This window comes from Mesoplodon densirostris, chromosome X, assembly GCF_025265405.1.
Source record: "Mesoplodon densirostris isolate mMesDen1 chromosome X, mMesDen1 primary haplotype, whole genome shotgun sequence".
Classification (NCBI taxonomy): Eukaryota; Metazoa; Chordata; class Mammalia; order Artiodactyla; family Ziphiidae; genus Mesoplodon; species Mesoplodon densirostris.
In genome coordinates, this window is record NC_082681.1 from 137843900 (window position 1) to 137968121 (window position 124222).

At 54.1% G+C, this 124222-nt stretch overlaps 1 protein-coding gene across 4 annotated transcripts; it reads left to right on the forward strand.

Annotated features, from left to right (window-relative positions):
* Positions 1-60980: 60980 nt before the first annotated feature.
* PPP2R3B (protein phosphatase 2 regulatory subunit B''beta) lies at positions 60981-114941 on the forward strand. 4 transcript variants are annotated; one of them, XM_060087394.1, is made up of 14 exons: positions 60981-61714; positions 79817-80002; positions 92271-92360; positions 100356-100459; positions 100699-100801; positions 101551-101625; positions 103089-103175; positions 104251-104407; positions 108567-108615; positions 109159-109248; positions 109727-109902; positions 110521-110639; positions 110858-110964; positions 114202-114941. In XM_060087394.1, the coding sequence occupies exons 1-14, from the start codon at positions 61145-61147 to the stop codon at positions 114350-114352; spliced, it is 2064 nt and encodes a 687-aa protein (XP_059943377.1). In that variant the 5' UTR covers positions 60981-61144; the 3' UTR covers positions 114353-114941. The 4 variants fall into 4 exon arrangements, with proteins under 4 accessions (XP_059943377.1, XP_059943379.1, XP_059943380.1 ...); XM_060087395.1 differs by lacking the exon at positions 92271-92360 and having other exon boundaries at positions 60982-61714; XM_060087396.1 differs by lacking the exons at positions 79817-80002; positions 92271-92360.
* The last annotated feature ends 9281 nt before the right edge of the window (positions 114942-124222 follow it).

Below are 124222 nucleotides of genomic sequence, written 5' to 3' on the forward strand. Positions count from 1 at the left end.
TCCGGATGCTTCCCTGAACAAAGACACTTTGGTTTAACATCCAGGCAGAGGGACGGGGTTCCCTGAGGCAGACCACTGTGTATAGACAGTATCCTTTTCGTGAGCAAAAGCAGCGGGAAGCAAAAGTTAAAGTAAGAGAAACAGATCCAACGTGGAGTCAGAATTGGCTCTTCCCTGTTACATCGGGAACCCAAATCGTCCCAAATTGTATCACTGTTTTTGAGTGACGGGAGGTTTGGTCCAAGCCAATGGGATAGTTGGCAGCCCCGCCCTGACCAGCCTCAAAGGTCTGTTCTTCGTCTGAGTTGAGATACGGGCCGTGCTCGGGCTCCTCGCCCTGGGGGGAGGTGGTGAGAAAAAAAATGCCCGTTCAAGTGTAAAGTGGGGGTCCCTTACTTCAGTGTCAATGGTGCCAAAAATATTAAGTCAGGGAGAACAGCTCGCATGGGCGGCATGCCCAAGGAGCTCAGAGAGAATCACAGGGGATGATGGCTTTGTTCAGGGCACTAACATTTCTCCAGTCGCCCACCCGCCCCGAACACAAAAGCACGGTAATCCGTCCCCAGAGGGACCTCCCCAAGCCAGCATCCTCTTCCCAAAACCGCTTCTAAAAACTGCCATTTTCCCCTACCACCCCAGAACCCCCTTTCCACCTGGAGATGAGATTTTATACGATAAATAAGACATGCTTTGGAAAAGATGGAGAGAGCCCCAGGTATCTGATCACACCCTTCTTTCCTCTCCTGGGGGAGGCGTCGAGGGGACCCGTCTCTCCTTGGACCACATCACAGCTGCGTCCTGCATGCCACACACCCGGCATCGGGGAGAGGGCACCTGCTAATTATAAGTACAGACACCCGCCCGGGATCCCAGGCCCCAGCTCCTACACCCTCAGTGCTCCCTGCCCTTACCCAACTGCCTTCCAACTCTGACAAAATATTTTCCTCGGCCAGAAAGTTTTCAGGCTTCATCTCAGGCTGGGAAGTTTGAAGCAAATTGGACACGCCGTTTTTGACTCATGAGCCTCTGAAAAATTAATGTGTTTCTGACTTTTGTGAAAAGTGTCCAAAGTTTTTCTGCTCGTCACTCAAAAAAGGCCAACCCTGGAGAGTTCCAACTTTCCCTAAACTTGGTATAAAGGAGAGTTTGGTTTTGGAGGTGGTTTTTATTGGGGGGAAGGATCAGTGCACAAAGTGTTATGATCATCTCAGGTAGATTCGGAAGGTATTCGTGAAGGCTGGGGGACGGGGACTCTCTACATATGGGTGTGCTCATGTAATGATGTTAATTTTATCAGGTTTATCATGTCCATGAAGACAACCATCACGAGGTGGATGAGATTCTAGTTTATATTCAGCAAAGAATAAATGCAGCCGTGTGAGGGATCTCCAGCTCTGCTTGTCAACTCATGCTCGTAGGGTGTCAGCTACAGCCTCTTCCCCCTGACCCCCGCCCTGCCTTAATGCACTCAGCCAGTAGCGGGTCCTCTCCTGAGCTGCTGTCCATCTGATGTGCATCCACAAGGACCCCACCTCGAGGTTCTTAGTCATCTCACATTCCTATCCACTCTCCTGCTTTCTTTGGGGTGATTTGATTCCACATCCCCCTCAACGGGGTGTTGTAACTTTGTTATAATTTTTTAAAAAATTTTGGCTGTGCCATGAAGCATGTGGGATCTTAGTTCCCCGACCAGGGATCGAACCTGCACCCCCTGCATTGGAAGCGTGGAGCCCTAACCACTGGCCCGCCAGGGAAGTCCCAGGATGTCATAATTTTGGAGGAGAGCCATCCTGCCAGAATTTGGACACTTCTTATCTTGGGTTCCTTCAGAGCACCTGGCACGTCTTGGAGGCAGCCAGGCCCACCTCCCTCTTTTTTGGGGGGTGGGGGCAGACACACTCCCTCCCTGTGTCCAGGCATTCTCCAGGAAACGGGACTCTCTGTCCAGCACTCAGAATCTTGAGAGAATGATGGGAATTAGGGACAGGTGAGAAATTCCTCATGGTGGCAACCATGGCCCCAGAGTCTAAGGCGGCTTGGAGAGGTCTTCTGGCCACCTCCCCACCTTGGGGTCTGTTCCATTCTCTGAGACTAGTTCTTCAAGCTTCCCATTGTGTGTCAGCTCCTCAACGTTCTTCCCACAAATTCCTTTTCTGTGTGGAAGTCTCAGTCCTCTTGGTTCTTGTGGGTCCTCTTGGTCTTTAGCCAAGAACCGTGACTCTTACCTGGTCCTCTTTGTCCCCCATCTCCCTGCCTTTGATACCCCATCCATGTGGATTCATCGGACCTCTGGGTGTACCTTCTCAACAAGCTCTAGGATCATTTTTTTGGTTTCTGGGATAACTCCTCCACTTAGACCCTTGATGATTAATAAACCAAGCCACACCCCATCTCAAGAAGCAGCTCAAAGACTTGAGAACACTTATATTTGTCTCAACACTCCCCTGCATTTCTGCATGGAGAATGAACCTGAGGTATCCTCTAACCTGTATATTTAAAATAGAGTCACTTCTGATCGTAGCTTGAGGAATGTCTGGAGAGGAACCAACATCCATTCGGAGGTGAATCCACTGAGTGAATACGCAACAGGGACTATCCCCACCCTGGCAGAGGAAAACTCTCATCTGCATGAACAACACTCATCGATGAAGCAAATGCGTAAACTTCTGGGAGTTGTAGTAGTTTGACTGTTTGTTTTCACAAGAAAGAGAAATGTGGACCCTTCTCTGTGAGGTGAAGAACTCATGTTGTCCTCTTGTGGCCTCTGAGGAGCTAGATGAGAAGAAAAGGTCACACTGTGATGGGGAAGTACACACGCACATGCACATACACACACACGTGCACATACACGTCTTCCCTTGCTCAGAGCAAATTGCTGCCTCTGAGGTAATTGGGTGAACATTGAAACTTCTCCATCTTAGCTGTTGAGCTCGCAGGATATAGAAAATTTCTTGATACGTTTCACCTCACTTGTTTATGCTACATGGAGTGACCCTGCTGTGGTTGTCCTTCTGAAGTTAAATCAGTGAAGTTAAACCAAGGTGGAGTGCTCAGACTGCAGGAAAACGGCACTCATTGTCACCTTAATTAGAATCTCTCCAACTTCCTCCCCAAAAACATCCTAAGGTCAACCAAGACCACAAGTAAACCACCGAGGACTCAGACCTTCAGCACCACCAGGAGGTCAAGAGACCATGACCTTCAAATTCACGTGATCAATCTCATTGTAGAACTAAGTATAAAATAAGGGTGAGACAAAGTGGGGAAATGAATGTAAACACTACAAATTCTGACAAAACGGAAAGAATGAAACCTTTTTAAACAGGAAGAGAAAGAACAAAGAAGAGGGAAATCGAGTAAAATTGTTGACAATTATATAGGTAACCAGTAGAAATCAAAGGATCTTGTGGTCGGCAGAATAATGGCCCCCAAAGACATCCCTGTTTTAATCCCAGTGTCATAAACAGAATAATGTCCCCAGAGATGTCCACGTCCTGATCCCCATGTGGTGGGCAGAATAATGTCTCCAAAGACATCCTTGTCCTAACCTGGAACTTGTGAAGGTGTTGACTTAACATGGCAAAAGGGACTTTGCAGCTGTGATTAAGTGAAGGGTATTGAGTTGGGAAATTACCCTGGATTATCTGGGTGAGCCCAGTGGCATCACAAGGGTCCTTGTAAGAGGAAGGCAGGAGTTCAGAGAAGATGAAGCCACGCTCTTGCTCTGACCATGAAGGAAGGGGCCAAGAGCCAAGGAAAGGAAGCAACATCTTGAAGCTGCAAAAGGCAAAAGATGAAACAGAGCCTCCCCTAGAGGCTCCAGTAGGAACCAGCCCTGGCGACCCATTTTAGACTGCTCACCTCCATAATAGTAAGACAATAAATTTGTGTTGCTTTCAGCCACAAAGTTTGTTACAGCAGCTACAGGACACTCATACAGGTGCCACTTAAATTGAGAAACCAGAGAGTGATGAGAGGTTAAGATAGAGAATGGGGGCAGGGGGGAGTAGAGAGCACTAAAAAGTATAAGCAGAAAGGTTACCCCCAGAACAAAAACACACCTTCCTGAATGTTAGAGGAAAAATTTTAACGACAAGGAAAACTCATCAAATACAGAAAGAAACAGTAAATACAACATAATACAAACATTAGTTATAACATGAAATACTGTGACTGAATGGAAAACAAACATAACATCTCAATAAATATGAGTGGGCTTCATTTGCCAATTAAAAGGGAAAGGTTTTCAAATAGGCTTATCAAGCAATATCCAGCTGTAGGCTCTACAACAGAGACACACCTAAAAGAGAAAAAATTCAAAAGGTCAAAAAGGAAAGACAAAGAAATGACAGGTAAACAGAAACCATCTGACAGCAGGGGTTAAAGTCCTAGTAAAAGACAAACTAGAATTTAGGCCAAGAAGCATTAAATTAGACAAAGAAGCATTAAATTAGAAAAATGCTAATTTTTTGTGTGGGTGTGGTATGCAGGCCTCTCACTGCTGTGGCTTCTCCCGTTGCGGAGCACAGGCTCCAGACGCACAGGCTCCGGATGCGCAGGCTCAGCAGCCATGGCTCACAGGCCCAGCCACTCCGCGGCATGTGGGATCCTCCCGGACCGGGGCACGAACCCATGTCCCCTGCATCGGCAGGCAGACTCTCAACCACTGCACCACCAGGGAAGGCCCACAAATAGTAATTTAAATGCATTAAATTAGCATTTCCTAGTGCTAAAAGCACAGCATGCTATCAATATCTATATTCATGACCGCCAAATAACTCAGTACCCACCTAGATATTATCAGAAACAGGAGATACCAGGAGAACTAGATTAATAATAAGAGACTTTAATACACCACTCACAGTACAAGGCAGACCAAGAGGACATAGAGTAAGGCTACAGAAGGGCTAGTACTTGAGACATTTCTGTGCAAATACCTTTGAACATTTAGATGAAAGGCATGGTTTCCTAAGAAAGTATCATTTTCAGAATTAACCTCAGAAGAGATCAAAAGTATAAAAATACTCCAACCAATGAAATAGAGAAAATCGTCCAAATCTACCTCATCATGAACACGAGGATGAAAAGTTTTCATGGGGAAATTTTACCAAGGCTTCAGTCAGCAGATACTCTCAATGCTCCTTAAATTGTTACAGAACATTAAAAAGGGAGCAAATATCCCAAAGTCTTTTCAGGAAGCAAGCATAACAACTGTACCTAAACTTGATATATGCAGCGCAAATAAAAGTAAATCACATCCTCAAATCACTTATGAATATTAATAACTAACCCTAAATACCATATTGGCCAACAGACCCCCAATACTACATTGAGAAAATAATATGCCTTGACCAAGTGAGGTTTATACCAGGAATGCAACGATGATTCAATATTAGGGAAAATATTAATATAATTCGCTAAAGGTAGATCTAAGGGGAAAACTCATATGAGTAACTATAGATGCTAGAAAATTCCTTGACACAATTCCTAAAATCACTCAGAAAACTGGGAATAGAAAGCTATTTATTAACATCATAAAAAATATACAGTGTATCAGAATACAAAAGCCAGCATCCCACCTAACGGAGAAACACTGAAAACATTTCCACTAGGATTAGAAATCATTCATTTAAGGGGAATTCCCTGGCGGTCCAGTGGTTAGGACTTGGCGCTTTCACTGCCATGGCCCAAGTTCAATCCCTGGTCGGAAAACTAAGATCCCGCAAACGGTGCAGCGTGGCCAAAAAAAAAGAAAGAAAGAAAAGAGAAGAAAAAAACCATACGAGGATGCCTGTTACTCCTACTACAATTTAACCTTGTACTAGAGGAATTAGCTCTAGCAATTAGACAGAAGGAAATAATTAGACATAAAAATTGGAAAATAAAAAGTGAAACTATATTATTTTCAAGTGACATGATAGGATACCTAGAAAGCTCTCGAGAATTAACAATAAAACTAACTGCAATAAGGAAAGTATTCAGCAAGGTAGCAGGATAAATAATTGACAGGTAAATGTGAATAACCTCTATGGACTTCAATAATAACCAGTTAGAACATCTAATGTACAAGAAAATACCATTTACAACAGCAATGAAGAAGATAAAATACTTAGGAATAAACCCTACAAGAATGATGCAAAATTCATACGGAATAACACTACAAAATACTTCTTAAATAAACAAAAGTAAAATTGAACAAATAGAAAGACATCCCTTGTTCTTCAGGACATCTCAACATTATCAAATGTTAGTTCTCCCTAAGTAAGTATATAAATGTAATGGGATCTCAAGAAAGGCACCAACAAGCTTTCTTGTCCTAGAGTTAGGCTAGTTGATATTCAAGTTAATACCAAGAATACTAGGAAAACACAGAAAAAGATATGGGAGGGAGGACTTGTCCTACCAGATAGTAAAATACACAACAAATATCAGTCATTAGGATGCTGTGCTGTTGGTGCCTGAGTCAACAAACCAGTGGATTAGAATAGAATCCAGAAAATAATCCCAACTCCACTTGGAACTCTGGTATCTCAGATCACTAGGGAAAGATAGATATTCCCCATAAATTGAAAAAGATAAAATTAACTACATTCCTGTTGCCATACACAGATAAATTGATCAGAGACTTACATGTCTTTTTTTAATGGAATTATATAAGTAATAGAAGAAAAACTGGTTGAATTCTCACATAATCTGTGTGTAAGGAAAGGCTTCTTGTGACTCAAAATCTAGATGCTATAAAAGGAAAGAGTGACAAATTTGACAACAAAAGAATATTTTTGGCCTAATTGATGCCCCCCAAAAAAACTATAATCAAAGTCAAAAGGAAAAGACAAATTGAGAAAAAATATTTGCAGCATGCATCACAGATAAATGGCTGATATCCCTACTATAATACATTTTTTTAATAAGGGAAAAGACCAAACATCCTACAGAGAATGGGCAAAATATACAAAGAGACAAATCAGGAAAATAAAAACATAAAAATGGTCCTTAATATATGAAAAGATAATAGATAGATAGATGATAGATAGGTAGATAGATGATGATGATCATAGATAACAGATGAAGAGATAGATAATAGATGAAAAGATAGACAAATAGATGATAGATGATAGATAGATAGATGATAGATAGAAGGGAGGGTAGGAAGGAAAGGTGATGGTGGATGGGTGGACAGATGGATGGTTGGATGGATGGACAGATGTGCAGATAACAAAACAACAGAACAAAAGAGAACGAGGCTCACCAGGCATGTATTTCTTTGGCCTAGAAGTGCGTGTGTGTGCATGTGTGTGTCTGTGTCTGTGTGTTATGTGTTCTCTCTCCAGAGCCATTTACACCAGCCGATCTCACCCTCTTTGGGACCAATGAGGCCTGGATCAGAATCCAGTTGTGCAACTTTGAGAAAGTGACTAACACTCTCTAACTTGTCAGACAGCCCTGTAATTTTTTTTAAAAAAGGAAGACCATGAGAAAAACCACAGCAAAATGCACAGAAGTATTTGTGCTATGATTCTCTCTCTTTTCAAGGGTTTCCTTTATATATTTTTTATTTTTCATCATGAAAAATTAATTAGTAGGTTTGGCCTCATGGGCCGCTCTACAGCAAGCTATAGAAAAACAACAAGAAATTACAAAAATTCCACACTCATCTACGATGTAAAGCACAGGAATCTAATGGCATCAGAACCTTTTATAACGGAGAAAAATGCCAAAATTAAAATTCCTAGCTAGGGCAGGAAAGACCAACAGGAAAACGCCCCAGCGCATTTATCTCTTCACTCGCAGGAAAAGTCACTTGTTGCTGGGGACATATGTGTGGCTTGCGTGCGTCACACGGGTGCCCACAGATACACGTCAATCACCCACGTCTCCAAGCCTGTTTGAATGTCGAGATTCCCGTAGTTCACAGGTAGGGCCGTCAAGCCATGGACACGCCACAGATGGGACTGAATCGTGAATGACCCGGCTCCTCTGCAGTCACAGCTGGTCAGTGGTGTAGGGCAGGCAGAACTGCCGCGACCCAGCTGCTGCAGACCCATCTCGGCTGCAGGAAAGGCCAGCTGGAGCCTCACGTCTCTCCATCCCGGGAAGAGGGAGAGTCCTGGAGCAGCAGAGCCGTGGTCCCCAATGTCAGCTCCACCTTGGGCACCCAGGGGACGGGCCAGGGCACTGGGGAGTGTGTTTGTGTGTGTGTGTGTATGGGGAGGTGTGGGAGTGTGAGGGATATGGGAGTGTGTGTACATGTGCGGTGTGTGGGGCATGTGTGTGTGTGTGCTTGTACATGTGTAGGTGTGGGCTGTGGCCGTGTGTGTGTGTAAGTGTGGGGTGTCTATGTGTGTAGAGCCGTGGGCAGCTGGGTGTGTATATGTGTGCAGAGGTGAGCGTGTAGGCATGAGAGCGTGTGTACATATGGGTGTGCAGGTGTGAGCTGTGTATAGTGTGTGTATGTGTGGGCGAGTTGCATGTACGGACATAGAGGTGGGTGTACATGTGCGTGCAAGTGTGTGTTTATTAGTATAGAGGCGGGTGTGCCTGTGTGTGTCCATATGTGTGTGAGTCTGTATTGCATGTGTGTCTGTGTGTGTGTGCAAGGTTTGGTATACGTGGGTGAATGTGAGCACAGGTGTGTGTGCAAGTCTGTGTGACTGTGTTTGTATCTGTGTGGGTCTGTGTTTCATCCCAAGTGTGTTCACCTTCACATTGCTTTGTCTCTCCGTGTACAAGCTACCTGAGCTCATAACAAAGGAAACGGGCTCTTTCCCCTGACCTGCGTCCTGCTGCCCTGGACAGAGTGTTTTGAGCCCCAAAACATTTAGTGCCGAGGAGAGGCCGGGCCTGGGGGCACCGGACACCCCCGCCTGCCGTGCCGCCTCCCCCTCCGCCCGGCTGTCCGGGGCCGAGGCTCCACCCTCACGTGTAAACACCCCGTGTGCACCTGGCCTAACTCTGGTTCCTGCCGCCCTTGGCACGGGAAGTGATCTTCCCAGCGGGTGGCCTTGGACCAGCTCTCCCCAGGGAGCCCTGAGGGTCAAGGTCCAGATTCCCTGCCAGCCTCCCACGGGGCTCTGCTTCGAGCTCTCAAATTTTCGTGGAGCTGAGTGTAAACACCAGCCCCACACACACAGCATGGCGTAACCTCTGGACTCAGGGTTCACACTGGAGCGGGCTGGAGGACGGACCCAGCCGGCCAGCGATGCTGAAGCTACAGCACCTCCGCTGGATGCCCTGGGCACAGTGGGGACGCACCGGCCTGGCCGTCCCCATCTTCACACCCTTCATATCGAACACCCCCCTCCCAGCTCAGGCATCACCTCCGGGTACAGGCACCACCCCCCGGGCTCAGGCATCACCTGTCCCCTCCTGTCCCTGGGCAGTCACTGACACCCAGGTGTGCTGACTCCCCTGTGACTGTCAATATTCGTTTTCCATGCTCTCCAGGACGCCCGCTTCTCAGTGCAAACAAACAGGTGGTACCAGTGCCCACTCACTTCTCCAAAGCCCGTCGTGTCTTTGGGAATCTAATGGTAATTGACCGCTGCCCCGCACCCCGGCTCCCGGACAGACTTTCACAGGACAGGCTTTCGTCCTGGCCCACGCACTGGTGGGCCAGGCGGGCATCCCCTTCCCCTGCCCGCCACTCTCTGTCTCTCTCCTTAACACCCACGTCTCCGCCATCAGGAACAAATATGATTTCTGATTGAACATCACTTTATTTGCCAGTTCTGTGGTCTTTTCTTATCTTGTTCCACATTGCTCAGGCTTTGTGGTTAAATTATGTATTAAGGTCAATGTCAAAACAGAGGAGATCTGTAACCTACAGGGAGCTGGCTTTTATTCGTGATTAGGGTGAAGTGCGGGCTGCCTGTCAGCCAGCCCGGGCAGCGCAGCATGGGGGCCGCCTCGCAGCGGGGCTCTACAAAGGCAGCTCACGGGCTCCCAGGACGCACCCGTGATAGATTTGCCCGGATCGCCCGCCCCTCTTGAAAGCCCGCTTGCCTGGGCTTCCATCTGAGAGCTGTCAGCCGCACCTATGGAGTCGTGTCATAAATCAAACGCAAAGTGTGTTCGCTGAGGAGCGCGGCAGATGTCATGTACCCGCTTGTAGTTTGAGATCTTCTAAAGGAAAACGGTGTCAGAATAAGGAAGGCGGGAGGGATGTGGGTTTTCTTCTTTTTTTTTTTTTTTTTTTCTTTTTCCTTAAAAAAAAACAAAAACACGAGACAACGGTTGAAAAGACTGGCTGGAAACTTTCTCTAAAAACTTGCACGGTTCAGCCCCACCAGTAAATTAATCAGTGAGCGTTCAGACGGGGGCACCGCAGGACAGGAGGCGGGCGTGCATTGATTTTCCTCCCCCACCCCCCGAATTTCTTCTTGACAAGTGTTAGTCAGCGAGGGTTGGCGGTAGTCCCCTGGCTCATCGGCCAGAGACGAGTCCTCCTGCGTCCAGAGGCGGGATGGAGACCAGACAAGAGGCCGCGTCATGGGTGCCGAGCTTGTGCGCGCAGGGAGGGGGCACTGGCACGCCCGAGGCCCCCCGAGGCCCCACCGGCCCGGGGCTCCACTCGGCAACTTTGTTTCTGCCACCTCTTTTGAAAGGAAATAAAGGCACCCGCGCGCCCTTGCTCACCCTCCAGCGTCTGTTCTTGTGACGGGCGCTTTCGGGAAAGTGGAACCTTGGCAGCAGGAATCGGAAGGCTTCCTCCTGACGGGGGACACGGGTGTTGGTGCTGATTGTGTAGACGGAGACGCCCGGGTGTAGCACCCGGATCTCAGCGGTCTCCACTCTGGGACCCCGAGGGCCTCCGGTTTAAAGCGGGAGGCTCCCAGTGCAGGGGTGGGGTGGGGCGTGCCTGTTGTGGCGGCTCAGTCTCTGGCCCCGCCTTCACTAAGCAAGTCCACAAAAGGCGGATTCACTTCCAACCAGTGCTGGACGCAGGCTTCGGCAAAGGAGCGGAGAGTCTTGGTGACGCTAGAGACGCCTCTCATCCGAAAACGTGGGGAGGGCTGGTCTCACCCGATACTCCCCACTCCGCCCTTTCCGGCAAGGGTGTAATAGACGTGAGACCAACATGCACTCTGCGTCCTGTTACACCCATTACATAAGGTAGTAACATGCCGAAATTCATGTTCCGTTACATACGTGTGGCGTGTGTGTATACGTCCGCAGGTACACGTGCGATGAACATATACAGTGAAAAACGTCTCACAGACTGATAGAAACCAGAGTACCAGCGGTGTCTGGCCAGGAGATACAGACCCAGAAGGCGCTCACAGGTACCTCCCGGCTGTTGGAAACGGGCCGTTTCCCGACACGAGCAACATCACGAGAGGTCCATGTGTAAAACCCACTGAGTTGTGCCTGGGGACTTCTGTGCCCCCAGGAATGTGCATTTTACATCAGTAGAAATACGTGAGCTCGGGAATCAGTACTCAGCCCCCCTCGTGGGCTATGTCCTCTCTCTTGTCTATTTAATTTTTTCTCATTTTTTCCTGACCCACCGAATGGATCCCATGATCTATGGGGGTTGTGACCCACCGATTACAAACACGCGTGTCTGGGATGCCCTTGGAAGGATGAGGGTGAAGGTAGGGGTCCTGCCCATCACGGGGAGATGAGGAATGGAACACATGGTGCAGGCAGAGCTGGCGAGGAGAAGCCCCCTCCCCGGGCAGTCAGAGGAGGGTGGTGGGTGACGGCCCCGTCTCCCCTGACTCCAACTCTTTCCTGGAAGTAACTAAAATCAGTCCTTGCTGGGTTAAAAACAAGAATCCCCCATCCATTAGCAAATAAGAATAATAAAATAAACCCATCTTTTACAGATACATATGGAGCTGTTGACAGACTGCGTGATTTGATGTAGTCGTTTCTTTTTAAATAGCCCGAATGTAAAACAAAAGAAAAGAAAGGAAAATGGTGCACATGTGCTGGGCGTAAGTGTCAGAGGAGAATTTAAAAGGTCAGTAAGTTGTGGATAATCATTGGAACTGGGTGAAGGGTATATGAGCTTCCGTACGCTATTCTCTGGTTTGCTTGTGTTTGAAAACGTCTGTGTTAGCTCAGCTCAGCTGCCATAACAAACACCACAGACGGGGAGGCTTAAACTTTAGACATTTATGTCTCCCAGTCCTGGAGGCTGGAATCTGAGATTCAGGTGTGGGCAGGGCTGGTTCCTCCCAAGGCCTCTCTACTGGGCATGTAGACGGCCGTCTCCTCCCTGTGTCCTCCCAGGGTCGTCCTTCTGTGTGTGTCTGTGTCCTGATTTCCTCTTCTTATAAGGACACCAGTCCTATGGGATCAGGACCCACCCTAATGACCTCATTTTACCTTCATCACCGCCTTAAAGACCCCATTTCCAAATACAGACACATCCTGAGGTCCTGGGGGTCGGGGCATCAACATACAGTATTCCAGCTGCCAGACAAATGTGCCTACTTCCCAGAGGGGAGACCACAGCACCACCCGGCAGTATCACCCTGTCCAAAGCAGAGGCTTTGGATTGGTGCCCACAGCAGAGTGGCTGTGATGTGGGAGCTTCCTTGGACACCTGTAACAAAGGACCCCAAACCATGAGAGCTGAAACCACATCCATCCTTCCCCATCCTGGAGACCAGAAGTCTGAGGTCAGGGTGTCCCAGGGCCGCGCTCCTTCCAGAGGCTCCAGGGGAGGATCCTTCCTGCCTCTCCCAGCTTCTGGGGGCTCCAGGCCTCCCTGGGCTTGTGGCCGCCTCCCTCCCGTCTCTGCCTCTGTCTTCATGTGGTTTCTCCTCTGTGTCTGTGTCTCTCCTCTTCTGTCTCTTAGAAGGACCCTGTCATTGGATGTAGGGCCACCCTCCTCCAGGAGGACCTCATCTCAGTCCCTCACTTCGTCACGTCTGCAAAGACCCCATTTCCAAATAAGGGCCATTTCGAAGCACTGAGGTTCACCACTTGAACATATATTTGGGGCTAAGTCTTCGCTCAGTCTGTTTGTGCTGCTGTAACAAAATACCCCAGACTGGGGGGCTTATAAACAACAGACATTTATTTCCCACAGTCCTGGAGGCTGGACATCCAACATCCCGGTGAGGGCAGATTTAGTGTCTGGTGAGGACCCTCTTCCTGGTTCCTAGATGGGCGTCTTCTTCCTGTGTCTTTACCTGGTGGAAGGGGGTAAGGGAGCTCCCTGGGGTCTCTTTCCTAAGGGCACTAATCCCATCATGGGGGCTCCACCCTCATGACCTCATCACCTCCCCAAGGCCCCACATCCTGACACCATCACCTTGGGGGTTACCTTTCAGCATAAGCTTTTTAGGGGCACAGGGACATCCTGTCCATACCAGGGAAACACATTTCAACCCACCCACAGTGTCCACTTTCTACAGGCCTGGCTGACGTAGAGGGATCTCTTGTGACTTTGTTGTTTGTTTGTGAATTCTCTTTTAAGTCACTTTGGGGATTATCCGTGGACTCCAGGTACCTGCCTCAGCTCGTAACCATGTGACATTGGCCCTAATCATCTTCCATGCCTGGGCCAGGCTGCCTCAATGGAGGAAAAGAAATGAAATTTCGAGCAGGTGAATAACAAACATGGCGTGCATGCTCCCAAAATCTGTGTGTCGTGCACACGACGCCATCTTTCTCTCGATCACAGATCCTCAGAAGCAACTGTGTAAGCGGGTTTTCCATGGGATGTAGTTGTACCCGATCAATCCATGACCCAAACCTTCTACCAATCAACCCACATGGGTCCCTGACAATTAGCAATTAGTGCATTTTCCCAACTCTGCTACAGTAATTCTCTCTACATGTTCCAGAAAGACTCATCCACACCTAAGAGAGAAGAAAAATGTTGAAAATGAATTTCTGAATTGGAAGTATTAACAATTGCCTCATCGTCCGACGGCCTATGTAGCTGGTGGGTTTTCTTTCAAAGGCTCCCCCTCCTGATTTCTCCCTGTTTCCACCTGTTACTGACAGGAAGGGGAAGATAGACCCTGTTTCCACCCAAGCTGCCCCCTTTGGGCGCCCGGAGATGAACGCTCACCCTTCCCTCCTCCCTTCCCTCCTCCCTCCTCCCTTCCTTCCTTCCTTCCTTCTTCCCTCTTTCCTCCTCCCTCCCTCTCTCCCTCCCACTAAGCTCCATCTCCTGCTCCACCAGAAGCCCCTCCAGAAACTTCGTTTGAGGTCCTGGAGAAGGACCTCCATCTCCACCCTTTTTCAACAAAGTTGCCAACATGATCAACTGTTTCCCCAACTTGATTCCTGTATAAACCCCTTTAAAGGAAGGGGTTTCCTTAACCCTCCGGGACCAGAAAGTAATGTTGACGGTAACATGTAACATGAGTTAGATCTGCACAAACATGAAAACAACCACCTATGTCTGACAGTGGTAATGGCCCAGGCACGGCAGGTGGACAGAGCATGTCTTCTTATTTTCTGGATTCTGGATGCTCTGGAGTCTTGGGGCCTTGATGATGCAGGGACTGTTTGCAACTTCCTAGAGCGCACCTTTGACCTGCAAACAACCCACCCAGCGCCCACACCCTGTGGCCCCTGTGAGGGGCTTTCACGCTCTGGGCCTCCACGCTCTGGGCCTCCATCCACCTGCCCTCATCCCCCCAGGGCCAGGTACAGACAACTGGAGCCAGCCCTGCACCCCAGCATCTGCAGAAATATCCCCGCCAGCCAACCCCACCCTGCTCAGCTTCCTCACCCGGCCTCCCCATTCCTCCCATGGACGGACAACCATGTCCCCACCTGCCATGCCTCCTCCCTGGTACTTCCCCGAGGGGCCCTGCACAGCAGGCCTCCCATTTCCGGGGGACTGTGAATTCTTTCCCAAGCATCCTCTCTGCATTCATGTGTCTCACCAGGTACAATGACAGCAAACCCCCAGATCCCCGGTCATGGTCACGGCTCCCTTGCAGATGCACGAAACTGCACAGATTCTGGACCTGCCCTGGGCGGGGTGGTCGCTGGGCGCTCAGCGGCCCAGGCCCTGTGTGGTGCGGACAGGACCCTGGGCACCCCCCATGGGCTGCAACAGACACCTACTGGACCCCCAGTGGGTGCTGGCCCTGGGCATCTCGGGCATGTCCGCTGCCCCTTCAGAGGAGCCGGCTGCATGCCTATGAAGCCAGCCAGCCCATCGCCCGGAATCGGTCCTGACGTCCAAGCCTAATTAGTGCTGCTTACTGACCTCCATGTGTCCCCTTACCAAGCGGCCGCAGCCTGGCTGACGCACCCGGAGCCCAGACCAGACAGGCCCGAGCTGGGGAATAATAATCAGTGTTAATTACCAGCATGGCGCTGGGGACTGAGGCTAATGGGCCCCATGCTGGTGGCCCCCCGGGGCCCCTTGAACTGCTCAGACTCCAAGGCCCAGAAGCCGATCCCTCACCCTGCCCCCAGACCCTGCCCCCATGGCCATCCCATGCTGGTCCAGGCAGGAATCGGGCATCCCGTGCACACCTGGTCCCCACCCTTCTGAACACACAGGTGGGCACACCCAGATGTCCACTCTGCCCAGCCCCAGGAGGGGTCCGGGCCCAGGGGCCTCCCCATGTAACCTGCCCCTCCGTCTCCCCAGGACACCCTGATCACCTTCCCTCTGGACTTCACGGCTCAAGCAGTGTTGGTGTCACGAGCTCCAGTCTCCCCTGGCACCCACGGTCACCAAGTCCCTGCCGGCCACACAGATCCCCTGACTCCTGCCATGCAGCTGGCCCAGGGCTGTGGTCACCTTGTACTGAAGTGGGGGCCATGTTCCCCCCAAGAGGCTGCCAATTTCATTTTTACTCTTTAGTCCTGAGACGGGGCATGAGGACTGTATGTTCTTGTTATGGGCTGAAAAATGTCCACAAAATTCATATGTAGAATCCCTGACCCCCAAGACCTCAAGATGTGATGTATTTGAAGATGGGGTCTTTAAAGAGGGGATGAAGGTTAAATGAGGTCACTAGGGTGGGTCCTGATCCCATAAGACTTCTGTCCTTATAAGGAGAGGAGATCGGGACACAGACACACACAGAGGGATGACCACGTGAGGACACAGGGAGGAGACGGCCGTCTACACGCCCAGGAGAGAGGCCTCGGGAGGAAACAGCCCTGCCCACACCTGGATCTCAGATTCCAGCCTCCAGGACTGGAGACAATCAATGTCTGCTGTTTGAGCCACCCCGTCTGTGGTATTCCAGCATCAGGAAAGTACTACAGCCCCTTGTAACCACTGGCAAATTACTTTACTGTTTCTCAAATGATTACAGACATAAAAATAATCATATACGCTTCATGCTTAGAGTTCTGAGACATTGCAAATATGAAAACAAATTTGCAAATTGAACCCCAGCCAAACAAGAAAGCCTTTCAAGTCCACATTCCCCCTCGAGGTCAGAGCCCCTCCTCCCACAACTGGGGGAGACTCCAGCTCCCCTGGAGGCCGTCCCATGATTCTTATTCCTCCAGAGAGCCTTCCATGTCTGAGTTCTGTGTCAAATTTCTGTTGTGTTTTTTGAATTTCCCCAGTCAGAACCTATGTCCCAAAGCATTCATGGAACAAAATAAAGGGAATTATTTCTGCATTGTGTATTTTGGGTATACTCACTCTGATGGGGTGAGAGTGACTATTTTGGCAAAGCAAAGGAAATTAGAGTTTGGATTCTCACACAGGACATGCTTGGGCCAAGCCAAGTCCGAGGCAAGATGGTGGACCCAACACACACAGCTGGGGCCAGTTCTTCCAGACCCAACACAAGTTCTGCATGGAGGCCTTGCACAGTCTGAGAATGTCCAGGAGTGGAAAAAAGGATCTTATATCTATCACATGGTATAGGATGGGGAGCAAGCGATCTACAAATGAGGTGATGGGGCAGGGGCTGGATCTCCAGGCTGAGGAAGTGATGCCCCCCTACAAAAGAAAACAGATGCCCAAGATGGCAGCCCAGACCACCGTGGTGGTATTGTCCATCTTAAACATTTTCTTGGTGAAAGTTTCAACATAATCAACTGTTTCTACAATTGATTGATGGATAAACCCCTTTTTAAGAAAGAGTTTTCGTGACCCCCCTGGAGCTAGTAAATTCTTTTCCTGTCACGTCGCTTAAGCACAAATGTAAAAATAATCACATGTGGCGTTCTGATACATCAGTGATCACCTATGCAAACTGATAAATTGAATCCCAGCAAAGCAATGAACCGACATTCAAACCTAACACACCCATTTATTGTAACCAGCGATGTTGGTTCAATGTGAGGTTTGCTGGAGAAATATTCTTCTTCAAACTTCTGTATTGAATCTGCTTTGGTATTTTTACATCAACGGTCTTCCTACAGAAAATGTCTTTTTGAATAAACATGTAAAATCAGTACCGACTGTCAAGATTTGGTTTGCCAGCCCAGAAGAGGGAGACCTCACAGGTCAGAAAGACTGAAGTGCTCACCTCAAGGCGTGAGGACTTGGAGGCCCTGGGAAGGCTTGGCCGAGAAGGAGGTTTATCCAGTGGGGACATAGCTCCACCTGTGCAGTGACCTGTCATGGGAAATACCATTCACTTTGTCCCAACTGTGTAGAAATAAATGTATGGTGTAAAGGACAAGCTGGCCGTCAATGCCATATTTTCTTCCAATGTTTATATTTGTGAAAAGCAATAAGCAGTAGGCAAATGCATACACATGCATGTCTAGGAATGTGTGTAGTGACACTGGAACATGTAGGAACCCGCCTTGCCCTTTCTGCATGTATTTATTTGACAGGAACTGTGTTCAATGTATGGGTTTCCTGGGGCAGCTGTAACAAATGACCCCAAACCAGGTAGCTTAAACAACACGAATCCATCCCTTCCCAACCCGAAGACAAGACGTCTGAGATCAAGGTTTCCCAAGGCTGAGCTCCCTCCAGAGGGTCCAGGGGAGGGTCCCTCCTGCCTCTTCCAGCTTCTGGGGGCTCCAGGCGTCCCTGGGCTTGTGGCTGCGTCCCTCCCATCTCTGCCTCTGTCTTCACGGGGCTTCTCCTCTGTGTCTGGGTCTCTCCTCTTCTGTGTCTTAGAAGGACCCTGTCATTGGATGTAGGGTCACCCTCCTCCAGGGGGACCTCATCCATCTGCTCAACTTCTGGTCTCTGAAACAGTGATAAAATAAATTTCTGTTGCTTGAAGACACTGGGTGGAGTGACTTGTTACAGCAGCCCCCAGACACTCAGACACACCGTTATGGGGTCTGCCTGGGTGTTGCCACTTGCTATTTCCTGAGGCCCCTGTTTCCTCCCGTGGAAGGTATTTTTTATTTTCTGGACCCCCCATGGCCCCCGTCCCTGCAGTTTTGACCCCATGCTCCCCTGTAAATTTTGCCCCTCACTTGGGACTCACCAGAACCATAGCCCCAGCCCATGGCCCCGTCCACTCCCTCCCCGCAGCACCCATTTTGCAGACCACAGCCTGGTTTCTACCCCTGGCAGACTGGACAGTGCAGGGTGGGCCCTTGTGCCCACACACACACCCAGGGGAGTGGGTCTCTCAGAGCAGGCTGAATTCTCACTCATCTTAGACAGCCCCCAGATGCCCAGTCATCCAGCAGATAGCCCCATCCAGCATTCTGGGGGTGTCTGGAAGCATTTCCCCCACCAAGAAGTTCTCAGGAAATCGTTTCCTTCATTAGATATTTGATACACAAATCCCCTTCCCCATTCACGGTTGGATGGAGAGGTTTTTTTCCACTCATCCAGACCTAATTTATTTATCTTAAGGCTGGCGATGCACTGTAATTCCATTATGAAGGGCTCCCAATCAAAGTTTACCTTATGCAGAGGTAATTAATACAAAGATTGTTGAATTAAAGATGTGAGTCTTGACACTTTGGCAGGGGGTTAGGGACATGGTCTCCAGGGCCCACATTATGCCTGAGACAGACCAATTAACACCATGCATCTTCTTTTATGTTAACTCCAATTAAGGTTTCTTAAAATTTTTAAAGTTATTTTCTTCCTCACCGTCTCCGAGTGTCAGACAGTACATCAAAGGCCGTTGGTGGAACACTGCAGGTAATGCTGATTGGCAGGCAGATCTGGAGGGGACCGGCTCTCAGCGCCCGGGCGTGAGGCACGGCAGGCTCTGTGTCTGGGTGTCAAGGGGCTTGGGGAAGAGCCGTTCCCATGAGGGCCTGGGGTCAGGTTACTCTCACAGTCCAGATTCCAACCAGCAAGGGCTCTGGGGGTACCTGCAGCTCAGGCTTGCTCTGCCCTCGAGGTCAGCAGGAATACGAATCTTCTTTCCCTACATGGTTGTCTCCTATCCGAGAACTAAGGCTGTCCATCCAGGGAGCAGCTGAGGGCCTCGGAGGACCTGGGGCTGGTTGCAGCCTGTGTGAGTCTCCTGGGGCTGCGGTAACACAGGACCACAGCCCGGGGGCTTAAAGCTCCAGACCTGCATCCTCGCCCGTCCTGGGGACCAGACGTCTGAGGTCGAGGTGTCCCAGGGCCGCGATCCCTCCAGAGACTCCGGGGGAGGGTCCTTCCCGCCTCTTCCAGCTTCTGGGGGCTCCAGGCGTCCCTGGGCTCGTGGCCGCGTCCCTCCCGTCTCTGCCTCTGTCTTCCCGGGGCTTCTCCTCTGTGTCTGTGTCTCTCCTCTTCTGTGTCTTATGAAGACCCTGTCACTGGATGTAGAGCCACCCTCATCCAGGAGGACCTCATCTCAGACCCTTCACTTCATCTCATCTGCAAAGGCCCTGTTTCCAAATAAGGTCCTGTTCCCAGATTCCTGGTGGACGTGAATTTGGGGGTATATCAGTCACCCCCTAGGTGGGCTTTTTGCTCCCATGGTAGTCTCTTGTCCTGCAAGATCGGGAAAAGACTTATCCCCTCCCCTCTCACAGGGAGGGACAGGGGTTCCCACGAAAGTGTACAAAGAGGAGACACCCTGGGTGTCTCGGCCTCAGTAACAGAAACACTGGAAAGAGCCAGTCTGTGGGCGACCAGACTCGGAGTCAGCTGGACAGGCCATTCCTGTTGACACGGTGGCCTGGGGTCCTGGGGGAAGTCACTCGAGGGGCCTTGATGAGATGTGACAGCAGGTGCACCTCCGTGCACGCGACTGGGCACAAGACTGGTCTCCAGGGGTCCTATTCCCACGGTTCCTTCACCCTCCACGACTGACGGGGGTGGGGCCGTTCGCTGTGAGCTGCGGGGCAGGAGCAGAGATGGAGAGAGAGAGAGAGAGGGGACAGGTGATGCGTACACAGATAGACACAATAGGGAGACGATCGATAGGTGGATTGATAGATTGATCGATAGATGAATTCATCGATAGATGACTAGACAGACATAAGTGAGAGATACATGCTGATAAAAATGGATGACATACAGATACATAAATAGATGTATCAACTGACTGATAGATGATTAGATAGATATAGATAATAGATATGATTGGTAGATTGATGAGAGAGGGATACATAGATATAAATAGATCAAAAGTGAACAGATGTGATATAGATAGATTCTAGATAGATAGATAAATAGATAGATTCTAGATAGAAAGAAATACATGACAGATATATAGATAGATACATAAATGGATAGAGGCATAGACTGATTGGTAGATAGTCGACGATTAGATATGGATGTTAGGTTAATAGATATGATAGATAGATTAACGATAGATGGATACATAGATATAGATAGATGATAGATAAAGATAGTTTGATATTAGCTAGATACGCTAGATGGATGAATATAGTTTTGGGTTCATGACAGGTGGACAGACAGACAGACAGACAGAATATTATGTGGCCATGAAAAGGAGTGAAGCTCTGACACAGGCTACGACGTGGATGGGCCTTGAACACAGGATGTGAGAGAAGCAGACCCAGAAGGACACACAGTGTGTGATTCCATTGATAGGAAACGTCCAGCCAGAACAGGCAAATCCACAGAGACAGAGGCGGATTTGTGGGGCTTTGGCCACATTGACTTTGAGGGTCCTTGGAGACATTCAGGTAACCCTCTTAGGGAGGATTTGGGGAATGTGTGCTAAGGGCGAGGATGAGTCCCAGGTTCAGGAGTGCAGGACGCACGATGCAGAGGTTCTAACAGAGCCAAGGGCGTGCAGGGGAGTGTGGGGGAGACCAGTCGGACCTCCACGGCCAGAGAGAGGAGGACACGCCAGCCCTGGAGAGGGAGGCACACCTGGATGGTGCAGGTGAGACCCTGGGGGAGGGCACAGCACAGAAGACAGGGGGAATCCACCCCAAGCGGAAACACTGAGGAGATCCATGAAGCGTTGATTTTATGGTTAAAAACAGCTCATGTAAGTAATAATTCCCCAAGATAAATAAGAATACAGGAAAACAGAAGTCACCTGAACACAGCAGAAGCATTATTTTTAAAATAATCCTGAATGAAGGATGGGCGGGTAGCGACCCTGACAGGCAGGCGTAAATAGACCAACCTTGTGTTCTCCTTTATTGTCTCCTATTCAGTTGTTCTCCAGCCACAGGTGAGTAGACTTTCTCCCCAGACGTGTCCCTGACCCCGAGAAGGCTGGTGTGCCCGAGGTGGGAGGGACAGTGGTGTTTGAGGTGGAGGCCACGGTGGAGGCAGGGGTGGTGGACACGACGCCGGCGGGGCTGTCAGGTGAGTTGGCGGTGACGGTGGCTGAGGTCGGGGTGACGGTGGTGAGAATGACTGCCGAGGCGGAGGAGGTGAGGAGGGTTATGGGAGTGAAGTTGCGGCTGACGACAGTGGTGATGATGGCTGATCACGGAGGGGACGCGAGTGGTGGTGCTGGACAAGGGGAGGTGACGGTGCCGGTGAGGGTGGCCAAGGCGGAGGCTACAACGTGGACGGACCTTGAGGTCATTACGATAAATATAACAAGCCAGTCACAATAGGAAAAATGCTGTGTGATTCCACCAGTAGGAGGTCCCTAGAGGAGTGAAATCCATAGAGACAGGGAGCAGGAGGGTGGGGGCCAGGGGCTGGGGGAGGGGAGGGGAAGCGAGTGTTTCATGGGGACAGAGTCTCAGTTTGGGAAGATGGAAAGTTCTGGAGACGGACGGTGGGGGTGGTTGCACGGCAAGGTGAACGTACTTAACGCCCCTGAACCGTGCCCTTAAAAATGGTTAAAAGTAATCATGTCATGCTATGTATATTTATCACAATTAAAAAGATATAAATGAATAAAATTTTAAATGAATGTGAAAACGTAAAAGAACAGCGCCTCGGCTGGACCGTGACCCGCCAGGCACACTCGGGAAGCTGGAGACATAAGGACACCCTGAGACTAAGTGAAGGCGGCTGTGATGGGGAAATAAGGGGCCACGGCTTCCCCTTCCCCTCCCCTGCCCTGCACCGCCCACTCGTCACCCCACCCCTTCCCCGCACCCCCCACCCCCCCATCACCTCCACAGTCACCCGCCCAGGCAAACCCACGGAGCCCCATCAGCTGAGCCCAGGGCAAGATGGACACAGGGATGAACCGGGAAACTCGAGCCACAGGGATCTCCCTCAGGAAGGAGTGCGGCTCTGGCTGAATCTGAATTCTGCGGCTGTCGCCTGAACAGAGAGGACAAGTCACCTGGCAGGTGGCCTTGAACTTACCTAAAGTTAGGGTGCGGATGCCAAGGGCAAACACACGCATCTTACTTTTCTAATAAGGGTTTTGTGAATGGTGGTAAAACTTACCTCACCAAAAATTTGCCAGCTTTTTTGTTTGTTTGTTTCTACATACTCTTTATTTTTTTAATTTACTTTTTTATTGAAGTAGAGTTGATTTACGATACCTGTTAGTTTCAGGTGTACAGCACAACGATTCAGTTGTATACATACATGTATATAATTTGTCTTCAGATTCTCTTCCCTTATAGGTTATTACAAAACATTGAGCAGAGTTCCCTGTGCTCTACATCCCTGTTGGTTGTCCATTTTATGCCTAGTAGTGTGTATGTTCATCCCAAACTCCTAATTTATCCCTTCCCCCCCTACCTTTCCCCTTCAGTAACCATGTTTTCTATGTCTGTGAGTCTATTTCTGTTTGGGGAATAAGTTCATTTGTTTTTTGTTTTAGTTTCCACATAAAAGTGATGTCATATGATACTTGTCTTTCTCTGTCTGACTTACTTCAGTTAGTATGTTAATCTCTAGGTCCATCCCTGATGCTGCAAAATTTCCTATCTTAACCCTTTTTACATGCACAGGGGCACTAAGTACATTCACATTGTCCTGCAACCGTCCCCACCGTCCGTCTCCAGAACTTTCCATCTTCCCAAACTGAGACTCTGTCCCCATGAAACACTCACTCCCCATCCCCCTCCCCCAGCCCCTGGCCCCCACCCTCCTACTTTCTGTCTCTCTGGATTTCACTGCTCTAGGCACCTCTTATGAGTGGAATCAGACAGTATTTGTCCTTCTGTGTCTGGCTTATTTCTCTGAATGTAATGTCCTCAGGATCCACCCACGTGGCAGCCTGTGTCAGAGCTTCACTCCTTCTCGTGGCTGAGTCACATTCCACTGTGTGGATGGACTCCATGCTGTGTATCCATCCATCCATCCATCCTTGGACACGTGGGCTGTTCAGTGCATCTCATTTGTTCAAGCTGCTCTAGGAAGCAGAGCTGGTTCCTGTCTGTGTTCCTTACTCCGGGGGGCCTGGTTCCTTGATCCCAATAGAAGCTACCCTGGGATGTCATCTTTCCAAGCAGCCTCGACAGCTGGACTTTAAATTTCATGAAGAGTCACCGGGGTCAGGATGACGGCCTTGAACCTCTCCGTTCACGGCTTTCTAGGGTCCTTTGAAAGGCTGGACAGAGTCCCCTCTGCTTGCTGTTTTTCCTGCCACCTGCTGCCACACCAGGGCCCCCGCTCCTGCCCCAAATGCCCTGTCCCTCCCCTCACCCATCCCGGGCTGGGAGCTGGGAGCAGAAGTGGCCTCTTTGCAGCCCGGCCTTCCTCGCCCACCAGCACATCAGAGCGTCTCAGCGTCCCCGCAGAACCACTCCCCCTCGGAAGCCCCGGCTACACGGGGCCACTTTGCAGAAGTTGCTCCAATGCTTCATCATCACATCCCCAACGTGTGTCAAAACCCAGGAGCTGCTGCATGCGGCATTTTTGCAGGGCCTGCAGAGAAGGGAGTGCCCAGCCAGCAGGACAAGAGCAGGTAAGAACGGACCAGACCTCTGAGGTCATGGTCTCCATGGCAGCAGGAGACCCTTTCCCAACCACTGTGACAGGCAGCTTCGGGCTGGCCCATCAGTGGCCCCTGAACTCCTAGAACCACCCGTGGGCAGCCATCAGCGGCCCTCACGGCTCTTTAAACAGGGGGTCTGCACACCTCACGTCAGTTCGGGACAAGCCTCTCCGTGCAACTGATCCTAGTGCAAACGAACCACAAAGGACATCCCACTTCCAGAAACTTCCATTCATTCTTCTTAGAAATTAGAAGAGCAGGATCTGTCTAAACAGCAAGAAATCCCGGTTGTGACCCTAAATAATTCACACGGGCATCAGGAGATCCTTACGTGCCCACAGAACGTGAGTCTCCGCGGAGGACGACAGCAAGGCATTTCATGCACTTTTGTTGGCTCTTAAAAGATTTCTGCCAAAAAAAAAATTTCTCGAGGAAACTCCAAAAGGCTGACAGTGCAGTTCCCGGCGAAGCTGCTGGGAAAGCGGTGTTTCCAGGGCAAGGCTGGGTAAGACCGTCTCCAGCAGGGAGGCCAGGGGACACCCGCACACTCAGCCGTGCCCGTGGCCACCAGCTGCCCGCGTGTGGCCGGGGTAACGTGAGAACAGCGCCGGACGCCCTGCACATGTCTGGAAGCAGCAAGAACTCTGCTCAGCGTGTTCTGGACAATTCCACGCCACCCTGGTTTTTGACGTTTTCTTCACTGGGATCACTGGCTGGCCAGCGTGGACACGGGGCCTTAAGGGAACCTGTTTTCCCCGTCGGTTTTCATCAGGTCTGCGCCATGACCCTTAAATGCAGAGAAGCCGGGAGAAGTCAGAAAGGTGGCCGAGGGAATGGGTTTGTTAGGCGCAGCCTGCAGGCATGCCAACGTCAGTTCTGAATTAGTCGGTTTGCAGTGTAACCTGGACCAAGTTAGGAACCCCCGTCGGGATGGGGGAGGGTTGATGCTGGTTTATAATGAACTTCAAAAAAAAAAAAACGGAAACACCAGCCTTGTTAAAAAACCGGAAACACCAGCCTTCTCTCTCCCGCTGGTCAGCAGAGAAAAATTTAAAAGCCTTTGGTAAAGGAAATAAGTATTTCAAAACTCTGCACAAGCCAGGAAGTCTCTGCATTTCCGTGGGTGACAGCGCCATCGTGTGGCTTCACGGGGAACGGGCACCCAGATCCGGGGCTCCGATCCAGAGTCAGTGGCAGCTGCCTTCCTCCCGGCCTAGGGAGCATCCTTCGGGACAGGCAGCCTCGCAGGCCTCCACGTGAACCTGGTTGGGGAGCAAAGCTAACACGCCGTGCGTCTGAGGGGAGAACTGTAGGCATTGGAATACGAACTGGTGTTCTGTGTTTAGGGGATGGATAATTCTCTTAGAGGTCGTGTGGACTTGTTTTTAGGAGATGCATCCTGGAACATTCTGAGCCATGTTCTGTGTTTAGCCATCCAGCTCCACAGACAGACAAAAGGCTCTGGCCCCGAGATCCCAGGACCTGCGGGGCCCGGCGGCAGCCTCCTTGACCCCCTCTGTTCTCTCCCCACTCCTGCAGGTTTGTGAGTCTATGTCCTACATTTCCACGGGTTGGAAACAGCATCAGCAAACGATAGCTGAGTGATGGCTCTTCTGCCCTGTATGGGTGTCATAATTGCCCCATTTTACAGATGAGGAAACGGGGGCACAGAGAGATCAAGACACCTGCCCTTGGTCACACAGCTGGCGAGCGGCCGGGCTCCGGGTTTTGTGTTCCAGACACCCTGTTATGAAAGAAAAGCCTTTGAATGGCCCTAGGAAGCCAGGAGCAGTGTGGCCCTGTCCCCACCACACTGGCACAGACCTTTGTACCCCTCGCACTGCCCAGGTGGTCCCCACGAGTCCAGGGCTCCCCAGCCTCCAAGCTATTGCCTGAGCTGCTCCCGCCCCCGTCGGGCCCTTCCTCATCCCTTCTCTGGAGACATCGGCCCCACCTCTCCCCCTACCTGCCCTGCTCGCACCCGTCAGAGGCCCCTGCCTCTTACGGTCGGTCTGATGTCCTGGGTCACCTTGTCCACCACGCAGCAGGGTCCCCGGGGGCAGGCTGCCTGCGATCAGTGCTGCTCAGAGACAGAGCCCGGGGTTGTGAGCCTCCCACGGTGCCTGGGGGCGTCTCCTGAGAGAGGTGAGGAGGTGAGGAAAGAGGGAGGGAGGGAGGGAGGGAGGGTGGGAAGGAAGGAGGGAGGGAGGGTGGGAAGGAAGGAGGGAGGGAGGGTGGGAAGGAAGGAGGGAGGGAGGGAAGGAAGGAGGGAGGGAGGGAGGGAAGGAAGGAGGGAGGGAGGGAGGGAAGGAAGGAGGGAGGGAGGGAGGGAGGGAGAGCCTTGCCTTCTCTCTATGCCCTTCAGGCTGGCTCCATTGTAGGCGGAGTCCAGGAAGCCACCGTGTATGATCCCTCCATGCACACAGGCACCCCCAGCCCTGCCAGCCTCCTCGGGAGCCCCCATCCCCCCTTCCCTGTGGTCCCCAGAGCCTCAGGAAGCAGAACATCCAGAGCAGACAAATCCACAGACGCAGAACGTAGACTAGTGATTGTGGGGATGCAGGGAAGAAGGACTGGATTGACTGAGATTCACCTCTGAGGGTGGGGGTTACTTCCATGTGCTCACGACCTTCCACACGGTGGGCTGCACAGCCCCAAGAGAACCCTGTGTGGGTGTGAGAACCTGGACTCTGGGTCTGAGAGCCTTGAGTGGGTCAGAGCAACGGGACACAGCTGGACACCAATGCCTTCTTCTGCTTCCCTTTGTCCTTTGAGTGGACTCTGGGCCCCTCACCAGGCCTGCAAGGCCTCCATGACAGGGTCTCTGACTGCCTCTAAACACCCCCAACCCCCAGGAATTCTTCCCTTGGCCCTTAGACCACCCTGACGGCCTTGAGATCTCAGGACACGCCAAGCTCCTTCCCAGTTCATAGTCTTTGCACATGCTGCTCCCTCTGCCTGATTGCTGTTCCCTGCACATGGCTGGCTTCTCCTGGCCCTTTAGGTGTTGGTTTACATGTTGTTCCTTCTTCCTGGGCAACTCTGTCACCAGCCTGAGCTGACATCCTCATTCTTCCCTTCTGCACACCCTGCGAGGTCACCTCCCCCCAGGGAACTCCCCACAAGCAGCAGTTATATATCATTTTGTTTGTCTATGCACTTTCAGTGTTCATAGCGGATGCTCAGCCAGCATCTACTCAGGTGAACTCCACAGGGCATGCCCATGAGGCATAGTGGGGAGGAGAAAAGCGTTTTCTGGGCCGATTCCCCGGGGCCCGTCCAAGTGCCAGAACCACTTACAGCTTCTGTTTTCCTTCTGCGTCTCTGAGGCCACACACGTGATAAATCTTCTGCCAGCACCATGGGCTGCAGAGCAGGCTCCTTGCCCATCGGAGCCGGCAGCCACCTACATGAAGTGGCTCCAGGGATACAAGGAGCACCACCCTCCAACCCCCAGCCCCACTGCAGGTGCCCCAAACCCCGCACTTTTTCTGCAGGGGAGGAATTTAAGGCAGCTGTCAAATCACACATCTTGTCTGGCTGGGAAACGCATCAGGCCTGGGCTGGCCATTAAGGCCTCCTCCCCAAGTTTACCAGGTTCCTGGGTAGGGCCAGGGGTGGCCTGAACCAGAAGGTTCCCAGGGGTCCCAAAAACCAGGAAAAGGGAGACAGACATACAGGAAGGAAGCCGGAGTTTGCATAGCAAAGGTGTCCGCCTTGGGGTCACTGGCTCGGGACCCCCGGCCTGACCCAGGGCTGGTGCAACAGCAAGGGCTGTGTCTCCCCTATTCCCACGTGACTGCTGGTCAGGCCACCCCCAACCCCGGCCTGGGGGTCTGCCATATTCCAGACAAAAACTTAAAGGGAAACCGTTAAAGGGATACCTCCCACACAAGGACCCACAACGCAGAACCAGCGGATGAGGACGGACCACTTAGCCTACGTCCTGGTGACTTCACTCCACAGGGCAAAACCATCACGTGGGAAACTCGCCCCGAAAAAGACTCCACCACGGATCCCGTGTTGATCGGCAAAGCAGAAGCATGAAAAGAATGCGGAGGAAACACACAAGTGTCTCCGAGATTCCAGGACCAGGAAGGCCTCCCCATTATGAAAAACCTTAAAATATCAGTTTGCAGAATTCGGCGACACAGAAACTTTAGATGCACAGATGTGAAGAAAATTCACAAGGCAAGTAGTAAAGTGAGGGAGGTTTGTTACCAAAGGTCTTGGGAACCAATAAGCAAACAGCCACTCGTGGCAGAAAAAGGGATAAAAACACGTACAGACGTTTTACAGGGAAAAACAGAAAAATGAGGTGAGTTTACAGCCCCGGTGGTTCCCCCCAAAATGCAAAACAAAACAGTAAAAAAAAACTGTGTTATAGGCTTTATGGTGTGCCGCAATAAACACGTGTCCACATCCTGACCCCCAGAACCTACAAATGGGGCCTTATTTGGAAATGGGATCCTTGCAGATGTGATGAAGTAAAGGGTCTGAGATGAGGTCCCCCTGGATGAGGGTGGCCCTACAGCCAATGACAGGGTCCTTCTAAGACACGGAAGAGGAGAGACTCAGACACAGAGGAGAAGACCCGTGAAGACAAGAGGCAGAGACGAGAGGGATGCTGCCACGAGCCCACGGATGCCTGGAGCCCCCAGAAGCTGGAAGAGGTGGGAGGGACCCTCCCCTGGGGCCTTTGGAGGGACCTCGGCTCTGGGGCACCTTGACCTCAGGCGTCTGGTCTCCAGGACTGGGGGGAGGATGGATGCCTGGGGTTTTAAGCCCCCAGTCTGGGCCTTCGTGACAGCAGCCACTGGAAACTCCCACAGAGCCATTTTCAACGGTGAGGTTGGCAGGCTTCAGGGGAACCGATAACACAGCAGAGGATGGCTCTTTCCTGCTATGGGGAAGCCTTCTGCGAAAGCAATTCAGCGTTTGGGTATCAAAGGCTCGAGAAAGTTCATCCACTCCCTTCCTTCCAGGATCTGCTCCCAGAGTCGTAAATCAGAGCTGTGCCCAAGGGATCGTGTGTGGGCACCATCCTCGCTGAGAAATTTCTTGTGTTGAATTTGGAAACAAACGAAACGCTCGGACATCAAGGAAATGGCTGAATCAACCATGGAGGAGCCACACCACAAAATAGCATCCTCACTTGGAAAAAGAAAAGACATTTTCAAAGGTTTTTCATGGCAAGAAGACTGCTCATCACACAATTTCACTGGAAAAATACATTCTGGGTATAAAAGCAACTGCCGTAAATCTGGTGGGATCCCTAACTTATAAGACGAGATGTGTGTTATCTGTTCCCTGGGGGGGCGGGGGAGAGGAAGATCAATGTGGATGCCCAGATAATTGATTAGGGGGGGAAAATGGAAGGAAACACATGGAAAAAACAACACAAAACAGAGGGAAAGACACCAAAGTACGTACCCAAAACTCTCTCAAGGTGCTGGCGTTATTTTCACCTTTACTTTTCTTAAGACTCAATTCTTTTTTCCTTCATTGTTTTCTGGAATTTTTTTACCAGGAGCCTGTCCGGATTTCGTTTGCAGTCAGAGGCCAGCATCTCATGATTTGCAAAAGCCAAGAGAAACTTTCCTTCTGTCTTGGTCTGGAGGACAGCCAGGCCTGGAGGGGCAGAGCTGGACCCCTCCAGAGCCTCTGCAGGAAGAAAGGAGGCCTGCTCTCCGGGGCAGGTACCAAGCGTCCGCCTGGATCTGGGAGGTGACGGGTCCAGCATGAGGGAGCCGCACCTGGCACAATAACCCCTTTACTGCCCGCACAGCAGACCCAGCAGGTGCTGGAGCCACGGTCAGAAGCCCAGGCCACCTGTCCGCACGGCCCCTGGTGCCCACACAGGTGAATCTCCGGCGAGGCGCCCCGGCCCCACCGTGTACTGTGTCTGTGCCAGGCAGGTTCCCCGCCCAGTGGCCGCAGACACACTTCCTTCTTTCGGGCAGCCCAGGGAGTCCGTCCTGGGTGTGGTATAGCAAAATAAGTACCACTGTTATTTCTACTTGTAATAAACTCAAAAAAGTAAAGAAAACCTCAAAACTGGTGAAATGCTCTGGCAGGCTTGCACAAAATTAAGTTCCTACGTAAACGTCAATCATGTCCTATTACATTTCAAAACACAGAGCATAAGACTGTAGAAAACAATTATTTGCTATTTGAATGATGTGTAAATTGATATCCTTTTCGAGCTATGGTTAATTATATAACATCTGCTAATGTAACGTTTAAGAAACTATGGGAAACCCCAAAGCAATTATGATCACTGCCAAGGAAGTTAACCCTTCACGGAAAGCAGTTTTTTTATTGGTCACGATCTTCTTGCTTTTCAAACCTGTGCCATAAAGATCTCCTGTCCAAACACATAAATCGGTAAACTTGGGGTGATTCTCTTGAAAAGTAAAACGAAGGGTATTACCCGCCACCCTGGCATGAAGGCAGAGACCCGTGTAATCCACAAACCTACACTCAAAACCGCCCACATGTCCGGAGGTGCCCCGCACGGCTCTTAACTCCCTTGACGTTTATTTTTTACAGAAAAAAAGAAACCCAAAACTGTCACGGGTGGGTTGTGTCCCCCAAATGAGGTATGTTGAAGCCCTTACCCCCAGGACCCCATCATGAGACTGTATTTGGAAATAGGGTCTTTACAGAAGTGGGTAGGATGAGGCGCTTGGCGGTGGCGGTGATGCCTGTGTACGTACAGGACAGGGTGGTGACACTGGGGACCATCTCTCCAGTGGCTGCGCAGGGAGACCTCATCTTCATTTTTCACCCTGAAGCGTGGGAATCGCCGTTTCCTTTTTGGATAGCATTTCTGATTATAACTCAGACGTTTACGGGTAAAACACTCGAGCTGAGCTGGAAACTGGGTGGGGCTGTGACCCCAGTAACTTAGGACCTCAGCTTAGTAAAGAGACTCCCTCCCTGACCCCAGATGACTGAAAACTTACCCTTCTTACCTGCAATCCCGGAGCAGCAAGAGGACTGGACCCCATCTGTACAGCAAAGCAGAGGAGCCAGCAAGGGAACAGGGACCCTGCCCCCTCCCCGCACCTCCCTCCGCCCTGGGAGACGGGAGAGTCAGCCATACATACGGGGACACGGCCTCTGTTGGCAGATGATCGTGCTTCCATCACTGTGTTTTGTCTACTCTCCCGAAGTCCCACCGTACCGTTACTGGGGAGAACGCGTTTGAGCGCCAGCTCCTGGATCAGACAGGAGACCCAGCCCTGGGCAGGATCTGAATCTCAAAGGCACGTCTCGTTGCCCAGGGTCTGGAGGAGGAAGGGGCCCTCTTTGCCTGGATCACCGAGGTCTCCATCCTGAAGCAGACAGCACTCCGAGGACCTCACCCTCGGCCAGCGTGGGACAGAGAAGTCCCAGCCCAGGCGGCTCCAGACGTCCGCCCCGCCTCCAGCAAGGTGGCGATGAATTTCCGCCTGCCTGCATCCAACGCACCCCGGCCCCAGGCAGCTGCAGACCTGAGCCGATGGGCCCGCGGCTTGGACCATATCCTCAGCTCAGCCTCCTCCGTGGTCAGCCGTGCAACCCCCGGCCCCGCAGGCCCCCAGCTCTGCCCCTGCGGCAGTCCTCCTGAGACCACCTCACGTCCCGGGAGACGGGGGCTGTCCAGAGCCCCCCACACTGTTCTCTTACACACACGTTTACACCCAATAAGCAAACAACACTTTCCCAGGGCCTCTGTGGCTCGCAGACGCAGGGGGACGGGCCTTCACCAGCACGGAGAGGAATAAGGACCCCCAGCCGGTGCGTAGAGCCGTCCAGGCTTATAAACGCGGCAGACCTGGATGTCTGGTCCGCATGGTCGTATTTCACTGTAAGGCTTATAGATGGTCCGACCTCAGACGAGGCAGCTTGCGCTCAGCCCCAGGACAGCGTTCCTGGGGGGTGGGAGGCGGGGAAGAGGGGGACGGCACAGCCCTGTGAGCTGCTGGCGGTCTTGGGTCCCCAGGGCAGCAGAGCCAGCCCTTCCAGTCCCGTCTCACAGGAAAGGAAAGTGAGGGAGCGGGTGTGACAGGCTGACGTTTGTGATGGAGATGGTGCCTCTGGGACGTCCTGAGGTCCTGAGCGTGGTCATAAGGGTTAGTGTCCTTATGAAAGAGACCCCAGCTTCCTGTCCACCTGGGGAAAGGGACCTTATGTGGAAACAGGATCTTTGCAGAGGTGATGCAGTGAAGGGTCTGAGATGAGGTCCTCCTGGAGGAGGGTGGCCCTACATCCAATGACAGGGTCCTTCTAAGAGACAGAAGAGGAGAGACCCAGACACAGAGGAGCAGCCCCAGGAAGACAGAGGCAGAGACGGGAGGGATGTGGCCACAAGCCCAGGGATGCCTGGAGCCCCCAGAAGCTGGAAGAGGCGGGAAGGACCCTCCCCTGGAGCCTCTGGGGGAAACATGGCCCTGGAACATCTTGACCTCAGACGTCTGGTCTTCAGAATGGGGAAGGATGGATTCCTGTGCTTTTAAGTTCCCAGTTGGTGTCATTTGTTAAGAAAAACCCCAGGAAACTCATCACCCGAATTTAGTCCTGACCAAGCCGAGGAGGCTTGGTTGCCATGACCCTTTGCAGGAAAAGCCATAAATTCTGGCCAGTTAGGGCCACCCGTTCCACCATACATGGCACCACCATACCCCCATTCCCTCTCATTTGGGAAACATTAAACAGCAATTCTGGACTCTGTTTTGCAGCGTGGCTAGTCTGACCATCGGCACCACCGATGCGTGAAGTTCCGTGGCCGGTGGGCCCCCGATGAGCAGGGACCCTCAGGTCCACCCTGGAGTCCCCCAGCCCCAGGGAGCACTCCAGGCCCTGGCAAGTGGTGGTGGGGTTCCTTCTGGGCTCCTTACACAGCATCCCAATTCCCATCCCAGCTTTGCCTAAACCTGACATGGGGCGTCTCCACCCTCCGTGGCCCCAACAGCGCCACACACCCGTGGGCCCGCGTACCCCTTCCCAAAATAAGGGCGCCGTCACCTGAGCCGGGGCGAGTGCGCTCCTGGAGGGGAGGATGCCCACGGCTGATCCGCACCCGACAGGGTCAGCATCCTGCAGCAGACGTGCCAGCTTTGCATGAAGGAGGACAAGACCACATGCCCTGGCGGGGGGGGGGCAGCGTCCCCTCCGGAGCGTTCACCCAGCCCTGCCGGACGGGTCCCTGGGGGCAGCACAGCTGCATTCTTTCTCCTGGGACCTTAGTTACGCCGGGGCCACGTCCCATTCTGCAGGATGGCAGCCTGGTCGTTGCAACCTCAGCACCAGGGAGACTCAGAGGGGTTGGGGTCCCCCCAGGATCCCTGGGGTGATCGGCAGGAATGGCGGCTCCTCCCCTTTGCACAAAGCCCCCAGTGCCTCCCGGGTAACGTTTCAGGGTTGATTTTCCCCCTTTCCACACCCACATCCACCGTTCTCGAACAAACACCCCAATGACCGGACTTCTGAGAGGTCCATCTTACAGTCTTCAGGTTTTCTCTGAACTCTTCCGCTTTCCTACCCGACCCCCTCCAGCTCACAAGCATCCGTATCTCCTAGAATTCAGACTTTGGGAAATTCTGTGTGCTTTTCAAAGGACACTGAAGCTGCTTCATTCACGCAGGCAACACTGCAGAAAAAGACAGAGATTCTCTCTGAAGCCACGGTACACGCCCAGGGGTCGGTCCGCCTGTGAGCTGTTCCTGCAAAGACAACCAGGCAGCAGGGGCGGGCGTCTGACCCCTCCGGGCTAGTGCCCGTTTCTTGGGCAAAGTGACTCAAAACTGTGTGTCCTAAAAGCAGCATAGACCTCGCCAGCCAGCCCCCTGCCCGTGTTTCTGAAAACGGAGATCAGACAAGGAAACGTTTGGCCCTCACGCGCTGGGGTCTGCAGAGCCGCTGTCACTGTGTGCGCACGGCATCACGAAGCCCTGGCGTAATCTGTGAAGGCGTCGTCTCCCCCGTAACCCACAGCGTCGAGAGGCCAGGCCCGGGCTGTCACTGTTTACAGCAGCCTGTCCTGGCCCATGACTGGCTCTGACCCTGGCTGACCCTCCTATTTATAACCCTGCATCTCCCAGCAACCATACAAACACAGCTCTTGTGACAGCTGAGGGGCAAAGGCGCGGCCCCAAGGTCTTAGATGCGCAGATCCTGTTTCTTTACACGGGCCCAAAAAAGACCTGAGCCCCAAGGCATCCGGGGTCCCCACTCCTGAGCCGACCCCCCAGCTCGGGGGCGGCTGGATTCTCTGTGCGAGCCCAGCTGCCAGCCAGGACCCAGAGGGTGAGAGGCTGTGACATCTCCCCAATGTGTGGGTTCAGGTCTTCTCTCACTCGGAGGGAGGGCGCCACGGTCCCCGAGGCTGAGGGCAGTGCTGGCCGGGCTTGGGCCAGAGGGTGTGGCATGGATGGGGCCACAGCCAGGGAAGGCATTTCATGGAGATTTGCGAGCCCAGGTGCCTCTAGGTCTGAGCCGCTCTGGGTGCCTTTAAAAGGAGAGTGACCACATGGATGGACCTAGAGGGCATAATGCCAAGTGAAATGAGTCAGAGAAAGACAAATACTGTATGATATCACTTACATGTGGAATAGAAAAGACAAATGAACAAATACAACAAAACAGAGGCAGACTCACAGATACAGAGGACAAACTCGTGGTGACCAGTGGGAAGAGGGAAGGGGGGAGGGGGAAGATAGGGGGAGGAGATTAACAGATACAAACTACTAGGCATAAACTAAATAAGCTATTAAATTCCCTGGGTACAGCACAGGGAATACAGGGAAAATTTTATAATCACTGTAAATGGAGTACAGTCTTTAAAAGTAGTAAAGACTATTCATGTTTTTAAAGACTATTTACCTATGTTGTACACCTGAAACTAATATAATATTGTAAATCAACTATACTTTAATCAAAAAAGAGGAATCAGGGGCTTCCCTGGTGGCGCAGTGGCTGAGAGTCCACCTGCCAATGCAGGGTACGCGGGTTTGTGCCCCGGTCCGGGAAGGTCTCTGCCATCACCTGGGGTGTGAACTGGTCCTAGGTCTAGGCCCCAGTCCTGGGTTCTCTGGTCCCACACTCTCCCCGATGGTCAGTTCTCACCTGGAGCCAGAGACAGATCCAGCAAGCCAGCCTCAAAATTCTGCTTGTGGATAAGAGCCAAATGGTGGAAGCCACCCAAGTGTCCATGGATGGATGGAGGGACGGATGGATACACAGCCCGGGGTCCATCCACACAGTGGAATATGACTCCGCCATGAAAAGGAGTGAAGCTCTGACATAGGCTACCACGTGGATGGACCTTGAACACACGATGCTCAGTGAGAGAAGCCAGACCCAGAAGGACACACAGTGTGTGATTCCGTTGGTAGGAAACATCCAGAACAGGCCAATCCACAGAGACAGAAAGTGGGTTTGTGGTGCCAGGGGCTGGGGAGTGACTGCTCACGGGGTCGGGGTCCCCTTTAGGGGACGAACATGTTCCGGCACCAGACAGAGGTGGTGGTTGCAGAATATTGTGAATGTGCTAAATATCTCTGAGTCGTTTACTTTAAAAGGATTAACTTTATGTTACTGAATTTCACCTCAATAAAAATAAATTTAAAATACCAAAAAAAGTCCCCCATGGTCCCCCATGTCACTCAGGGAGAAAGCCTAGGACCGCAGTAGCCTCGCAAGGCCGGCACCATCTGCCCCCTAAGCCCCCAGGTCTGTCCACCTCGGCTGCATCACCACACACACCCCGGGCGTGTGTGTTCACGCTGGTCCCTGTGCCTGCAGTGCTTTCCCCTGGCTGCCCACACGGCGCCCTCCTTCATGTCCTTCGGAGCTCTGCTCAAATACCCCGATCATGTGTCCAACACACACTCACAAGCGCACACACACACACGCGCGCGTGCACGCATCCACACCGCCATCCTGATGTGCCCGTGTCTGCTTTCCTTTTCTTCACAGCATGAATCTCCAATGGATGGATGGAGGGTTGATAGATAGATAGATAGATAGATAGATAGATAGATAGATAGATATAGATAGATAGATATAGATAGATATAGATAGATGTAGATACATAGATAGAGATCAATAGATATAGATAAATACAGATAGATAGATAGATAGATATAGATAGATGGATGAATGGATGGATAGATAGATAGATAAAGGAGATATAGGCAGATTACTGATAGATGGGTAGATGGGTGGCTAGATGACAGATAAGAGATAAATCGACAATGGATGGATGCATAGGTAAAAGATAGAGCTATTGAGAGATTACTGACAGATGGGTAGGTGTCTGGACCCGACAGCCCACAGCCTGGGAGAATGAGCTCGGTATCTCCGTAGCCCAGCCCCCTGCTTCCAAACCTTTCACCCCGAGCTCCCTGACCAAGCCCCTCAACCTCCCTCCCATCCCCTGGAATCCCTCTCCTCCAGCAGGTCCAGAGTGGGGAGGTCTCCTGGGAGAGGGAGGGCATCCAGTCATCCCTGCAGGATAGAAAGCCCACTCCCCTGGGGGACAAGGCAGGAAATGTCACACTGGGTAGCCATAGCTACGCACACGGAGACGGGTAAACAGACCCGCCAGCCCTGCCAAGCGGAAGGAGGCCACCTGGCCAGGCAGGAGGTCATGCCCAGCTGTCCTCCTCCCCCCGCAGCAGCTGCTCGCCCCCCGCCCCCGAGGCTGCGACCAGGAGAAGGATGGCCGTGTGACGTGGAACAGACACACCTGAGAGGGGGCCACGTCCCAGGTTACGGTCCTGGATAAACTGACGTGCGGGGCAGGGTTTGCAGAGACCAGCGTTTCCGTGCTGTCAGGCAAGGTTTGGGCTCCTGTGTGCGGCCAGGCTTCCGTGTTCAAGCCGAGAACCCTTGAAGACCTTGTTGCGAGAAGAGGTTGGAAGGGCTCGGCCGCGATTGTCATTTCCCTCTGGCCCACCAGGTGGCGCAAATCGCCACCAGCCTCCGCTTTAGAACGCACTGATTCCCAGCACAGGTATAGGTTGGGGCCATATTTTCACCCCTAGCAGATCCCACGTCCCCAGACCTGCCAGGAAATCAAGTGAGATAATGTATAAATCACACACCGCACGAAATACCCACAAACACACTTGACACCAAAAAAGTCTGCAGCCCCGCAGTTGTCAACAGAACTTTTCACAGGGAAGGTTTATCCGTGTTGGTGGGAATGTAGATTGGTGCAGCTGCTGCGGAAAAAATTAACATAGATCTACCATGTGACCCAGCAATCCCACTTCTGGGGGTTTGCCCCAAAGAACTGAAAGCAGGGTCTCAAAGACATATTTGCACAGCCTTGCTCACAGAGGTATTGGGTGTAAACCCAAGTGTCCACGGATGGATGGAGGGATAAACAAATTTTCGTTCATCCACACAGTAGAATATTATTCAGCCTTAAAAAGGAAAGGAATTCTGACACATGGTACAACCTGGACAGACCTTGAGGACATGATGCTGAGTGAAAAAAGCCAGACACAAAAGGACAAATAGTGCGTGAGTCCCCTCATATGAGGTCCCTGGAGGAGTCCGATTCCTAGAGACAGAAGGCAGGAGGGTGGCTTCCAGGGACTGGGGAGGGGGATGAGGAGTGAGTGTTTAACCACAACAGAGCTTCAGTGTGGGAAGATGAAGTGGTTCTGGGGATGATGCTGCAGATGCTTGCATGACTCCATGAATGTGCTTAATGCCCCTAAAGCGTGTACTTAAAAATGGTTAAGATGGTCATTTCTACATGATGTGTATTTTACCACAATTTTTAAAAGTCTTACTACACGTTTTCTTTCTGCAGTAAAGTTCCTCGAACTATACGAAACTGTAAAGACTTCAGAAACCATAGCAAAAGAAAAGTCGGGCGCGGGTCTCTACCCAGGAGCCCTGAGCTAGCTCCACCGGGCACGTGCTTCCCGGAGAGGGGGACCCGCCCCTTCTCCTGACCTTCAGCAGAAGCTGAGCTTCAGGCCCCGAATCCCAAAGGCAGCCCCACCTCCCTCTGCAGAATGCCCCGGTGTCACCCACCCAACCCACAGACCAGCGGGTGTGTGAGGGAGGGTCTCAAAGATGGTCTGCCCTGAAGTTTCCCACCCTCTCTGTAAGCCTCCCCGAAGCGAGCCTTTGGAGAAGATTCTCTAAAATCCAAAAGGTGATTCACCTCCGAGGGTCATCTCTGAAGGACATTTATACTCAATAGAGCCGCACAACTGCCCACCGGTGTGAGGCCGGGTCCAGGACAGTCTTAGGAGGAATGACCATGGACCACGGTTTGGGTATCTTTGTTTTTTTGGCTGCACCGCGCAGCATGCAGGACCTTAGTTCCCCAACCAGGGATGGGACCCATGCCCCCTGCAGTGGAAGTCTTAAGCACTGGACCAGCAGGGAGTTCGCTGGGGTAGCTTTTTTTTTTTTTTTTTTTTTTGCGCTACGCGGGCCTCTCACTGTTGTGGCCTCTCCCGTTGTGGAGCACAGGCTCAGCAGCCATGACTCACGGGCCCAGCCGCTCTGCGGCACGTGAGATCTTCGCGGACCGGGGCACGAACCCGTGTCCCCTGCATTGGCAGGCGGTCTCTCAACCACTGCACCACCAGGGAAGCCCCCCTGGGGTAGCTTTTAAGAATCCCAAGAGGTACATCTGAGTTCCATAGTTTTGCCAAGTAGGTGGAGTCCAGCAGCGGCTCTGATCCCATTTATTCAGGGATTAACTAAACAACACACGGTTACACAGATGGCAGCTATGCCAACCTCAGCCCCAGATTCCAACTCAGGGCCGTTTCTGGCCTGAACGAGTACAAGACAAGCATCGGTTAATAAGGTGGGACCAGGAAATACAGGACAAGGGAAGAGGGACACCTCCGTCCTGGCCGGGGTGGGTCACATAGGCCGAGGATGAGGGCTCTGCTCTCTGTGACAGGGAGCTTCCAGGCAGATACTCCTCCACCGTGCAGCCCATGGGCTGGACTCCGAACCACCGCCCACCCAGACCTGACAGCCGTGGCCTGTCTGAGGGGTGCGTCATTCATTAGAATCCAAATGAGACAAGACGGCTTTTTCTGAAGATGCCCTTTTCCATAATTTTCACAAGCATTTGGTTACCTAGGCAATGTCCCCCCAAAGGACTAAGTCACAGCACCGCCATTTCCTTTATCTCCTTTCTGTTTTATTTCTGCCCACCCTCACTGAGAAAAGGTCCTTCTGGAATCTTCTGGAATCAGCGGGAAGACAGCTGTGTGTTCTTCAGCCAGCTCACCGGTGGTCTCTTTGTTCCGTGTGGAGCTTTCCTCTTCCTCGGCATCTCGTGTTCATTTCTACGAGCCGCTCCCGGGACTCGGCCACACCAGGACCCTCATCCGCTGGAGCTGGAGCTGAAAGAGTCCTTCCGTTTGTGTTGAGATGACGGTGCTGATACGGCGACCCAGAGGAGCAAAGAGGTGGGTTTGCCGTATCCAAGGCTCATAATTACGCTCTTCACACCAAGGCTGCCTACTTTTCACACCTCGCCACACGCGGTTCCATGACAAGCCTTAGTACAACTGCCTTACGTGTCCTTACGTTACATTTATGTGTCTGGATGGAAGGCTCCTTGGCCAACTGAGTCAGCAGATTTCCAGATAAAAAATTCGGGCCCGGGGCTCTTTTCCAGAGATCAACATGGAGCCAGTCCTGATGCCTGCAGCCTCCCGCCTGCCAGACACTCACACCCACGACCAAGACGGCGCCCTGGGCCCGAGGGCTGTGGATTCTCCAGGTGGACCAATCTTGTCTGTCCCACGTGGTTCTTCCCAGCAAACCCTCGGGGACCCTCGCCCATCAGTCCAGCTGCCGTGGTGCAGAGGGCAGGATGTGTCCCTGAGGCCACCGCAACGACAGCAAAGCCAACTCTTGGATAAAGGACACCTAGGTGCCTTGTCCTCAGCAGTATGGACACCCCTACTCAGAGCCCTGCATACAAGTTAGCTGGTACCCAAAATAATCGAAACCAGGTTTACAAAAATTTGTACATGCATGTTCATAGCAGCACAAGTCACAATCAGCAAAAGGTGGAAACAACCCAAGTGTCCACAGATGGATGGATAGATGGATGGATGGATGGATAAACAACATGGGGTCCAGCCACACAGCGGAATATGACTCAGCCATGAAAGGGAGTGAATCTCTGACACAGGCTAAAACGTGGATGGACCTTGAACACACGATGCTCAGTGGGTGAGAGAAGCAGATACACTGTGTGATTCCATTGATAGGAAACGTCCAGAACAGGCAAATCCAGAGACACAGAAAGTGGGTTAGTGGTGCTGTTACGGAGTCCAGGCTCACTCTGCTTGCTGCACGACAGGCCAATAAATCAGAGGTGAGGTGCTGAGGCAGGGATACGACTGTATTTGGAAAGCCGGCAGACCGAGAAGATGGCAGACAAGTGCCTCAAAAAGACCATCTTATCGGGGTTTGGATGCCAGTTTCTTTTATAGCACAGAGAGGGGGAGGACATGAGGAAGTAAAGTATAAAGGCCGAAGCTTTGCAAATATCCCCTGGAATGGCCAGCCTCGGGGAGGGGACGTGTTCATTTCTTCTTTCTCACAGCCATCCGCAGGTGGGCAGGGTCCGGATGTTTCCGTGAACAAAGACACTTTGGTTTAACATCCAGGCAGAGAGGCAGGGTTCCCCGAGGCAGACCACTGTGTGTAGACAGTATCCTTTTCGTGAACAAAAGCAGCGGGAAGCAAGGGTTAAAGTGAAAGAAACAGATCCAACGTGGAGTCAGGATTGGCTGGTCCCTCTTACAGTGCCAGGGGCTGGGGGGTTGGGGGAGGGTTTGGGGTTCGTGGCAAAGGGATGTGGAGTTTCTTTCTAAGATGATGAAAATGGTCTAAAATTGACTGGGGTGATGACTGTCCACTCTGAACACATTAAAACAGCCCTGAATAGAACAGTTTAAATGGGTCAATTGTGTTATGTGAACTATATCTCAATAAAACCCCTTTTTTACAAAATCAATCCATGTCATCCTCTATACGAATAAGATAAAGGACAAAAAAAACCCATGATCATCGCAATGGATGTAGGAAAAGCATTTGAAAAAAAAAAATCCAACACCTTTCATGATAAAAACTCAATACACGAGGAACAGAAAGATCTCCCTTAACCGGATTAAGGGCAGAAAAACGTTTCTGTGAATTTTACCTCAATTTGAAAACAAAAGCTTGATTGGGGAAAAAACCCTCTCAAGGCCAAAGGAAACACAGACCTTCAATGTCTGAGTTTACCAAACACCAGGGAAAGAGCAGGGACGGGATGGGAGGGGTCGCAGTGGACCCCCAATCTGGCGCTCTACCCAGCCTGGCGTGGCCCAGAAAGACGAGGACACTTTGGGGTCCCCACAGCCCACAAAGGAGGTGACACAGGCAGTGACAAAGGTTTATTTAAAACTAGGTAACAAAGCAAATGTTCCAACAGACTATTTACAACCAAGCACTCTTTTGTTCCTTTGAAAAAGAGATTACACGGCCACATCGTTTGAGATCAAAGGTGCACATACATGCATAAATGTCAGTGAACGGTTTGGGGTTTTCTTCTTATTTTTTGGTAGAACTTTTTTGCATTAAAACCATGACGTTTTGTCCAGAATTAGTACCTGCTTGAACAAAAAGCCCATTTTTTTTGGCCTTGGGAAGAAAAAACAATTATGCTATTCAACTTGTGGCTCCAACAATCTACTGTCATATGAAGTAATAAAAGAAAAAAAATACAAAGTAAGAGTTCGGATTAAATTACCCCACAGAAACCTGAGGGAAGGAAGGAAGTCTAATCCTACGAGCATGTAATCAATAATGGAGTTTATACATCCCGTCTTATGACTTGATTAAAAAATTCTTCCATTTATAAAATAAGTCCACATCCTTTTGAGAAGTCATGAAACAGCTGCCGCGGATCTAGGGCCGTTTCTCTTCAGAGAATGGTCAGCGTCCTGCGTGACCCTCCTGCTTTTCTCTTTAAACTCTGACGACTCAGGGCTGTCTCAGAGATGACTTAAGTCCATCAGCACTTACTGTGTATGAAGGATGGGGGTCAGGGAGGAGGGGTTTCTGACACGGGCAAGTGCAGGTGCCGGAAGTCGGAGTCCTGCGTCCCCCAAACCGTGTCGCTTCCGGAATGAAATCGCATGGCTATGATTTAGGGCAGTTTCTGTTTCCAAGCTGGAGGAAAAAAACAAAGAGCTTTAATAACAGGGAGTCGATATCTGAGCTGGGAGCCTCTGGGACAGGAGGTCCGGACTGAGCCCTGATCCCCCAACTGGAATATGCTCATCTTGCTTTTTTTTTTTTTTTTTTTTTTTTGAAGTGGCCAAAGGCCTGTTGGTGTGATGGCATCAGGATGCCCTCAGGTGGTTCCGCCCTGCCGTGCACACGGGGCGATCAGAGTGCACGGCGGGTGCACGGTGGGAGTTACAAGAGTGTCCACCTGCTTGGGAGTCGTCTCAGCTCCGTCATGCGTACCCCAACTCTGCGGTGCCCCAGGTCCCTCTGCTTCAAACGGAGAAGGATGACACCCCCCCGCCCCAAAGAGGTGCATCGTCCATTCAAGTGTCAGGTGTCCACCAGGTGGAGAAAGCCCTGCGGCTACCTCCCGCACGACCCCCTCGCGTCCTGCCCTTGACGCCCCCTCCTGAGCATGGAGGGAGAGAAGGAGGGGCAGGAAGGAAGTTCCCTCCCCCCACCCCTGTGTCACGGCCCGTTCCTGCCAGCCTCAGCAACCACACACACACACCCATCTCTCCACAGATATTTTATTCCTAAATCGCGGTTGCAGACACACAGCAGTGCTGAGCAATGAAATTCAGGGGTGATATTTTCCCAACTAGGAAAATACTGACCCCAACACATCAGGCCCACGACTCACCCCCACCCTTTCCTGCCCAAGGGGGCAGGGCTCTGTTCTGGCAGCTTCACCTAGCATTGGAATGTTCCAGAATGCTCAGAACTACGTCCTGTAATAGAAGCCTTCCTTAATATCCACAGGCGAGGACATGGCGAAAAAAAATACTGCGTTAACTTATGAACAAACCTCCCTTTTTCCCAACTCACCTCTACTCCAAATTGATGTAGCGTAAAGGAATAGTAAAGGTGGGATCCACAGTGCTGGTTTTCACACTGAAAAGCACGCCTATTCCCTGCGCAGACAGCTTCGATGGGGCACGGTGTCCGTGCTCTTCTGAGACAGGGAGGGGGTCTGCTAGAGAAACCCACCTAAGCTCATCTTTTCTCACTCTCAACAGAACATGCTGCCTCACCAGCTCATCCACTCGTGTACTCACCACACAAAACTTATGTAGACGCCGACCCAGTGCCAGGCCAGATCTAGGAGCTGGGGGTCCCAGCAGTGGGTGAAACAGACTTGTTCCCTGTCCTCAGGGGTATATGTTCTAATGGGGGCGGGGGGTGCTCCAATGGGGACGTGACATCCAGACAGTCCAAAAACACCTTATTTTATGTCACAGCATCAACATCCTTCCCTATAAAATCTTCCCCCAGGACTTGAAACATGAAGGCAAAACCAAAGATGTTTCAGGGGCAGGACCACTGAAAGAATTTATCTCTAGCTCATCCACATTCCAGAAACATTAAAGGACTTCCTTCAGGCAGAAGGAAAACAGCATCAGGGTGAAATAAGGATCTAGTCGAAGGAATTCAGAGTTTCAGAAATGCCAGTGATGTGGGTGATTACATATCCTACATTCTTATTATTTAAATCTCTTTAAAACTTTCACCAGCATAGCTGTAATGGACTGAGTGTATCCCCCCAAAATTCATATGTCGAAGCCTCGACCCCCAGTGGGATGGTGTTAGGAGGCAGGGCCTTTGGGGGTGATCAGGGTTAGATGAGGTTATGGAGGGTGGGGCCCTCAAGATAGGATTAGTGTCCTTTTAAGAAGAGGAAGAGACCAGAGCTCTCTCTCTAACATGTGAGGACACAGCAAGAAGGTGGTTGTCTGCAAACCAGGAACTATATCTGCCCACACTGTGATCTCAGACTCCCAGTCTCCAGGACTGCGAGAAATAAATGTCTGTTGTTTAAGCCCCCAGCCTGTGGTATTTTGTTACAGCAGTCCCAGCAGACTACGACAATGGCTTTAAAACAAATCTGGGAAAAAATAAGTGATCAAAAGAAGAACTTTTCTCAGCACCTCTCTTTCCACTGAAGTCGTTAGGCAGCAGTAAGATGGCCCCCAAATCTGTCCGAGATGTGAGAATCAAATGTCAGGCATAAAAAAAGAGCCAGGGCCGACTCATTCCTGGTTAGCAGGATGACATACACGGTGGATTTGCCAGGAGCGGGACGTGTTCCCTGGAGTGCTCCCAGCAAGGGGCTGTCACTGGCCATTTCTGGGTTTGCCTAGTCCTTTCATGGTGTCCCCACAGATGCTTATCCAGCGTCCCTGCCCCGTGCAGCTCTGTATGAGTGTCCTGGCGCTGGTCTAACGAAGGGCTGCCAGCCGAGGGGCTAAAAGAGCAGGAGTCTATCCTCTCTCGGTTCTGGAGACCAGAAGTCTGGGGTCAGGGCTGGTTCCTCCTAGGGGCTCTGAGCGAGAAGCTGCTCAGGCCCCAGGGTCTTTTTATCCAGGTCCCGGGCACAGCGGACCCTGCCCCACCCGAACAGCCTCATCTTAACTGGATTATCTCTATAAAGACCCCCGTCTCCAAACACAGTCAGACTTTGAGGTCCTGGGGGTCACAGATGAGTTTGGGGGACACAATTCAGCCCATCACAGGTGTCAGCCACACCGGTCTCCCACTTCCTGCTTGCTTCCCTTTGCACGGCCATCTCTTCTGTCTGGGAGGCCCTCACCCTGCTCCCCACTCCCCCAGCCACCCCGCCCACCTTCTCCAGCCTCCCACCTTGAAGGCACATCTCACCCGCTTCCGCCACCTCAAGACTCAGCACACAGCACCCGAGCTACGGGAGTGTCCAAATGCCTTGAGACCACGGCCAGCTATGGGGTCATCTTTTTCCTTTATGACAAGGAAGAAGGTTCACGCATGCTTCCCTTAAACAAGCCAGCCTCTGAGAACCCAGGAGGCTAGCTCCTAGGGGTGTCGGGGGGATTGATTCAATACACAAGGAAGAAGGGTAGGGACTAGTGGGATCCTTGAGGCTTCATATTTAAAAATCATACACTTGGGACATCCCTGGTGGTCCAGTGGTTAAGACTTCATGCTTCCAGTGTGGGGGGCGTGGGTTCGATCCCCAGTCGGAGAACTAAGATTCCACATGCCGCGGGGCACAGCCAAAAAAAATAATATAAGAAAAAAAATTAATTAAAAAAATAAAAATCGGGCCTCCCTGGTGGCGCAGTGGTTGAGAGTCCGCCTGCCGATGCAGGGGATACGGGTTCGTGCCCCGGTCTGGGAGGATCCCATATGCCGCGGAGCGGCTGGGCCCGTGAGCCATGGCCGCTGAGCCTGCGCATCCGGAGCCTGTGCTCCGCAACGGGAGAGGCCACAACAGTGAGAGGCCCGCGTACGGCAAAAAAAAAAAAAATAAAAAAAAAAAAATAAAAAAAAAAAAAATAAAAATCATACACTGCTGCAGGAAAAGAAAAATATGTACAACAATCCCTTCACTGCCCTGCTTGTCCCGGGGAAGCTGTTAGCTGCTTTTGCTTGAATTTGCTTTCCTGGGGGTTCAGCCAGAATGTAAGTGCATCTCTGAAAGCCTGTTGGGGCCACCACAGAGCTGCAGGGAGACCAGGATGAGAATCTAGACCCAAAAAGGGAAGCTCATGTGGGGAACTCTTGGCCATCAGAAGCAGCAGCTCTGTGCTATCAACCTGGAGAGAACCTGGACCATGAGTTCTTGCAGAGCCAAAGGCTTGCAGACGGGAGCGGGGGAATTAACTACGAACATAGGGTCAGGCTCCACGAGATGCACTGAATGACAAAAGGGTCGCCCCCAAAAGCGAGCTGGCCTGGCAGGAAAAGCGTGAGAACCCGCCGCCGCAAGGCACAGCCTTTGCAACCGAGAGAGAAAACCTCTAATCTCTGCCACGAGAAAGAGCATCCCATCGCAGACACCCCGTGAGGCTGTCATTCCCTCGTGGCACCCAAGCCCTTCATTCGGACGTTTCAATCCCTCTTTCATAAGCTGAGTGGAGGAAGCCCGAAGAATAAAAATGTTAGCCAGGCTGGGAATCCCTCCGTCATCCCCCACTCAACACAGCAAAACCACACGGTTTCATCCTTCCTGCAGCTGCCCTCCAAAAATAGAGCTGCCCAGGACGCCCGGTATCAGGTGTCGGGTGCAGAGGTATGCGGACAGATGGCCCCTGCACACTCGCGGGGATGTTTTTAGAGTGCCGGAATCTAGTCCACTTGTGCTGTGGCCAGAAATAAACTCTCCCACTCCGGCGGGTCAGGCGTCCGGGAGACGCGGGCCTGACGACATCTGGTCTACTTCCCTGCTCTGCAGAGATGGCCCAGGCGGAGCCCGGAGAGGCCATCCTGGTCCCGCGAACTCCCGTCCACGCCTTGACGTTCGCTGGCTCACCCCGAGGATTCACGCTGGCGCTGCCCTTTCTTAGAATACACAGTGTTCCCTCTCCGGGTCCTCACTCTGGTTGTGTACCTGTGTCTCCACCACACTCTTATTCACGAGCTAAAGTACCAGCCCAGGAGTCCTCCTGGCTCTTGGCATCAGTCTGGGGGTCCCTCCCCCGAGCTGTAACAACACAGTCTGCTTGGATCGCGCCCTCAGTGGCACCATAACTGTGCGTTATTGACCTACAGCCCCTGCCAGGCAAGCAGGTCTGAGCCGCAGGGGGCTTTTGGTTGACACCTCCATTGGAGCGTTTATCACATCCAAGGGGACATGGCTATGCCCCCCCCAGGGGATGGGTGGGGGGGACACACTGTCTTCCCTGTGCATGCAGACCCTACAGGTCGGGGTCCATCAAGGGCTTGTGGGTGCAGCCTTCTAAAAGCGTGAGCCGATGATGGCTCCTGCTTACGAGGGATGGATTCCAGCTTTTAATTGGGTTTCTCAGCTTTTAATGAGAAAACTGCTAATAAAAGAGGTGGACACACAAACCTATTAACAGAGGAGCCTGGCTCCCAGCCTTGCACAGCCCCCGGTTGTGGGGTGGAAGAACCCAGGCACCCTCCCCAGGCACATAGGGTGAGAGGTTGTGGGGACCTTCCCCAGGTGCATGGGGTGGCAGTTCTCAGGGACACTACCTGAGGTCATGGGGTGACAGGTCATGGGGATCCTCCCTGGGCATTTGGGGTGACAGGTCGTGACCTGAGCCCGTGGCCTCTGCAGTGGGTATCCCCCCAGCTGAGGCCTGTGATCCCTCCCATCAGCTGCTGTAAGGTCAGGTCCCCTCTCCCACACCTAGAGATGGGGCACAGTCAGCATTTCAAGTCTACAGGCTCAAGGGGGAAAGAGAAAGATGGGAAACCTGTCCACAGGTGCGTTCTGTGGACCTCAGTGCTCGTGGCGCACCAGTGTGGGTAAGTTGCTCTGGCATCCAGGCGGGGGGACCTGGGCCGCGCCTGACAGCAGGTGAGAAGCGCAGCTGGGGACCCGCAGCCTCTGGGGCCCAAGCCACCCAGGCAGGGGCTGTCCTGAATCCCTCTCTGGCCGGACGCAGATCTGACCCCAGTGGGAAGGCAGCACCTGTCCACAGACCCCACTGCACGGCCGCCCTGGGGAGGTTCCAGGCAGGAAGACTCCAGAGAATTCACTCCGTGGGGTGGGCACAAGGTTGGAATCCATGTGTAAAACTTCAAAGCCTTCTTAATAATTTGTTGGATTGTAAAAATGATGCAAAAAAAGAAGTCAAATTACATATAATGTAGCATACTACTGTATTGTATAATAATATATGCATGTGTCATGTGCATATGAAACTTATAGTGTATAGTATTATTATATTGTACTATGTTAATTATATAACATATATACTATGTAATAATATAGTATCATAATACAAAGCATCTAATATTATATTGTTGTATGATATGTACATATATATTAAAGTTATGTTACATAAGATGTATACATATGTATTATATGTATTAATATATAACTACGTATTGTACAATTTTATATGATGCACATTGTATGCCTATTATAGAATACTATAAACTATAATATATAATTATATAATTTTAATACACATTATATATATATTCACGTATCTCATAAACTCTTTATTTCCAAGTGGCATATGTGTATGTATCTTAAAGGAAATACCTATCACCTATCTATCTATCTATCTATCTGGCATCTATCTATCAATCTAACCTAATCTAATCTAGCTATCATTTTTCTACTTACCTATTTATCATCTGTCTGTCTATCTAATCTATATATCCATCTAGTTTAATCTAATCTATCTATCTATCTACTGTCTATTTCCCTTTCATCCCATGTCTGGAAGGAAACTCAAGCTCAATACATGAGTAACTTTTCAAAGCATCAAATGTCCACCCTCTCAGTGCATTTGCACAGAAAGAATTTAATTGGTTTGGGCAACACGATGAGGTTTGGTTTTAAAGTGGGTCAGAAACAAATCCCCAGTGGATAACCCACTTCCTCCCTGAAACCCAGTTCTGGCTCGGCCACGCTCCCTGTGGCCAGAACACGGCAGTTCAGCAGAGAAGTTCAGACACCACAGAAGCCAGAGCTGTCTGACCCTTCACATCCCTGACTGTGGGGGGGGACTTTCTTCAGCTCCCACTGACGGCGTTTGCTCTGTTTGAACATCAGAACTGCCACCAGCCTGGGACTTCCCTGGTGGTCCAGTGGTAAGGACTCCGCCTTCCAATGCAGGGGACGTGGGTTCGATCCCTGGTCAGGGAACTAAGATCCCACATGCCGCGGGGCAACTAAGCCCGCACGCCACAACTACTGAGCTCGCGCGCCTCAACTAGAGAGCCCGCGTGCCGCAAACTACAGAGCGCCCTGGAGCCTGCAGGCCACAACTAGAGAAGAGAAAACACGCACGCCACAACTAGAGCGAAGCCCGTGTGCTGCAACAAAGGATCCCACGTGCCTCAACGAAGAGCCCGCATGCCGCAACTAAGACCCGACACAGCCGAAAAAAATAAGGAAAATAAATAAAGTAAATACATATTTTTTTTAAATTAAAAAAAACCAAAGAGCTGCCACCAGCCCTGTGGGAGCGTGCATGTGACGTCACCAGGAAAGCCCATCAGAAGGTGGATGAAGGCGCTTCTTGCTGCTACGGAACCATCCTGTCCCGTGCCCGTGCCCAGCCCCGCGCGTGCAGCACCAACTACCATGCCCGCCGAACCCACACGGGTTCTGCATCCCCTCCCTCCAGCGAAAGCCCACTGCTCAGTGCCTCTCTCTCCTTGAAGAGCCCGACCGAGGTCACCGGTGAGGATTAGGAGCTAATGACATTCTTCAGATTCCGGAGCCCGGCAGCAATGCAGCTTGAATGCCGTGCGTGGCTGTGATTTCCGGAAATTTGCTGGTACGTAACCCCTGGGGCATTAACGAGAGCCTTAAAACAACCCGAGTTATGTGCTGCCAGCACACGCATGTGCCCAGCTGTCCCCACGAGGAAATGCCTTTCCCGAGACTCCTGGGGGGACACGGCACACGGCCAGAGCAGCTGAGCGTGTGGCCTCTTCAACCTTGGGGGCAGACAGAGCACGGGGTCGGGGCAGCCTCGTTTGAATGGTTTGTCACGAGACGCCACCCTGCACTGTTTAAGACGGTCATTCGGACTTGTGCCCACACCCAGGCACCAGGCTGACAGGCCGTGTTCAGTTTCTGATGTCTCCCACTCTGTGGGTTCCTCAAGGTGGCCGATGACTGCAAAGGCGGGGGTTTAAAAGCACAGACATTCATCCTCCCCCAGTCCTGGAGACCAGATGTCTGAGGTCAAAGTGTCCCAGGGCCTTGCTCCCTCCAGAGGCTCCAGGGGAGGGCCCTTCCCACCTCTTCCAGCTTCTGTTTCTAAATAAGGCCTCATTCCCATATTTTGGGGGTCAGGACATGCACGTATCTTTTTGGGGCCACCGTCCAGCCCATAACCATGGTCTGTGCCCGGTGGGGGCAGGGTAGGGTCTGTGTGGGTGTTTGAAAGTGAGCAGGGCTCACGTGACCCCAGCGAGGGGCCCACACTACATCCCGAGCCCTCATTGCGAGGTTCCAGAATGGTTGTGAGTGCCTTTCCCATGTCAGCTCATCTAATGTGTGTCAGAATCTGCCAGGTGAGGGCTGTGATGAAGGCAACATTGCCAAGGAGGCAACTGAGGGTCAGAGTGGCTGAGTCAAAGCTCTGGTCCCCGAGTAGACCTCAGTGACACAGCGAATGATAAGCATTTTCCCTTAAAACATGAAGGCTTTCATAGCATTACGATTGAGAGCAGGCACGAAGCAGAAACCACCCAAGTGTCCATGGATGGATGGATAGATGGATGGATACACAGAATGGGGTCCATGCACACAGTGGACTATGACTCCGCCGTGAAAAGAAGTGAAGCTCTGACACAGGCTATAACGCGTTTGGACCTTGAACACAGGATGCTCAGTGAGAGAAGCTGACGCAGAAGGAGACACAGTGTGATTCCATTGATAGGAAACGTCCAGAACAGGCAAATCCACAGACGGAAAGTGGGTTCATGGTTACCAGGGGCTGGGGGAGGGACATGGGCAGTGACAGCTGATGGGGACGGGGACTCCCTGGGGGGATGAGAAGAAGATAGAAGTGGTGGTTGTACAACACTGTGAATGTGCTCAATGCCACCGACTTACCCACTTTCAAATGGTTAATTTTATGTTATTTCACCTGAATAAATTAAAAACTAAATTTTATAAAATGGAACAGTTGTGTGCCAGCATGTGACATTCTGGGTCACAGACAAAAGGAAGGGGTTCCGGTAGCTCTGGGAACCACCATAGCGACAGAGCGGTTCTGCCAGGTCACCATCCGGAGACCACCTGGTTCCCCCAGCAGCGGGGCTGGAGGTGCGGCCAGGGGCTGGACAGAGCCTCCTACAGCAGGGCCCTCTGCACAGCCCCGCTCCCTGCTCTACTGCCCATGAGTCAAGCCCAGGGGATCAGTGTGATGGGCGGGGCGGGGCCACCTGGATTCCCACCTGTGCCCAGGCGAGGAAGGGCTGGAAAAGCGGTGACCTGAGAGAAAAAAAGTGGGCGTAGCTGGGGTCACTGGGGTCATCCAAGGACAGGGCCCACCCACATCCAGGTCATGCCTGAGAGCAGACCAGGGGATGGCTCAGTTACAGAGATCACCTGGGGGATGGCGACGTCAAGGTCACCCAGAGGATGGCGAGGTCACAGAGATCTCAGAGGTCACCCAGAGGATGGTGAGGTCACAGAGGTCATAGAGGTCACCTGGGTGATGGTGAGGTCACAGAGGTCACCTAGGATGATGTCTATGTCCAGGGCACTGTGAGGTCATGTCTGTGACAGATCAGGGAGTCCAGGGCACTGTGAGGCCATGTCTGTGACAGATCAGGGATGGTGGGGTCTCAGAGGTCACCCAGGGGATGATTTTGGGGTCATGGAGGTCAGTCTGACATCTCAGTCCCCTATGCCCTGCTGGTCCAGCCCCGTGTCTGGGGATCTAATGATCGGCTTCACCGTCCAGTCCACACAAGGACGGTGCTGAGCCCCTTCTTGTATCTGGGACCCTGTGGAAATCGCACGTGTCTCAAGGGGACTTTGACGGGAAGTCAGAGTCTTCCTCCCCTAAATACTTTCCAGAAAGACGTGTCGCCACACTAAGGCCCCCGAGTCTCCCTCTACAACGTCCCTGCCTTGATGACCAAGGAAGAAACAAACTAAACACCCAGCGTTCGCAGCATAAATAGACGACGGAACACACATTCCCCACGCGCTCCTTGTGGGCAGGTTTCACTGGACCACGGTGACTCTCATCGCTCCCCACCAAAGCAGGCTGAGGGACGGGGCACCTGAGACAGCAAGGAACATTCCCGTGTGTGCTTCTCCAGAACAGTGAAAGCACAGGGCCCAGCAGCCTAGGACCTGGGCTGCTCCTTCCAAGCTCCAAATCTCTGCCTTTTCAGCCTGATTTCTCCACCCCGATGCACCTCTATGCCCGAGAACCCCAGTCCTGCCTCTGGTGTTGGGATGGGCCAGGGCTCAACCTTCCAGGCTGTCCATGCTGTGAATTCCCATGCTTGTCTCTAACAAGGTGTTTCCAATTCTCTGCGGCCCCCGCAGATTCATCTTCTCCTTTGAATCCTTCGGACACGCGTCAAGGTCTGGCGAGACCCACAGCTTCTGTTCATTTCCTGCGAGGACATCTGTCCTTCTCCATGACCGCGGTGGCAGGCGGCTGCCACTTTGCCCAGCCCAGCGGATGCATTTCCATGTGCTCCCATACATTAAGTCCTAATTTGTGACCTATCATTTTTTCCGCTGCGACAGAGCTGCTATTGGTACAGTAATAGGAGGATGCGGGGTCTCGCGGTGTAATGTGCATTTTTGCACTTTGCGGGGATATTCAATCGACTTCATTATTTCCAGCTCTCCCGCCGTGCCTTCTCCCATTTCATTACCTGCCCCAGAAGCATTTCCACATGCCATCCATCACCCTGACCCGTGCAGAGTGCTGCATATTCAGATTAAATTGGAGCTTTTTCCCCATGAATAAGGAATTTGATTCTATTCTATCATACACATCGTCTCCGGGGACGGGAAATTGAGTTGAAGGTGGCGGAAGGCAAGTCAGAAAATTTTATTATCCAAATACGAGATTCTTTTCCTTATCATCAAAACCTTGAAATGGTGCCGTGGGGAACTGGGGGTGGCGGTCAGGGAGAGAATTCAATTAGACGTGAAAGTGGAAAAGGAGCATTTTTCAACGGACCCTTTATGTTGCCAAACAAGTGGCCGTGAGAGGGCCCAGGACAAAGAGGTGTTTGTCAGGGTCTCCTTCCGATGGATCAGGATGCAGGCCTGAGGAGTTATAGGGGAGGGAGAAGCAACCTCCGTGCTCTCTTGTGAGACGGGGCACCAGCCATTCTTGGCTTCTTCTGCTTCTTCTGTTTCCTCTCCTCCGACTTGAGACACGCAAAATTGACACAGTGTACTTATTAGAGTTTCACAGAGCATCTCGGACAACGGGGCTGGATTAAAGCTCAGATTTCTGGACTTTCCCTCCAGGACGACCCCATTTTCACAAGGACCCAGAGTGTGAATGTCCCAGGGCTGCCGTAACACATCACCCAAAAAATGGGGGCCTTAAAACCATGGGAATTCATCCTCCCCCAGTCCTGGAGACCAGACGTCTGAGGTCAAGGTGTCCCAGGGCTGAGCTCCCTCCGGAGGCTCCAGGAGAGGACCCTTCCCGCCTCTTCCAGCTTCTGGGGGCTCCAGGCGTCCCTGGGCTTGTGGCCACGTCCCTGCTGTCTCTGCCTTCATCTTCCCGGGGCTTCTCCTGTGTGTCTGGGTCTCTCCTCTTCTGTCTCTTAGAAGGATCCTGTTATTGGATGCAGGGCCACCCTCCTCCAGGAGGACCTCATCTCAGACCCTTCACTTCATCACACCTGCAAAGACCCTGTTTCCTAATGAGGTCTCATCCACAGGTTCTGGGGTCAAGATGAGGGCATAACTTTTGGGGGCCCCTGTTGAATCCCTTACACCGGGGTGATGAGGGAATAGTCGTCTCCATCAGAACAGTGTTTCCCTTTTCAGAGGCCACACGAAGCTTGGGATGACTTGGCTGGGTTTTCGTTCTCCGAACTTCTCCAGCCACTTGTCAACTTGCTTCAAATGCCCCCATCAGTTACACACGGGTGGCTAATCAGACCTACGTCACCAGGCGCTTTTAAGGCAAAACAAGAAGCAGCACTCGCCTTAGTGCTGAGTCTGCTCGGAAGCCTCAAATATTCAGGGGACGGCAGAGGAAACACTCCACCACATCTAGTCTTCCGGCTCCTGACCTAGGGTCCGTTTCTTGGCTGTTTCTCGTTTTTTCTCTACCTGTGTGCTTTCTTTTCTTTTTTTATTTTTTAAATTAAGGTGAAATTCACATGATAAAAAAATAAGCATTTAAACTGGACAACTCGGTGACATTAAGCGCATTCACAATATTGTGCAACCACCATTTCTGTCTTGTTCCGGAACATTCTACCATGCCAAAAGGAGACCCCGTCCCCATGAGCTGTCACTCCCCATCCCCCTCCACCAGCCTCTGGCAACCACTGATCTGCCTTCTGTCTCCATGGATTTGCCCGTTCTGGACATCTCACATAAAAGGAATCACACAGTATGTGCCCAGACATTGCACTCACTCAACAGACTTTATTCTGTTGTTGTTTTGTTTGTTTGCTTGTTGTTGGCCATGGCGCATGGTTTGCTGGATCTTAGTTCCCCAACCAGGGATTGAACCCGAACCCCCTGTAGTGGAAGCACGGAGTCCTAACCACTGGACCGCCAGGGAAGTCCCCAACAGGCTTTAAATGGATGCTTAAAATAACCTCAAAGAGCTAAAGGAGACCAAGAGAATTTCAATAAAGAGACAGAAATTATAAAGAGGAAGCAAGAAGAAGCAGTCTTTTCTCTGCTTCTGAGTTCCTTGCTGCTTTTTCAACAGGTGAGGTTTCCAGGCAATAGTCATGGCTACCGTTCACGATGTCTCATGTTCCCAAGACCCCTCCCCAGCCCACCCTTTCACCTGTTACGGGCTGAACCGTGTTGTCGAAATTCCTGTGTTGAAGTCTTGACCCCCAGGACCTCAGAATGGGGCTGCATTTGGAGATACGGTCTTTAAAGACGTGATTAAGGTAAAATGAAGTCTCTAGGGTGGGTCCTGATCCCATAGGACTTCTGTCCTTATAAGAAGAGGAGATCAGGACCCAGACACACACAGAGGAAGACGACCACATGAGGACACAGGGAGGAGAGGCCGTCTACACACCCAGGAGAGAGGCCTCGGGAGGGACCAGCCCTGCCCACACCTGTATCTCAGATTCCAGCCTCCAGGACTGGGAAATACATGTCTGTTGTTTAAGCCCCCAGCTGTGCTACTTCCTTATGGCAGCTCCAGGAAATTAACACCAGTGGTAATAGGGACTTTGCATATGCCATGAAATCAACGGTGTTGAGATGGGAGGTGATTCTGGATTATCTGGGTGGCCCCAATGTCACCACAAGGGTCCTTTTTGGAGGAGGCAGTGGGAAATTTGAAGGCAGAAGAGGTGAAGGCTGTGCGACTACAGCAACAGAGATTGGAGTGATGAGCTTTGAGGATGGAGCAAGGGGCCACGGGCCCAGGAAGGCAGCTGTCTCCAGAAGCTGGAAAAGCCACCGCACAGATTCTCCCCTGGAGACCCCAGAAGGAACCAGCCCTTGACTGCAGGCCAGTGAGACTGATTTTGGACTTCTGACCTCCACAACCGTGAGAGAGGACATTTGGGTTGTTTTTAGCCACTGAGTTTGTGGCTTTTTGTTACAGCCGACCTAGGCAACTAATGCACCCGCTAAAATCCCTTACAGCCTTGGAATCATTGTCTAGATTCCCATGCCTGTAACTCATCTTCCTCCTCACTGTCAGAGTTAAAGGCCTCAGACATACTGGATCATTTCAATCCCTGCCTTTTGCATTTCAACAGTCTGCCTTTTGTGTATCAGGCAGTTAGTGGTGTGTAATAACCATCCCCAAACTCTGTGGTTACAATAACAATCATTTCTTCTCCCTTGCGCATCTGTATCCACGGCTCAGAGTTGGCTGACGTGGGCTGGCCCTTCTCTCTAAACTCAGTGACAAGGATTCTGGGTTGTTTTTCAGAGTCCCCCAACCCCAATTTGCCCACTCTAGTTCTTTCAGAGGTCTTCACAAAGGGAATCAAACCCGCATTAGGTCTTTTCTCCAAGGTTGTGTTATGTGGACACACTTCTGATTGGATGAAAGAAAATGGATTCAATTTCTAACCCTGCAGTTTGGGGGCTTGGCCCTATTCTCTGTAAAATTCTGGTGGCAAACTGGCCCATTCTTTACTTTTCTTTCATGTAGAAACTGATGGAATGCAGTTGGTCACAACCAGCCTGCAGTCTTGTTTTTAGATGGTTTCCCAGAGCTGCTGGTGTACAAGGCACATGTTTTGCCTCCCAGGTTAATGCAAGTCATGGTTTTACCAACTATCCCACCATAACTTAACATGATCACTATTTTTCCAGCCTCCTAATTTAAGGTATTTGTACAAGAGAACGTCCGAAGTCTCTGCCTGGCACAGAAGCCCCTCACGACAGACCCTCAAACAATGGTTCTAGCTTCAATTCTTATTTATTTATTTTTTTTATTTTTTATTATTTTTTATTTATTTATTTTTTTTTTGCGGTATGCGGGCCTCTCACTGTTGTGGCCTCCCCCGTTGCGGAGCACAGGCTCCGGACGCGCAGGCTCCGGACGCGCAGGCTCAGCGGCCATGGCTCACGGGCCCAGCCGCTCCGCGGCATATGGGATCCTCCCAGACCGGGGCACGAACCCGTATCCCCTGCATCGGCAGGCGGACTCTCAACCACTTGCGCCACCAGGGAGGCCCTAGCTTCAATTCTTGTGTGTTCTTTCCACACAGCCCGCTTTCCACTATTAATCATCCTTAACAACTCTGCTTAAATAGCGCTCCCCCCGACCCCCCGCAAGCCTGTCCTGTCTCCCCACTTTCACTTTTCTATCATCCTTCTGCATCATACTGTATAATTGAACATTGAATTATCTAATTAAATAATTCCCCTCTCCCACCCCATTCCACTACCGGATCTCTGAGATCATGAGTTGTTTTATTTATCTATGTCCTCAGGCGTGTTGCACACACTCAGACGACCCAATACTAACCCATTTAATTACGCTGCGTCCCAGCATAACAAATAAATTGTTAGTAAATTAAAAGACAAGGGACTGATAGAGGCGGGCGAGCTGATGTCATGAAGTTACAGCGGATCACAACCATTACAGCTGACAGCTGGACAAATACAACAAAAAATGGGGCAGAGTCAAAGGTAATTTAGAGGATGGGATCCTGAGCCAGCATTTAGAGCTGGGATGTTGAATCAAGACCATCAGTGGATGTCTGGAAAGTTTCGTTATAAATAGTACAAAACCATGCACATAAACAACTTCTGTAAAACCCTTTCTTGTGGATAAAAAGGCAGATTATATGCACACTCCCCATTTTTTTTTTTTTTAGTTTTTATTGGAGTATAGTTGATTTACAATGTTGTGTTAGTTTCAGGTGTACAGCAAAGTGAATCAGTTATATATACATACTCTTTTTTTTCATATTCTTTTCCCATATAGGCCATGACAGAGAATTGAGTAGTGTTCCCTGTGCTGTACAGTAGGTTCTTATTAGTTATCTATTTTATGTATAGTAGTGTGTATATGTCAATCCCAGTCTCCCAATTTATCCCTCCCCCCTCCAATCTTTAAAATTATTATTATTTTTAGCATTTGAGACTTTTCAGTTCTCTTTAGTTTGGTTAGAAGTGCTATGAATTCGTTTCATTTTTCCTCTTTTGTTCAACATTCTTATTCTTTGAAAGCTTATCAAAATGGGTGCTAACAAAAAAAAATTTTTGTTTTTAATTATCAGGTCCATATCGCATTTTACCTAAAATGCTACTACTTATAGAGCAAAAGTTCAATGGATTTCCCCCTCCTTTTTGTCCTGGCTGCAGGAAAACCTTAGCACATAATGAATGCTGAAAAAATGTTCAAAGGCCATTTGATCCCTGGTTCTGTGTCTGGAAACCTTTCCCCCAAACCACTTTGCTTTCAATGGAGGGAAACTCGGGGGCACTGGGTCCGGGGTTTGTCTGAGTCCCACAGGTTAGAGGGTGCAGGGGTGAGCGAGGTTCACGGGAAGGAAATGGTTCCTCGACAATCAGGGAATGTGCAGTATTCCCGTAAGGGGATGTGTCTGCCGGGGCTGCCCCACAGTGATGGGCTGCACCAGCCACTTCCTCCAGTTTCGCATGGTCTGAAAGGAAGTCTTATCCAGCAAGAAACCAAGGCTGAAAAGGAAATCAGTCGGGAATAAAGCAAAGCAAATAAAGACAAGGAAGGGAAAAGACAGAGATGGAAAAGACACGCCAGTCAGAAAAGAGCCTCCACACTGTACTTGATGGAACTCCCCATTAAGTACTTTGAGAGGAAGTCACTTGAAATCAAACACATGCACCCTCGTGGCTGTTCAGGAGTCCGTTTTCACAAGAAAGACAAACACCAAAAAAAAAAAAAAGAAAGAAAGAAAGAGAGGGAGAGAGGGAGGGAGGGAGGAAGAGGGAAGGAGAGAAAGGAAGAAAGGAAGGAGGGAAGAAAGAAGAAACTCAGGTGGGACAGCCGTGGCAGATATAAACTTGATCACTCTGACCTCGAGCTGCACAGAACACGTATATTTGGAGCTCAGGGTCAGCCCAGGACCAGTGAGACTGACCACATAGCACACTCTGTCCAGGGCGTCTTCATGCCTCACGCCTGAGTGTGCAATCAACCACCCGACCTGGGCTCTGGTGACAGGCGGGTGTGACTCAGAGCCACAGGATGTTTGGAGCGCCTGCCCATGGGGCTGAAGCTGGTGCGTCCCACCGGCTTTGAGTTGACGGCCACAGAAGGGACCTGGGCTCCCATGGACGAAGGAAGGACTGCCTTCCCTCCCACTCCCCTGGATAAGCTCCGCCCTACCACATGGGGAGCATGCGCAGTGCATGCCCTCCCGCAGGGGGCCCTCTGGGATCTTCCTCTCCACGTGCACGCTGTCCACTGCCCCCCACCACACACATACACCGCCCTGAGACCTCCGCCACCCCTGGAAGGTGGATGCAGCCAGCTGTGCTTCCATTCCTGCCATCAGCAGAGTCCTGCCTCTGTTCAGGGGTGGGCGGTGCACATCCCAGGCCCCTCCGGCCTCTGCCCCGCCGTCCTCAGGCCACACAGCACCTCTCTGTCCTTTGCGGCAGGATCCACCGCACAGACTGAAGGAGGTTCTGTTTCCTTCCCGGAGTTTGTTGCTGTCCCGTTGGCAGACGCACAGACCTTTCCTTAGGCCCCGCCGAGCCCCAGGGTATAAAGCCGTCTTGTGCAGGGACTCAGAAAGACCATTTCCCCCCCAAAACCACGTGGATGAATGGCAGCTCGTTTACAGACCCCGAGTGAAAAGCACATTTGTTCTTGGACAAGATGTCTGTATGTGATAAGCTCAGAGCCGTGTATTAATATTTACCTCTCTCCAGAAGTGACAGCCTGCGCACACAAGCATTAGCTTCCCAATGAATAGAAATAACCACACAGAATCCCTGCGTTATGGCCCTGCCCTGACCCAGGATAGTCGAATTTTTATCTTCAAGCCATATCAGTAAACAAAGTTTATTGCATCCATCAAGCCCTCAGCCACTGCAGGCACCCTGGACTGTACACCCTGGGGGGACTCAGGATGGAGAAAAGCAGGATACTGGTCCCAGATAGCTACGGTGCCTATCAAAAAAGTGATTTCCTATCTTTAGCATCTTCCCATCCATAGAAATGTGCTAAATTCATTAACTTGAGATGTCTGTTTTTCTTTCATTAACAGTAACCTTCCAACTATCTTATTTTTTGTTGCAAAAAAAGGCCTCTGTACCCTGGCTCCTCCCTGACCTCTTGGAAGAAGCCCGTCAGAGCCATCTGAGAGGCCACCTCCCTGGCTTAAGTCCTCAGCAAGTCCACGGAATAAAACATAATTCTCAATTCTTAGGCTGTGCATTTTTCTTCAGTCAACAAACACAAACGAAGTTTGAAATCGTTGTAGGCACAAAATAAAACCATAGTTTAAGAGTTATTTAGTGAGTCTAGTTATATTTATACTCCTGAGAAATAGGAGAGCCCAGCTCATGACCTCGAAATTCCCTCCTAAAAAAGAGCAAACCCAAGTGAAAACTCATAAAATAATGTTAAGAGGAAAAAAAAAAAAACTTAGAAAAGAAAAAAAAAATCAAGGCATTAAAAAAAAAGAGGTGCATGTGTGCTGTGTGGATTATTTATAGACACTATTAAAAGGATAAACTGAAATAAGCTAGTCATGGGGCCAAAGTCACTTAAGTAATTACTTCCACTTCCATCAAAATAAATTTATTATTTTTGCAATTACAAAAGCAGTTCATTCTCAGCCTGAAAGGCCAGCTTTAAAGCAGCTGCACGCCTCCAACCCGTCACTATCATTTAACAAACTTAACGTAACCGTGACCATTGCGGTCCGAAGGGGCCCGTTTTATCTAAAAACTACATTTCCCCGCAACCGCCGGCACGCCCACCTCCCGCTCGCTCCCGCAGCGCGCGTGCTCGCTGCCGCGGTCGGCGGGCACGCACTGCGCATGCTCCTCCGTTGTACCGCGCCCTCTCCGCGCACAATGCCCGGTCTCCGACTAGCTCCCGGCGAGCACGCACTGCTCATGCTCGACCGACGGGCCTCCCGAGCGCCGCCACTACAGGCATGCACTGTAGTGCCCAACAGACCAGCCAACTAACCCCGCCCCTCCCGGCGAGATCGCACCGCCCATGCTTGCACTTCCGCGGACATAAGGGCACGTGGCTGGTGCGGGCCCCACCCCAAGAAAGCCTAAAAGCTGAAAGACATGGGGTGGGGCGCCCGCCATCCCCCGCCCCCACTCCAGCTCCTGAGCGCCCTCCAGCCCACCGAAGCGCCCCAGCACAGCCGCAGCTGGAGTCGTAGGCGCCGACGGGCGGCGCCGTGATGATGCCGCGCGTCACGGTGACGCACAACATAGGCGACCTTCTTTGGGAGCGTAGCTGGCGCGCCCGTTTTGAAGCTGCCCTGAGTTGGGCGGGCCCCGCCGCGGTCCGGCCTTCCGCCTCCGCCGGGCTCCCGAGTCCGCGCAGCCCCTGGGCGGGGCGCCGCCGTACCCCTTGACCCCTGACCGATGACCCCGGACCTCGACGCCCGCCGGGCAGTTGATGCCACACCAGACCTCGGGCCCGCCACGCCCGCCGGGCCGCTGCCTCCTCACCGGGCCCCGGGCGCGCCACGCCCGCCGGGCCGGGCGACTTCACCCGGGACCCCCGTGGGGCTCGTCCCCTCTGGCGGCCGTCGCCTACTACGCGGAGATCCATTCAGGCCGGACTTCGGTCCCGGCTCCAGGCACCTGTGCAGGAGGAAGGAGTCCCCCTGGAAGGAGGGGCCGAGCCCCGGAGATGCCGCCCGGCAAAGTCCTGCAGCCCGTCCTGAAGATGAAGGTGGACGAGCTCTTCATGTGCTGGCTCAGCGAGTCCAGCACGCAGGCAGTGCTCCAAGACTGCTTGCAGAGGATCAAGATGCCCGGGGGGCCCGAGGGGGGCGGGGGAGACTCAGGGCAGCCCGGGCCCCCGTTCGCAGCCCCGGCCCTCGCCTGCAGGCCGCGCGGGTTGGATAGCCCAGGGGCGCCCAGCCCGTCCTCCGCGTCCACCGCTCTCCCCCTGGGAGCCGCCTCTAGTGCCCGGAGTGGACCACCTGTTCGAGGGCCTCGTCGATCCGCAGGGACGAGAGTAGTAAGTTACTCTTCCTTCTAACGCCTGCGGAGGTAACTCGGGTCGCCTACCGACGTGTAGCTGAGGGTGGTCGAAGATGCTGGAGGAATGTCAGGCGTGAAAGCGCTTGCACGTCTAGTCTCTTCCCCCTGCCAAGAAAGTCTCGCACACAGAAAAATGTTGTCTTTGACAGATTCCCAAGTTGGTCGTCATTCTGGAGTTTGTTTCCGGTTGGTTTTAGTTATCCATGGCCCAGCTTCTTCTATTCTGCCTAGCTTCTGAACCTAGAGGTTTTATGCCCCATTTATCTACAATAAGGACAGCTGGACAGCAGTATATTTAATTTTTTTAAAAAGGTGCTTTTTGATATTTAATACTGTGTCGGTTAAAAGTAATAAAGCGTCTCCAGGTGTTACGGAAAAACGTATGGTTGCTGCATATCGTACCCCTAGCATACGCCTAAGCCTGAAGGAGTGTGACTGTTCCACTGGGACTTGCTGATGACATTTAAGTTTTTTCGGTTGAGCCCGCATCCATCCCATCAGCAGCGCTGAGCATATCAGGAGGAGGACTTCACTTAGTCTGCTGGTTTCCCAGAGGTGTCAGGGACGGGGTGGGGGGGGTGGGGGGTGGGGCTTGTTCTTAACCCTTGATTTTTGAAGAGTCCAGTTTGTGGGGGGTTAGTTCACGTACAGTGAATGGTGCCTATAGGTGTGTGGGCCGGTCGTCACACATGTGAACACACCAAGGGGCAGAGCGCTTCCCGCCCCCAGGGCCCCGCGTGCGCCTCACCCCAGGCAGCCACTCCGGCTCCCAGGATCTGTCTGAGGTGCTTGCCGCCATGCGGCGGGCCCTGCTTCCCTCTCCCTGCCGAGTAGGGTCCCGTTGCGTGGATGGACCACAGCCTGATTGTCACTTTAGCACTGGAGGCCACTCGAGCTGTTTCTGCGTGTGCTTCTCATGAATGAAGCTGCTGAGAACCTCGTGTGGACGGGTGTTTGCATCTCTCTTGGATGAATGACCTCGGAGTGGAATTGCTGGGCTGTGCGCTGTGTGTGTGTTTAACTTAAAAAACAAAACAACCTGAAAAGCCTCCAAAGCCCGTACACTGTTCTGAGGCAGGTGTCACGTCCCGTTTCCCCAGCCGTGCGTGCGGGTCCTCGTCCACGCCTCCCCGGCACTGGCTGTCCTTAGACTTCTACTTCAGCCGTCCCGGCGGGCGTGTTGTGTGTCACGGTTTTATCTGCATTTCCCTGTTTTCTGGTGACGGCGAGCATCTTTTCATCACGTATCAGCCATTGTGCACCGTCTGTCCAAATCTGCTGCCCCTTTGGAAAATGGGGTATTTCTCTGTCATTGGGTTGTAAGGGCTCTTTATGTAGAATCTGGGTGCGGCTCCTTTATGAGACACATGTTTTCACATATTTCTCCTCAGTCTGTGGCCCGTTTTGTCATTTGTTTAACATGTGTTTTGAAAGCAAAAGCTGTTAGTTTTTTGATTCTTTCAATTTTATTCTTTTATGGTTCTTATTTATTACATCCGATCTACGAAATATGTGCCTATCCCAAGCTCTCAGGATTATCTGCTCTTTTCTTCCTAAAAGCTTCCTGGTTTTCACTTTTGCATTTAAACTTCTGATCCATTTCATGTAAGTTTCTGCATGTGGTGTAAGATATCCAGGTACACAGCAGTTTTGAAATCTATCATTTTCCCACTGGGTTGCATTGTCTGAAATCAATTGACCGTATGCGTCTGGGTCTATTGTCTCATCCCTAACCCACTGATCTGTGTTTGTGTTCTCACTCTGGGGTGCGTTGTAGACTCACATGTGGAACGTGGGTGGTGAACGGCCAACTCTGTTCTTTTAAAACAGCTCTGGCTATGCTGACATTCGCGTTTCCACCGAACGTTGAGAATCAGCTTAGGAACTTGTACACGAAAGGCCTGTTGGCGTTTTGACTGGGATTGCAGTGAATCTGTAGAACAACTGGGTGTAACTGATACCCCAGAACAGTTGCGTTTTCCAGCCCATGAGCTCTGGATGTTTTTCCATTTACTTACGTGTCCCATAATTTCTCTCAGCAATGTTGTGTGCATACAGGTGTCGCACCTCCTTGGTTAAATTTATTATCCACCTATTTAGATCTTTCTCTGCAGCCGTTTTGTAGTTTTGGGGGTATCCAGTTAACCATTGATTCCCTCAGGACATGTGACCATGTTCTAGGTTAGAAGTGCGTTCCTTGGAGACACGCTCGTGTGTACGTGCAGATGCGTGTACACACAGCAGGCACGTGTGTTTACTTTGACGCGTCCTTAGATTTTCCAGCAGATGTGTTGGAGACAGAAAGGACCTGGAAGTCCTCAGAGCAGAAGGTCAGGATCCTGAGAGCATGTCTGACGGGAGCCTTGAGTTTGCCCGGTGACCGTGACTTCACAGAGGGGCTGAGCTTGGCCACGTTGCATTCTGTGGATCTCTTAGTGAAGAACGATTTCTGGTTTTCGTAGTTGGCATCAACGAGAATCTTTGTGCAGGAAGGAGGGGAAATATTGAGAACTTTTAATCACTGGTCAGGAGTTTGCCACATTGAAGCAGTGCGAACCTAGACGCCCTCCGTTCTCTTCCTGACGAGTGGAACCTGGAGGTTTCTCGCGATCACGTGGTCGGGGGGGGGTGCGTGCTCTTGTCCTGTCCTCTCGGGCCTCCCAAACAGGGCCCAGCACCTGCAGCCTGCATGTGCCCGCCAAGGGCACCTCATCTGGTACCCGGCGTCCACCTGGGTGCTGCCTGGGCCGCCACTCCTGTTCCTGACTGGCCACAGAGAGGGCTGCGTGAGGAGCCTGAGGGGCCTGAGATGCAGATTGGCCACAGCCCACTCCCCAGCGATGGTGGGTATCGCCTCGCCCCCAAGCCCTCAGCTCCCCCAAAGCTGCCTGTGGGCCACCCGTGGACCAGCTTCCCCAGGCCTTGTCCAGGCTGCTGGGTCGAAAGGGGCCGACTTGAGGCTCGGCCACTGGATGGCCACTGAGGCCCGGGTGGGGGAACACTACATGGCAGAACCCAGTCCAGGGGAGCCTGGTTCAGAGGATGTGGTTCAGGGGCCCTGGTTCAGTCCTGGTTCAGGGGCCCTGGTTCAGTCCTGGTTCAGTCCTGGTTCAGGGGCCCTGGTTCAGGAGCTGTGTTTGACTCCTTGCTCTGGGGTCCTGGTTCAATCTGGTTCAGTCCTGGTTCAGGGCCCTTGTCTGGTCGGGTTCAGGAGTCCTGGTTCAGTCCTGGTTTAGCTTGGCTCAGGAGCATTGGTTCATGGCCCGTGTCCAGTCCTGGGTTCAGGAGACCTGGTCCAGTCCCGGTTCAGAGGCTCTGGCTTAGTCTTGGTTCAGGGGCCCTGATCCAGTCCTGGTTCAGACCTGGTTCAGGAGTCTTGGATCAGTCTTGGTTTAGGAGCCCTGGTTCACGAGACCTGGTTCAGGGCTCTGGTTCAGTCCTGGTTTAGGGCCCTGCTTCAGTGGTCCTGGCTCAGCCCTGGTTTAGTTCTGGTTCAGGAGGGTGCTGGAGCTGAAGCCGGGGGGCGTCTCCATGGGTTCCCCGTAGAGCAGGCGCCTTCAGCCTGGGCCTCTGTTATCCCCAGGGCCCCACCAAGGCAGAACGCGCCCATCACGTTGCCCCACGTGGGATGGGACCTTTGAGTGGGGCTTGTAGGGGAGCAGCATCAGGGCCCTCCCCACCCCGGAGGACTCACCTGCACAGTCGCCGGTGGTGTGCGCCCCCAGGGGGGGTCCTCGTGGCGGCGCCTCAGAGCCCAGGGCCTCAGGAGCTGGGTTAGTGACTGTCTAGAGCAGAGCTGTGTACCACCCCTCGGCCCTGTTTGTGACAGAACTGCCTAGGATTTACACTTGTTTCTTTGGAGCATTCATTTTCTCAGCACTCTAGGCAGTACTGTGCGGGGCTCAGGTCAGCGTCAGACTCAGGGGGTCTTTCAGAGCCTTGAAGGGCAATCTGGGAACAGGTCCAGAGCAGAGAGCGCTGTGGGATCCTCTGTGAGTGTTGTGACCTGGTGACCTGCTTGGCGGAGCTGATGACATCCTTCAGGAGGGCCCTGGGGACAGACGGATGCAGGGACAGATGAGACAGTCTTCGGGGCAGGTGGGCCGTGGACGGGAGAATCCTGAGGCTGGACGGATGCGTGGGTGTCCTGCGGACTGGTGGGCCGTGGACGGGAGAGTCCTGAGGCTGGACGGATGCGTGGGTGTCCTGGGGACAGGTGGACAGGTGTAAGGGAGGCCCGTGAAAACAGCTGCTGAGCCCCTTTCCAGAATTCCAGTTTCGGGGGCTGCGGTGGTGGTGGAATTTGCGTCTCTGCCCCATTCCAGGGTCTGCTGCTGGGAACCCCTGGGAGGACCCGTGCTCGGAGCAGTGGGAACAGTCAGTCGGTGCAGGGGACGGGGTGGGGGGCTCTGGGGAGGCACTTCGGACCCCGCAGCAGGACTGGGGCCCTGCCATCTACACAGTCTTCACCTTGGCTGGGAAGTGGCGTCGCCGCGGGAGGCGCGGCTGGAGGGGCCGGCGCGCGTGACTGCGGGACCACCCCCCGCCGTGCGCACAGCGCCGAGGCCGAGGTCTGCTCGGGAGGCCGGCTGGCCGGTCCCTTCACGATGTCACCTCCTTGCCCCGGGCTGCAGTGTCCTGACGAGCACAGAGCCAGCAGACCCTGTGATGGGTCAGAGGTCAGACCCCGCTGTCACGGCTCCCTGTTTGCCTGCTATTAACAGCGTGGTTAGGCTCGGGTGTCCAGGAAGGCGCGGTCCCACAGGAAGCCTGTGTTTTGAAGTATAATTGACCTATAAAACTATGTTCTTATTCTACAAGATAGTGATTTGGTATTTCTATACATTTCAATGAATCTAGTAATGATATGTCACCCTACAAAGATGTTACATAATTACTGTTTCCCACACTGTACATTTATACCCTTGACTCATTTATTTTGCAACTGGAAGTCTGTATCTCAGTCTCCTTCACCTTCTTTTATATTCTTATTAGTGTTTCCTGAAGCAGAAAAGTTTTTAATTTTGATGAGGTCCAATTTATTACTTATTTGATGTTCCCAAAAGTATAGTCCATAATCTAAACAATCTTTGTCATACCCTAGGGCAGATAGGTTTTCTCCTGTGTCTCCTCTAGAACTTTTCCAAATTTCGCTTTTATGCTTAGACTTACGGTCTCGTTCAGGTTAATTTCTGTGTGTGGTCTGAGGTAAGTTTCGAAGCGTGCTTTTTTGTACGTGATTACTCAATTGCTGCAGCGTCGCTTTCTGAAATGACTTCCCATTGAATTGTGCCGGCGCCTTTGCCGCAAGTCCCGTGTCCGCAGGTGTCTGGATGGTTCCTGGACCTTCTGTCCTGCGCCTGTGAGCACCTGTGCGTGCGCTGCAGGTCGCTGTGCAGGCCGCCCCGCGTTCTGGTGAGCTGAAACCAGCACCCTGCCCACCCCGGTGCACGGCTGTTGGGATGGCTTTTCTGGGTGCTTTTTGCTGCCGTAGATGTTTAGAATCGTGGAGCCAAGTTCTACCCAAAAAGGCGGCTGAGGTTTAGATCAAGGCCACGTTGTCTGCAGACCCTGTGGGGCAGTGGCCGCCCGGCAGTGCGGGTCACCCGTCATGGAGGATCCCGTCCTTGTCCGCGGGGTTTCTGGCTGGGTGGACAGGTCTTACGGTGCCTCCCCTAGATGAGTTGCTGGGGCGTTTGCTCCTTGTGCTGCTGCTGGGAGTGGAACTGTCTTCCCGGCACCTCCGCGTGCTGACTTCCGACAGCCGTGCACTTGAGTCCCCACCCTCTGAAGTCGCTGACCTGCTGATCAGTTCTGCGGTCGGTAGGTGCTCGAGGACTCTGCACCAGGGACGTGCTGACATGAGGGACAGCTGTCCCGCGTCACCGCTCCTGGCCGGCGTACCTGGGACTCTCCTTCCTGCCCGACACTTCAGCTGAGGTCTCGGGGCCTGGTCAGGGGGCAGCGCTGAGAGGGGAGGTGCTTGATTTGTCCTGGCTCAGCCAGAAAGCATCCCGTCTTCCTCAGGATGACATAGATACAGGTGTTTTCATAACGCCCTCCGCAGGTTGAGGAAGCTACCCTGTATATTTAGTTGGTTGGGAACTGTTAACATGAATGGGTGTTGAATCTTGTCCAGTTCTTTATGATCACGTGATGTTTTCTCACTTGATCTGTGGGTGTTAACCAACCTTGCTTCCTTGGATGAATCCACTGATCCCAGCTGATGATCTCGCACGCTGCTGGGCTCTGAGGGCTCCCGTGTTGTGAGATCAGTGTGTCTGTGGTCGGGGGACACCCGTCTCCCGCCTTCTGTGTGATGTCCTTGGCCGTGGTGTCAGGGGGATGCTGGCCTCCCAAGAGGAGCTGGGAATGGTTACTCCTTGCTCTGTTTTCTGTAAGAGTGTTCACTATCGGTATCATTTCTTCTTTAAAATGCTCTGTAGAATCTAGGCAGGGGGTGAATCTGGTTTCCGTTCCTCTTTTGTCTGGAAGCAGAAGTTTCACCGTCACTGTTGAAAGATACCTCCCTGGGTGTCGAGTCCCAGACCACAGAGCCCGTTTGAACAAACGTCAGATCCTTTCCGTCCTACAGACAACACGCTGTCGTCACAGAGCAGCATAGAGGTCAGCGCTGTCAGGTAAGTCCAGAAACTTAAGAACAGACTTCCAGAAAACTCCTTCGCCAGAGGGGAAGCGCCGTGAGCCTTCTGAGATCGCTCAGACCACACGAGGAGGCTGGCACTTCCTTGTCTCTGGCCGCCTCCGTCTGGGGGCCTCGTGTGCACGTGGCCTGGCTGCCTCTGGGCCATTTAGGAGCCGGGGCAGGAGATGGGCCAGGGCCCAGGTGACTCTGTAGCCGGGCTGCAGAGCTGATCATCGGGAATCGTTATTTTATCTGAATCGACGCTAAATTGTGGACAGTCCATCACGTGTTAGTTTTTCTGGCCAGCATTTGGCTCCGAGCTCAGAGAATCATGGGATGAGCAACATGGGGAAGGGGTGCTGGTGGCAGGGATGGGCTGTTCTCTGCTGTCCCGGGGGCTTCAGGCCTCCATGGTGACCCGGGGCCTCAGGGGTGCCCGTGGCCCTGCCAGCCCCAGGGTCTGCACCGCCGGAGTTGGGTGCCGTCCATACCGGGCATGGCTAAGAGGAGTTTTCACGGGTGTTTTGCCAGCGAGGGGCCGCCCCCTGGCCCCCGTGGCTCTTTCTGTTCCTCGTGACAGGGTCTGCAGCCTGGCTAGTGGCTCAGGTTCCGGAGCACCAGGGCCTGGGCTGAAGGAGGGGAAAGAGAGCCGGTGATGCTGTGTCTGCACGTGCCGAGCGCCCGCGTGGTTCTAGACGCTGCCTCGGTGGGTGTGCTGCTCTCAGAGCAGTGGCCGCCGGGGGCAGATGTTCCCCATCTGTGGAGCGGCCTGGAGCCGTCAGTGCTGCGCAGGATCAGCTGCCTCCCTGAGCCGGGCCCACTCCACCCCGTGGCCTGCGGCCTGTTTCCTCACCTCCTCCCTCCGTCCGGGGCCCTACAGGTGAGCCCTTGCTCTGGGGCAGAAACGTTACTGAAGGTTGCTGGGGGTCTCGGTCTCCCTCTCTCCTGAGCTATCTTTGAGCATTGGAGGAGCTATGGATTTTCCCCCAGTTTACCTAGAAGTGGAGAAATGAGTAAAAGATTCCTTTTTTCTACTTGGGTTAAATTTCTGGTTTGTAGCCAAATTGTAAGCTACAAGCGAGGGGTCTTGGGGACTCTCTCCGTGTCGGTTTCACGCACCCTCAGCACTGCAGTTGACGCACGCGTACCGGCATCGCTACAGAAACTTAAAGCGGGAAAGTTGAGAGCTGACTTGGACACGCAGCGTCTGTGTGGCCGGGAGGCCCTGCGGGCAGCTCCTGGGCTGCCCCAGCTGCCCCTGTGCTCGTCTCTCTTGCTCAGTGCAGCAGCGCCAAGCTTTGCTGTGAAAACTCACCCCTGGGCTTAGCAGCCCCTGTGTTCTCGGCAGTCTGTGTTCCCCAGTCTGTGCCGGCACGGGACCTGCGGCCATACCGTGGGCTGGTTGGCCAGGGCCAGGGCCAGGCACAGGGACAAGCCCAGGTCTGGGGCAGGACACATGCTCTGCCTTCCCCTGGGAGGAGCTGCATAGCAGGGGCCAGCAGTGGAGGACCTGGACAGTTTTTCAAGCTACAGGAGGAGCACCTCTGCCCTGGGGTTTGCAGGGGAAGGGGGAACAAGAGTGAACCTGCAGGTGCGGCCGTTCGTGGCAGAGGCGTAGCGCAGAGCAACAGGGCTGCGCCTGGGCCCGGAAGTCTCCCTGAGCCACTGATGACCCGCTGCCGACACCCTGAAATCAGAAGTTTGTCCTGAGCCTGGTCCCTGCCCGGGGCGTGGTATTGGGGGCCTTCCTGCGTGTTGTGTCCGGGTCTGGACGGGGCAGAGCTTAGGCCCTGTGGTCTCACACCAGCTAGGCTGGTTCTGTGGCCACGGTGCGGTGCATACACTGCCCTTGTCTGTGTGTCCGGAGAGGCAGAGGGGTCGCCAGCCAACCTCTGAAACTTTGAGGATGTTCCAGGAATGGGGAGAAGGACGGAATAGGGTAAAGAGGTGGGAAAGAGGCAGAGGGGAAGGACGGAGAGAGGGCGGCCCCCTGAACAGGAGTTTGGGGCAGGGTGATGGTGCAGGTGGAAGAGGAAGCGGGTCTGAGAGGCTGTAGCCCTGCGATCCCAGCTAGGGGACACGCCGGGACGGGCAGACCCCTGCGGTCCCGGCTAGGGGACACGCCGGGACGGGCAGACCCCTGCGGTCCCGGCTAGGGGACACGCCGGGACGGGCAGACCCCAGCTAGGGTTGGGACAGGCTACGGACACAGTAAGAAGTCAGTGCTGGGGAGGGACGTGAACAGGCCGGGCCCGGGGGCTCCAGGGCAGCGACCCCACGCTGCGTGATGCTGTAATGGTGGACACACGTCTCTGTGCGTTTGTCCAGACCCACGGAACGTGCACCACCACAACGCGCCCTAGGGGAGACCGCGGACTTCTGTTCACAGCAGCATCAGTATGGGGTCATCTGTGTGCTCATCGCTGTAACAGATGCAGCGCCCAGTGCGGGGTGTTTGTGACAGGGAACCTGCGCTCCGCAGGGGAAGCCCACGGGAGCTCTACTTTCTGCCCAGCGTCTCTGTAAAACAAAAACTACCCGCCCCCCCAAAAAAGTCCATTAGAGAGACAAGGAGGAGGGTGGGTGGGTGAAGTGCCTTCCGACCCCCCGGGGTCATTTCCCCAACATCTTTGTCTGGGGGCAGAGGGAAGGGAGCAGGGAAGGTCAGCTTTGGCCGGAGCAGGCATTCCTGGGGTCCTGGGATTTCAGGGGTGGGACATGCCGGCCTGATCTAGATGGTATGTGGGGGAAAGACCGCCCAGAGGTGGGGCCTGGCTCTGCTGCTGCTTCAGCCTCGTGTTAGGGGCTGAGTCGCGTGCTCTCATGGCTCACGTGACACGATAGTATGCGTCATCGGTGTCGTGTTCCACACCACGCACACCATCTACGTCATCTGCGTCCCACTATACTCTACACAGCCGTGTACGCCACGGCGAGACCTATAAGACCCCGAGTTCCACCCCAACCCCGAGTTTTAAACAAAGGCCGTCAGAGCGTCCTCTGCCGGTTAAGTGTATCTTCTCAACTCCTGAAGGGCTGGTGGGTGGCCCCTTCGTTTGGGGCCGTTTTCCCGACATGCCAGCTCTTGGGCCGCACGTGGGCTGTCGGGCGGGCGTGGCCGGGGCGCCGGCCGCGGGCTCTGTAGCAGGTTCCTCTTAGTCCTGGACAGGCTGCCCTTGTCCGGAGAGAAGGCCTACCCTCCCAGGAGCCGGCAGGCGGCGTCTCCAGGTCCGCTGCCCTTGCCGGCCTGCCTACTGGCTGAGCTGAGGGAGGCTCTCGGCGGGAGAGCCGCCTCCGCGCGCAGCAGGCCAGCTCGGGGCGGGCGTCCGGCGCTCCGTCCTGTACCGCGGAGCACAGCCCGGGCCGCGGGAGGGGCCGCGCGTCCGCCACGCCTCCCCTGTCCCCGCCGCCGCCGCGTGCGCCCGCCCGGCCCCGCCTGAGGAATGCGCGCGCCCGAGGCCCGGCCCCCAGAACGCCGGCCGGCGATGCATGGAGCGCGCTGAGCCCGGCCGTCTGGACCGCCCCGACCCCGCCGGCCCCGGCCAGCCGCAGCTCCAGCCCCGCGAGCGCGCCCGGCCCGGGCCCCGGCGGCCCATGCGAGCCGACATGCGGCTCCGGGACCTGTCCCTGCGCCAGGACCCCGACCTGCGGCAGGAGCTGGCCTCGCTGGCCCGCGGCTGCGACTTCGTGCTGCCCTCCCGCTTCAAGAAGAGGCTCAAGGCCTTCCAGCAGGTGCGGCAGGCGGGCGGACGGGTCCGCTGCGTCCGCGGGCTCCTCGCCGCTCTGGCGAGGTTGGGGTGGGGGGCTGCCTGGGCTCGGGGGGCTCCACCTGCGCCCGTGCGCGGCTCCCCTGGAATAGCGCCCGTGCGCGCAGAGAGCAGGTGTGCCCGTGTGGTTTGTCAGGGAAAGCGCTGTGAAGGGAGGGAGCCGCCGGCATCTCCTTTCCTGGAGTTCTAGCAGCGGATACCCCGGGCGCGGCGCGGGGCAACGTCGTGGTGGGTCTTGGGCGAGGCGGGGAGGTGTCGACCTCGGGCAGTAGGAGGCTTGGGGACTTGACCCTCCGCAGGTGCGCAGCGAGCCTCCCAGTGTCGTTGGAGCGTGTGGAGCCCTGGGTAATAACAGCGCAGCGCTGTTGGAAAGGAGAGCGCGGCTTGCCGCGAGCGCCTGCGTTGTTTTAAGGGCTTTATCGCAGGCACGTACCAGCCGGAGCGCCTTCTCCGCGGCTTCAGTGACGACTCGGCTTGTAAACATCACGGCGCTTCTCCTCAGCGCGCACAGAAGCAAACCCCGTGTCTGTGCCTCGTGTGTGCTTTGTAAATTCGTGTAAGGGGACTATGGAATTTAAAAGTCATGGCCACCTGGGATCTTTTGGCAACTGGAGATTCTACTGCCTTACGGATATTTGGCACGTTCATCACTTGTATTTTCGCCCAGGCGAGGAGTTAAAGGTCATCGCGTGGCCAAAAAAAAAATCACATCGAATCAAACCAGGCTGTTTGGGGTGGGAAAAAAGACCTGCTTTCTGCTGGTAGTGTAATTGGATGTTTTTCCTGGGAACATGTCTCAAATTTTACAGGGCTTCTGGTACTTTTTTGTCTGACTTCTCTCCTTCAACTTGTGAAATTCTGTCTGCAAGTGGCTGATGCTTGTATGTTTGTTGCTTGTGGAGAAGGAAAGTCTATTTAGAATCTGAACGTGGAGACCTTAAAGTGGAATCAGCTAAGGGTGATCTTCTAGAGAGGTGGTGTGATGTTTGCTGGTTACCGTTTGTGTGCGTGGCGCACACATGGTGCACACAGGCTGCGCCGGGGTGTTCCCTGGATTGGGGAGCCCTCCTCCTCCCCCCACGGCGGCTGTGACTTGATCTTGGTGTATGGGGGGTCCTGGCTCCACGCAGAACTGTTCATGGAAGCCTGGTTGTTCCAGGACGCCTGTTCGTCTTACAGAATCACTTTTTGGGATACGCGATTCGCGGTTGCTTTTAAGAGGAAGAAGTTTCACGTTATGGCAGATGTGTTCCAATGACGTTTCCCACGAACGTCTGCACGTGCTGCGTGGAGTGAGTGCTTCTCAGGGGCGGGCATCGGGGGAGTGTCGGGGAGGCGAGTTTTCCTGGCTTCCTTCACCCCTTGGTGTTTGAGCGTGGACTCGGTGCAGAGCCGTGGGTGGTCGGCAGACCTCAGGGCGTGGGGAGGTGGGGGGCGTGGGGAGATGATGGGGGCGGAGGGCAGCTGGGGAAGGTGTGGAGATGGGGGCGTGGCCGGAGAGGATGGCCTGAGGGAGGTGGGGTTGGCCTTGTGGGCAGAGGGGGACTGTGAAGGGATTGGGGGGATGCTTCGTACGTGCCGGCCCTGCTGCCAGCGTGAGGCATCCGCGCTGGACTAGGGGCCAAGGGAAGGTGTGCAGCGAGGCTGTGTCGTGCGTGGGAGGCTGTCCTGCCCCTGCGGCCCGTGTCCGCCCGCCTGCCCCGCCTGTGGCGCCCGCGCCTTGCGCGCTCTGAGCAGCCCCGCGACGTCCCTCAGACCTTGTCCCAAGCCCTCGCGGGCCTGCTATGGCTGTGCTGCCCGCCCTGTCCAAGCCGGGTCCCGACCCTCCGTCCCCCGGCGACTGACTCTCGGGCTCTGCACACACTCTCCTCCGCTGTCACTGTGCCCTGGTCCCGCTCACGCCCGTCCAGCTTCCCCGTGGGGTCCTTCAGGTGGATGCACGGGCCCCATGGGGCACCGAGAACGCAGCGCAGCCGCCCCTGGAGGACAGTGCTGGGTGTTGACCTGACCTCTCCTCCACACGGTGACAGCCTGGTCTGGGGACTCTGACCATCTCCGGACACCGCACGGGGTCACGGCGCTGCGCAGGGTGGGCCCTGAGTACCCCCTTGATCCATGCTCCCAGTACCCAGGGGTCGGACGTGGGCCCCCAGGTCCCTGAGCCCACAGATGTGACCCCTCATGCCGCCCCCCGTCCCATCCATGCCCCCAGCCCTGCCTTCCGGCCCTGTGGGCCCCAGCGTCCTCTGGCTGGGGGTGCAGACCCAGCCGACGTCTCAGGCCCCTGCCTCGTGGACATGGAGCCCCAGCTTGTCCCCTCACGGCAGCCGCCCTGCTCGGCCCAGCGCTTCGTGGGTCTGAGAGTTTGCTCTCCAGCCGCCTTTTCTCCCCTGGAAACCTCCGTGGCTCATGTGGCCCCTCGACGCCGGTCCCTCTCCTGTGGTGGCTAGAGGACTTTTGAACAAACCCACGCGCAGGGCCAGCCGTTCTCATCTTTGTTTTGGTTGGCGCCTCTGCTTTAAACTTTCACAGCTGGACTCTTGCTGTCCGTCCAGCGGGCCGTTGGCAGGTCTAGCTGGGGAGCCTGCCGCCAGCCGGCGGAGAGGGGCCCTGGGGTCGGAAGAGAAGCAGCTCTGGCCTGCACGGCCTCCCAGCCCGGCGGTGGACTCTGATGGGTGCTGTGCCCGCCCTTGTCCCTGCGCCGCCCGCCGGACTCGGCCGCTGCCCCTGGGTCTCGGCTCCGATGGGGCCGGCCCGCTGGCTGCTGCCCCCGGGCTGTGCCACGCTCGCCCTGCGTCCTGCCCTGGCAGAGTCGGAGCCGCGGTCGTTTCTGCCGCCCCAGCTAGTGCGTCTGCCCGAGGGGGCGCTGGCCGTGCGAGGCTGCGTTTAGAGAAGGCTGGCCTGGGCGCGCACTTGTGCGGGCCCACCTCCCGGGGCCCCTGCCGCTGCGCAGGGATGGCCGTGCTTTCCCATGAGGCCGAGTTTTCAGCCCTCCTGTGTTCTGGGGGCCCCGGGCGTCTCCGTGCTGCCTGGAATCGTGATGAGTCAGGCTGCGCTGGTGGCCGTGCCGGCGACAGAAATAGCTCTTGCGAGCAGGTGTCATCTTGACCGGTGCCCGGGTGACAGCCGGGAGGCGGGTGTCAGGCGTGTCGCTGGGAGGGAAGCTGCCCTGCTCTGGGAGCCGAGTGCCCCACCTGCTGTGTTGGCTTCTGAGAGGCGTCAGCCCTGCTTGAGAATCCTCCCTGTCTGTCTGTCCGTCTCTCACACACACACACACGTATTTGTGCCACGTCCGCTTTCATTGTGGACGTCCAGCCTGGCCGCCGGTAGCTCAGGAAACAGCCCCCGTGGTCCCCTCAGGCTCTGCTAAGGCCTGTTTGGGGCCTGGAGGTGGCCGGCTCCCAACAGCGCCATGTGTGCTGGAAAAGAACGCGTGTCCTGCAGCTGTGCCGGCCGCGCTCTATTTATGGCCCAGAGATTACACCGAAAAATCTCCCGTGTCCGTGCCCAGCTGTTTGTTTTTCCGTCATCCGGTGGTCCGTCAGGGGTGGCGGGGGAGCAGGCCTGGCCTGCCTCTGTGCCGCGTCCCTGCATTTCCCCAGCACCTTGGCTTGGTCGGCGCCGAGGCTGTGCTGGGGCACCGGTCAGCTCCGGGTCGGCAGAGCTTCCCGTGATGGACGCCCAGCGTGGTGTCCTGACCATCTCTCTCTGTCACATCCAGACCTTCAGCCCTATCTGGGCGTGAATATGGCGATGCCAGCCTTCTTTTTGTCACTGTTGGCTGCTGTATCTTTTTCCACTTGTTAAAAGTTTTCAACCTCTGTGTCCTTACATCTTACATGTGTTTCCTGTAAGTCACTCTTTCTTTTTTCCATCTGATCTTTGTTTTTTAATTGGAACATTTCACCCATTTTCATTTATAAGGACTATGAATCCGTTCTGATTTATTTTCACATCTTATTTATGTTTCTGTTCATGCTCTCCTTTCCCTCTTTTTTATCTTTTCCTCGCCGGAGTAGTTAATACTAGCTTACTGCTCGTCTTACAAGGCAGTGACTTCGTTTCTCTAGGTACAGAGTCAGCATCTTCACCCTCGAACTCAGAACCTTCAAGCCCTTCACCGCCGGCCCCCTCCCGTTTCACGTTGTTGTCCCGAGAGTCTTTAAAGAGGAGGTAAAACAATATTCTTCTCACCGACGTGTGTGGAGGGCGCGTGCGTGGACGTACCCAGGTCGGCACCACGTTCCTTTCCCTTCGTTCCGTCCTGCACTTCAGACCTTCCATTTGGGAGCGTGTCGCTTCCTGCCCGAGCCCAGTTCTCCCAGGAGGGGTCGACAAGCTGACCGAGGGGCAGGCGCCGTGGAGCTGGGGACGTGGGGGGAGCTCACCGCTCTCAGGAGGCTCCGCTCGGCTCCGCCGTGTCCCTGGCGGCTGCCTTTCCCTCCGCTTCCCGGGTGGCTGGGGAGGGCGGCGTCCCCGTCCTGACAGCGGAGAAAAGAGCGCATGTTGAGCGGCACCTCGTCTGTGTGTGTCTGCGGCCGTGGCCTGGCAGGTGGGGATACCTGCCCTGGGACCAGCCGGCCCGGCTGCTTCGGGGATGGGCGATGGTGGCACCCGGCGCTGAGTGCCACCGTGCCGGGGAGGATGCCAGAGGCGTCCGTGCAAGCCAGCAGCCCTTTCCGCAGGCGTGAGCCATGAGTTGCTACAGGTGACAGCCAGGATGTGGGGCCTGCGCTCCATCCTGCCCTCCACACAGAGGCGAGGCAAACTGGGGAAAACTGAACCCGCCCAGAGGAGTGAACCCGGGGGAAACCTTCCCCAGGTGAAGCCTGGCATCCCCAGGAGACGCGTGAACCCTCGAATCTCTCCGTCTGCAGGGCCGGCGCTGGGTCTCGCTTCCCCCGCGGCTGTTCTTTGCCACCGTAGGCGGGCATCACAGCCCAGCAGCTCTGCCGCGAAACCAAATCCCGGAGCCAGGACGTCCTAGGGCTGGGAGGAGGGGGTCAGCCTCTGTCCCTGGGCGCCGACAGGGCCGAGTCTGAATGGAACGTGGGCCAAGGCGTCCCGCGGCCCCTCCCGGGGCAGGGGCTCCCCTGGGGCCTGTCCTCCCGCTTCCTGCTGTCCCCCCACCCCGTGGCCGTGCCGGCCCTCAGGGCCGCCTGCTGTCCCTCTCCTTCCTCTCCGTGCGCCTCCCAGCTCTCCCCTCGTCTCTCAGGACTGAGCCAAGTCTGCACGCAGCCCCTCAGGATTACGTTGGCCCCGTGGTGATCACAGAGCTCGTCGCCCAGTGTCCCCAGGCTGCCACACGGACCTGGTACGGCTGACTCATGAGGGCTCCACCTCTTCTCGGTAGGTCACCGCCCCGTGCAAGGTCACTGCCCCGTGCAAGGTCATGGAGCACCCAACAGCTGCCTCGTCAGCTGGGGCCTTAGGAAACACAGGAGACATGGGGCATCCGCGATGTGACGAAAGGGGACGCGGGACATCCCCTATGTGGCTGACGGGACATGGGACGTCCCAAGGTGTGACCGAGGGGATGCAGGATGTCCCTGATGTGACCGAGGGGTCGCGGGACGTCCCGAGGTGTGACCCAGGGAACGCGGGAGGTCCCTGATGTGACCGAGGGGTCACGGGACGTGCCGAGGTGTGACCCAGGGGACGCGGGAGGTTGCTGATGTGACCGAGGGGTCGCGGAACGTCCCGAGGTGTGACCTAGGGGACGCAGGAGGTCGCTGATGTGACCGAGGGGTCGCGGGACGTCCCGAGGTGTGACCCAGGGGACGCGGGAGGTCCCTGATGTGACCGAGGGGTCGCGGAACGTCCCGAGGTGTGACCTAGGGGACGCAGGAGGTCGCTGATGTGACCGAGGGGTCGCGGGAGGTCCCGAGGTGTGACCGAGGGGTCGCGGGACGTCCCGAGGTGTGATCGAGGGGTCGCGGGAGGTCCCTGATGTGACCGAGGGGTTGCAGGAGGTCTCGAGGTGTGACTGAGGGGGGTGCCTGCCATCTCCTGCTGTGTCACGGGTGGAGAAGCAGTCTGGGTCGTAGGCTGTAGGGGTGACGTCCACTCACAACGTTAGCATCAGTGCACGGCGTGACTCCTGAAGGCCGTGTGCTGCGCCTCGGCTGCAGGCCGGTGGCGGGGCCCCTAGCACTTGTGGGCGTGGAGCTGTGCTGTGTGTGCCTGGTCGGGGCAGCTGGGATGGGGGCACCCCGCTGTGAGCAGAGCGCCACCGCGCCCTGTTCTTGGCTGTGCGGGCCTGGCTGCCCGCTCCAACCCCCTGGATGTAACCACCCCTGGCCGGGCAGTGCTGCCTGTGAGCCCCCTCTCCTGCGTTTGCCTTCCATCTGCTTTTCCGCGTGTGTCTCTGGATGCCCAGGGGCCGTGGGCTCCGTGTGTCCGTAGTGCCCTGTGTGCTCTGAGTTTCCCAGACCTCGCTGGCAGGCGTACCCCTCGCCGTCCCCTCTCTGGAACACCTGGTCACTCCCCATCCTCCACCGGTCCCGTGGCCTGAGGCCTTGGGTGCTCCTCCCTTGCTCCAGCGCTTCCCACCAGGACCCTGGGCTCTTTCTGTTGCATCAGGGTGTGTCCTCGTGTCCCCAGCCGCAGGGAACCCGGGGTGTGTCCTCGTGTCCCCAGCCGCAGGGAACCCGGGGGTGCGTCCTCGTGTCCCCAGCCGCAGGGAACCCGGGGGTGCGTCCTCGTGTCCCCAGGGAATCCGGGGTGTGTCCTCGTGTCCCCAGGGAACCTGGGGTGTGTCTAGGAGGCGGGCCGTGCTTCCCCGTCCCTGCCCGTCAGGGACGCCCGGATGCGTGAGTCTCCGTGGGCATTACGGGCCGTGACTCGGGGCAGCTCTTTCTGGCACCCAGGAGGCCTTCCCGGGTCAGTGCAGAGGGACACTGCACATCATGCAGGGGGACAGTGTCCCACAGTCCAGGGACAGCACGCCTCACCGAGTGCGGCCACCCTCCGGGCCTCCCCAGACCTGCCCAGTCCCAGCGCGTCCACTCCCGGCAGGTGCTTCCTGAGTGGTTCCACTGGCTGGTCCCGTCTACTCAGGGGCGTTGGCGAACGCAGCCCTCCTCTGCATGCGTGGTGCACGCTTCTGACCTGTGACTGCACTGAGCTCACAGGTCACCCCGCCAGCCACCAGGCAGACATCCTGACGCTGCCGTCTGGAAGGCGCGGTGTGCGCTCCAGGATGGCTCCCGGCTGCTCCCTGTGCCAGGACGCCGAGCCCTCGGGGCTGCGGTGCTTTCTGAGGGCCATGCCCGGCCACGGCGCTTGCCTCACATCCCATCCACAGGGAAGGACGGTGTGGGGACAGGCGGTTCCAGGCGCGAGATGCAAACGAGGGGACAGCCCGCCTGTGCCGACCTTGACCTCCCGGGAGGCAGGAGGGCAGGTTCTCTCAGCAGCTGTCCTTGTCCTGAGGGGTCATGCCCGAGGCAGGATCGGGCGAAGCAGGGCTGTGTGTGTGGCGCTCCGCCACGGGCCGCGTCACCTCCCGTGTCTGCAGTCAGCCCGGCGATGGTCTGGGCGTTCTGTCCACAGTCGGGTTCGCTGGGCTCGGGGCAGCCGCTCTGGTCCAGCCCACGCCTGCTCAGTGCGCACCGGCGGGCAGCAGGTGCTCGCCGTGCTGGGTCCTCACCGCTCTCTCTCTCAGGTGCAGACGAGGAAGGAGCAGCCCCTGCCGCCCGCCGCCAGCCTGAGCATCCCCACGTTCTACTTCCCCCGAGGCCGCCCGCAGGACACCGTCAACGTAGACGCCAGCATCGCCAAGATCGAGAGGACTTTCGCCCAGTTCCCGCACGAGAGGGCCACCATGGGGGACATGGGCAGAGTGGCCAAGGTGGGTGTCCGCGCGCGGAGCCGTGGCCCACGGCCCCCCTGCGTCGTGGCCACGCGTGAGCTCACCTCGCCTGCGTCCCGCTTACTTCGGTCCTTAGCGACCTGAGGCACAGAGGGGTTCGTGCTACGCTTTGTCCTCGGGCGTGTCTGTGTGCCGTCCTCCCAGGTGTGGGCAGCTTGGAGGGACCCAGCCCAGGGGCTCTGTGTCTCTGCTGTGCAGGGTGGTGGTGTTCTGGGCGGACGCATGTGGACCCATAGTCCGCATGGAGCAACACCGTGTGTGGGGTTTTAAACTTAACCCAGGTGTTCTCACGCCGTGCGCATCCCTGATCAATATCCGTGTTTCCTTCCAACAGTGTGTGTCAGGGTCCCGCGTGTGGACGCCCAGTGAGTTTGGTTGCTGCACCCTCTGTTGTGGGAACACACCACGGTGTACTCGTCCATCCCCGATGGCTGGCTGTCTGCCTGTGGCGAGACCCCTGGGTTCCACGTGGTCCCTCTGGTGTCTCACCCTGGGGGCGGGCTTGCTGGACAGAGGACAGTCCTCACCCTCACCTCCATGAGATGCCCCAGGTTGCCTAGCAGAGTTGTGCCCCCGTGGGAGGTTCCCGCGCACCCAGCCCCCCAGCTCTCTGTGTCGTTGGCAGCTGCGCGCAGGCATTTCCTGGGTGTTTGAGTTTGTACCTCCCGGTCCCCCGTGGGTCAGGCTGCTTTTACAAAGTGCTTCTGAATTCATCGTTAGGTTTCTTCAGTGGGTTGCTTGTGCCTCTCCTTTGCCCCTGGTGCTGCTGGGGTGAGTTCTTTTTTCATTCTCCCTCTCCGCCTGTAAAATTTCTAAGTCCTGGTGGCTGATCCTCTGTCCGTTATGTGCATTCTGAAAAGTTCTCCTGTTCTGTTTGCTGAATAAATTCATGTGCTCCCTTTTGCTTTCAGTTTTCAGCAGTTGCCTTCTCTTCTTTTTCTAACAGCTTTTTTGAGATGTAATTCACATGCCACACAATTCACCCATTTAAAGTATACAACTCAGTAGTTTTTAGTGTATTCACAGAGTTGTGCAACCATCACTACAGTTAATTCTTATCACCGCAGAAAGAAACCTTATACCCTTTGGCTGTCATCCCCCCATCCCCTTTCCCCCCATCCCTAGGAAGCCACTAATCTACCTTCTGTCTCTGTGGATTTGCCTGTTCTGGACGTTTCCTCTAAGTGCAATCACACACTGTGTGTCCTTTGTCTGGCTTCTCTCACTGAGCATCATGTGTTCAAGGTTCGTCCACGCTGTAGCCCGTGCTTCACTCCTTTTTGATAAATTTATTTATTTTTGGCCGTGTTAGGTATTCGTTGCTGCACGCGGGCTTTCTCTACTTGCGGCGAGCGGGGACTACTCTTCGTTGCGGCTTCTGTTGTTGCAGAGCACAGGCCCTAGGTTTGCAGGCTCAGTAGTTGTGGCACACTGGCTTCGTTGCTCCGCGGCATGTGGGATCTTCCCGGACCAGGGCTCGAACCCACGTCTCCTGCGCTGGCAGACGGATTCTTAACCACTGTGCCACCAGGGAAGTCCCTTCACTCCTTTTAATATTCCTTTACATATTTATCCATTCATCCTTTCGTGGACACTTGGGTTGTTCCACCTTTTGGCTCTTGTGAGTGGTGCTGCTGTGAACATTCAGGTGCTACAAGTTTTTGTGTAGACGGACATGTTTGCGTTTCTCTTGGGTAGATACTTAGGAGTGAATTGCTGGGTTGGACGGTAACACTACTTAACTGTCTGAGGAACTAGGAGACTGTTTTCTGAAGCAGCGGCCCCGCTTTACTTTCCCACCCACCAGCGCCGTGTGAGGGCCCCCGTGTATTCACATCCTCGCCAGCACTTGTGGCCTTTTTGATTGTAGACCATCCTATCCCAGTGTGTGTGAAGCGGTGCCTCCTTGTGGTTTGGAGTTGCATTTCCTTCATGATTAATGTTAAGCCTCTGTTCATGTGCTTATTGGCTATTTCTATGTCTTCTTTGGAAAAACGTCTCTTCAGATCCTTTGACTATTTTTTCAGTTGAGGTATTTGTCATTTTATTGTTGAATTGTAAGAGTTCTTTATACAGTCTAGATAGAATCCCTTATCGGGTATATATAGTGTGCAAATATTTTCTCCCATTACCTGGGTGATTTTTTTCACTTTTTTTTCCACTTTTTTAATATTAAAGTAAAGTTGTTTTACATTGTTGTGTTAATTTTTGCTGTACAGCAAAGTGATTCAGTTATACAGGTACACACATTCTTTTGTATATTCTTTTTCATTATGCTTTATTACAGGATATTGAATATAGTTCCCTGTGTTATACAGTAAGACCTTGTTGTTTATCCATTCTATATATATTGGGTTGGCCAAAAAGTGACTTTGGTTTTGGGTTTTGTACTTATTTATTTATTTATTTATTTCTAGCTTTATTGAGATTATTGACATACAACATTGTGTAAGCTTTATTGAGTTTTTTGACGTACAACATTGTGTAAGTGTAAGGTGTACAGCATAGTGATTCGATAGATGTATTTATTGCAAAATGATTACCACAGTAATGTTAGTTAGCACATCCATAACCTCACATACTTACAACTTATTTTTAATTGGGGTAGAGTTGTTTTACAGTGTTCTGTTAGTGTCTACCGTACACTGAAATGGAGTTCCCTGTGCTATACAGCAGGTTCTTATTAGTCATCTGTCTTATACAGCTTAGTGTATATATGTTAATCCCAATCTCCCAGTTCATCTCACGCCTGCTTCCCCACCGTGGTGTCCATATGTTTGTTCTCTACATCTGTGTCTCTTATTTCTGCCTTACAAACCAGTTTATCTGTACCATTTTTCTAGATTCCACAAATATGCCTTAATATACGATATTTGTTTTTCTTTTTCTGACTTCGGTCTTTATGACAGTCTCTAGGTCCATCCCTGTCTCTACAAATGACCCATTTTCGTTCCTTTTTATGGCTGAGTAATATTCCATTGTATATATATGTGCCTTCGGTTTTTAAGTAAAAAATAAAAGACACATTTTTCATTTTCACCAAGAACTTTATTGAACAACGTAGTCACCCTTTTGCTCCACTACCATCTGCCATTTTTCAGGCAACTTCATAATTCCATCTTCCCAAAACCTTTTATTTTATTTATTTATTTATTTTTGTGTGTGTGGTATGCGGGCCTCTCACTGTTGTGGCCTTTCCCGTTGCGGAGCACAGGCTCCGGACGCGCAGTCTCAGCAGCCATGGCTCACGGGCCCAGCCGCTCCGTGGCATGTGGGATCTTCCCGGACCGGGGCACGAACCCGTGTCCCCTGCATCGGCAGGCGGACTCTCAACCACTGCGCCACCAGGGAAGCCCCCTTTTATGTTTTTGAGCAAAGAACTGTTCCAGGTGCCTTTTACTGTCTTCCAGGGAATTGAAATTGTTTCCATTAAGAGAATTTTGTGAAGGCCTAAATAAATGTAAATCCAAAGGTGTGATGTCTGGTAAATACAGTGGATGAATCAGAACTTCCCAGCCAAGCTCTAACAGTTTCTGCCTGGTCATCAAAGAAACATGCGGTCTTGTGTTATCCTGATGGAAGATTATGCATTTTCTGTTGACTGATTCTGGACGCTTTTCATCGAGTGCCACTTTCAGTTGGTCTCATTGGGAGCAGCACTTGTTGGAATTAATCGTTTGGTTTTCCAGAAGCAGCTCATAATAGAGGACTCCCTTCCAACCCCACCATATACACAGCATCACCTTCTTTGGATGAAGACCGGCCTTTGGTGTGGTTGGTGGTGGTTCATTTCGCTTGCTCCACAATCTCTTCCGTTCCACATTATTGTACAGTATCCACTTTTCATCACCCGTCACAATTTGTTTTAAAAATGGAACGTTTTCATGATGTTTCAATGGAGAGTCTCATGCAGCAATACGGTCAAGAAGGTTTTTTTCGCTTAAGTGGAACCCAAACATCAAAGCGGTTCACATCACCAAGCTGGTGCACATGATTTCCAGCACTTGATCTGGATATTGTGAGTATGTCGGCTGTCTCTCGTGTGGTGTAACATTGACTGTTCTCAGTTAACGTCTGGATTTGATTGTTACCAACTTCAACTGGTCTCCCCGAGCGTGGAGCATCGTCCGGCGAGAAATCTCCAGCACGACACTTCGCAGACCACTATTGACACGTTCGATCAGTCATGGCACCTTCTCCATACACTGCACAAATCGTTTTTTTGCGTTTCGGTTGCATTTTTACCTTTCTTGGAATAATAAAGCATAATATACTGAAAATGTTGCTTTTTTTCTCCCATCTTCAATATTAAAATGGCTACACAAAAATTTAACCAATTTTGATAAGTCTTTTTTTCAATGCACGCTCATACAATTGATAAAATTGTAGCTGTCACATACAATCTAACAAAACTGTTTTGAATGAAGTTAAAGACAACTAAGTGCTACTAGAGCCATCTTACAAAGAAAAACCAAATAAACCTTTTGGCCAACCTGATACTAGTTTGCGTCTGCTAATCCCAAGCTCTCAATCCATCCCTCCCCCACCCCTCTTCCCCTTGGCAACCAAAGTCTGTTCTCTATGTCTGTGAGTCTGTTTCTGTTTTGTAAATAAGTTCATTTGTATCATTTTTGAGAGTCCACATATATTTACGTTATCATATGATACTTGTTTTTCTCTGTCTGACATACTTCACTTAGTATGATCATCTCCAGGTCCATGCATGTTTCTGCAAATGGCATGATTTCATTCTTTTTTTATGGCTGAGTAATGTTCCAGTGTATATATGTACCACATCTTCTTTATCCATTCCTCTGTCTCTGGACATTTAGGTTGCTTCCATGTCTTGGCTGTTGTGAATAGTGCTGCTGTGAATATAGGGATGCATATATCTTTTTGAATTGTAGTTTTCTCCAGATATATGCCCAGGAGTGGGGTTGCTGGAACATATGGTAACTCTATTTTTAATTTTCTGAGGAACCTCCACATTGTTTTCCGTAGTGGCTGCACCAGCTTTACGTTCCCACCAACAGTGTAGGAGGGCTCCCTTTTCTCCACACCTTCTCCAGCACTTGTTATTTGTAGGCTTTTTAACGATGGCTCTTCTGACCAGTGTGAGGTGGTATCTCATTGTAGTTTTGATTTGTATTTCTCTGATAACTAGCGATGTTCAGCATCTTTTCATGTGCCTGTTGGCCATCTGTCTTCTTTGGAGAAATGTCGATTTACGTTCTCCGCCCATTTTTTGATTGGGTGTTTTTTTGTTGTTGAGTCGCTGAGCTGGCTGGATATTTTGGAAATCAGTTCCCTGTCGGTTGCATCCTCTGCAAACATTTTCTCCCCTTCCATAGGTTGTCTTCGTTTTGTTCATGGTTTCCTTTGCTGTGCAAAAATAAGCTTGTAAAGTGTGATTAGGTCCCATTTGTTTTTGTTTTTATTTCTGTTGCCTCGGGAGACTGATCTAAGAAAACATTGGTACGGTTTATGTCAGAGAATGTTTTGCCTATGTCTCTTCTGGGAGTTTTATGGTGTCATGTCTTGTATTTAAGTCTTTGAGCCATTTTTAGTTTATTTTTGTGTATGGTGTGAGGGTGTGTTCTAACTTCGTTGATTTACGTGCATCTGTCCAACTTTCCCACCACCACTTGAAGAAAGTGTTTTATTTCCATTGTATATTCTTGCCTCCTTTGTCGAAGATTAATTGACCGTAGGTGCGTGGGTTTATTTCTGGGCTCTCTATTCTATTCCACTGATCTACATGTCTGTTTGTGTGCCAGTACCACAGTATTTTGATTACTGTAGCTTTGTAGTATTTTGTCAAGTCTGGGAGGGTTATGACTCCTGCTTTGTTTTTTTCCCTCAGGATTGCTTTGGCAATTCTGGGTCTTTCATGGTTCCATATCAATTTTAGGATTATTTGTTCTAGTTCTGTGAAAAATGTCATGGGTAATTTGATAGGAACTGCATTAAATCTGTAGATTGCTTCGGGCAGTATGGCCATTTTAACAATACTCATTTTTCCAGTCCAGGAGCATGAGATATCTTTCCATTTCTTTGAATCATCTTTAACTTCCTCTGTTAATGTTTTGTAGTTCTCAGCATGTAAGTCTTTCACCTCCTTGGTCAGGTTTATTCCTTAGTTTTTGGGGGGGGGGTTTGGTATTTTTTTGTTTTTTTTTTTACATTCACTTTCTGCTCTTTCATTTTTAGTGTAAAGAAATACATCCAATTTCTGTATGTTAAAGTGTAAAGAAATGCAACTGATTTCTGTATGTTAATCTTGTATCCTGGTACCTTGCTGAATTCGTTTATCAGTTCTAGTAGTTTTTGTGTGGCGTCTTTAGGGTTTTCTATATATAGTATCATGTCATCTGCACGTAGTGACAAGTTTACCTCTTCCCTTCCAATTTGGATACCTGTTTCTCTTTCTTGTCTGATTGCTGTGGCTAAGACTTCCAATACTATGTTGAATAGAAGTGGTGAGAGGGGGCATCCTTGTTCCAGGTTTTAGCAGGAAGGCTTTTAACTTTTCCCCGTTGAGTGTATATCGGCTGTGGGTTTGTCATAAATAACTTCTATTGTGTTTATAGATATGTTTCCTCTATACCCATTCTGGTAGGAGTTTTTATCATGAATGGATGTTGAATTTTGTCAAGTGCTTTTTCTGAATCTATTGAGATGATCATTTGGTTTTTGTCTTTTCTTTTGTTGATGTGGTGTTTCACATTGATTTGTATATGTTGAACCATCTTTGTGAACTTGGGATGAGCTCCACTGGGTCATGTTGTATGATCTTTTTTATGTGTTGTTGGATTCGGTTTGCTAGTATTTTGTTGAGAATTTTTACATCTATGTTCATCAAAGATATTAGCCTGTAATTTTCTTTTTTGGTAGTGTCTGGTTTTGGTATTGGGTCGATGGTGGCTTCATAGAATGTCTTTGGGGTATTCCCTCCTCTTCAGTCTTTTGAAAGAGTTTGAGAAGGATTGGTAAAAGTTCTTTGTATGTTTGGTAGAATTTGCCTGTGAAGCCATCTGGTCCTGGACTTTTGTTTGTATGGAGTTTTTTTTTATTACAGATTCTATTTTACTTCCAGTTTTCAGGCTTTCAAAGTATCTTATTTCTTGTGATTCAATTTTGGTGGGTTTTATGTTTCTAGAAAGTTGTCCATCTCTTCTAAGTTGTCGAATGTGTTGGCATATAGTTGTTCATAGTATTCTGTTACAGTTTTTTGTATTTCTGTGGTATTGGTTGATATTTCTCCTTTTTCATTTCTTATTTTGTTTGAGTCTTCTCTCTTTTTTTGGTGAGCCTGGCCAGAGGTTTGTCAATTTTTGTTGGGTTTGTTACCCTTTCAAAGAACAAGCTTTTGGTCTTATTGATTTTTTCCTAGGTTTTTTGTGTGTGTGTGTGTGGTACACGGGCCTCTCACTGTTGTGGCCTCTCCCGTTGCGGAGCACAGGCTCCGGACGCGCAGGCTCAGCGGCCATGGCTCACGGGCGCAGCCGCTCAGCGGCATGTGGGATCCTCCTGGACCGGGGCACAAACCCGTGTCCCCTGCATCGGCAGGCCAACCCCCATCCTCTCCCTGGGTCTGACCTCTGAAGCCCAAGCTTCAGCACCCAGCCCCCGCCCGCCCCAGTGGACGGGTGTCTCAGTCTGGGGAGCACAGGGCAGCAGTGAGCACCGTATGTGCAGGTCACTGTCTGTGTTGCCTTTTGCAGACCTGCTGTTGTGCTCTCTCTGAGGCCCTGAAGCTCCTCCTTTGTCCACGCTGATCTCCCTGCCAGCGAGGGCACTGTCCAGGGTGCAGGAACCTTTCCTCTTCCACAGCTCCCTCCCTGGGGCCCAGGTCCTGTCCCCATTCCTTTCTCTCTCTCTCTCTTTTTCTCTTCTTCTTTGTTTTGCCCTGCCTGGTTCCATGGAGATTTTCTTGCCCTTTCTGAAGTCTGAGGTCTTCTGCCAGCGTGCAGTAGGTGTTCGGTGAGAGCTGTTCCACACGCAGGTGGATTTTTCATGTATTTGTGGGAGGACGTGAGTTCCACGTCCTTCTTGTCCTTCTCCTCCTCCACCGTGATCTCTTTCCTCCACATTTTCCTCTTTGAGTTTTAATTTCCTTTAACGTTACTGCTTTATTAAGGGTTTTACTTTCTGGGGTCGATTTTGGTCATTTATGTTTTTTTCTAAAACAATCCTTGGCATGATTATAAATGTATTATTCTAAAGCTTTTCCTTATCTTCTTGTATGATTCTTTTAAAATTTTTGTTTTCTTTTGGAGTATAGTTGATATACAATGTTGTGTTAGTTTCAGGTGTACAACAAAGTGATTCACTTATACATATATCTATTTGTTTTTCAGAATTTTTTTCCCACTTAGGTTATTACACAATATTCAGTAGAGTTCCCTGTGCTATACAGTATGTCCTTGTTGATTATCTGTCTTGTATGTAGTAGGGTGTATAGGTTAACTCCAAACCCCTAATTTATCCCTCCCCGTTGCCTTTCCCCTTTGGTAGCCATAAGTTTGTTTTCTAAGTCTGTGAGTCTGTTTCTGTTTTGTTAATAAGTTCATTTGTATCATTTTTTTAGATTCCACATATAAGTGATATCATATGGTATTTGTCTTTCTCTGTCTCACTTACTTCACTTAGTATGATCATTTCTAGGTCCATCCATGTTGCTGCAAATGGCATTATTTCATTCTCTTTGATGGCTGAGTAATATTCCATTGTATATATGTGCCACATCTTTATCCGTTCACCTGTTGATGGACGTTTAGGTTGCTTCCATATCTTGGCTATTGTAAATAGTGCTGTAATGAACATTGGGGTGCGTTTATCTTTTCAAATTGTGGTTTTCTTTGGATATATGCCCTGGAGTGGGTTAGCTGGATCACATGGCAACTCTGTTTTTAGGTTTCTGAGGAACCTCCACACTGTTCTCCACAGTGGCTGCACCAACTTTCATTCCCACTAGTAGTGTAGGAGGGTTCCCTTTCCTCCACACCCTCTCCAGCATTTATTGTTTGTACATTTTTTAACAATTGCCATTCTGACCAGTGTGAGGTGATACCTCGTTGTAGTTTTGATTTACATTTCTCTGATAGTTATCGATGTTGAGCATCTTTTCATGTGCTTTTTGTCCATTTGTATGTCTTCTACGGAGAAGTGTCTATTTAGGTCTTCTGCCCAGTTTTCAATTGCGTTGTTTTCTTTCATACTGAGCTGCATGAGCTGTTTGTATATTTTGGAGATAAATCCTTTGTCAGTTGCTTCGTTTGCAAATGTTTTCTCCCACTCTGTGTGTTGTCTTTTTGTTTTGTTTTGATGGTTTCCTTTGCTATGCAAAAGCTTGTAAGTTTAATTAGGTCCCATTTGTTTATTTTTGTTTTTATTTTCATTACTCTGGGAGCTAGGTCCAAAAAGATACTGCTGTGATTTATGCCAGAGTGGCTGTCTTTGTTTTCCTCTAAGAGTTTTATAATATCCGGTCTTACATTTAGGTCTTTCATCCATTTTGAGCTTTTTTTGTGTATGGTATTACACAGTGTTCTAATTTATTTCTTTTACATGTAGCTGTCCAGCTTTCCCAGCACCACTTATTGAAGAGACTGTCTTTTCTCCATTGTATATTCTTGCCTCCTTTGTCATAGGTTAATTGACCATAGGTGCATGGGTTTGTCTCTGGGCTTTCTATTCTGTTCCATTGAATCGTGTGTCTGTTTTTATGCCAGGACCATACTGTTATGATTACTGTAGCTTTGTAGTGTAGTCCAAAGCCAGGGAGCCTGATTCCTCCAGCTCTGTTTTTCTTTCTCAAGATTGCTTTGGTTATTTGGGGGTCTTTGTGTTTCCATATAAATTTAAAATTTTTTTCTTCTAGTTCTACGAAAAAATGCCATTGGTAAATTGATAGGGTTTGCATTGAATCTGTAGATTGCCTTGGGTAGTATATTCATTTTGGCAGCATCGATTCTTTCAATCCAAGAACATCAAATCTGAACATTTGACCCTTTGTCTTTGTAGGGTTATTTATCTCTGATTCCTTTTGACTAGTCATGCTAGAGGTTAATTTATATTTTTTCAGATAAGAATCTGTCAGCTTCATTGAATAATTTTTTGTTCATCTCCTTCATGAACCTCTGCTTTTATTTTTGTTACTTTCTTACATTTTTTCTATTGTCACTTTTTTCCAGCTTCTTGAATTGAACAGTTATTTTTCAGTCAGCTTTTTTGAGATATAATTGACACAGAGTTAGACTCCCCAGTTCTAAGTATACAGTTTGACGGAATTTGATAAATGTTCACCCCTGTGGATCCACATCACCGGCAAGGTAGGGAACACTAATTCCCAGGGACGTCCCTTGGACTCCTTGATCAGTGGGTTGGGCCAGAGGGAGTGGCTTGGGCATCTGCCCACCCCTTTGGTGGTGCCGTGTACAGGGATCATGGGTGCAGGACCCTGCTTTTGCTCCTGGCACCGCAGGAGTGACAGTTAGGTTCTGACTTTCTTGTGTCTTGTTCATAATTTGCCCCAGCTGCACGTGTGTGCAGTTATTTTTAGTCCCTTGTAGTTTCTTTGCTGGAGGAGACATTTGTCCATGTGCAAGCCCTGCAGCAAAGGGTCCCAGGTCCTGGCCTACCTCACCCTCACTCCCTGGCCGTATGGTGCTGTTGTTTTGCCTTTTCTAGAATTTCACATGAATGGGATCATGTGGTGGGTTGTCTTGGGTTTTTCTGGCCTCTTTCACCCAGCCTAATCGTCAATGTTTGTCCTTAGCATTTACTGCTGAGTAGCATTCTGTGCACGCATGTCCCTTGGTGTATCTGTTTACTGGTGGATGAAAGGTTGTTCCCAGTTTTGTCTCATGAATAAAGCTGTTGTGTATGTCTGTACACAGGATTTGTGCAACACCTTTGCAAGTTCTCTGAGGTAAGAAATGCTACAGAGTTGAATTGCTTGGTCATCTGGTGACTATATCTTTAATTTTATAAGAAACTGTAAAACTGTCTTCCAGTGTGACTGTCCGTTATGTGTGTCCAGCCAGCAGTGTGTGAGACGCCAGTTGCTCTGTAAGCTGTCAGCACTTGGTGTTGACGCTTTTTAACTTTAGCCGAGCTGGTGCCTGTGCAGAGGTCACTTACTGTGGCTTCGTGTCTCATTTCCCTAATGATTATGTTCAATCCCTGGTTATGTGTTTGTTTCTCATCAGCATCTTTTTCTTTTTTTGGCAGCTCTCTTGAGGTATAACTGATGTGAGGTAAACAGTAGATGTTTACTGTGTACCATTTAGTGAGCTTTGATGTGTGTGAATCCCCATGAAGCTAGGCAGACAATTGAGATGAGAAGCATTTCCAGCATCCCCCAAACTTGGCTTCTTTCCAGTCCATCCTGGCCCAGCCCCAGGCCCCCACTGGTCTACTTTCTGTCACTATGGAGTGGAGTTTCCTAGAACTTCATGTAAACAGAATCACAGAGTAGGTACTTATTTTTTTTAATTGTGGTAAAATTCACATAAAAATCTATCGGCATGTTAGCCATTCTAAAATCTAAAATTTAGAGGCCCTTATTACATACACAGTGTTGCATGACCCTTACCACTGTCTAGTTCCAGAACACTCTCATCACCCCAAAAGCAGCTCTGGGCCCCTTGGCAGTCACGGCCTTCCCCCTCCCCCAGCCCCTGACACCACTCATCTGCTTCTTGTCTCGGTGGATTTGCCTGTTCTAAATATTTCATATTGATGGAGCCATACACTAATTGTCCTGTGTCTGACTTCCTTCCTTTACTTGGCATCATGTCCTCAAGGTGCATCCGTGTGGTAGCCTGTGTCAGAGCTTCACTCCTTTTCATGGCTGGGTCATATTCCATTAGGTGCTTGGACCCCATTCTGCTTATTCCGTCATCCATAGATGGGCGTTTGGTGGTTTTCACCTTTTGGCTGCTGTGAGCAGTGCTACTGTGAACTTTTGAGTATGAGTGTTTGTGTGAGGTCCCGTTTTCAGTTCTTTTGGCTATGGGGAGGGGGTGGGCAGTGGTGTGTGTGTGTGTACACATACCTAGGAGTGGAATTGCTGGGTCATATGGTAATTCTGTGTTTGACTTACCGAGGGACAACCCAGCTGATTTCCACGGCAGCTGCGCCGTCTTGCATCCCCAGCAGCACGTGTGGGTTTCCGTCGCTCCACATCCTCAGCACGCTTGCTTTTCTCTCTCTTTAATTGTAGCCATTTGTCTTGTTTCAGGCTGATGTACCAAATCCTGCAGACCGGGTGGCTTATAAACAACAGAAGTTTACTCCTCATAGTTCTGGAGGCTGGACGTCTGAGATCAAGGTGTCAGCAGGGCTGGTTCTGGTGAGGGCTGTCCTCTGGGGTACAGAAGTTTCTCGCTGTGCCCTCGCACGGAGGAAGTGGTGAGGGAGCTCTCTGGAGTCCCTTTGCTAAGGACACTAATCCCGTTCATAGGGCACCACCCTCATGACCTCCTCACCTCCCAAAGCCTCCACCTCCTGACACCATCACCTCGGGGGTTAAGTTTCAACATAAGAACTTTGCAGGGGCGGTGGGGGGCGGACACAAACATTCAGACCACAGCTCTATCCTCTTGGGTATATGGAGATAACTTGTTGTAATTTGCACATTTCTAATGACTGACAGTACTGGGTGAGCATCTTTTAAATGTGCCCATTTATCATTGAATGTCTTCTTTGATGACATGCCTGTTCAGATGATTTGCCCATTTAAAAATCTGGCGTTTTCTTACTATTGAGTTATATGTGCTTTGCATGCATTCTGGATACAAGCCCTCGTCAGAGGTGCTGTGTAGCAGACGTTTTCTCCCCATGTTCACTTGTCTTTCTGCTGTCGTAACAGTCTTTGGAATTGCAAACGTTTTGCATTTTGATTGTGTCCAGTTTTCAGATTTTTTCCCTACTTGGTTTATGCATCTCTATCCTTGGTGGGAAGTGTTGGCAAATCCAAGGCCAGTAGGATTTTTCTCTTGTGCTTTCTTCTCAAGGCCAATTCGGGTACCTCTTCGCTTCAGGTCTCTGCTCCACTCTGAGCTGGGTACTGGCACACGTGGGGTAGGAGGGAAGGTGCATCTGTGCACACGGAGTCCAGTGGCCCCAGACCCGCTCGTTGGGCACCTCGTCCTCCTGCTGACTTGCCTCGGCACCTCCTTCCGACAGGAATCGCTGTACGTGAGTCTGTCCCTGGACGCTCTTGGGTGTCGGTGACGGGTTGTCTGTCACAGCAGGACAGCACTGGACCTGCTGCTGTAGCTTCACTGCTGTGTTCATTTCAGGCAGGGCTGATTTTCCGGCTTCTCTCTGATCCTCAAGTGCTGAGAGTGTTCTCGTGTCTCTGCATTCCCACATGAACTTCAGAATCACCTTCCCCACGTCTGCGAAAGAAGCCTGCTGGGATTCGGGTTGTGATCGTTTGAGTGTGTGGGTGAATTTGGGGACAGTCCACGCCTTTCCAACATCGAGTCTGCTGGGTTATGACCCTGACATTTCTCAGACTTTAAGTCATCGTTAATTTCTCTCAGTACCGTTTTGTCATGTTCATCTTTCATCAAATGTATGAATACTTGGGCACAAGCCAGTGTTTCATATCTGATGATCCTGTCAGTAGCGTTATTTTACTTCAGTTTATGGCTGTTCCTGGAAGGGTACAGAACTACTGTTGGTTTTTGTGTGTTGACTTTGGACGAAACATACTCATCAGGTCAGTTTCTCCAGGTTCCTTAGGAGTTTCTAATAGAGGATCAGGTGCTCTACAGATAAAGAGAGTGTCCCCGTTTCCTCTGTAATCTGCGTGTCTTGTATCCTCTTTCTTGCCTTGTTCACTGTGCTGGCTGGGCCTCCATTAGGACGTTGACTCGGGGTGTGGGAGCAGCATAGCCCTCAACCCCCGGCCTCAGGGCGTGTCGCTCCCTGCAGACGCAGCGTGGGAGCTGCAGCTGCTCCTGTGTCCTGTATCAGGTTGAGGAACCTAGTTTGCTGAGAGCCCTTTTACTGTGTAAAATCTTGAAGGCGTGTTGAAATTTGCCCAGTGCCTTTCTGCACGTATTGAGTTGCTCCTGTGGTTTTTCTTCTTCCCTCAACCTGTCTTGCGTCTTTGGATGAATCCCATTTCATCATAAATCCTGTCTCTTCCTCCTTACGTGCTTTTGGATTCTGATTGCTTGTGTCTTGTTAGGGTTTAAATCCTGGCTCAGGAAAAACTCCCATCTGAAGATGCCTTGTCTAGTGAGTTCTCTGGTTCGGTAGCAGGGTGGCCTGGCCTCACAGAATTGGTTGGGCTATTGCCCTCTTTTCTGGAGCCGCGTGTTTAGAACTGGGCTGGTGTTCTACGTTAAACGTTGGCAGAATTCACAGTGAAGCATTGGGGCTGGACATTCTCTCCCTGGGAAGGTTGTGGACATTGCATTTGATGGGGTAGTTCCCGTCTTTCAAGTGTGTGCCCAGCTCCCATGACTTGGTGAATTTATTGGCGCACGTTGTTGATGAGATTCCACACGTTTAGGGCCTGTACTGACCTCCCTCTGCCACTTGTGATGTTGGCATTTGTGTTCTCTGTCTTTATCCTCAGTCAGTTGGGCCCGAAGTTTTTTATTTTCCTGATCTTTTCTGAGAACTAGCTTTTAGTTTCGCTAACTTTTTTGTAATGATGTCCTATCGCATCGATTTCCCGTCTTTATTGTTTCCTCTCTTCTGCTCACATTAGGGCTAAGTGTTCTCCTTGCGGTTTCTTACGAGGCAGCTTTGTCCACTCAGCCTTTCTGCTTTGCTCACGCAAGCACTCAATGCTGTGAACTTCCTTCCGGTGCTGCTTGACCGACATCCCACACGCTACTGATGTGTTGGTTTTGGGGTTTTCTCGTGTTTTTTTTTTTCCTTCTCATTCAGTGCAAACTACATTTGTGTTTGTCTTGTAACTTCTCCTTTGGCCGATGTGTTATTTAGAATTTCGTTGTTTTGATTTTCAACTCCTGCAGCTTGTTTAGACATGTTTTGGTTACTGATTTCCAGTTTCATTCTGTCGTGGGCAGGGGTGCTCTGGTCTCAGGGCTTCCAGATGTACTGAGACGTGTTTTCTGGGCTGAGGGTGGTCGTCTTGGTAGACGTGCACTTGAAGGTCCTCCAGCCCTTGAGTGTCGGTTTGCTCCCTGGGTTCCGAGCGTGTCCAGGTCCCGGCGTTTCGGCAGCTTCTGCCTGTTCCGTCGCTTACGGGAGAGGGTGCTGCTCCTGATGCTGAGTGGCTGCGGGGTCTCCCCGGGGAGCTGTGGGCTGGGGGCCGTGGCCTTTGTGCCTCTGTGGGCGGCTGTGTCGTGTGAGGACCTCTTGTCCCCAGATCAGCTCCATCCTCACACCCCGTCTTCTCTCCCGTCATCGCAACACAACTCTTGTTCTTGCCGAGACGTGTTTCTCGGGAGCCTGCGCGCCCGCAATCAGTGGACCCGCTTCTCTGAACACAGAGAGGGGCAAACGGCTGATCCGTGAGAAGGACAGTCTCCACTTCCTTTCCCTGCGCACGGAGGCCTCTGTCAGCACACGCGTGGGCTTTGATCTGGGCGTCCTGCAGTCCGTCCAGTTCTGAGCCCTTCGGCCTGGAGTTAGCACGGGGGTTGCTGAACCCACAGGGCCGCCCTCATTGCACACGCCAGGCCCGAGTCCGAGGCTGTCACCTGTGTGTCCGTCTGACCGGCTCTGGATTCCGGGGGTTCCCACGACTCCCCCTTGAGTTCCGCAGTTTGCTCAGCAGCCCACAGGACTCAGGGAAACACCAGTTCACTATAAAGGGATCCTTATAAAGGGTATGTTGAGGGGTGCAGGTGAGCAGCCTGGTGAAGAGGCGTCGGGGGTCCCCAGTGCAGCAGTCTGTCCTGGTGGAGTTGGGGTGCACCTCTGTCCTGGTGCGGTGGATTCGTTCCCTAACTTGGAAGGCCCCCGCACCCGCTCCCTTAGGGGGGCTTTCAGAGGCTTCACCCCGTGCGCATGATCGAGGCTTCCCTCCGCCTCTGCAGAGAATGCCGGGGGCAGACAGTTCTGGCTCAGGAGCCATGGCGAGAGCTCTGCAAGGACAGCCCCGCCCACGGCCAGACAGGCTCCCGTCCCCCAGGAGCTTCCAAGGGACCTGGGGCTCCGTGTCAGGAGCCGGGGGCAGAGGCCAAATATCAGAGCAGAAGACGCTCCCAGCACCAGGTGTTCGTGGCGGGAGCACAGCTGCTCTGGGACTGCCTCTCTGAGGGGATCCCACGCGGTCAGGAGCCCCGTAGGGGGAACCGGGCAAAGGCGAGCGTGCACCTGCTCACGGTCCACATGCAGAGTCCCGCACGGGTGGACGTCAGATGCCCTGTGCCACGTGAGAAGAGCCAGACCCCAGGCCCCAGCCAGATGCTGCCGTGTTCGGGACAGGCTGTGTGGACGGACGGAGAGCTCTGTGTGTGCGCAGGCGTCGGGGGGTGCCATAAGGGGCGTGAGGGCGGGGATCGGGGTCACCGCAGGACTGCTCCTGACGGGGTGACACGGGCCTCGACGTTTGCCCGGGTCTCCCATCACGTACACTAGATAGACGTTACAAACCTGTAAAACCTTACCATGTCGTGTGTTTTTCCTTTTAGGGTGACATTTTACCGTATTTTTAAACGCGTTTCTTCGTATCTCTGGATTTCAGAGTTGGTGTTTCCCATTCCCTTAGAATGTTTGTAGACGGTCCTGAGAGGTAGCAGACAGAGGTCACAGTGACAGCGTTAGGATGGACTCTGCAGCTGCCTGTGGTGGGGGGGTGGCCCTGGAAGTGCAGGCGCCACTCGTCTGGGGACGGGAATGCAGGCGTCACCCCACGGGCAAGGGCACACTACTGCCATGCGGTGGACGGACGCACGGCCGTGGGACGGGACGGTGCCGTCGCCCAAGTCTGCCCAGCGAGCTCTCACGTGTCCGCACGAGCACCCCAGGCGAGATGCCCGAGGCCCCTGGCTCCCCTGTCCCTGCCGCCTGCGGCCTCCCGCCCCGGGGAGCGGCCAGTGTCCTCCACGCCCCGGCTCACGCAGCCCCCTTGGGGCCCTGGCGCCAGCATCCCTGGCAGGAGGCCTCTGCTGCCCATCGCCCGAGGACGCGCGCCCACCTGCACGGAGCAGAGGCCTTTCAGCCTGCACTGTGCCCGAACCTCACCCCGTGGTCCCCACCCCAGCGTGTGCGCGAAGCCACAGAGCGTCCACACGCACGGCTCCCGCGCAGCTGGGCTGCTCCCTCCTGGGGCTCCGAGGATAAGGCGCCGGTACGTTCTGGGCCTGGCGCAGTGGGCAGGAGCGGACTCCGGTGGTCTCCCCCAGGGCGGCCCCTGGCCACGGGCGTGCATGGCCGGTGCTCGGGTCGGGCGGTGCGTCCTGCCAGACCATCTGCCGGCAGCTCCCCTACCTGCGGGCGATGCCCGTGACCCGGGTCCTGTGAGCGCCATCGCCCGTGTGGGCTTCTGTGGGGACCCGGTTTGCGCCTTTCCTCTGCCTCTCCCTCCGGAGTCCTGGCCGTGTTCACACCCTTTTCCCTGCAGGGCCTGTCGCTCTCTTGGGCCCTTTGCCTTTTTTCCTGTACCTTTGCTTTAAAGTCTGTGTGTGACCTCTTTGTCAGGATAATGCCCTGCGAACGTTTTCCTGGTCTGCGGCTTGTTTTTATGCTCTCGGCGACCTCTGCCCCGGAGTTCTGGTGGGGAAGCGGTTCAGTTCACCCACCTTCTCTTTCAGAGTTTTGGTGTTTGAGTCACGTTTAGGGAACTTTTGCTTCTCCAGCATCGGGACGATCTCCTACATTTCCTTCTGGAGTTTCACCGTCCACGCTTGGGGCTGGGATCCCTCCCTCATGGTTTTGTAGAGTTGCCCCGCTGACCAGCTGGGCTCTCACTAGAGACACTCGTTCCCTCTGAGCTGCCGCCAGCTTTGTCTGTGTACTGAGTTGGTGGGTGGCACGTGGGGGTCTGACCCTAAACTGGTCACTTCCTCTTTGCCCTGATGCACAGCCTCACTGCTGTGACTGCACGGAAGGCTTGACAGTCGTGTGCGTTTGCATGTGGGCTTTGAATGAGCTGGTTGATTTCTGCAAAACACACCTTGCTGGGTGTGCATTGGCTTTGCGTTGAATCTGTGGGTCATCTGGGGGAACAGTTGACATTTTAACACATTATTGACTGGGGGATTTTTGCAGAAACTAACGCCTGTTCCTGTAATAACGTCTCCGGTCCAAAATGTGTCAGCAGCATTAAGTGTCCAGTCCAGGAATCTGTATGGTCTGTCCCTCCATTTGGGGGGTCTTTGATTTCTCCCAGCCACGCTTTCTCGTTCCCTTTGTAGAGATCTCGCACTTTCAGTTACGTTTACCTGTAGGTTGATGTTTTTTATGCTTTTCATGGACGGCACTGTTAACATTTTTTATTTTCTAATTGCTTGTTGCCAGTGTGTGGAAATATAATTGATTTTTGTACATTGTCCTGGGATCCCTCAGCTTTGCTGGTTTTCTGTTACACGTGAGTCCCCTACGTACACAACCTTCAAGTTGGGAACGTTTCGAGATGCAAACGGGCTTGCTGTCAGCGTCAGGCACGAGTGCGAGTGGCACTGCAGCTGGCCCTCCGCCGGGTACTGCTGGCGACCCTTCAGCTCTACCATCTCCCACCTCCTCCCCCTCCTCCAGGCAGTAACCCTTCTGGCCTTTTCCCTCGATGCCAGCCCCCATGTGCCAGCTGTTGTACTGCACTACTGTACTTTTCAAGGGACTGTAAAAATGTTTTTTTCATCTTTTGTGTTTGTTTTTAATGTATCATTTGCATGGAAAGCATTAGAAACCTGTTACAGTTCAGTACTATGCAGCCGATTGTGTTAGTTGGGTACCTAGGCTGACTTTGTTGGACTTACGGACAAACTGGACTTCGGAACGTGCTCTCGGGATGGAACTCGTTCGTGTGTAGGGGACTTAGTGTCATTCTGGTATTTCGTAACCCTTTCGGAATTCTCCCTACCGTCACGTGTTTTTGAATTACCAGTTTCCCCTTTGTCTCTGCCCCGAGCGTCCCCTCCTCCATCTCTGCTGGTGGAGCCTGTCCCGTTCCAGCTCAGGGCAGAGCTGGCCTGCGCGCTTCCCCACGTGCAGATGCGAGCCGTGGGCTCCTGTGTACACCCCCAATTACAGTGCTGTGTTCCCTCCTGTTCTTAAGTTTCCTGGCCTGTTGTTTGTTTCACTGTGATTTTTCTTTTTTTTTTTTTTACTGCTGGATTCGATTTGCCGGCCTGGATTTGTGTGGGATGTTGGCGTCTCTGTTCCTGGGAGCTGAGGGCGCCTGATCTCCCTTCACAGGTGTCCGGGTCCAGGACGTGCAGCCTCGTAACAGGAGTTGGGAGACGTCCCTTGTTTCCATTCTCTGGAAGAGTGTGGGTACATCCACGTGATTTCTTCCCTAAAGCTGGGCCCGGGATTTTCTTAGTGGGAAGGTTTTAAGCCACGGGTTCGCTCTCTTGAAATGTAGAACCGTCTGGATGTCCGTTGTCAGTTCTGGTTAGACACGTTCGCTAGTCAGGAGTCCGCCCGTTCGCCTGCAGTTGTCGCGTTGCCCGGCCTCCACTGCTGGGAGTGTCCACTGCCTGTCTGCGCGGCGCTGGTGGGCTCTGCAGTGACCGCTGACGTGCAGAGCGCGCGCCTCCTTTTTCTGCTCCTGCAGGAGTGTCGCTGAGGGCTGTTGCCTGCGTACAGGCTTTCCGCAGAGCTGGCTCGGCCGTGCTGGCTTTTCTCTGTCGCGGATCCGCCCTCTCTGTCTCTTCTCTCAGCCTTCGTTGTTTCCGCCCTTCTTCTGCGTCTTCGGGAGGGAAGCTCAGAGCGCAGGTTTCCCGCCTGCTTCCCGGTCAGCACCTGCGCTGACGGCCCTGCGGTCGCCCCGACCCCCGAGATGTGCCCGGGCCGCAGCCTCGGCCTTGTCGCACCCCGAGCGTCTCCTGACCTGCTCTGTCGTTTACGCCGTCCTGACGCATCATCGGAGGTGCTGCACGTTCAGGGCTGGGGATGTGCTCGTTGCCTCTGTACAGCTGCTAACGAGCCGCCACCAGTTGGGGCGGGTGGTTTGTGCCCCGTACTCGGGAGCGCCGTTTCCGTCAGCGTCTCCGGAGTGTCCACTGGGAGAGGCTGCTCCTCCCCCCGAGGCCCCTGCGGCTGGCGCAGGCGCTGGGCTGCGCGGTAGGGCTGTCTGCACGCGGTGCGCGCCCGGCCGCCTCGGGGGCTCGGGCAGCCGGGGTCCCAGGGCGCGCTAACCCTGTGTCGTCCCCCCTGCCCCCCGCAGGCCTGCGGCTGCCCGCTCTACTGGAAGGGGCCGCTCTTCTGCGGCGCCGGGGGAGAGCGCACGGGCTCCGTCTCCGTGCACAAGTTCGTCGCCATGTGGAGAAAGTGAGTCCCGGGGCGGGATGGTGGCCCGGCCGTGCCTCTGCCTCCACTGGCCGGTGCTCCTGCGGCCGGGACAGTAAGGGACTGAGACGGATGTCCAGGGGTGCCCGGCACGGCCGTCGTGTCCCTTGCGGGGCCCCATCCGTCTGTGCCCGTCCTCACGGAGCACCCGACCCCGGAGTCTGGGGAGGGGCCTGTGGACGCGCGCGCGGGGTGCAGCCAGGGTGCTCTCTGTCGCCCAGGATGCTCCAGAGCTGTCACGATGACGCGGCCAAGTTCGTCCACCTGCTCACGAGCCCCGGCGGCAACTCCCTGGCGCAGGAGGACTTCGTCCCCTTCTTGCAGGTGCGGCCCTGCCTCCCCGCCGCACACGCCCTCACCCCCTCCTCGCAGGAGCGCCCCAGTGTCTGTACCCCAGGGGCGGGCGGGCGGGCGGGCTCCTCCGAAGCTGGCTCCATGCAGCCCCTCCAAACCCACGTGAGAGGCAGGACGGCGTGGACAGCTCCACACCTGAGCCTGCGGAGCGTGGAGCTGGACAGGGCTTAGCACCTTCGGGGCGCCGGGCACCCCGGCCGGTCGCGGTTTGCAGAACGCTTGTTTCCAAATGCCGTTCTGGTTCCTGTAAACACGGTTTTGTTTAGCGCTCTGTGTTACATCCTGTAGAGGGGAATCGAAGGCGGTCCCCGGTTACCCGCGTGTTTCCCGTGAACACGGAGTAACCAAAGTTACCAAAACCATTTGAATGGAAGAGACTTAAAGGGTTCCTGGGACTGCAGTGGTCTGCTGAGTGAGGATATCGCAAGGTTTCTTTTTCAGAATCCGGGATGGACTTCCACGGTGGTCTTTTATACATTTCCACGTGTCAGATTATTACCCTTGGCCGCGAGAGGTGACGTGCTTCCTTAGCTCGTGGCCCAGATGATTCTGTGTGATCCGTTAATTTGATGTGATTTCATGTAACCGTATGTTTGGGGTGACGCGTGAGCGGCTCTGTGGCTGGATGTGTGAAGCTGGATGTTGGTGGTGGACACGTGCGTTCTTATCCCTGGGCCTGGCGGCACATCCCAGGGCCGTGTCCTGTCCCCCGTGTGCAGGACGTGGTGAACACCCACCCGGGCTTGGCATTCCTGAAGGAAGCGTCAGAGTTCCACTCCCGCTACATCACCACAGTGAGTACGAGCACGTCCGCTGCCCCTGTGGCTTCCGTGGGCGCCTGAGGCCCGGGCTCCAGGCCCACCGTGAGGGAATGGACACCCAGCCCCTGGACCCATGGCCCTTTACGGCCCGCTTTCTCACCAGGAAGCGGGTGTGGGCCTCGGGCGCGGGCGGGTTGTGTATCCCTCCTGGGTCCCCAGCTGGGCGCACTCAGCGAGAGCCTGGGTGGTCCTGGCCGCGTGCCCCGGGGTCAGACAGGGCGGGGCAGGTGAGGGGACGTCCAGAGACCCAGCGGTCTCCCTCTCTGGGCAGGAGGGGCCTCAGAGGACGCCCGGGACCCTCCTCCTGAGGGCCCGGTCTCCTCGGGTACAGGCAAGCACTCCCAGCGAGTTGGAGCGCGGCGCTCTGAGCGCTGCAGGCGGGGTGCCGGCCTGGCTCGGGGACACGAGGACCCCGTGGCCCAGCCCCCGCCCCGGTCTGGGGTCACGGGGTGGGGAGGACGCCCTCTGGCTGTAGGTGGAGGCGGGCGGCGCGGCGGCCCCGTGGCACGCCGGCCGGGGGCGCGCTTGTCGTGCGGCGCGGAGCGGACGTGGCAGTCCGCGTGCCCGCGGCTCCCCAGGCCTCGTTCCGCCCCCTCACCGGTCCGCGTCGCCCTGAGGGCTCGTGGCTGAGGAGCGGTCCCCGGAGCCGTGCCTCATTCCAGCGGCGGCAGGGAGCGCAGCGTGGGAACGGGGCTGTGCTCCAGGTGCTCCGTTCCCATGCCCTGACCTCCCTGTGCAGACAGGACAAGGCAGGGCACGTCCGGGGGGAGGGGACAGCCTCCAGCAGGGAGCGGGGGAGGGGATGTCTCGGACGAGGACAGGTTGGCGGGGATGCCCCGGGAGGAGGGCAGGTGAAGGGACGGCCCGTGACAGGGACAGGCGAGGGGTATCACAGGTGGGGACATCCCCACCTGGGAGCGGAGCTGAGCCCCGTGGCCAAGGTGGGCCTCACTGTGCAGGGCGCAGGGGCACTCTCTGGCCTTACGTTAACGTTTTTCACTCAGTGGTCAGTTGAGTGTCCGTGGAAGCGTTGGGGGCAGTCTCTCAAACCACCCGCAGTGTAAGACGGGCTCCCAGCCACGCAGGAACTCCGTGCCCACGCCGTCCCAGCTCAGGGGCGGCCGTCTCACCCGGACGTCCCCCCGCACGTGGCAGCGGGTCCGCTTCTCCTGCCGCCTGTGTCCTCCCTGCAGCTGGAGGCGGGACTGCTCCCCCCACCACCCCCGTCTGATGATGTGCGGGGCGGTCGCCCTCTGCCGGCGACACGGGGCCCTGCGGTCCAGGGTGCGGAGCTCCTGGTGAGGCCAGGCAGGAGCTCGTAGGCGAGGTCCCAGGCCGGGTACCGACAGGACCACACGTGGGGTTGCTGCACAGTCACGTGCGGGGCCCCCAGCCCCCAGCGTCCCAGTGCTTAGCCGACGGGCCTCCTCCTACAGGTCATACAGAGGATCTTCTACACGGTCAACAGGTCTTGGTCCGGGAGGATCACGTGCGCAGAGCTCCGGAGGAGCACGTTCCTGCAGGTGTGTGGCGGCTGGCCGAGGGGACACGGGGCCTCCTGCATGCGCCGCCCACTCATCCTCCCCAGTTTCCACCGCGACCCATCCACCCCGCCGCACCCGTCCCCCCATCAATGCCCCATCCCTCCCCCAGCCTGGCAGCGGTCACCCCACTCGTCTACCCAGCCGTCCTCATTACCCCACCTGGACCCCCTCCCTCCCTTCCCCAGCGCCATCCATTTCTCCACCCACACGCCAGCAGCGCATTCTTTACCCACATACACGTCGTCCGTCGGTCCGCCCACCCGTCGTGTCTCCCTGCACCCACCAGCCTGTCACCCGTCCCTCCATCGACTGACGCATCACCTGTTCCTCCCACGCAGTCCACCCACCCGTCGTCCACCTTCCTTCTTGTCCCCCCGCCCGGCCATTACCCACTCCTCCCCGACCCTATCGCCTGTCCCTGCATCCGTCCCCCACCACCATAACCCATCGCTACACCAACCCTGGGTCATCCGTCTGTCCGCCCTCCCAGCCTCCCTCCCCCTCCCTCCACCCACCCAGCACCCAGCTTCCCAGCGGTCACCCCGTTCACCTGCCCACCTGTCGTCGTCACCCCACCCACCTTCCAGCCCTCCACCGTCATCCACCCCTCACCCCCCGACTCGTCCGTCATCCGTTCATTGTCCTGCCTCTCACTTATCCACCCGCCCACGCTTTTTCTTCTTCCGTTCGTCGTGTGCCCTTCCTTTGCCCTCGTCCATCCTGGAGGCACGGCCCCGCCCTCTGGGGAGCGGGTGCACCCGGGGTTCTGTGGACCTGTGCGTGACAGCAAGGGCGGGGCCGACCCGCTCGCGTCAGGAGCCCCCGGCCACGGGAGCAAACGTGCTTGGGCTGCTCCGTGGTGCAGTCTCGCGGCCCTGACCAGGTGCACCCCGACCTGGGTGCTGGGCTCCCAGCCCTCAAGCAGGTCTCCACCAGCTCTGACCCTCCGCCCTCATGACGTGAGTCTCCTGGGGGGGCTCCCACCTGCGGGAGGCCCGTCCCCACGCTGCAGCCGGGGGTGCCTGGCAGCGGTTTTCTGGGTTTGTCGTGGCAGAACGTGGCGCTCCTGGAAGATGAGGTGGACATCAACCAGCTGACGGAGTTCTTCTCCTACGAGCACTTCTATGTCATCTACTGCAAGTTCTGGGAGCTGGACACGGACCACGACCTGCTCATTGACGCGCAGGACCTGGCCCGGCACAATGACCACGGTGAGGACGTGGCCTGCGGGCAGCAGGGACACAGCACTGGGGCGGGCGCTGCCCTTGGGCTCCTGCGTCTCCAGGGAGACCAGCATGGCTGCCTTCCCTGACCCTCGAGGCCTGAACCTTGTACTGCCTCTGGTGTCCTCCTGCAGGACACACGGGGGACAGGGACACAGCACAGGACCCTGGGGGCCGGGGCGGACACGGGACACGGCACAGGACGCATGGGGAACGGGGCAGACATGGGACACGGCACAGGACGCATGGGGAACGGGGCGGACACGGGACACGGCACAGGACCCTGGGGACTGGGGCGGACACGGGACACGGCACAGAACCCTGGGGACCGGGGCGGACACGGGAAACGCCACAGGACGCATGGGGACTGGGGCGGACATGGGACACGGCACAGGACCCTGGGGACCGGGACGGACACCAGACACGGCACAGGACACGTGGAATGGGGCAGAGACGGGACAGAGCACGGGACGCGTGGGGACCGGGGCGGACACGGGACACAGCAGAAGACCCACGGGGACTGGGACGGACACTGGACACTGCACGGGATGCATGGGGAATGGGGCAGACACGGGACACAGCATGGGACACATGGGGACCGGGACACAGCACGGGACACAGTACAGGACGCGTGGGGCATGGGGCAGACACGGGACACGGCACAGGACGCATGGGGACCGGTACAGACACCGGACACAGCACAGGACACATGTGGAACGGGGCTGACACGGGACAGAGCACGGGATGCATGGGGAACGGGGCGGACACGGTACACAGCACAGGACCCACGGGGACCGGGATGGACACCGGACACGGCACAGGATGCATGGGGAATGGGGCAGACATGGGACACAGCACGGGACACATGGGGACCGGGGCGGACACGGGACGCAGCACAGGACACACGGGGAACGGGGCGGGCACGGGACACAGCACAGGACCCACAGGGACCGGGGCGGGCACGGGACACAGCACAGGACCTGCGGGGACTGGGACGCACAGGTCCTGCCGTTGGTGGAGGCGCTCTCTGGGGGGCGTGGAGCCCCCGTCCTGAGCAGAGGTAGCGGCTGCCCCACACGGGCCGCATCCGTCCATCCCCCGGCTCTCCCCGCCCCACCTCCCCTCCATTTGTCCTCAGGTATTTGGGGGCCACCCCACCCGTCATTTCACGCCAGGTCTCCTGATGAGCCCTGGCGTGGGCCAGTCTGGGTGCCGCCCTGAGCTCCCAGCACCTGTTCCTGTAGCTGAGCAAACACCTGTTCTGCAGGTGGGGCAGCGTTCCCCCCCTCCCTCCCTCCCTCCCCCCGCGGCTTCCTGCTCTGTGTTGGGGCCTCGAGCGGCCTGTCCGCGGAGTGGATGGTGCCCTGTCTGCGTGGATGGCTCTGGGCACCGTCCCGAGGCCAAATTCCAGCTCGGGGCCACTTGGGCTGCAGTGGGTGGGACGGCGGCGGCGGCCTCCAGGAGCCGTTCTGAGGGCCCGGAACGGCGGAGCAGAGACGCGGTTCCCTGAGAGGTTTCACTTCTGGCTTCTGGGTTTGGCTGAGCTTCCGTGCGTTCTCGTCACAGAGGCTTGAGAAGGTGAACTGTGGCCTGCGCACAGCTCAGGAGCAGCGGGGGGATCCGGTGTAAACGCTTCTGTGATAAGAGAAAATGATCACCTCCCACCTCCTGTGACAAGAAGTCACATGCTCAGGGTGCACAGAGTGGGCCAGAATTTAAGTGTGCCGTGGGTTCTTAGTTTTAGAAACAGTTTTCTTAAGACTGCACGTTTTCACGTAACGGATTTTTCACGTACCCACACACACGCCCGAATTTCTGATTCTCCGGGCGTGTGTTTCATCTGTGGTCGATGGGGCCTGGATGGTCCCCTGATGTGAGCTCCCCAGGGCACCGTCTGCTTGCTGTATCTCTCAGACTGGCCTCGCGAGGGTGCCGTGAACGCTGGCTTGTGGACGCCTGAGCGGACGTGGGTCTGTCTCAACTCCGTCCCTAAATTCGACGCCTGGTCTCAACTCCAACTCCCTCTGTGATCTCGGGAATAGCTCCAGGCACAGACCCGTGGTGGCCGGCACGTGGTTCCCCAGATTGGGGGTCACCTGTCCCCGCCCGTCCCCACGACCCTCTCCTGGGGCCCACATCCCCGTGTCCCTGTGTCCACCCCGTCGAGGTCTCACGTCAGGGCATCTCGTGGGGCCGGTGTCGGGGCTTTGTCACCAGGCAGGGCTGGTGGCGTCGTGGCCTCGAGACACGACCAACTGTGGGGACCGTGGTCTTGCGGCCAGCACAGGACACTGGGTGGCTTCGGGCACAGCCCCCCAGCTGTGGACGTGAGCGCCGTGACGCGTCCCCCCCCCTTCCACCTGCTGGTTCCTGGCCTGCCAGGTCCTGCGTGAGAGGCGGCGGGGCTCCCCCTTACGTCATGGGGAGGGGTGGGCGGAGAGGCAGGGCTGACCTGTCGCGGGTCCCACGGACGAGCGGGCTCTGCTCCCAGATTGCCGGTCGTGGCGGTGAGTGAGTCAGCTGTGCAGGTCCCTGGGGCTGTCGTCATGGCGGGCGGGGGGGGCGGACCCTCAAAGAACAGGAAATCATCCTCCCAGTTCTGAGGCCAGAGGTCCAAAATCAACGCATTTATGAAGGACTGTCTTCCAGGAGGGGATTCCTGAGGCGGCTGTATCGGATGAGCGCAAATCAGGGGCTTAAAATCCATCCTCCCCCAGCCTGGGGACCAGACGTCTGAGGTCAGGGTGTCCCAGGGCTGTGGTCCCTCCAGAGGCTCCAGGGCAGGGTCCTTCCCGCCTCTTCCAGCTTCTGGGGGCTCCAGGCGTCCCTGGGCTTGGAGCCGCCTCCCTCCCATCTCTGCCTCTTGTCTTCACGGGGCTTCTCCTCTGTGTCTGGGTCTCTCCTCTTCCGTGTCTTAGAAGGACCCTGTCATTGGATGTAGGGCCACCCTCCTCCAGGAGGACCTCATCTCAGACCCTTCACTGCCTCACATCTGCAGAGACCCTGTTTCCATATAAGGTCCCGTTCAAAGCCCAGGAGTGAGGACGTGGACGTCTCTCTGAGAAACACTGTTCAGCCTCTGACACCATCCAGTCATTTCCCATTAGAGGTGACTTTCATTGAGGCAGGATGACTTGGGGGAAAAGACACTTTGTCTTTATTTCTCCATTTTCGTGGTTATAGATCTTGGATATGGGCTGCAAAGTGTCCCCAAAATTTACACGATGAAGCCCTGACCCCCGGGACCTCAGGATGTGACTGTATTTGGAGATGGGTCCTTTAAAGAGGGGACGAAGGGGGCTTCCCTGGTGGCGCAGTGGTTGAGAGTCCGCCTGCCGATGCAGGGGATACGGGTTCGTGCCCCGGTCTGGGAAGATCCCACATGCCGCGGAGAGGCTGGGCCCGTGAGCCATGGCCGCTGGGCCTGTGCGTCCGGAGCCTGTGCTCCGCAATGGGGGAGGCCACAACGGTGAGAGGCCCGCGTACAGCAAAAAAAAAAAAAAAAAGAGGGGACGAAGGTACAGTGAGGTCACTAGGGTGGGTCCTGATCCCAGAGGACTGGTGTCCTTATAAGAAGAGGAGATCAGGACACAGACACACACAGAGGGACGACCACGTGAGGACACAGGGCGGAGACGGCCGTCTACACGCCCAGGAGAGAGTCCTCGGGAGGGACCAGCCCTGCCCACACCGGGATCTCAGACTCCAGCCTCCGGGATGGAGGAGACATAACGTGTGCTGTTTAAGCCGCCCCGTCTGCGGTGCTTCGTTATGGCAGCCCCAGCCGACTAATTTGATGTCTTTCACTCTTTCATCCTCTTAGTTGCCTGGGGGTTGGACGCACTTGTGTGCTGATCACAACAAACAGTGTTTGGAAGCAGAGCCTCTGAGAGGGTGAACGTGCGCGTCCTGCCTTTACCGGCTGCTCTGTCTTGGGGCCCCTGGGCCAGCTCTTCACTCCGGCTTTGCTCTGGGCTCAGGTCCTGGACTGGAACGCGCCGGGCAGCGCCCGAGGGAGGCCTGGAGCAGGAGATTTGGTCCCGAGGGTTCCCCTGACTGGGCTTGGGCCCCGCCCAGCCATCTGCAGGGCCGCGACGTTGGGCCAGGAGCAGCGTGCGGGGCTCACGGCCTGCGTCCTCTTTTGCAGCCATATCCACCAAGATGATCGACAGGATCTTCTCCGGAGCCGTGACGCGGTGCGTCCCAGCCGCCCAGCGGGGCTCGCCAGGGTTTGGGCTGACGTTGCACACGCACATCCGGCTCTGGCTCATTCGCTCCTGATGTGAGGTGGCCGTGCTCTGGGAGTGCGTGCCATCGTCACAGGAGGTCGTGAGTTAGGGACACGCGTACACACCTTTGTCACACGAGGTCACGAGTCGGGGGACACATGCCAGCCACATGAGGTCACATGTAAGGGGCACGCCATCGTCACACGGGGTCGTAACTTGGGACGCATACACGCCTCTGCCACGAGGTCGTGAGTCCGGGGACACAGGCCCCTGCACCAGTGGCTGTGAGGCGGCTGTGCCCGTGGCGGCTGCTCCTGCCCGAGCTGGGCCCCAGGGACCCTCCTCGGGGTCACGTGGTCTGTCTCAGGCCTTGTCCCGAGTAGGAGCCAAGGGTACAGGCCTGGGCCAGACGCAGGGTTCCCTGCGCCCCGGGGAAGGTGGGCGGGTCCCCGCCTCAGGCTGCTGCTCCCTGACGCAGTCTTTGTCTCTCGATTCCGGCCCTGAATCCAGAGGGAAAAAAGTGCAGAAAGAAGGAAAAATAAGCTACGCTGACTTTGTCTGGTTCCTGATCTCTGAGGAAGACAAGAAAACCCCGACCAGGTGAGTGTCTGGCAGCTGCCCTCCGCTCCACTTGCTGGAACCCTTAGAAGCAGGGGCTAGAGCTCACCCCTGAGCCAGGGCGCCCCCGCCCCATGATCCACCTGGGCTCACGCTGGGGGGGGGTCCCCGGCTGGTGGCGCCTGTCCCAGGAGGGGCTCGCACTGGGGGGGGGTCCCCGGGTGGTGGCGCCTGTCCCAGGAGGGGCTCGCACTGGGGGAGGGGTCCCCGGGTGGTGGCGCCTGTCCCAGGAGGGGCTCGCGCTGGGGGGGGGTCCCCGGCTGGTGGCGCCTGTCCCAGGAGGGCCTCGCACTGGGGGGGGGGTCCCCGGGTGGTGGCGCCTGTCCCAGGCGGGGTCCCACTGGGGAAGGCGTCCCCGGGTGGTGGTGTCTGTCCCACGCGGGGCTCGCACTGGGGGAGGCGTCCCCAGGTGGTGGGGTCCGTCCTGGGCGTCCATGCTGACCGTGGCCCGGTGTCACAGCATTGAGTACTGGTTCCGCTGCATGGACCTGGATGGGGACGGGGTGCTGTCCATGTTCGAGCTGGAATACTTCTATGAGGAGCAGTGCCGCCGGCTGGACAGCATGGCCATCGAGGCCCTGCCCTTTGAGGACTGCCTGTGCCAGATGCTGGACCTGGTGAAGCCCCAGAGCGAAGGTAGTGCCTGGGGGCGGGGTCCCCCAGTGAGACAGGGGCACCCCAGGGGGAGTGGGTCCTTGGGGGTTGGTAAGGTGGTCCCCCGACCCCATGGCCCTGTGCCTGTGCTCCTTCAGGGCCCACGTGGGGAGGCCAAGCCTGGAACCCCAGTGTGGGCACTGCAGAGGCCCCCCGCCCTCGGCTCCCCCTCGTCCGGCCCTGTGCTGGGGCCCCCGGGGTGTGTGTCGTGGGTGTGGGAGCCGGGAGCCCGCCAGGTGCGTCCATCCAGGGGCGCCCAGGACACCTTCCAGCATCAAAGGGAGGGTCTGCCCGAAGCCACCCGCCTCAGTCGGTGTCGTGCGTCCATGTCCTGGACCCTGGTCTCAGGTGTCGTCACCCGGGGCCATGGTGGCCTGGGCCTTCCTGCCCCGTGTCCGCAGGTCCAGGGCAGCTTGGGTCCCGCCCTCAGGTGACTCGCGGGCGGCCCTCACTGCGTTGGGCTCTGCCCACACCCGTGGCCCGTCGCGGTAGGGGGTGCCGTGTCCTAAAGCGTGTCATTACGCACGCACGCACGGAGGGGACGTGGTTCCTGGGCGTGCGTGGGAGCTGCGTGTGCTCACGTGCCGCCCTTGCCCGCAGGGAGGATCACGCTTCACGACCTGAAGAGGTGCAAGCTGGCCAGCGTCTTCTTCGACACCTTCTTCAACATCGAGAAGTACCTGGACCACGAGCAGAGGGAGCAGATCTCGCTGTTCAGGGTGAGGGGAGGTGCGGGGGGGTGCATGGTGGGGGCGTGGAGGGGCGTGGTGGGGGCGTGGAGGGACGCGGGGCGCATGGTGGGGGCGTGGGGCGTGGAGGGGCGCAGGGCTCATGGTGGGGGCGTGGGGGCAGGGGGGGCGCGGCGGGGCGGGGGGGGCGCATGGAGGCACCTCGGGGTCCCCCCCACCGTGTGACACGACGCGCATGCTTCCCGCAGGACAGCGAGAGCGAGGGCCCCGAGCTGTCCGACTGGGAGAGGTACGCCGCTGAGGAGTACGACATCCTGGTGGCTGAGGAGGCCGTGGGGGAGCCCTGGGAGGACGGGTAAGGGTGCGGCGGGGACGGGGGCCCGGGACGCGGGGACGCTCGCCCCGTGTCACAGCCCGAGGAGCCCGCCGGCCCAGGGCCTGAGGCCGCAGGCAAGAGACGCCTGCTCTGCTCCACCTGCCGCCTCCCCGCCCCGAGGGCAGACACCCACGGAAGCCGGGCCCTCAGCCCCCGACCCCACCGCCCGGCCTCACGCCGCCCTGAGCCCGGGAGGGCTTCCTGCTGAGGCAGTCCCTTCCCCGGCTCCCATGGGCTCCTCCAGGGCCCCGTCTCCCGAGCTCCCTCCGCCCTCTGGCGCTGGGACCGGCAGACGGCTGGAGGGGCGCAGACCCCACCCCTGCGGAGGGGCGGCCCCTTGTGGAGTCTCCCGTCGGGGAGCGTGGCTGTAGCTCAGTGGGCACGTCTGCTGACGATGCTCCTCCTCCGTGGCTGACGGGTGTGGACAGGTGAGGGGGGCGGGGCCGGGGACTGGGCGTCTCCCCCAGGGCCTTGGTCCTCAGGTTTAAAAGCAGCCTTGCGGTAGAGGAGGGTTGGGGTCCAGTGTTCACGCCTGGGTCCCTGGCGGGCTCGGACCCCTGCCAGTCCCGCCCAGAGCCTCCCGACCTGCCTCTTCCCCTGGCGTGGCTGCTCGGCACCGGGGCCGGGGTTGGCACAGCTGCTCGTGTGGTGGAGCCCGGGGCCTGAGGGTCACCCTCCGCCTCTGGGGGGGCTTCAGTTTGCTGCCAGCAGTGCTGCCTGCCTAGGGGTCCTCAGACTCCCGCCCCGAGGGGGCTCAGAGTGGGCAGGAGGGTGAGCATGCCCGCCACCCGAGGTCCCGCCCACCCTCAGGCCCTGTCTTTGGTCCCGGGGCTTGGCCTTCTCCAGAAGGTCAGGGAGGTGGAGCCCCTTCAGGCCCGCCTTTGCTCTCAGCACGAGGCCTCCGAGAGCCCCGCGGGTCCCTGGACGCGTCAGGAGGTGGGGCCCCTTCACACCTGGCTGCGTCCTCACCAGCAATGGACGTTGGCTTGCTGGCGTCCGTTGCTTCGGGCCTGGGAACGCGTGGCCAGTGCCGCTGTCGAGCTGTGCGAGCTGGATTTGTGGGGCTGTAAGCGCTCATCTCCTGGCTCAGAACCTGGGCGGGGGGTTCCGGGTCGCCTGGTAGACAGATGCACCTTTACCTCCACAAGCCGCCCACCCATCTTCCCACGTGGCTGCGCCACTTTGCGTCCCCGCAAGCGTCGGGCATGAGTTCCTGCGGCTCCACATCCTCGCCGGCTCTGCCGTGGTTACGGTTGGTTTGTTTTTTAAATTGTAGCCACTCGTACGTGTGCAGCAGGATTGCATCCCGGCTTTAGCTGTTCGTGTCCTTGTTGCTCTTTTCTGGTGAAGGGCTGTGTCTTCTGTTCCCCATCGTGGGTTACTTGTTTCTTTCTGATGGAGTCTCAGGGGTTCTTTACGTCTTCTGGATACAAGTCCTTCAGGAGGGAGGGGACTTGTATTTCCTAGCGGTTTGTGGTGTATCTTTTCCTTCTTCTAACCTTGTGTATCACGGAGGAGACGCTCTGAACTTTGATGAACTGCCATTTGTCACTTTGTCTTCGTGGACTGGGCTTTGGTGTCATGTGTAAGAAAGGATTGCCTAATCCAAAGCCACAGAGACCCTTCTGGAAGTTTCAGCGTTTTTCATTTTACGCTGGGTCTGTGATCTGCTCTGAGTGACCTCCTCTGGGGGGCATGGGGTCTGGTCCAGGCTACTTTTTTATGCACGTGGATGTCCAGTTTAACGCAAGGCCACCAGATCGGCATCTCTGTTGAGAATCAATTGACCGTGTCTGTGGGGTCTGTGAGCTCCTTCGGTTCTGTTGACGCTCATCTCTGTCCAGCCACCAGTGCAACGCCGTCTCGCCTGCCGTGGCCTCGGGGTGTGGGCAGTGGACTCACGTAGCAAGGCCTCTGACTGGTCTCGCTCAGAATCGTCTGGGTCACTCCGGTTGCTCTGGCTTCTGTGTGAATCATATAGAGTCGGCCTGACTGTCCAGGAAGAGCCTGGGGGACATTTACTGGGCTGAGCCTGGTCTCTACATGGTGAGACTTGGCACCGTGACCAGGTGACCACCTGTGAGTTGGTCTCGGGACCATCTGTCCCGTGACCGGTGTGGCTGGCCTCTTGCTGCACCCCCCCCCACCAGCTGTGCTTCCTGCAGCTCCGAGGAAGCCCGGCCTCTGCGTGGTGAGACCCTGCATCCTCCAGCGCGGTGTTGGCTGTCCTGGTTCCTTTGTTTGGACGTGGATGTTTACAAACAAGCTTGTCTCTACACAATATTAAGCTGAGACTCTGAGGAAGGAACGCGTGCTCTGGGGACAGTGACACCTTAGTGACATCGAGTTTCCTGATCCACAAAGCACCCTTTCCGGTTATTTAGGTCTCTGACTTCTCCTGCCAGTGTCTTGTAGTTTCCAGTGTGTGGATCTTACACGTATTTTGTGAGATTTGTACTTGAGTACGTTGTCATTTTTAGTGTTGAAAAGGTCCTGCTAAAGTCTCCATCCCGGCAGTTCACTGGTGACATAGAGAAATGTGGTTTATTCATCGTGTTGTGGTTCCTCCGCCACCCGGCACGATGCTGAATGAAAGTGGTGATGGGGGACAGCGTGGCCTTGATCCCACGTCAGGTGTGGAGTCCCCCGCTGCCCGGAAAGCGTGACGCTGCTGTGGGATGTTTCAGCCCACGTGCTTCCCCAGCCTGCGGACACCGCGCTTCACTGCCGTCCGCGGAGGCTCTGAGTCCTGCACTTTGTCAGGTGCCTTTTTGGCCAGATGGCTGCTCGCCTGTCGTCTGCCGAAACAGACACGGCGAGGTTCTCGTGCTTGAACCGGCCTTGCCTTCCCGTGACAAACCTGGTCACAGTACGTGGGCCTTCTCGTTTGTCCTTGGACTGTGCTGCAGAGATGACTTGCACTTCCTTGTGACACTGTGCCCTGCTTCGGCACCGGGCTCACGCTGGCCTCCTGGCAGCCACCCTGGAATCGGGGTCACGGCCTCCTGCAACAGTGAGGGGGCCTCCGCCCACCCTCTCGAGGAGTTTGGGTGGAAGACGTGCCTGTTTTCCCCACGGGCAGGACTCAGCAAGGAGGCCGTCGGTATGGCGGCCCTGTGCTCATGCGTCGGGGGGCTGCCAGCAGCACCTGTGGCCGTAGGGGAGCACAGGTGGGGTGCGCGCCCGCCCGCGTCCTCACCAAGCCCCTCCCTACAGGTACGAGGCAGAGCTCAGCCCCGTGGACCAGAAGCTGAGTGCGCTGCGGTCTCCGCTGGCCCAGAGGCCCTTCTTCGAGGTGCCAACCGGCCTGGGCGCCGTCGAGCTATATGAGTACGAGCGCGGGGGTGACGACCTGCCGCCCTCGTGACCTGTGGCCTCCGTGGGGCGTGAGCGCAGCCTCTGCCTCAGGAACAGAACTGTGTGCTTGTTGAGCCCTTTTACAGGAAGTGAAGTGCGTTTGTATGGAGAGACATTCTTATTTATTCAGCACAGAAGCTGGTCAGAGACGGTCATGGTCACTGAGGTGGGTCCCCACCCGCCCCGGAGGAGCTGATGCGCGTGCGAGGGCCCCAGGCCTGGCCTGGCGGTGAGGACGCACACGCCCCAGCGTCCCCGGCGGGCAGGGTGACCTCGGCCCCGCTGTCCAGCTTCCAAGTGTAGGTGTTTCCAGGCTCGCGTCGTCTGGCTGAGCGGCAACCAGGCGCCGCCCCAGAAGATCTGCCCGCGGTCGTGGATGTGCGCTGACTTCGGGGCCGGGTGTGGTCGTCAGGAACATTCCAGAGCCCCGGCGCCTCCATCCCGTGGGCGCACCCGCAGGGGCCACTGTCCCGGCCGCAGCTTCTCCCCCAGAGGGAGTGCCCACGTCAGCATATCTTTAACTGTTTTTGTGTAAATGTACAGCATACGTAAAGTTGAGTTTTATTTGCTGTGCAGAGCAGTTTAAAAACGTTTTATGAGATCACGTTTGTATTTTCAAATAAAGAAGTTAAAGATTTTGAGCCCCAGGCTCACCTTGGGACAAAAACGGACACAGCGGCCAGGGATTCCGAACTCAGGTCACAGAGGGACGTGGGGACAGACAGTGGTGTCACTGCGGGGAGACCACAGGGTGTGGCGGCCCTCAGGGCAGGGAGCCGGGGGTGCAGGTCCCCGGGCTTTCACAGCCTGACCCTCTGGGCGCGGTGCGGGGGCTGACGCCATCTGGATGGCCACTCTCACCTGCGGTCACTTCTGACCTGTGCGTGACGGGGTGCGAGCCTTCCGTGCAGACACCACGGGGAGGCCCCGACGCCCACCCTCCACGCCGCTCGGGCCACTCCCGGGTCTGCCCAGCTGAGTCGGCACCAACCTGAGACTTACGGGGAGGGCGCAGCCCGCGTGTCGAAGGGGAGGTGGCCGACGAGCCCCCTGCCCAGGCCGGGGACAGGTCGTCTAAGGTCTGGGTGCTCAGCAGACCTCAGGGAATGAGTCTGTCCACCCTGCAGCTGGGCCCGCGGCGCTGGACAGAAGACGCGCCCACGGCAGGGCCGGCAGCGAGAGGAGGAGCCAGACCACGTGGGGCCACACAGGGCCGCAGGCACCATGCGCCGAGCCCCACGGATGGGAGCAGGGCCAGCTCTGGCACCTGCCTTCCAAGCCGGGCACGGCGACTGGCCACTGAGTGGGCTGGGGGCAGGCGGGTCCCCAGCTGATGGTCACACAGCCCTGTCCTGGGCAAGGGCTGCCGTCACCCGCCCCGCAGCCTGGGAGCCCCGAGGCCTGGGTCATTGGCACACGCTGGCCCCTGGGCCCCTGGCGATGGAGGAGGAACGGCCAATGTGAGCTCCGGCAGTGTGGCTTGCTTTCAGTCAGACCCGCCCTGCTGACAGACAGGACAGGTGCTCAGGACACATGGACAGATGCACAAACGTTAGAGCCCGGGACCAACAAATACGGGGCCAGAGGTCGGCCTGGCCGCCCACAGGGTGGTTCCCAGTCAGTTCAGGGACAGTTTGGCAAGTCCCCAGAAGGCAGACGGGGGACCCTCACCTGCCATGGCTGTTGGGGCCATGAAGATGACTGGGGGCAAGGCCAGCCGCACTCCCGCCTGGAGCGCCCCCTCCCCGGGCTGGTGCACTGACCACGCGGGGTCTGCACAGGGTGCCCCGGAGGGGGGCACCTTTGCTCCTAAAGGGCCGTCCCAGGGCCCTGGCAGCACTGCGCCAGCCCGGAGTCAGGAGGGACGTCAGAACCCCAGGGTGCCCCCAACCCAGTGGTCTGAGCCACGTGGGCCTGGGCACACGCCTGAGGCTCCCAAGCAAGCCCCAGTCCACACCTGGGGTATCAGAGCACCTGGGGTAGCTCAGCGGGGCCTGGGCCACCTGACAACCAGCCAGCCGCTGGTGATGGTGTACACGGTGGCCCTGGGTCACTGGGACCAGGGCCTGTATCCCTGGTGCTGACTGCACAGCAGCCCCTCCCATCCCCACGCTGGGCTCAGGTCTCAGCTGGGAGACCCCGGTGGCTGCAGAGTCCCACCTGCTCCCTCGCTGCCCCCCAAGTTCCCACAACGCAGGGGATGCCTCACCTGCTGGACTGGGGACCCTGCAGACGGTTCTGGGTTCCCTGCCGACCACAGAGGTGTCGGCCAGGGGGTCCAGGTGGAGCTCATCCCCGCGGGCAGCTCTGCAGTGGCAGGAGTGGTCAGCCGCGGTGGCCCGGCAGGGCCGCTGCTCCCTCCCGAGGCCGCTCCCTGTTCTGAGGACGCTGGCCTCTCACCCCCCGCCTCCCCACAGACCCCTTGGGGGCGGCAACGTGTTGTCGACAGGCTCTGCGTCCCCCTCCCCCAAGGCCTGCACACCCTCGGGGATGGAGTCCCACAGGTGGGCGAGCCTGCAGTAACAGGGTACCTGGATGGGGACAGGGGAGGGGAGGGGACCCTCCAGGAGCCCACCTGTGCCCCCTCTCCACGCTCACGGCGAGAACGCCGTGCGGGGACATGGAGGCTCGGGGGGCGGGGGAGCGCCCTGCCCCCTGGGAATCCCCCCGGCCCTCCTCACTACGGCGCCGCCTGGGCACTCACGCTCTGCCAGGATCCTGCGGAACTGGCCGAGCAGGAGCAGGACGCCGAGGTTGGGGACGTGCTGGCGGCTGTGGTCCTCCTCTGTCCTTCCCCTGGGGCTCCGGGGCCTCGGGCCTCCAGGAAGGCAAAGGCCTGCCCATCCCTGGGGGCGGGGCTCAGGGAGAGGGCAGGACTTATACAGGGATGGGCCCAGAGGAGGGGCGCGGCCAGTGTGGGTGGGGCCAGGTGTGGGCGGGGCTCGGGACTTAGAGCTCAGAGAAGTGGGCGGGGCTCAGGTGGAGGGGTGAGGCTTAGAGCCAGGGTGGGTGCAGAGGAGGGGCAGGACTTAGGGCGGGGCCAGAGGTGGGCAGGGCTCAGGACTTGGCAGAGTTCTGATGGGAGGGAACTGGAGCTCAGAGAAGTGGGCGGGGCTCAGGCAGAGGGGCGGGACCTAAGCGAACTTGTGCACCCAGTGGGTGGCGTGAGCACCAGGCTGTGAGCCAGCAGCCCCGTGGAGTGGCAGGGGACGCAAATGAACTCAGTGGGGTTGCTGCCCAGGCTGTATGTGTCCACGGACGCGCGGGCGTGCCAGGGCCCTCCCATGTGCAGGGGTGGGCGGTCTGGGGGCACCCAATATGCCAGGGTCCGGGTGAACCTGCAGGGGTGGGAGGAGGCAGTGTCCCAGGTCTGGGGATCCATATCTGCATGTTCTACCAAGAGAAGCCATCGCGACCTTGACACCCCCTTTCCTTCCAGGGGATGGGGGTGGGTCTGCTCACCCCCAACAGAGGCTGGAAAACCTCTGTGCACCGTGGCCACACCCACAGGCCTGTGACCCAGGTCTGAGCCGAGCCACAGGGGTTTGGACCCCAGACCTGCCTGGGGCCTCCCCTGGCCCCCATACTTCAGGGGAGTGGGCCGGTGTCTGGATCAGGTTGTCAACCAAGACAGCAGGGCAGAGCCCCCTTCCCAGGTGACCCAGGTTCAAGACAATCCAGAGAAGAATCCGGAGGAGCCTCCCCATCTCTGCCTCCCCCAGAGGCGAAGTAATGACAGGGTCCCGGGAAACAGGTGTGTGGTCAAGGGAAGGGTGACCCACAGGCTGATGCTGTGCAGGTGAACGGGGACCCCTGAGGCTGGAGACACGGGGCCGGGGTGGGGGCACAGATCCACAGCAACACACACACATGGAGGCCACTGATCCACGGCTGAGATGCTGGGGGCAGGGTCTGCCCACATCCAGCTACACCCACACCGGCCATGTCACCTCCGATCCACGGACGCCCTCACAGCCTTTCAACACAACGACCCGGATGGAAACCCGCTGACCAGGGGAGACGCTCACGACTCATTACCAAGAGAGAAGAGCCTGTGTGGGGCCCGACGTGGCCACCAACGCCGGCGCTCGGTTCTTGGAATTTGGGGATCGTCTGGACGTTTCAGCCTACTCCACAACGAGAAAGAAACCAGGCTGTTCCCTCCCAGGAGCAAACTGCAGGAAACCTAACGTGAAACCAGAGTGTGAAGATCTCAGAATCTGCAGAAATGGGGAGGCGGGTTGCCACGTTGCTGCAGGATGGGGAAGGTAAAGGGCGTCCGATGGCTGTCCAGGGAAAGCTGGGCACCTGGCCCGTGCACAGCCCTGGATCCTCAAGGACCCGCCCGCCCAGTGCTCATGCTCAAGAGAGGGGCTCCGTCCCGGCCCTTCCTGAGAAACCGCTGCAGTGCGCAAGGGACGGGGTCAACCCCCGAGATGGGAGAATCTGTAGCAGCAGCAAGAAAGCCTGAGGCCCGGGGGCTGCAGGCTGTCCCTACCATGGCTCAGACATGGTGCCGAACTCAGACGAGTGGACAAGGTGAGAAGAACAGCACCATCTCCTCCAAGATGCTTTCAGGACCAAGACCAGGTTGGCCCCCGATTCAAGCGGGCTCCTCAGAGAATCTGCCGACACTTGTGAGTAACCCCCGATGTGAAGGCAGGGGTGTTGGTGTGGGAAACACACGAGGAAACACAACCCAGCATGAGACAGCCACTCGCCACACCCCGGACTCCACGATTCTAGGGTCAACTCTTCCACGAAGACGAAGAATCAGAAAACCAGCCTTCTTGCACGTCATCATGACAACATGACAGCTCAGATGAGACAGAGGACAGACAGTTGCCCACCCCGAGGGACGGGGAGACCCCTCCCTGCACCACTGTCAGCAGCACAAGTCCCCAAACTCAACACGAAGCTCATGCACGGGGCCCTCCCTGGTACCCTGTGTAAGGATGGGCCAAGGTCGGGTGTGTGGGGATGCCCAAGTGGGCGGGTCTATGGAGGGGACAGTCTGCAGCCTGACCAGAGAGCAGGCGGGTTCAGGAACTGCCCAGAGGCCCTGGGGTGAGGGACGCCTGTCCCGGGCAGACGCAGAAGCACATGTAGGTAAGTGGTGCCCTCACCCGGCCCCTGAGATGCCCTGGGGTTCCTGCAGATGGCAGGAAGGGTGCCGTGCTGGGCCCTCAACTGGGGACGCTCCTTCTGTGGGGAGGGTGGGGCCCCCAGGGCAGCAAGGCGGCCACGGTGAGGCTACACAGCCACGCTGACCAGAGCTGAGCTGAGCTGAGCCAGGTGCAGACGCGGTCTCCGGGGGGCACGGAAAACCCAACAAAGGAAGGAGAAAATCCCGGTGAGACTGTGTCCTCACCCCTCGTTGAAAAGCCCCCGGAGGGTCAGAGATTGCAAACAGAGAAGAACCCGTCCCAAAAGTAAAACTCAAAAGGCAATCCAGGAGATTGGTTCAAGATGGCAGAGTAGAAGGACGTGCTCTGCCTCCCTCTTGTGAGAACACCGGGATCACAACTAACTGGTGAACGATCATCGACAGGAACACTGGAACACACCAAAAAAGATAGCCCACATCCAAAGACAAAGGAGAAGCCACAATGAGACAATAGGAGGGGCGCAATCACAATAAAATCAAATCCCATAACTGCTGGGTGGGTGAGTCACAAACTGGAGAACAATTATACCACGGAAGTCCACCCACTGGAGTGAAGGTTCTGAGCCCCACGTCAGGCTTCCTAATAACCTGGGGGTCCAGCAACGGGAGTAGGAATTCCTAGAGAACCAGACTTTGAAGTCTACCGGGACTTGATTACAGGACTTTGACAGAACTAGGGGAAACAGAGACTCCACTCTTGGAGGGCACACACAAAGCAGTGTGCACATCAGGACCCAGGGGAAGGAGCAGTGACCCCATAGGAGACTGAACCACACACAACTGCTAGTGTTGGAGGGTCTCTTGCAGAGGCAGGGGGTGGCTGTGGCTCACTGTGAGGACAAGGACACTGGGAACAGAAGTTCTTGGAAGTACTCCATGGCGTGAGCCCTCCCAGAGTCCACCATTAGCCCCACCAAAGAGCCGGGTAGGCTCCAGTGCTGGGTCACCTCAGACCAAACAACAGGGAGGGAACCTAGCCCCACCCATCAGCAGACAAGTGAATTAAAGTTTTACTGAGCACTGCCCACCAGAGCAACACTCAGCTCTACCCACCACCAATCCCTCCCATCAGGAAACTTCCATAAACCTCTTAGATAGCCTCATCCACCAGAGGGCAGACAGCAGAAGCAAGAAGAACTACAATCCTGCAGCCTGTGGAATGAAAATCACATTCACAGAAATATAGACAAGATGAAAAGGCAGAGGACCATGTACCAGATGAAGGAACAAGATAAAACCCCAGAAAAACAACTAAATGAAGTGGAGATAGGCAACCTTACAGAAAAAGATTTCAGCATAATGATAGTGAAGATGATCCAGGACCTCGGAAAAAGAATGGAGGCAAAGATGGAGAAGATGCAAGAAATGTTTAACAAACACCCAGAAGAATTAAAGAACAAACAAACAGATGAACAATACAATAACTGAAATGAAAACTACACTAGAAGGAATCAATAGCAGAATAACTGAGTCAGAAGAATGGATAAGTGACCTGGAAGACAGAATGGTGGAAATTCACTGCCGCAGAACAGAATAAAGAAAAAAGAATGAGAAGAAATGAAGACAGCCTAAGAGACCTCTGGGACAACATTAAATGCAACAACATTCACATTATAGGGGTCCCAGAAGGAGAAGAGAGAGAGAAAGGACCCGAGAAAATATCTGAAGAGATTATAGTTGAAAACTTCCCTAACATGGGAAAGGAAATAGCCACCCAAGTCCAGGAAGCACAGCGAGTCCCATACAGGATAAACCCAAGGAGAAACACGCCGAGACACATAGTAATCAAATTGGCAAAAATTAAAGACAAAGAAAAATTATTGAAAGCAGCAAGGGAAAAACGACAAATAACATACAAGGGAACTCCCATAAGGCTAACAGCTGTTTTCTCAACAAAAATTCTGCAAGCCAGAAGGGAGTGGCATGACACATTTAAGGTGATGAAAGGGAAGAACCTACAACCAAGAGAACTCTACCCAGCAAGGATCTCATTCAGATTCGATGGAGAAATCAAAAGCTTTACAGACAAGCAAAAGCTGAGAGAGTTCAGCACCACCAAACCAGCTTTACAACAAATGCTAAAGGATCTTCTCTAGGCAAGAAACACAAGAGAAGGAAAAGACCTGCAATAACAAACCCAGGGCTTCCCTGGTGGCGCAGTGGTTGAGAGTCCGCCTGCCGATGCAGGGGACATGGGTTTGTGCCCCAGTCCAGGAAGATCCCACATGCCGCGGAGCGGCTGGGTCCGTGAGCCATGGCCGCTGAGCCTGTGAGTCCGGAGCCTGTGCTCCGCAACGGGAGAGGCCACAACAGTGAGAGGCCTGCGTACCGAAAAAAAAAAAAAAAAAAAAACAATTAAGAAAATGGGAATAGGAACATACATATCGATAATTACCTTAAATGTAAATGGATTAAATGCTCCCACCAAAAGACACAGACTGGCTGAATGGATACAAAAACAAGACCCATATATATGCTGTCTACAAGAGACTCACTTCAGACCTAGGGAAACATACAGACTGAAAGTGTGGGGATGGAAAAAGATATTCCATGCAAATGGAAATCAAAAGAAAGCTGGAATAGCAATACTTATATCAGATAAGATATACTTTAAAATAAAGCATGTTACAAGAGACAAGGAAGGATACTACATAATGATCAAGGGATCAACCCAAGAAGAAGGTATAACAATTATACATATATACGCACCCAGCATAGGGGCACCTCAATACATAAGGCAACTGCTAACAGCTATAAAAGGAAATCGACAGTAACACAATAATAGTCGGGGACTTTAACACCTCACTTACACCAATGGACAGATCATCCAAACAGAAAATTAATATGGAAACAGAAGCTTTAAATGACACAATAGACCAGATAGATTTAATTGATATTTATAGGACATTCCATCCAAAAAGAGCAGATTATACTTTCTTCTCAAGTGTGCATGGAACATTCTCCAGGATATATCACATCTTGGGTCACAAATCAAGCCTCACTAAATTTAAGAAAATTGAAATCATATCACGCATCTTTTCTGACCGCAACGCTATGAGATTAGAAATCAATGACAGGGAAAAAAACGTAAAAAACACAAACACATGGAGGCTAAACAATATGTTACTAAGTAACCAAGAGATCACTGAAGAAACGAAATAGGAAATCAAAAAATACCTAGAGACAAATGACAAAACACGACGATCCAAAACCTATGGGATGCAGCAAAAGCAGTTCTAAGAGGGAAGTTTATAGCGATACGGTCCTACCTCAAGAAACAAGAAAAATGTCAAATAATCTAACCTTACACCTAAAGGAACTAGAGAAAGAAGAACAAGCAAAACCTAAAGTTAGCAGGAGGAAAGAAATCATGAAGATCAGAGCAGAAATAAATGAAATAGAAACAAAACAATAACAAAGATCAATAAAACTAAAAGCTGGTTCTTTGAGAAGATAAACAAAATTGATAAACCATTAGCCAGACTCATCAAGAAAAAGAGGGAGAGGACTCAAATCAATAAAATTAGAAATGAAAAAGGAGAAGTTACAACAGACATGGCAGAAATACAAAGCATCCTAAGAGACTACTACAAGCAACTCTATGCCAATAAAATGGGCAACCTGGAAGAAATGGACAAATTCTTAGAAAGGTATAACCTTCTGAGAATGAACCAGGAAGAAATAGAAAATATGAACAGACCAATCACAAGTAATGAAATTGAAACTGTGATTAAAAATCTTCCAACAAACAAAAGTCCAGGACCAGATGGCTTCACAGGTGAATTTTATCAAACATTTAGGGAAGAGCTAACACCCATCTCCTTCACCAACTCTTCCAAAAAATTGCAGAGGAAGGAACACTCCCAAACTCATTCTATGAGGCCACCATCACCCTGATACCAAAACCAGACAGATCCTACAAAAAAAGAAAATTACAGACCCATATCACTAATGAATATAGATGCAAAAATCCTAGCAGACAGAATCCAACAACACATGAATAGCATCATACACTATGATCAAGTGGGATTCATCCCAGGGATGCAAGGATTCTTCAATATACACAAATCAATCCATGTGATACACCATATTAACAAATTGAAGAATAAAAACCATATGATCATACTCAATAGATGTCAAAAAAAAAAGCTTTTGACAAAATTCAACACCCATTTATGATAAAACTCTCCAGAATGTGGGCAGAGAGGGAACCTACCTGAACATAATAAAGGCCATATATGACAAACCCACAGCAAACATCATTCTCAATGGCAAAAAATTGAGAGCATTCCCTCTAAGATCAGGAACAAGACAAGGATGTCCACTGTCACCACTATTATTCAACATAGTTTTGGAAGTCCCAGCCACGGCAGTCAGAGAAGAAAAAGAAATAAAACGAATACAAATCGGAAAAGAAGAAGTAAAACTGTCACTGTTTGCAGATGACATGATAGTATACATAGAGAATCCTAAAGATGCCACCAGAAAACTACTAGAGCTAATCAATGAATTTGGCAAAGTAGCAGGATACAAAATTAATGCACAGAAATCTCTGGCATTCCTATACACTAATGATGAAAAATCTGAAAGAGAAATTAAGGAAACACTCCCATTTACCACTGCAACAAAAAGAATAAAATACCTAGGAATAAACCTACCTAGGAAGACAAAAGACCTCTATGCAGAAAGCTATAAGACACTGATGAAAGAAAT

Excerpts from the sequence above, each read along its gene's own strand:
- PPP2R3B (XM_060087394.1), top strand. The coding sequence starts at position 61,145 with ATGCCACACCAGACCTCGGGCCCGCCACGCCCGCCGGGCCGCTGCCTC. Across the intron at positions 108,616-109,158 it reads TTCTCCGGAGCCGTGACGCG|AGGGAAAAAAGTGCAGAAAG; the intron begins GTGCGTCCCAGC and ends CCCTGAATCCAG. Across the intron at positions 109,903-110,520 it reads GGTGAAGCCCCAGAGCGAAG|GGAGGATCACGCTTCACGAC; the intron begins GTAGTGCCTGGG and ends CCTTGCCCGCAG.